Source organism: Oxyura jamaicensis, chromosome 1 (assembly GCF_011077185.1).
Source record: "Oxyura jamaicensis isolate SHBP4307 breed ruddy duck chromosome 1, BPBGC_Ojam_1.0, whole genome shotgun sequence".
NCBI classification, from domain to species: domain Eukaryota; kingdom Metazoa; phylum Chordata; class Aves; order Anseriformes; family Anatidae; genus Oxyura; species Oxyura jamaicensis.
The window spans coordinates 12,137,293-12,281,471 of record NC_048893.1 but is presented as its reverse complement, the minus strand read 5'-3'; the positions used below and the strand labels follow the sequence as shown (position 1 = coordinate 12,281,471).

Here is a 144,179-nt window from a genome sequence, read left to right as displayed (position 1 = left end):
AAAACTGATCAAGCCTCTCTCTCTTCAATCTGTTTCAATCTCTAGATGTTTTCTGTTAAGGGACTATCAAATACTCATGGAACAACAAACACGGTTTGTTTGCTTTCTAAATAATAATTTCATACTGGCAGCAGAATGATATTGCTACTAGAGCTAGAAATTACAGTCACATCTCCCTTTTTCTAGCCCAAAGAGCTGTAATTCCTTTCTTAGGACAAAAGACAGTCCTTGTCACAAGTTTATTTCAGCCAAGATGCTCTGCGTAGGAATGGTCACCATGCCCCATCCACATTAACTCTCTATCAGACTGACAGACTGCTTGGACTCCGTTGGGTGGCAGCCCTCCCTCCAGCTCTTAAAAACTTCAGTCCACTAACTCCACGGCTCTGGGTCAAGCTGCCTTGGCATCCATGCTAGAAACAGCTTCCAAACCACATTATCCCCACACAGTTGGGAAAGATAAGCCATAGCTGTAACAGTTCACCTTTTACATTTGCTGAAAGTTTATCACTTAAGAAGAGAGAAAAGTAAACAAATGTTTTTTTTTTTTTTTATAAAAAAGGTTTTGTATATACACACACACAAATATATGAATATGAGGGATTAAGAAAAAGGCACAGAAAAGAAAAAGCTCAAATACAAACACACAGTTACCAAGGTATTTTACTTGGTTACATGCCTAGCAGATCTGGCTGAGGCACTCCACACTTCTGAGGAAGGTAAACACTTTCTCCTGAGGTGTCGTTTTCTTCTGCTCATTCTTAGCAGACTGAATCTTGTTGGGAAGCTTGATACAGTTTTGCTTGGATATTTAAGTCGTTTAGACAACAGACAGAATATGCTGCCAGAGCACTTGGCATCTGTCAGAGCATGCATAATTTTTAAAGTAGCAGCATCAGGACCCGTGAGGAAGACTGGAGAAGCTCCAGCAACCCACAATGCTGTTTTATTCCCAAAAGTTCCCTTCTAACACTACAAACATCCTTCTTGAAAGCAGGAGGCTACTGTATACACTGTTCTGTAAATTGTACAGCATGCAAGTGAAAGCAAGTCAATTTGTTCAGGCTGAAGTGTTGGTGGGTGTATATGCAAGCTGATCACAACAGTGGCTACAGGGAACTATTGATGGGACGTACGTATTCAACACCAGGATCCTGGTCCAAACGTTCATAAACTGAACTACAAGCAATAGAAAATATCAAATGGTGCTTTGTTAACACAGTTGCTGATCCGCGACGCACATGTTTTCATCTGTCCAAGCAAGGTTCCATCTGAGACTGCCTTGGCAGTCCCATTAGTGCAGCCGGAGACTGGCAATGCAAGACAAATTCCCCCTCCTTTTCCTCACCAGTGCTCTCTGCAAATTAGAGCTGGGTTGTGTTGATTCAGGGAAAGTTTATCCTTCTGTTGCACCTATATGGTAAAAGCTTTCTGCCTTTGCACGACTACATCTGTCCATTTCAAAATCATTTGCAAACAGGACGAGATGGAGCTAAATGCCATAGTGTGAGCAAACTCAGATGAAGATATATTTGGACACTCTTATCTTTTCAGAAATAACAGGAAAAAAAAGATCTCAACCACAACAAAGAAAAAAACAGCATCTAAAAGTAAAGTTCTACTCACATAGGGTAGCAGTGAGGAGTTAATACATTCAGCAACTTTAGGAAAACAACAACTGCAGTTCTGCTGCTTCATATATTAACATCATACCACCAAAACCAAAGAGTCTCATACGAAAAACACATGGAGACAGGAAGCTTTCTGTAGGAACCTTAACTTCAAATTCCTGATTTCTGTTCATGCAGAACCTTAAGATATAAGGCTGTAACAGTTTCTCAACATGACATCTGAGCACCACAGTTCAGATATGACATAGGACTAGCACACTTCCATTAGTTGTATTGGCTTAGGAATGACTTGCCTCAGCTAACTTCAGCCACCCAAACATTTCTCATTTAGATTTCCTCTACAAAACAAATGATAAAATATGGATAGCAGCAACCATCCCCTAGAGCTGCCTATTTCTTTCCATAATTACAGGCTTAGCTTTTAGGCAGCTAAAGTCAGGTGAGAGTAACACAGTGTTTATTTCATCTTACTACCTGCTTATTTTTAGAATACCAAGTAAATTTAACTTCTAAAGTGTTAGAAAACGTAACAGCCAAGTATTGTTTAAAGAACTGAATTCTGAGCAGACAAAGTTAATTCTGAGACTAGAACTACTTGATCTAAGCTAATCTAGAAGAACACAGCAGTTTCTATTTGGAGACTTTTTGTCTTGTTTTGCCAACTGTAAGGAACAGGGCTACTTTTCTTCTACTGCAGCAGTTTGAGAAATAAAGAGTGATTTCATTCAGAGTTCAGATTGGCAGTAGCCAATAATAGTTTCATTAAATGGGAAGTTGCATGGAATATTCCATTTAGAAGTTATGCCAATCATTCTTTGCCAGGGATATCTACATGATACAAACAGGAATATCAGTACTGATAGTTGAAGCATGCTAGCAGTTCCACAGAAGGCATAGTCTGTGCCCCAAGGAGAATGCAGTCTAGTCTTGTGAATCACCATAAGCAAGAAAGACAAGAGGGAATTTCAGTTCAATTACCCACACTATCCTTCAACAACTACATACGGTCTCACTGCTAAAACCGTTTGTTCTAAACTGCAGTTACTTCAAATGAACTGTGCAATGTCATCCTCAGTTTCAGAAAACAACCAGTGAAGAGCCACATAAAGTAACTTAGTAAGTGTAATTGTCAAATTGTGTGTTGTACATTAAGCACAATGTACAACATGTGAGAGGTTCCACACAGAATTTAAATACTGCATTGCCAGATGGAAAATAACATTTTATTTCAGGGTAATCAAACAACACACTTGATGGAAGACTGAATTTCATCGTGGCCTAAAAGGAGGTGACTGACTCTAAACAAACCCTAGCAAAGCGTGGCTTTAAAAGGAAGAATGTATACAAATCAATAACTTTTTCCATTCTTAGGCAGGCAGTTTGTATATGAAATGCACATAAACATACTCAGTCCTGCTAACAGAGTAAAACTAACCAAATCTACATTTGCTAGACGGAAACTTGGTTTTCTCTTGCTTCTAATTCCTTCCCCCTAATCTTTAAGCATACCATCCGCCTTGGTAAGAAAAAAATCCATATAAGGAAACTGTATTTCACTTGACTTGCCTTCATGGTCACTTCAAGGCAACTGGCAAATACCTCAGCAACTCACCCACGTGCACAAAAGCATCCTTAAAAAGTGAGATGCAAAGCCACTACTGCAACACATCACACCCCTACACAACTCTGTAGACTATTCAAAGGTTAATCAGTTACCATCTCTGCTTGGCTGTACGGTCTAATTTAGAAGTTGAAACTGCAGGTGTCTGTGATGAACAGATGTCTCTTGAGACTGTTTTTTAACCAAGAAAAAAAGCTCTAAGATGCATTAGGATGCAGGTTAAGACCGAAATCCTAAAGGTTTAGGGAACATACCAACATATATATATTAAACCACTAAGTATCACATACTCAGTGCATACTAAGTTCCACATACTTGGACCCACTAACTATCACATACTGACATTTATGTGAAGCTCTTGCAATCTGTAATGCAGATGCTCCGTTTATGCACATGCACTCTGTAACACAATTATATGCTATGCCAGATACCCAGACAACAGACCTCACCAACACCTTCCCGGCATTCAAACACATTTTTGGTCAGCTTTAACATCAAATGGCTCTAACATAACACACAACCAAGCTTTGGGACCGCTCCTGCTCCAAAACTACAAGAAAACGCTACAGTGTGCTTAATCAGAAAGGTTTTGCTGTATGGAAGCACTGTATCAGTTCTTTGGAGCTGAACTACCAGAAAAATTTTAAGTCACTGTTTTGTGTTAATATGTAAAACCCAAAGTAATCTTCAGCTTAACTTGCTATGCAGCTTTCAGAGGGTAACCAAACTGAACAATAAAAAAGCTACATACATTTGTCTTCTCCCTCAGTTATCTGTCAAGTATACTCTAAAGGAATTAAGAAGTCTCACACATCCAAAAAGTAACAAATATATATAATGTATTATGAAGAAATTCTTAGTAATCGATTATGATTACGCTGTATGATAATTACATGTGGAGAACACAGTATGACAACATTTGTATTTATTCGTTACCTGCTTTACTAGTAACAACCTGAAGCTTCAAAGATTTGGATGCAACATCTTGGTCTTGGCAGTCATCATATCCAAAATTCACTAGTCTATGAGCAAATAAAGTTTATTAAATAAATCAGTTCTTCATCCACAGGGACTCATCACAACACAAAGACCATGATAACAGTCACAACATAACGAAAACATGCGAAATGAATTATAATGAAATGTTCTCTAATGCAAGTTGAATCAGGCTTCAAGTAATCAGCTCAATGCTGTTAGATATAAGAATCACAAGACCGCACTGTTACCAGAAACCAACAATTTCTATCACAATTGCATGATTTCATATGCACTTGTTGCAGCATAACCCCACCATTCCAACTTTGAAGTGCAAGCGAGTTCTGAACAAGTACCAGAAATCCAGTCACTTGTTGTGCCTGTGAACTCAGAAGGCTTTGCAGTCCAACTGAACCATTCTTGTGTCTGTAAAGCTATATTTAAATCTCCAAGCAGGCACACCGATTCCAGTGGAAGTACTTGAAAAGGAAAGGAATAAATCATGCTCACATGGAACGTGTGATGCCATGATATTCTTTTTCTGTCTCATGTTGGTTGTGCTTTAATGCTTTTTCACAGAATAACAGAACATCCCAAGTCGGAAAAGACCCACAAGGATCATCAAGTCCAACTCAACATGCAAGAGGGAAGGGATGGCATCCAGAGGGACCTGGACAGGCCTGAGAGGTGGGCCTGTGCGAACCTCATGAGGTTCAACAAGGCCAAGTGCAAGGTCCTGCAGCTGGGCCGGGGCAATCCCAAGCACAGATACAGACTGGGTGGAGAATGGATTGAAAGCAGCCCTGAGGAGGAAGCCCTGGGGGTGCTGGTGGATGAGAAGCTCAACATGAGCCAGCAATGTGCGCTTGCAGCCCACAAAGCCAATCCTGTCCTGGGCTGTATCAACAGAAGTGTGGCCAGCAGAGCGAGGGAGGTGATTGCTCCCCGCTGCTCTGCTCTTGTGAGCCCCCACTTGGAGCCCTGTGTTCAGCTCTGGGGTCCCCAGCACAAAAAGGACATGGATGTATTAAAATGAGCCCAGAGGAGGGCCATGAGGATGATCAGAGGGCTGGAGCACCTTTCCTGTGAACACAGGCTGGGGGAGCTGGGGTTGCTCAGCCTGGAGCAGAGAGGGCTCCGGGGAGACTTCACAAGAGCCTTCCAGTGCCTAAAGGGGGCCTACAGAAAAGCTGGGGAGGGACTCTGTGTCAGGGGTGCAGTGATAGAACAAGGGGGAATGGCTTTAAACTAAAAGAGGGGAGTTTAATTAGATTAGATACTCAAAAGAAATTCTTTACTCTGAGGGTGGTGAGGCCCCGGCCCAGGCTGCCTAGTGAAGCTGTGGATGCCCCATCCTGGAGGTGTTCAAGGCCAGGCTGGATGGGGCTTTGGGCAACTTGGTCTGGTGGGAGGTGTCCCTGCCCATGGTAGGGGCTGGAACAAGGTGATCTTAAGTGTCCCTTCCAACCCAAACCATTCTGTGATTCTATGAACTCCTGGCTCTACACAAGCCTACTTAAAAACCACATGTCTGAGAGCGTTATCCAAATGCTTCTTGAACTCCAGCAGGCTGGAGTGTGAGCACTTTCCTGGGCAGCCTGTCCCAGTGCCTGAGCACCCTCTCAGTGAAGCACCTTTTCCTAACATCCAACCTGAACTACCTGTGGCGCAGCTTCATTATTCAGCTTTTCATATCTTTAAAATCTACCAGTCCTAGTTTTCCCATGCAGAACATACAGATAGTTCTAGTCAATCTAGTTTGGATTGGTTTGTTTGTTTTTTGGGGTTGGGGGGTTTTTGGTTGGTTGGTTTGGTTACCCCCTGCTCCTTGCAAAATAATTTTGATCCTGTAGTGAGATTCACCTGAGGTTTTCTGCAAGAATTTTGGAAAAAAAAAAGTATTGAAGCTCTTACAAGAGTTGTATTTTTTCAGTACTAACAGCAAGAGTATATATTGCCCATTTAGGGCAATCTGCATGTACAGTAGCACTGTACTGAGCATTCTGCATAGTGCTGAGGCATTCTGAGCACCCCATTCTGGGTAGGATGCTACTCAGCTACCTTCAGTTATTGATACCTGAACTGATACTGATATCTGACAGGCCCTTTTGGAACGTAAATTCAACTAACTGTAGATAGATGAGGATGGGATGAATCGCGACAGGAACTATCCTGCTCTTCCTCAATTAAGAGGGAACCTAAAGGAGCCTTAAGGAGACAAGATGCAGTCACCATAGACACAGCCAGAATCATGTGAGTCTTAGCCTTTGAAACTGCGGGCTGCCTGGAAATAGCATGCTGGAGAACAAAAAGAGCACAGGCAGTGCCTCACAGACAATAAAAAGGAGCTACTGGTCTGGTTAACTGCCCAGTAAAACATGTAACAGCAATTAAAAGTTGAGAGTTTCCCTTGACAGGAATTTCCACATCACTACTACAGCATGCCCAAGATTGAAACAGCTCTCTTTAAATAGGTACCAAATACTCAGAGAAATGATGTTTTAACATGTGGCTAGCTCTTTAGACAAATCATTTTCAAAAGTAGCACCAAAAGAGCAGACAAGGATTAAATTACATTGTACCATTGACCTTGATGAAAATGAGAAGAGTTGGAGGTTTGGACACACGTGTGTCATTCAAATTACTCTTATGTTCCAGTCCCACATAGCTAACTCCAAGCAAAGATACTATGGTTCTAAACCACATTTCACTTCACTCTATAAAATATTAGTCTATATATTAAAAGGAAAACAAGCAAATCCTTACTTTACTCGTGTGTCATTTACGGAAATCTCCAGGTGTGATTCCAGCTGTTAATCAAAAACCAAAACCAAATCTGTTATTTAGTGAGATCAGTATGATTAATTATGTTTAATATTTCAGCCCAGTAAAATGTGTCACACACATTGCAATAGATTCAACGATGTAACAAAGACAAAAAGTTTATATATCTTCTATAATCCTTACTGTCTCAGAAAAATTGTAAAAGGACTCTTAAAAATATACGTATATATCAATTGTGAGATAGTTAACCTCTTCTATTATGCTCAGTATTTTTAGTTTTTATGTTGTCTTTTGACAGCAACAGATTTTTCTGTCTTACTGAAAACTGCCTCAGTAGCCCACAGGTTTTGTCTAGTGCATTTGATAATCCTGCTTTTCAATATCCGAGTATAAGATCAGTGTAATACCTTGAATATCACATACTTCTAGGTCAGTATCTGGGCAATTCCACCAAAATTACCTTACCATGGTGCATTCTGAATGTGCATGAATAAATTCTTGAAAAGAACACAGAATGAGAACAAAAACCAAAACACACAAAAAAGGAAAACACGAAACTAGTTTCCCTCTGCAAAATGTCTGCTTTTGAAGATTAAATAGACACTGAAACTGATCTCATTATCAGTGCCTGGAAGATAAAATTACACCCAACTCAAAACTATCATGTAATAAAATACTAATTACTTACTATTGAGTTAAAATTTTCATCAGGGTAAAACTGGACACATTTTAAAGTACATCTTGATTCCTAGAACGAAGAGGATATGTTCTTTAATTAAAAATACGCACATCATATAGACTGAAAAGTGGGTTCCCCAGTGTTCTACACACTTAACACGCTTTGCTAACAAATATGCAGAAGTTAGGGGACAAAAGAAGACATTAAAAACCACATATAACCCCCCACAATAGCACTCTGCCATACTTCCTTCCTGTCTCAGATCATTATCTACCAATCATCTGTAATTGCGTGGGCCCACAGCATTACATGTCTCACACACACACACACACACATTCTAGAATGTTAAACAAAAACTTCTTTGCAGCTACCTGTGTGGCAAAAAGGGACCATATCTTATTTTGGTCAGTTCAAAAAGGATCTCTCTGAAACAAAAACAGGAGTATGTTTCTCCATGACGGTTCACTTCCTGTTATTTCCTAACACACATTTTTTTGGTGGCTAAGAAAAGCTGAGAAAAGTAGACTTTCATTTATGCAGAATACATCAAATGCAAGTAGTGCCTCAGGAAAAACAAAGAAAAAAACCGTGAGGAGTTCGAGCACTTCTAGCCAAGACTGTGAACTCATTTGGTACACTCACTAAGCCTGTGTACAACATGCTCTCTAGATGTGAATTCTGTAAAACAGAGGCAATACATTCCCCGCAGCTTTTAGTAGATTTAGATCCTTTTGAACAAAAGACCTTTTTAAAGCCAAGAAAACTAACAAACCCATCCATTTTTAGAGGAAGCACTGAGACTATCGGTCTTCCTGCAATTACTATGCACAAATGGCAGTTAAAGCAAGCCTGGCTTTTGATTTGGGTTATTTGAGACAACGAGACAGACTATAATGAAAACCAAACTCACACTATTATTAAACGACATGCTCAGAAAACTTCACCGTCATGAGACAGACAGGAACAAAGCTACTAGAATAACATTGATTTCACCTTTGGAACAATGTAGAAGAGTCTCTGTTCCGTCATATCCCATTGTGCCCAAATGAGATCATCCGCGACTCTGGCTCTTGGAAGCTGACCTGAGTTTTGAATGACCTAAAAGGGAAAGAAAGAGCAATGGAGGTCATCAAATAAGTAAGGTTCTGTAATGATTACACACAGAGTGTGCTTTAAAGAGAAATGCAATGACAGAAGAGGCTGAAATACTGTGGCGCTTGAAGGGAATAACCCTACATGTCAGCAACACAAGGTCCACCTCTGCTGCGTGCAAGATTCTCAGGTTCAAGGTCAGAAAGTCTCCAGGGTACTCCAGCTACCAACTATTTCCAGAGCCTACATTTTCTCCATAAAATGCAACATTGGCGTTTGTGAAATGATTTGTTACTATATTAGATGTATGCTTATTAATAATAAGGGCTTTAAGTGGAACATGCACATTCAGTTTGATGAAAACAAATTGATGTTTAAAACACAAAAAAAATGTTAGAGGGAAAAAAGTCTGGGACATTCACAGTACTTAGAATCTAAGTTTCATGTCTTTTTTAATGAGTCTTTTTCCGGGACACTTGGACTCCCAGAAGGCAAAGTCAGGAAGGTGACTCTACAAATCTATTCAAAAAAAAAAGATTTAAAAATACAAATACCAAAATGTTTTAAAAATAAACATACACTATCTTTTCTTCCAAATTCTAACATCCAGACAAATTCAGAAACAACAAATAAGTTAATTTCCTCACAGATTACTTGATATACATTTTTTTAAACCAGCTTTGTGGTTAGCAGAGTAAATTGCCAAGCTACAAAACAATTCGCCAAAATTAAAGGCTAGATGCTTAAATTCTCAAAACTCAAGATTTTTCAGGACTTACCACTTTATGTTCTTCTTCCACAACAACACAAATATCAAATTGTTCAATATCTTTAAAACAATAAAAGACATTTCAGTAAAAACATACATTTTTAATGTGTTTTTATATAGTTAAACAATTTCACCTCTTAGAATATTATGGGAACCCATTAGACCCAAGAAAGCTCAACTCAGTGCAAGAGGAGGTATTTGATGTATGAACACAGCTGCCTACACAGAGACCTGGACTCTTCCTTTCCTGATAGGGGGTGGCAATCAGCTGTACCACCCAGGGCAAACAGCCCTCTGCCCACATCGTTGCAGCACTGTCAGAAGAGCGCTACATGAAACATGCCAAACCAAACCAAGGAGAATGTTTGCAGAGAAAGAGCATGCACAGCTGCATACTATCCTAGCCCTGTTTTACTTCCTAGCAGGAGCACCACCTCGCAAGCCTTCCCATGCAAAGCTGCTAATAGTTATTGGTAGTCTACCTATGTTAGGGGTGCAGAATCAATCCAAAAGATCTTATAAACGTGACTGATTTGAATCAAAGCCCTAGGTGAGCAGATTATGAGATTAACTCTGCCTACTAAACTCCAGCTATGTAAAAACTGGCATCTAGCTTAGAAGAAAGGTAGGCCTCTCCAAAAAGAGGGAAAAAGCCTGGTAAGAATAAAGGCAAGACCGCTTTTTTAAAGTGTCCCCCTCTATCCATTCTCACTCATTAGCTGAACATGCAATGTTAAGATGAACCCAAGGAACTTCTGTCCTGTTCTTATCCCCTTGTCAGGCTATTAAATCAGAATCCATCTGTCATAATCAATGGGGCTGCTCTTAATTTCTACAGGCAATTATAGAAGTATAATGTAGCTTTTCTAAAATTTAAGATGACTGATGAATGCATGAATCAAGAAAAAAAATGTAGTCAGAGCTGTCCATTCTTCTAACACTGAAAAAAATCCCATTAAAGCATATAGCTTTTAAAAGACATCCAGGATACCTAGAATAGTTCATACTTTCTTTTCATTGTTTTGTCCCCAGCAAAAGTCTATCAAAAAACAATCCATGATGGTAATCTTAAAGGAGAAGAATGACAATGTACTTTCAAAATATTAACTCACATTTATCTTCTGAAACTAGCAAGAGGCGACTTTCCGTAGAAGTATTTCTGCCTTCAACTGGATAAAGAAACTATACAGAAAGTTTCACAAAAGTAAGTAAATAACTAAAGTTGTTTACAGCACTTATCTAAAATATTTATTTAGCTGAATAGTTACACATATTTAAATAAAGCCAAGCACATGCATGACATTCATTTAATAAGAACAGCTGTTATTACAGATTAAGAGTTATCAATCACTATCATAACCTTAGGGAGACTGGGGGGGGGGGGGGGGAAAGAAGCCTACGCATTACAGAAATCCTACCTCTAACATTTTACAAGGTTTCTCATCTTTTTAATGTAACAAAAACATTGGTACTCTCTCTCTACAACAGTTGCAAGAAAAATGAGACTTTTTTGGACTCTATCACTTTTCTACAGTGCATTAAAAAGGTTTGCATTTAGATTATTTGAATGATTTACCTGTACTCGAACGCAGCTATCCACAGCCTTCAGGACTCTCACGTTATTAACGGGATGAATTTCAATTAGCAAGGTTAAATATTTGGATACTGCAAAAGAACATGTTTAGGTAAGTCTTTTTTATATATATATATATACACACACACACACACAGAGTTTTATCACTAAGAGAAAAAAAAAAGAAACAAGAAAGAATAAAATATTTCTAACAGTATTAAAACAATCCACTTGCAGTACCTGACTGTAACAGCCGACTCACTCTTTCTTCCTCTGTGTATTGACGGAAGCTGACCGCTAATCCAGAAAAAGAACACAGCAAGCATGCTATTAATCTTACTGAACACTCTTGGCAAGCAAGCATCACAAACATTTTAGAAAAATAAGCATTTTAAGAAGCAACAGAAGCTCCTCCAGATGTAGGAGGCCATACGTGCAAGTTCGAGCATGCAAGTGAGCAAGGGGTGGGGTGGAGATTTTTCTTTAAATGTAACAGTAATGACAGTATTGTTACCTACATTTTTTGGTGATGGATTCACTCAAATGCATAGAATGACATGAGCAACATACGGTTCAAAACAGATCCATATGTAATTATAAACCCAAATGTATCATAGAACTAACCTAAATCATCTTCAATGACGACAAAAAGATGAATCAAGAAACATTTACCCAGTAATGTCCTTTCACTGTTGACTGAACAGCTGATAATGTGCAGATCTCTCTCAAACATATAGAGATGCTATAGAGAAATACATTAGCAATAATAAATTATTTTAACTACGTAAAGAAAACCATTTAATTACTACTCCTTAGGAAAACACCACTAAGCAGTTCACCCTTTTATTTTTAAAGCAAATCCTTCTTAAGTCAGAAGGACTTCAAGCCTCAGTTGTATCACTTCTCCTTTTTCTCATTTGTTTGTTTCTTAATGGTTCTTTTGAGCTCTAGTTGCCACTAGAGCTGTACAGCAAACCTTTACATCAGTATGAAATTTTATCCGTTTCATACTGTTTTGGGACACCTGCAAAGACCCGTTATCATGGTTGCAGCCACTGAACTGTGCTGCATTCAGTTTTAGAATTTCTTCTCACAAATGGTAGCACCAGACAGACCGAGGAGGCACACATCACAATACAGAACAAAAAAATCTTTTACTTTTAAGGACACGTGCTCCGTTCCAGAGGGAATCTTGAATTGGTTGTTTAGAAATAAAGACTCCAGACATGACACTCTACTACTCCCAAGTCATTTAGATGTTCTGTAATCTTAATACTGCTGAGCATCATGTGAGTACCTTCCATTTCTCTCTTCCATTTCAAACAAACATTTTGATGCCTTGCAACACAGTATGTCATCTCTTTAAGCATTTAAATCTAAAATGCTATAGCACTGTCCTCACCAGGCAGAAGCATGGTATGGTTCTCACCTCGTTTTCCTTAGTTTGAAGGTCGTACAATCCAATATGGGTATCTCTCTGCTTTCCCTATAGATGAAAGCAAATTAACAATGAATGTGCATACAAATTTAAACACAGTTTTTTGTGTTTGTTTGTTTGTTTTTCCCCTACCCTTCTCTCCTCTTTTCCCCCCTTTCCTTGGCACACATCCTCATACACTTCCCTGTCCTGTAACACAGGCAGTTAATTATCTAATTCCAAGAAGGAGAGGCAAGAATGAGAACAGTGTGGTGTGGTTTTTTTTTTTTCCCCTTTCAGAACTAGCACGTGACAAAGCTGAAACATAGCCAATCCGCTGCCCACTAGCTGTGCCATATGCCACTTGCCTCTCTCTTACTTTGGTTCTGAACTGGTTTAGTTACACAGCAAGAGATCTCTCTGCAGGAATGAAAGGGGACACTACGCTGGCCCCAGCAAGATTTAAATCTGGTATTCAAAATCTCACAGACTTGGGTCATCACGCTAAAATGGGCCACAGAAACATCGAACATCACCATACACACCCTCCAGAGATGTGGCTGCAGGCTGGAAAAAGGATTTCAGCTCTACCTTAGGAAACAATTTTTTAAAGGCTAAATATATTTCACAAGTTCAAATGAGACCATTAGCCTGCTGCCTTTGAAAAGAAGCATAATATACACCCTTTCTAGCTTATAACAACAAACAGTATTGGGGACACTCCTAAGGCTATACAGATCAAAACTTACTTTCTGGTACTCTTTTATATGCTTTAAATTTTCAAACTATATCTTAATTAAAAAAAGAAAAATAATAGTAATTTTGCCTTGCAGCACACACTTTTTCAAATCAAGCTGAAATCCATTAATGCAATATACTCTAGGTATACGCACTAAATTGCTAAACTGTTGGAATTAAATCCAGCCACATCGTTCATACTCAAACAAGGAACATCATTGTTTTTAATTACAGCTTGAGGGGTGGGGGGAAAGGGTAGAAATCTATGGTTATTTACAAAATTATGGCATCTTGCTTTGTGAAACTAAAACAAAAGCCGGAGTATTCTCTTCCTCAAGGGTCTATTTCTAAGTATTTCATTACTGTTATGGCAATGACAAAATTCTTTTGACTTCTCGTTTAAACAAGGGAAACAAAATGTCTTTATGTTAAGACACGGGCTTCAGGCCTAGCAGCTTAAAGTTAAGCAAGTGATTTCACAAATAGCCATTCTTTCCAAATGTGTCAAACTAACATTCTCTGTACTTACTACTGAAAAATGCATTTTCAAGACTGGTAGCAGGGTTACATCAGTGTCCAGTTCAGTGCAGAAGCTAATGCTCTTGCTTTCAGGTGTACTGCAAAGATTCTTACTTCCACTTTGCAAAGTAGAAGCACTGGCACTAGCACTCATCTCTGTTATAAACATCTTCCTTTATGCCAGCTTCCAATGACATGAAAGACAGACCCTTCAACTCTGCAGTACTAGGCAATACTCTAAAACACACTTAAAAATAAAGCTCATTCTCCACCCTCCCAATTTCAGGGGAAAGGCATTTGGTCTTCTATTTTTGAAGAGTCATTTAGAAATATCATTCTACTCTTGAAAAGAAAATATCAATCCTAAAATTTCAGTCCTGCATTAACATATCACTGTCCCAAGGTGTTTCTGCAGCTGATGCAGACATAACTAATTTACATCTAAGCTGGTACCAACAACTTCAGCTGACAAGCAGAATTTGTATTGATCATACAATGGTTTGGCTTGGAAGGGACCTTACAGATCATCTCATGGCATCAACCCCCTGCCATGGGCAGGGACACCTCCCACCAGACCAGGTTGCCCAAAGCCCCATCCAGCCTGGCCTTGAACACCTCCAGGGATGGGGCATCCACAGCTTCTCTGGGCAGCCTGGGCCAGGGCCTCACCACCCTCAGAGTAAAGAATTTCTTCCTAATGTTTAATATAAGTCTACACTCTTTTAATTTAGTGCCATTCCCCCTTGTCCTATCACTACACCCCTGACAGAGTCCCTCTCTAGCTTTTCTGTAGGCCCCCTTTAGATACTGGAAGGCTGCTGTGAGATCTCCCCAGAGCCTTCTCTTCTCCAGGCTGAACAACCTGAACTCCCTCAGCCTGTGTCCATAGGAGAGGGGCTCCAGCCCTCTGATCATCCTCATGGCCCTCCTCTGGACTCTTTCTAGTAGGTCAATGTTCTTGTCACCACAAGAAGAGCAAAGAAAGGGGCAGGGAAGAATTATATACCAGGCACTATGAACAACTTTATTATATATAAATAATATAATTATATACCAGGCACTATGAACAACTTCCACTGGGAGAAACACCACATATTTAATGCAACACCACCTTAAGACATTTTTTCTTTGTGAAAACATTCCAGGAAGTATCTTCCAGTTTGCCCATAGCAAGTGTGAAAAAAACAACCAAAGAACCACACTTACAGTAAAGCAAACCAAGTATGTCAGCAGTCCTCCCAATACAGAAAGAACCTAGATGTTGCTTCTACCTTCTGCAGGCTGACTCATTCAAGAAGACAAAGATCAAACTACTTTATAATGGTAAGAGAACAGGAAAATAAGGGGCAGCAGCACCTCCTTCAGGCTAGCATAAAAGAGGTGAAAATTGCAGCACAGCTGTGCAGTTTGCTACCCCTAGTTCTCAGCCTTTCGTCACCCAGCCAGCCATTCCTACAACACAGGCTTCAGAGGTCACTTAATTCCCTGATCAGAAAAGAGAAACAACAGTGAACATTTTTGGTGTTGGCTTTACCTCCAGATACAGGGTTAGGCATTTGAATCCTCCTTCAAGTCATTGGCCAATTCATTCACTAGAGCCTGGCAGATATTTGTCCACCTTCTCTACCTCACACACCTCCTCCGTAAGCAGAGGCTACAGGCGGTCATTTCTCTAAATTCCCGTTTTGACCAGATCTGCACTGACTGTAATGGCATCTTAGATACCTAGCATTCAAGCAGACACCTACATTTAAGATACATAAATCTTAAGCTAATTCTCACCCCCTTCTGCCAGCTGCAAGAACTGGAACACCACATGAGGCAGCCAGACTCTGCTGTCAAAAGCCCAGGAAAGAAAGGAGTTACTCAAAGCCCGGTGTGATATTCCATAGGTGCTGGAAAGCAGCCTATAGATCTATGCATAGATCTCCTTTAAGAAACTAGATGGCTTATCTTTATTAAATCTTTATAGATTTGACCAATATAAAAAAAATGATACTTCGTTGAGCGCGGTTTTTATGACTCCTGTTGCTTTACAGTCTCCCCTCCCCATGCTGGTACTAAAGGAAACATCCACCCACAGCTGAAGCACGCTATACCTTGCTGAAGGCCTCACCTCTTCCCTTAACCCTAGCGAAGCTGGAGAGTTTTAGCATTGTTGAGCCAGAGGGAAATGCAGGACAGCCCTATCCTACCGGAGCCTGCTGTCTCCAGTTAGGCTTCCCAAGAACCAAGACCCTCCAGAATCCAGCTGGGTTTACAGATTTCTCTGAGCTGCATGGAAAGAACCACAGCTTGTCTCCTCTCAAGGGGAAGCCTTCCCAAACCATTTAGGAAAACCTTGGAACTACATGAATTTCAACCTAAAAGCAATATAAATGCCATGAGAGCAGAATCCTATATTCGAAATGATAGCCCTAGGTACTTCAAAACATCAGATAAACTAAGATTACTTCCTAGTACTTGCAATGAAGTGCTACAGATATCTTAAAGTAACAAAGAAGAAAAACAGAAGCAGAGTTAGTGTTACATACATGGCATCTTAACATAGTTATGGGTAGGAGTAAACCTTTAACTGAAGCAGTGCACCTGAATTTAAGAGTCTTTCACCCTGAGAGTTTCTTAGGGAGGTCTGAATGTGCTGCTTATGAAGAGCTTATCTGTTAAAGAAATGCTTTTTCATGCAGGGTGAGATTCTGGCCCCAAGAAATCAACAGCAAAAACCCTATGACCTGGTCAGGTCAGTCAGTACTTTACTCTGTTTCATCACTCTTAACCTTTGTCTGAAGTGGAGATGGGTATTTTCCCATCGCCCAAATCTCCAAGTAATCAGCCAAGTTTCCTCCCCCCCAAAAAAATTAACATGCAAAGACTTTAGTAAATGTAGGTATGCATTTAGTGATATTCTCAGGAATATTTTCATTAAGCTCCAAGAGAGATTTACCTTCCAGGTATAAATAATTTTTCCATTTCTTTCAACATTTACAACGTAGAGTGCTGATGAATTCTCAGAAGTATCTGAAATAAGTATCAAAAGACAAGATTTTCACTTGAGTTAGTTTATCATACATATGCACAATTTAAGCAAAGGTACTAAGTACATTTTTACATATAAATACTTATTTGTACATGCCAAAATTACCACCTTCTGTAAAGGCAGACAGAATATTTCTTAGACTATGATTTAGATCTCAAACTTCAAAACAAAATAGGCAAGGTTTCAAAGAACACAGAAATAATTACATTTCTATATTTCTAACTCCTCATTACAATTGTGATTCTAAATTGCCACAATCTTTTCTGATGAAAATAGAATGGGATTACTCAGTGGTTTACACTCCCAGAAAACAAAAATTGCATTTACCCCTTATACACATGACTCGAACAGTTAAGTTGTGCTCCAGCCCTCAGAACACTACAGGGAGATAGAACTAAGCATGAGAAAAAGCGTCACTTGTCCCAGCTGCCCCCTCAGCCTCCCAAAGAAATACCTGGAAATAAACCATGTCTTCAGAGATTAGTTCTACAGCAACAAGACCCACAAGACCAAACAAAACATATTTGCAATATATTTACAGGTACAAGGGAATTTAGCAATGCATGACCAGAAAACACTGGTGGGGAAAAAAAGGAAAATATTGTACTCCAAATGCCAGAAGCATATCTTTTCCTGATTCTGTGTTCTGCTTTCTAATCGCTGCAGGCTAATACTAAACATGTATTAATCCCAGATGAAACTCTCACTTGAAGAAGGAATTTTGCTCTTAATAAGCTTGAGAGCTGCATGATTGGCCCAAGTTTTAAGATACAGGTAGCCTGTAGTTCGGTAAGCATGACCAAGAACTCTCCACAACTCCTGGCAAGAATTTAGTCAAGTTCAGTGCTACTTACTTCACAGTTATCACTGTGCCTTGATAGGAGTAAGCAGCATGAAACTTAGTTTCATGAGCCTGATACTATGAATTAGCTTGTACAGCTCGTGGTGACAAGAAAAACCTCATCAGAGGCAAATAATTTTGTTGTGAGAGGACAAAAAAAATCCTTACATGCATAAAACACACCACTTTCTCCTGGTTTCAGATCACTCCAAGTACACAACAATACCACTATGCTAAGGTTTGCCAGTGACAACTAAGAAAGTCTCAGCTAACTATACATTCCACTCTTCTTTCAGCAGAAACTTCCCAGAATTTAGCAACCACCACAAACTTTTCAAGATTACAACATGCTCTATGCAAATCACACCTCTCTCACAGAATACTTTCTCAGAATAAAATTTAGCTAGAGAAGAAGGTCCATGAGAAATCTCCAAGACAATTAATTTCTTGATTTTCCAATATAGAGATCTTAAAGATGTTGAAAAAGTTCTGTTTTGGAAACAAATTTAACGTCACTGAACATTGTTGGTGGGAATACATAACCAAAGAAGAAGTGGCAACCATCCCTGCCCTTGGGAAATCCTGCAGGAAAACTTTGCATGTAGAATTAACACTTCTTCATCTCCACAGCTTAGACTAGCAGATGAAGGGCTGAAAAAAAAAAAAAAAAAAAAAAGAAGAAAGAAAAACCAACCCAACCTGCCTGCCCAGCAAACAATTCTTATCAACATACTCAGGAGAATGCAGTTTGATTTCCTGTAGGCCATTATACACAGCTCATACAAAAATAAATGGAATAGAGAACAACGCTGGTTCTCTTCACTTACCACTCCCCTCCCTTGATAGCTATTCCCAGCTCCCAGGCCATTAGAAATTCTCACACACTACCAAGGGTTTTCAAGTCCACAGGAAATAAAATAATAAATATGAATAACTACAGCATCTGAAACTACTCACAGAAAAGTGCCAGTTCTCCTAAAAATTACCTGCTTTCTGTGAATAGATATTTCTTTGATGCTTAAATGAATCTTTTCAAATTCCCACTTCTCATCTGCACATTCTTAAAAAATGGGCATCACACTATGGGAGGGAAAAAGTCCGTATACAGAAAAGTTAAAGTGCGATACAGAAATGTTAGTACTGGATCAGATGCATCTTCCAAACTAAGTTCTGATTCTGTGTTATCAGGCACAATTACTGAACAAGAAGTCTGCATTACCTTTTAGAAAGCTTGAAATGATTGTCCCTTCCCCAAACACAAGTCAGCACCTTTCTGATATCTTTATGACATAGATGCACAGGTGACTTGATTACAAGATTTTCAGAATTTTACCTCAAAACCCTTCAGTGGATAGCACACTGACTGTTTTTCAGTAAACTGGCCAGTATACGTGAGATAATTCACAGATTTCATCAGAGACAGCCTGAGATTAACTTTGTTTCTATAAAACCAAAAAAAAAAAAAAATGATACTTTCTGATTTACAACGAAGAACCTCTTAAAAAGTATTTGATAACAGCCCCTTAACACGTGAAGCAGGTTAGTTAATTAGAAGCAACCAAAGGAGCTGAGGTTTTGAGTTCATGACATGGTGCATCAACCACCATCTATGTCTATTGAAGTAATTGTTGTTATGGGGTTTAAATTCTCTCTTTTAGACTAGAGTTTCCATCAGTTTTTGAAAAACAGCGCTGAACCAACTTCCCTGCAGATGAATGAGAACAAGCACAAGTGAAAAACCACAGGGCCAAGAATACAGTGGGGTCATTCTCGTGTGTGTTTTTTTTTTTCCAACCACCACTACACCAAGCACTCACTAATTTCACTACTGCACTATGACACCCAGCACTGCCTAAGTTTAATCAGCACTCCTTGACCGCACAGACGAAAGTGTTGCTTTTTATTATTTATTTTTGGCTGGGGGACTTACAGACTCCTGTGGAGCTGTAGAGACTCCTCAGAAAGGGTAGCAGGGTGGGAGACACGGGCATTACTATTATTATTTTCAGAAAAACAAAAAGAGTTGAGGAAGAAGAAACTGGCTGTGAGCTGCAGAAGAGCTTTAGGGGTGTAAAAAGCGCCCTGAAGCCCCCAAACCTGTCGCCCTACCGGCATCGCGTACCCGCGTACCACAGCGAGGCTGGGCTCGCCTCGCCCTGCCCCGGCCGGGGGCAGCCCAACGCCGCCGCCATTACCCGCGGCGGGGAGGGAAGGGGGGAAGGAAGGAGGGAAAGAGGAAAGGCCGGGGCTCTCCTCGGCACCCCCCGCCGCGGCGTTACCTAGAGCCGCAGCCCAACCCCGCTCGGCCAGCCAGGGCCCCACATCCCTCTGCAGGTCGAACTCGGCCGCCAGGTGAAGCAACATGGCGGCAGCGGCGCCTCCTCAGGCCGCCGTCGGGCGGCCCCGTCCCCCCTCGCTCCGGCCGCCCGCTGCCCGCTTCTCCCAGCCGGCTTCTTGCGGGGCGGCCGCCGCCATGGGCCAGCCCCTCGGGGCAGCTCGGAGCGCATTGGGCCCGGCTGGTGTCGCTCAGCCGCCGGCCCGCCTCGCTCCGGCCCCCTTCGTGCTGCGGGGCACGGAGGGGAGCGGAGCCTCCGAACCTGCTGCGCTGCAGCTCCCGGGTGGGTGTGGGTTCAGGTGGAGCCGCAGGCTGTCGTTTGTCTGTCGGAGCTGTGGAGCTGGAGGAAATGCTCCTCCCGAGGCGTATCTCTGCTGTTTGTAAGCCTGGCTGACTCAGAGCGCCTTGAGGAATTGCCTGTGTATTCACAGTGTCAAAGCGAAGTCAGCTGGTGGCCGCTGGTTAAAAAGCCCTGGTCATCGGTTGTCACTCTCACATTCAGCTTAGAAGTGTTACAGTTTCCATTTCCAACAGTCCCTGTTTTCCCAGGTTGCACGTTGCAGTCGTTCGTCAGACAGGCTGAGTCTCTACAAACAGCATTTGCAGCCCAGCTCGGACCTTGGGATGTCCTCTCAGCCCAGGCCTGGCCTGACCCAGCTGTTCATCCACCTTGAAATCATGAAATAGCAAAGGAGGTAAAGCTTAGTGTGGACTGAAGGACTTTTTTTATTTATTTATTTTCTTTTAAGCGTTTGAAAATACTTGTAGTGCTGATAAGATGCTGCTTCGTGGCTATCTATAGCACGCCTGTAATTACCATTTCCCTTTCGATGCCGTCTGATGTCAGTGGCTAAAAGTGGCAGAAAAGTGGATAGGCTGTAATAGCACAGCGAACTACCGTACTGGAAGTACAGAACAGCTTGAACCAGTTCTAAGAGGTAATCCAGTACCATTTTTTCCTTCCTTCCTTGCTAAGCTTTGGAGCTATATAAAGGCCAGATCAGAATCTGGTACAACTGCAAAGTCCAGATGAGAAGCAAGTTGACAATCAGCTGCAAAGCAAAAGTGCTTTCTCTCAAATTCTCTTGGCTACTTTTACAAGTTTATCATAACTTTCATAATCATCACTTTTCTTAGAGCTCTTTGGATCAAGTGATTGTGCAAGAATCTGGAATATTTATTTCAGAGACAGAGGCAGAAAACAGAGATAGGATCCCAAATGGATGCATTTTCTAAGAGATGAGGTAGGGATAATTCATGATTATGTGTATTTGGAGTTGACTCAAAAAGATTTGGAGTCAATTCAAAAAGAGAAGCAAGCAAAGGAGGGAAGCAAAGCCAAAGAAATGACTGATTCTCTAACTATGCACAAAAAGGGAAATTTTCACATGGAGAAAATCTCCTGTGCCCAGAGCTAGAGAGTTCAGTTAAGGCCAGGATGAGGCCAACTGGCAGAATTTTACATTGTCCTAGCATAAAGCAAAAAATGTGGAGGTGCGTACCTATAACAGTAGGCTCTTCAAATGCAAATGAAAAAGAAAGAAAATTAAATGTATCTGCCCAGTCTGATGGTCCTTCATTGAAAGAAAAACAAACAAACAAACAAAAAACCTGTCACAGTTCTCTTGTTTCAAAATCAACTGTGTCACTTAGTACAGTTCTTGAAAGACAGCCCACATAGCTAATGGATGAATTATTCTCTAGTGTTTACAGACAGAACCATATGATGATGCTGTTCTTCTAAGAAGAATATCTTGTGCAATGTGTGAAAGGCCTTTCAGTAGGAGTTAAGCAGAGTAACTGCTGACTCTGCCATGGAACTTAAACTGGTCAACGCCATTAAAGGAAAATGAAAATGTTCTCATATGATGTAAGCTGGTGAGTAGCTATACAGACAAGTGGGTGTGGAGGAGATCTGTTCACTCTTGGCCTTTGCATAGCATCTGTTCCATGGTCCTTACTCAGGAAAAGTGCTGTAAAATTTTGTACAATTAAGGCTTCATAGTCAGGTGTGTAAAAATCCAAAGGAAAAGAAAGACCTTTCTTGTTGAGAAATTTCCTCTGAGACTGTGTTTTCACTGCAAAGGACCTGCTGTTCATTATTTTTGTATGAGCAATATATTTGTGTTATCTCCCTAAAGTTAATACATACTCTTTCTTGAGACTCCTGGGATGGAGTGGGACCTCATCTCTATTGTGCTGTCCTGGGAACTTGGAAGATTCCCTGATATTTGTCCCTGAAGCCAAGGCAAGAGAAGCTCTCTCAGAAGCTTCCCTGTCTTTTCAGTGAGAAGAAGGAGGAAGTGGTAGCTTGATGGCTGAAAAGATTTGAGAAACAGGAAGGGATGAGGTGATGCACGACTGTCAGGGTTCAGAGACACAGAAACAGAAGAAAAGCAACCAGGTAGAGCTGGGGAAGACATTACCAACAGAAGCTGAAGGAATTGATAGGAGCACAGAGCCAGAACAGAAGGGACAGGAAATATGGAAAGACAAGACAAAGGTTTATAACCTGTGTAGAAATGAAGTCAGATCATCTTCCCAGAACTGAAGTTGTGATTCCTGAGCTTCTCTGTTGTCCAGCAAATTATTTAAAAATTCTGTTCTCCAGTGGCTCATCCATATAACAAGATATTACCTCTGCCAGTTTTTTTGGTTCCAGTGGTAGAGGTATGTGACTCTTTAATGTCCAGCACTGCTGATGGCTCTTGGAAACTGCTTGGGAATTTCATTTTGATTCCATTAAGTAATTAACTGTGCTTTTTGTTCTTCCTCAAAAAAAATTACACACACTTATATGAAAAAAAAACTTAATAAAACCACTTTTGGTTCAGATAACAGTCTCAACTGTTACATCTTCGTTCAGTTCTAAAACATGACCCACCCTATGAACAAAATAAAAGTGAAATATTAAGGAACAAGAATTGCGTACTACAAGATGAATGATATTTCAAAGGCAGCTATCTAGTATGAACGGTGTATTTGGCAATTTCTTATTTCTGAGAGCTTACCTTTGTCATGATAATTTACAGTCATGATGTACATTAGGAATACCTACATCTGCATTCAGTTCCTGAAAATATATTTAATAAATAACAAATGTTTTGCCTGCCTGTGTGTTTGTCTAATACAGGTAATACTAGAAATACTTCCAATCAAATAAATGAGCTTCACAGTAAATGCATAAAGTGGTGCAATTTCTGAATTTAATTTTACAGTAATATTTTTTTTTAATTATCATAGGAAAGATTATAAAATGTTGACAACTGGTGTCAGCATTAACCTTAAAGTGAAACTCAGAGTGCCTATTTTATTAACATGCAGAAGTTACCCCATCTTTCAAGAAACAACGGACAATAGCAGATTCAGGGTTTCACAGTCTGACACTTAAGGTGCGGCAGAGCAAACAAACTGTCCTGCATGAGAATTTGCAATGACACAAAGGAAACTTAATCTGCTCCTGCTCTTTCTCCTGAAGATATTCACTAAGTGTTTGCTACAGCAGCTGTCACCTGAATAGTGCCAAATACTTCTAACTGGGATGGTGTTTCTTCTTTCTCTTCCTGTGTTCCCATTGTTATCTGCTGTTTTTATTTTCTCACTTCCACCTCTAATGTTCAATGCAAATACCCATTTCCTTCACAACTGCAAAAAATATTTCACAGATTTAGATCTCATTCTATAAAACTCATGATTCCCTGAACTGGCAGTCTGGCTCTACATGTTATAGGCCATGTCTGCAGAACCAACTATCCAGGCTGAATTCCTAGAAGCACAACACATTCCTGAGAAACCACAAAACTGACTCATTCAGCATACTTCAAGTAATAGTGCAGTTTAAAATACCACCTCAATCTACATACAGAAAATTAAAAGCTTGATGAAAAATTCTTAAACATCTTTAAAAAATTACATTTACTTCAGCGGGTTTTGAATTAAGACAGAGGTCCTAATGTAGTCTTGATAATATCTGTCAGCTTTGCTAGATGGGGAAAGAAGCTCTTGGTTTGTAAAAACAAACAAACAAACAAGCAATAAATAAATAAAACACCATACTCATCTGTGCCAAGTGAAATTAGTGTTATAAGCCATTTCTGATTTTTGCTTCCTTTTTGCTTACATCGTGAAACCAAATCATGAATTTCACTTTCTATTTGTATTTTGTTTCCCTTTCTGATGATCATAGTTTGGGTTTGAGACTAAAGCTGTGTGTAGGCACAGGAACCAACCCTGATGCAGCAACTTGCGGTATAGGGATGAGAAAATAAAAGTTAGAAAAAAATGACTGATTAACTTTTTCTCACTTTTTTATTTTAAATCGGGAATCTGTTCCTATCTTATTAAGGGGAGGATCTCCCTGGAATTTTTAGCTGAAGTAGATCTTGAACAGAGTCAGGATTAATAAGCATACCACCAGCAAGGGATGGTAGCCCTATTGTAACCAACATCAGGATTTTCTGCCACTGACAAAAGTTGTTGTGCTAATTGCATATGTGCCTATGTTTATTTTACAAAAAGTTAATGTGGCAGGAATTACAAAATCATAACTTTAAGCAAGCGTGAGGCTGCTGTGGCATTGACTGCCAACTTGGCATTAACCCACACAGCATACTTTTCGGCTCTCAACAGAATGAAGATTTGTTCATGCCTATCATGGTGAGAAGAGAAGAAAAAAACTATATATAGAGCCATAAATCATCGATGTGTTCCACATCACAAAATTATGCTTAAGACTTCTTATCTTAGTGGGAACCACCAGAACATATATCTCAAATAATTATTTAAACTCGTGACAGCCTGGCAAACAGCTCGTAACTGCTTTTGAAAGCGCTGCTTACCAAGGACAACCTCTTTTCCCACCACTCTAGCAACAGAGGATTTATTGTGATCTTGTCTAGACAGTTGTTTCCTTGAAGAATGTTTTCAACCAGTTGAACACAGAAAATATAAATAAGTTGTTTTCCTGATGGACATGGTCAATATGTTTATTAAACACAAATAAGATGCAATTAGAAATCAGAAATTTTATAGTAAAAATAAAGGCCATAATTCAATGGTGATATAGTAAAATATCTTTATTTCAGTGTGAGAATCACATCTTATTCAGGATCTTTAATCACAGAATATCAACATAAATCAGAGTAGTTTCTCTGAAGTCAATCAGCATCCAATACAGACCCAGCGCTTCACGGACATGTCTTTTCTATGCTTTGTTTAATAATTAATCATAGGATATAGTCTTTTAACTACTAAGGAAAAAAAAAGATCTGTCTTGCTATTCATGCTCATATTGAGCAGTACCTTATTCTTTACATAGTTTCACTGAAGTCAATAACACTCTCAAGCCAGTAACACCTTTCAAGTCAAGGAGACTTCAAAAACAATTAAGGCATTCCTCAAAGTGAGGGAGGGAAACAGACCAGGGCCAAACGCAATCTGTGGCCATATCCCAAGTGGCCTTTTTGTTTCCGCCAGTTCTCTCTTCGTGGCCCAGGCTCTAAGGCTCCTTTGTTCTTTTCACAGAATAACCCCTACTAGCTCTGATGAAAGCTCTATGAACACACATGGTCTCAACAGCTGTTGAAGGAACTCTTTGCTCTGTGTTTATTCTTCCAGCTACAGCCTCATTAGGACTAGTCAGCAGTGTTTTGAAACTTGCTCTTTTTTTTCCTTTCTGATCCTTCAGTTTTGACTTCATTTTGCATTGAAAATGGATACTGTCAATACTCTGCAACAGATTCACTACCGTTTAAAAGGAACAGATATAATAACGCATTTAGCAGAAGATCAATTCCAATTTGCTTTTAGATGGCCTTTCATTTTCAGTGTTAAGTTTATTTCAAAAAATAAAAGATATATTTAACACAAATGCATTCTTGCAAAATGCATGGCTACAGCATGGTATAGTGGAGACTAGAGCCAGAGACAGCACAAGATAAATGTGTCAGTTGAATTTCATCTTATTGAGCTTCAACAGTCTTGAAAACTGGGTTCTAGTATGACTTCTTTGTCTAGGCTCCTGCTAGTTAATGAAAAATTACAAGAACCCCAGAGGGCAATGGAAAGGTTGGACGTGGTGCTTAGGGATATGGTTTAGTGGGTGACATTGGTGGTAGGGCGATGGTTGGACCAGATGATCTTGAAGGGCTTTTCCAACCTTAATGATTCTATGATAACAGCCTAGATTTGGCCCTTATTTTAAGGCTCATTTTACAATTCCAACCAAATTGTGGTTGCTGGGCCTCATCTCCCCTCCCATCTGCAGTCATGCCTACCAGCAATGTGCAGCTGGAGGCCTGGAGGAAAGCGGGGCTCTCCCTTCCACTGTCTGTCTGCAATTAGATCTCATATAGCATGCTATGAGAAGGGGCCCTGAGGGTGTGGTTTGATGAGCAGCTGATCTAACAACTCCTGACCATTGAGGTGTCAGACTTCCCCTAGCTTGATTTTTTTTCTCCAACCCTCATCCCCAGGTCATCCCATCTCTGTGTTTGCCAGCTCTGCTGTACATCTGACACCTGTGATCCAGCTCTACTCATGAACCCACATAAAATTTATTGACTTTTTTTAAAAATGATTTTATTTTCTGCCAGGTGATTAAGGTGTCTCAGGTCACGGAAGGTTTTTACAAGTGCCAGAGCCATTGTGAAAGGAAGTAGTGGTAACATGGTGCTGGCAACAGGAAGGGGAACAGAACTGAAGACTTCCCTGTATTAGCAGCAGTGAGGTGTTAGACCTGCACAGCTCATTCAGAGCCTTTGCTCTAGTCTGACAAACATTTTCCTCTAGCTCTCAGGTTGAACAAAACAGTCATTTTTCCCCAGCATTGCTCTCCTCCATTGCCCATCCACCACAGGCATAGTTTCCAGACCAGAGAAGTGATCTAACTGAAAAACAACCCTGAGGAGAGAAAGCAGGCGTTAGGAGGGACTGGTTTCAGTAAAATCACCTACCCACCAAGTTTACTGAGCCCTTACACCCACAAAAATGAGGATACTGCACAGAGGTGGGAACAAACCACACACGGTGTGCGAAGGCCCTTGGCGACCCTGCTCTTCCCAGTGCTGGGGCGCAGTTAGGCCTGCTTCAGCTTCTGCCGGCCTGATTGTGGGGTTATCTGTGGGGGCACCTGCTTCTCTCCACTTGCGGTAAGAGGAGTGTTATATCAGCTCTGAGCTGATATGTCAGGTGTGAAAATCCCATTCTTAGAGTCATTTGCCTGATTTCCTGTTTCCGCTGGAATCCATAGAAACCACTAGTTTTTAATACCTTATTTGTATGTTGCAAGAACCTTTCCTTTGATAAAGTACAACACTCTAAATACATTCAAATTGTTCTCTCAAAATTTGAATACATTTCCCTGACATGTCCTAAAAATATCTCTTATTTATTGTACGCATTAGTTCCAAACAAATGTCACATTAATAAACAGAGAGTTAGGGAGGTGTACTTCGTTAGTCACCCAGTGGTTTCTTTTTCCAAAATACTCTCAGAATTCAATCTGACCCCTTTCAACAATGAACTATTTATAGGATCTATAAGGGCCTTATCCTCCAGCCCTGACTCAGCCAAAATTCACCACTGACCTTGACCTCCTGCAGTCTGTTCTTATAGCCTTGCTCATGTGAGGAGCTTTTATTCATGGACCTGACTTGAGGAGTGTATTCCCATCAGTATGATGTTGCAGGCTTTACGCCAGCTCAGTTGGACTTGGTATAAATGTCACAGAATCAAGTCCTAACGATGCATATAATTTTTTTACAATGTAACAAACACAAAGACAAGGGAAAAATATGCAGCTTAGTTCTGCTTCTGGTGCCACAATAAACTGAGTGCACTTATATTAGGTTTTTACATCTATAAGTGAAATCATTTAATTCTCCTTATTTTGGGAGAGAGTTCATTTATTTTCAGAAGAAAACCATCACCAAGTTTCTGAATCATAAGAATTATTACTAGAGAAAATAGTTGTTTTTTTTGTTTTCTCAACAACACATAATTGTTTTTAAGTTGAATGTTGTTGCAGTTTTAGGTGATTACACTAGCTCAATATGACAATAACAAGCTCTGTTATTTGATGTCATAGGCATGTCAATATTTCCACCCATTGCAAAGAGACAAATCTTCTGGAGAATTAGAAAATTAATTTAAATTATGAACATTCATAACAGCCTATGACTATAACCGTTTTAAAATGCTGTGCAATCATGAATTAGCCAGTCAATCACAAATAACATTGTTGGACATTTCTGTTATACTGGGTTAGCTCAGTGATCTAGCTACATTGGTATCATAGACATAGACATTATGTGTTAAAGGAGAAGATGCAAAAAATCCTTAATATACAGAAATAAAACCTCTTGATCTATAACTACTGTTGTTGTCCCAAACAACTTTTTTTTTTTTTTTTTTTTTTTTTTTTTTCTGATGCAGGTCGATACCTTTTTTGAAGCAAATTTTTTGTCATCAGTGGGTAGCAAGGTGGGTTTGTATCAAAAATATATTCATCAGTCTACTATCTTTCAGTTTGTTCGAATGACTCTTCCATTTATAAAGATACTAAATAGATAAAATTGATGTGTCCTCTTTCCAAAATACATTAATATCATGCTACATATCTCTTTGATTTTATTATTTTCTCCTTCTAAAGTGGAAGACTCCAGCTTTTCAGGTGCTTTTGTAAGTCTAAGGTGCTTTTTTTTTCACTCACATCTGAAACATTTATTTCTATTTTCCTATATTTTATTGTACTCATGGCAGATGCGCCTTTATTATATGCTTGAATCATCAGTATATTATATGGTGGTCTTCTGTAGCTCCTGTATTTTATTTATTCTTTTGAATATGAGTGGGCAATAAATGGGTGTCTTCAGTTAGCTGTCTGTTACGGTGCCTAGGACTTTTTCATGAGTAGTTATGGTAAAGGTAGAATCATTTCTGTTTGTGAGGAGTTGAAGGAATTCCTTCCAATCAGCACAGTCATACATTTAGCAGCATTTGACTTTGTCTGTCAATATTGCCTGTTGTGATAGTTTCACCATCCTTTCTATTATTCTGTATTTCTAATCAAGCTTTTTGGAAAATAATCATCATCTGCAAATATTGCCAATTTAGAACATACTTGTTTTTCTGGGTATTTTAAAATATAGATAAACACCTCTCCTAAACTAGGTAGTAGCATTTCATTCTACTGTAGTTGCCTTCCTCTATGTACTTGATCACTATAATAGCAATGAACCTTCTTTGAGGTTATCTTGGAGATCATGTAGAAGGTGCTTACAGGACGTATATAGCTTAGCATCCTTCCCCCTCTTGTTTCTTTTTCTTGCTTCTTCACACATGGAATGTAATTGTCACAACTCAATTTTACAAAAACGTCTTGCAGGCACATACGTTTCCTTTTTTTTGAAGGCCCACTCACAGTAAGGACATGGTCAGAAAGGACCACGTCAGATATTTTGGAAGCTGAACTTCAGCTTTTTTCTCTTCCAAGAGCAGGCCACAGCCATGGTGGAAAGCAGCCCATGTCTGCCCCCATTACTGGGATCAGAGGAGAAGGCTCCCTTACTGTACTTCATACCCAGTTCTTGTCAGATAATATTAAGCAAGTTTGATACTCCCAAGCAGTATCTACAAGAGGACTTGCTTACTTATCAGTTGTATGAAGGCTCTATGTCACTAAACACTAATTTTAGAACTGGATTAGCTCTTCTACTTGTTCCATCTCCCTTATGTAGTCCTCAGGTACAATAGCATACACCATTGAGTCCAATCTCCTAGAAGAAGTAGTCTTCATGCCTTGTCATTTCCTTTCTTTTTTTTTTTTCTCTCTCTCTCTCTTTTTTTTTTTTTTATCTTCTCCATCTTCGTTCCAGGACACTGCTGCCATAGATGTCTGCGCTAAGTTCCCTACAAGCACAGACTGGCCAGCCTCCTCTTTCATCTTTTCTTCTGCACTCCATTCCTTGTTCTTTCAGAAGCAGTCAATTCCAACAGTGTCAGTGAAAGGTGCAAGAAGCCCTGCGGTTGTCAACTAAAGATATTCTGTACTTGCCTTAGAAGTTAGGTTTCATCCTGATCTCTGAATACTCACAGACAGATTTATGGCTCAAAGTTGAACATTTAATATTGCAAGGTATTCAGACTAATTAGAACTCTGTATCTTCGTGTAATCCATAAAAATGTTTAATTCCTTTTTAAATTTTGGCCTCAGTGATCTTTTTTATCCACAGTCTAGTGAGTACATGTGAAGTAAGAGAGAAGTAAGAAAGAGAATTATTTAAGAAACTACCATCATTTAATTTCTTTGAATTAAATTCAAACTCCTGCCCTATCTTTCCTATGGTACTTTTTAGTCCTCTGTGTTATTTTCTTTTCAAAGTTAAACACAATTAATCTTTTCAATTTGTCTTCTGACAAGATGCTTTCATACTCTGGATCATTCTTATAGCCTTGCCTGGGTAACGTCTGAAGAAAGACTTTGAAAAACTTTCTTTAAAAAAAGGAAATAAGGTATATGCATGTGTTTTTCCATTTCATCATCACCCTCAGATGATAAGGAGCATGCATGGCTTTCCTTCAGATAGGCAGAGCTCTTTGTCCTAGCATGCCATGGGTAGGCCTTTTATAAGTCTGTCATCAGACAGTGTCAACCACCTGACCTTGTCATAAAGACTCTCATTGTATCCTAGAAATCTTTTTTAGCGTTAATTTTGTAGATATATACACATGCTGTACTACAGACTGGTGATACTATTAGATAATTAGACAATTTAAATGAGAAAGATTGTATGTTAACTCATGAAGTTTTCATTCTTAAAGTGCATCTGGATGTATCCTGCTGGTTTCTGATTTTAAATTTATCAGTTTATATTAGCATCTATGTTATTTACTCTGTCTTCCTCCCGGTGTTGCCTTAATTTTATTTCAAATAAGAGTGATTTTAGCCAATGTTCTCTTCTGGGGAAAAAAAAAAAAAAAAAAAAAAAAAAAAGCTAAATGGGGGTGATTATTTGTGTTGCATAAAGCTTAAGAACAGATTAACTGTGTTAGGTTATATCAAAGGTCCATCTAACCAGCATCTTGCCTCTTGACAGTTACCAGTCTAAGATGCTAAGAGAAAACATATATAAAATCTCTAGTTTTTACTTTAAGAAAAATAGAGCATAGTCACACTCTAATCAGGATTTTATATGTATTTATCATGTTTACCTTCTCTAATAATTTTAAAGCAAGGCATCTGTTTCATGTCTCCACAGAAAACCTATCCTCTACCTCATATCAACCTTATTATGCCTCTCTATGCTTTTCTATGACTGCATATTATACAGATTCTTTATTCTTTGTAATTGTTTTTTATTTTGCTGGGAGGCTCATGGATCCATAATTTGTATCTTTAATATTCTAACAAGATTCCCTGTAATTTGTCTTATGGCACTACTTATTTGCTTGTCAAATTCTTTCTTCGCTTTTCTAATTTTCATTTTCAACTTTACTTTCCATAAGTATATCTTATGAAGGCATGTAAACGAGCGGCTTGCTTTTCACAGGCACAAAACCCATCTAAGGTTAATTATCAATTGCAGATCACATGTTGCTTTTGTGCTGCAGTTCCTGTGTTTGTCAAGAACTGACAGGAACTGAAAGGTAGCACTTGTCTAGGACAGCAAACTGGTGGGGACAGCAAAATCACTGGAGAAGCAGCCTGCACTTGGTGCCCTCCACACTAAAGGCTTTAGAATATTAAGAGAACTGGTTTACTCGGCCCCAATAGGAAGGTCCATAGCTTCAGTACTTGCCAAGCCCATTTTCCTACCTGTTTGTTACACAGGAGGAAGAGTGGCCACACAAACCTGCCATCCGTGGTGCTGGGCACACAAGCAGTAGGTTCCTGGTGTGGGGAGCAAGAAGCTTGCTTAGCTTTTGTGCTCTCAGCTCTTCAAGGACCTCAGCTGAGATGCTCTGGTCTGCTTCCTGCACTGAGCCTAAAGAGATTAGCTGCTGAGTTTTGCCTCCCATATCATGCAGAGCGAATGTTTCTGTACAATTTTAATTGAAGGACTCCGTGAATAATAGCCTCAAGCGATGTTCCCAGGCTGGAAAAAAAATTACAACAACAACAAAATAAATACAGCTTTTAAAAAATCAGTTTGAATTATTTAGGAGCTAAAAACACCAAAGAGTGCCTTAATTCTAATTAGCTGACTGTTGGGTGACTTCTCTCTGAAGTAAGGTTACAGTTGTTAGGGTACCATTAAGACATATTGCTATTTTAATTCTTCTTCTTCATCATCATCATCATCATCATTAATTTTTCTCCTGTATCTAACCTGAAATCTGAATGTTCTGGGCTTCAAAAAAAATTTTTTTTTTTTTTTTTTTTTTTTGTAATTACCCAATATTTTTCTCTATTCTATACTTTAATTACTGGCACTTGCTCTCAGCATTAACTACATATTTTCAGCTTATATGTCAGTGGCATCACTGGCATTCCTTCTTCCAAAAAATCAAGCAATGATAGTTTAAAAAAGAAAAATGATATTTTTTCAAAAACCACCTACCAATATTAGTCTCCTTTTCTAAAAAAACTTTCCTATTTTTGACTCTCAATGTTAAGGTCAGCTTCACAGGTCATTTTAAATACCAGTACCTCTCAGTTTGCGTGAACTAAAATCAGTGAAGTCAGTGGAAAGTAATACAGCCTGCTGCTGGTCTCTACTGTTTGTCATTTCTGGAAATGTTTGAAGTTGTTTGATGTATGGAAAGTTTGCAAAGGAGTAACGGTTCTTAAAATCAAGCTGGAGCTAGAAAATTTGTTGTTTTCTGCAGAGAACAACCTGATGAAGCCACTACAGAGGGCGGGCTGCATCCTGCAGAGCCACGCCGCCAGCCCACGGATCGGGCTGGGCTCATGCAACCGAGAGGTGATCTGAGGAGCAGAGTTTGTAGCTCTCAAAAGAGTAAGAAGCTAATAATCATGGGTACTGCATTTCAGCATGTCATTTCATTCATGTCATTTTATCTAGAGAAGAGATCCCCTGGGCCTCACATTCCCCGGGCCACAGAGATCCTTCCAGCGCTTCGTTCTAGATGGGAGGTCTGGAACACCAGCCCTTCTCCAGAAGCATCCCTGAGATTTAAGGGGATGTGTGTGTGGAGGAAGGTTTTATCTTCTCTGGTGGAGACTACAAAGGAAATTAAAAAAATGTAGCCAACTTGGATGAAAACCTCCAAGCAGTTGAGAATTACCTAAGAAACTAAACTTCTGAAACCGTTTAGTCAATGGAGGAGGAAAGGAAAGAGTTGTTCCCTCACAGGGGCTTTTTCACCACTTGTCCTTTAACAAAAGGCCACGCAAGCGATGTGTGTGAATAATGAACTAGCAAAACAATTACAACCACATGTGGGGCCTGCTGCTGAACTAAATTAGGCTCAGTAGTCTGCTGGGGGAACAGTGTTGCAAAGGTGGGGGAGATCTCACTCTTCCTGGTTCATTGGGATTGGACTAGATGGGGGTGTAAATGGTGCTGAAGCAGAAAAACATAGGAATTACTACTGGGCCTGAGAGATAAAACTGCAATTTTTAACACAAACATGCATGTGTAAGGCATGTATCATTTTTGCTTAAAACAGGGTGTTTTTGAACAGTAAGAGGGAGATATATTAGGATCCGCAAATACCACAGTATCTTCTATTTTTATTTGTCTAACAGTGAAGACAAAGTCATAGCAACTTATCATATTGGTCTCAGGCTGTCTCCGATGCTATTACCCCACAAGTATATATAGTTGAACCTACAACGAGTTACATTTTACAGCATGCATTTTAAATACCATAATAAGACATTTGGGTAGATTTTCACCTTTCCCAACCCATCTAGAATATGAGAGAAATGCAAAGTGAATTAGAGGCAAGTATTAAAGTCTTGGAAATAGTCAATGAACGAGTCAGCAATGTGCCCTTGTGGCCATGAAGGCCAACGGTGTCCTGGGGTGTGTTAGGAAGAGCATTGCCAGCAGGTCAAGGGAGGTGATCCTCCCGCTGTGCTCAGCCCTGCTGAGGCCTCACCTGGAGTATTGTGTCCAGTTCTGGGCTCCCCAGTACAAGAAGGACATGGAGCTATTGAAGTGTGTCTGGCAGAGGGCTACAAAGATGATCAGAGGACTGAAGCACCTGTCAGGATGGCAGATGAGGAGAGGCTGAGAGCTGTCCCTGTTTAACTTGCAGAATACTGAGGGGAGCTCTCATCAATGTGTATAAATATCTGAGGGGAGGGTGTCAAGAAGATGGGGCCAGACTCGTTTCAGTAGTGCCCAGCGACAAGAGAAGAGGCAATGGGCACAAACAGAAACACAGGAGGTTCTGAGTATGAGAAAACACTTTACTGTGAAGGTGACAGAGCCTGCCCAGAGAGGCTGTGGAGTCTCCTTCTCTAGAGATATTCAAAACCCACCTGGATGCCACCCTGCGCAGTGTGCTCTGTGTGACCCTGCTTGGCAGGGGGGTTGGACTGGGTGATCTCCAGAAGTCCCTCCCAACCTCAACCATTCTGTGATTCTGTGAAATATAACTAATAAATATAAAAGCTGGGAAAAAAAAAAAAATGAAGTGCAAGAAAAATAAATTAACACGATTAGTGTAGCATCTTTAAACATTTTTTGTTGAAACAATGTGAGATTTAAAGTCACTCAAGGCTTGTCTTCAGGCCAGGCTGACTGGAAAGTGTTTCAACTTCAATAAGCCACTGTTTGGTTTAGTCTAAAACTGGTAAGACGTGAAAAACTTCCACAAAACCTCATTTAAATATAGTAATGTCCAATTTCGGTAATGTAACATGTATAAACAAGATGTCCATCAATTTAGTTGGCAATTTTGAAAGATTTCCACTAAATCGTCTACAATCCTCTGAAGCATTTGAGAACCACAAATACTATGCACTTATTTTGTCTGCTATTTAGAGAATAAATGTAGCTTACTTTCTGCTTTTTTTTTATGCTAGCGTTTTTTTATTCCTGCTTCAGTGTGGTTGGTGCAGCAAACTTTTGCTGAGAGCTCAGATAGAGTCTTTTATGCTCTTGGCTACTGTTTGTGCCTTTGACATGTGCTGGGTATTTACTGGTGTGAAACTGGAACGTAATTTGGTTTTGGTGTGGACCAGAATTTTACATAATGTATGTAATTTTTTGCATCCCATTTTCATATTTTCAGACTATACTTATGTGGAAAGGATGGGTGCACATTTAAAAATCAGCTGTTAGCTCTCCAGAGTCTAGCTAGACAGGCAATTTTACGGGTGGGAATAAAATCAGGATTTAAGGCAAATGTTCATGAAGTTTATCTGCTGCTTTTTGTTGTTGTCATTTCCTCTAAATTAGAATAGCGGAGTATTTTCAAATGTGTCATTCCAGCTTTCAGTTTCTAATTTTACAACATGAAGTGGTCAAGACTATATTCAGTTCTAGAGTTTGGAGTTTTACAGGTGATCATAATTTGTGCCATGAAAAAATACATGTGAAAGCTAAAGCTGCAAATTTGCAAAAGCTGAAGAAAGCAAAAGTTAGGTTTATACACATCAAAGGAGTAGCACCACTGGGGCTGAGCTGTGGCTAGTCAAAAGGCTTTGACCTGTCTAAAGGGGTGATGCAGACAAAATGGCTGCAAAAAGGCAGCTGTTTTCAGTTTTGTTCATTTAGACCATTTATTTACCGGAACTGTAGGCAGTTAGCCATGAGGGTGGACAAAACAGGAATGTATTGTTCAAATGTTTATACAATCAAACAAAACAAGCAGAAACCCTTCAGCTGTTCTGTCCCACTTTGTAAAACTGCCCTCAAGTCCTGCAAAAACAGGGTGGTGTGAAATATGTTGAATTTACAATAAAATGTTCCCAGAGAAAATTCTGAGGGCATAAGCCACATTTCTGAAAATTGCAATGACTCAAATGACCTCTTGTTCTGACAACTGCAATTTTAAGCCTCTGCTGCTCAGATCTGTAATCAAGATAGGGGAAAAAGAAACAGTGATGTGGGTAAAACAGACAGGACTGGATTGCATCAGAATATGGTATTTGTTTTCTTGGCTGACCCAATATAATAACCAACTTGGAGATAAAGGTTAGGAAGAAAACTGTAAGGGCATTTCCTTTCTCTTAAGTTTATTCACTTGTATAATTGTTTCAAGTTAGTCATTTATTTCCAGGATCATTTGCACTGCACCAGTCTACAGACTGTTCTGCTCCTGAGGAATCACAGCACAGAAAAGCTGGGTGGGATGTCGAGGATCAGTGGTTCCCCATCCACTTTCCTTCCCCTGTGCCAGCCCATAAGCACTGCTTTGGGTAACAGAAACCCTACCTCCTGTAGGACGAACATATCCTGTATCTTCATGTGCTGGTGTAGCACTGAGCAACTTCAGTGACATTGTTTCACCCTGAAGTTTCACCCTTGTAGCAAAGACCTAGGGTGTAGGCAAATATCTGTGTTTGGTGAGTTTGTCTCAGGTGTCAGTTTTATCCCACACAGCAGCCCCTTACACAAGACTAACCTCAAAATGAGAGCCTGCCACTGCTTAAAACTATGGGATCCTGTAAGACCACAGCAATGGCTTTGCAGGTCAGGACAGAATTTGATTCAAGGTTTTAACCTCTTTAAAATATTTGTAAGGACTAAAAGCTGTGTTGTGTTATCATGCCAAGCTGGAGAAACTGAGCTCTGCTGAGTTACTCCTAAGTAACACCACTGCCTGCAAAAAAGAGTTTGACCAGAAATACGAAATGCTGTTGATACTAATGGTATAGTAATTCCTCTATATCATGTGGATATTTGCTGGTAGTGGAATAAAGTATTTACCCAAGCAACCAAGATCTTGTCTCTACACAAGCTACAAACAGTGGCTCTGCCCAGCAGCCATAGTCATGATGCTCATTGTTGTGGGGACCTGGTACAGGTGTTCAGGAGAGGAAGAGCTCAAGAGCAGCTCAGCAGAAGTAAAGTTTGTATATTTCTGCCTTCCTTTACATCCTCAGAAAATAGCAGTACCATGTACGTGTTTAAATGGTGGCCTTGACCACCATATACTTCCTTTCCCCATATTACCTGAGATGTGACTAGAGCAGGCACAAAGGGCAGATTTACAAATTCTTTGTTCCCTTAGCTGGTCTGCAGCTCCAGACCTCCCTGATAAGATGTAACGTTGTATTCCTGGATGGAATACATCTTATCTGTAAAATACCTGATGATGGTACCTTCCATGAAGGCAACTAGGAAAACAATCTTATTCATTGATTTCATGCAGTTTCATACAAATTCAAGTATTCTGTTTAAAATTCAGTGAGATTTTTCCAGAAAATTCAAAGTAAGTGCATATTTCCATGTGGGTTGGAAGAACAGAAACAAAACAAAAAATGTAAATAACTCCACATCTAGCAGTCGGTACTCTAATGAAAACTCGGGCACTCTGTTTCCCAGTAAAATTTCTCAGTGCTAATTTTCCTGCAAACAAATTACTGCTTAGAATACTAAAGTGTCTTTTGCTATGACCTGTGAGACATGTTCTACTGTTTTACAATGTTCTTTTGTAGGTGCAATAGCAAACTATTCCATACATAAGATTACATTTCCAAAATTGAGACTTTTTTTGCTTTATGTGTCATTGTTTTTACAATTTGAATTACATACAAAAACTAGGATGAAATTTGATATTGTAAATTGTCCTTTAATGTACAAATTATAGTGCATAAATGAAAGTTTACAGTCTAAACGTTGGGAAAATAGACACATAAGATGCATTTTTTGAATGAATTGATAGGGAGTTATGTGGAATAGGCAAAATATGTAAGGGTAAATAAAATGTCACTGCTCGTTTACATTTTTTAAACATGAAATGAAGTTCAATAAAATGCCAGGTCAGGTTTTCTTTTCCTTACAGCATCATTTTTAATACTTAAGCAACATTTTTAGTAGTTAAGCTTAGACATTTACTACCTAGGGAAGGATTGGTCATCTGTAGGTCTACCTTTAAATTGTTACTTCCAATGAAAGCTTTCCAGAGTAAAGACTTTGAGATTTTTTTCTCCCAAAACATGACATAGGATTAGTGGAAAAAAAAAATCTTACAGCTTGGAATGAGCTTTGCTTCTCAAAACAAACTATGGTATGGTATAGCTTTATTCTGTGCCTACTGCAGTAGGTAGGAAATCTGACATTAACAGACCAGGATCAACTATGTAGTAAGTGTTGTAACCAGTAATAAGCATTTTCTGTAGCACAATCTTGATTGCAAATATTTCTTTCAAACACACATTCACTGAACAATCTAAATGAATTAGAGCTCTTTGAAGTTGGAAAAAAAAAAAAAAAAAAAAAAAAAAGAAAGAAAGAAAGAAAGAAAGAAACTCAAATGTGGGCTTTGAATTAGTTCCAAGCAGCCTCCAAGCCTATCTCTACAGTTAAACTTTTCTTTGGAGCTCTGCAAATGTATTGTATTAATTTTTTATTAAAATTCTCTTGAGTCATTGTGCATACAATACAAATGATGAAAAGATGTTTAATAAGCAGATGTCTGGGTGATAATCAAATATTAATAATCTTGCCTACTTTTGTAATTGATAGAACCTAGAGAAATGAAGTCTTGCAGGTGTGGTTTGAAAACACAGAAAGACCATTGAGTAGAAAGCCCATATGAATATATTGGTAGAAACTATACAATATATATATTAAAATAAATAAATAAATAAATAAAACATAGTTAAGATATATTGGAGAAAAATCAACAAAACCTCTGTAGGTGATAGGGTGTTTCACAAAGTTATTAGAGATGTTGCTTGTCAGAGAAGCAATGGTTGTCCAGTGTTGTCATAGTATATTTATGTTTTCAGGATTTTAAAGCTGAGACTCCTCACCAAGCCTTTGAAAGAAACAGAGGTACCACACAATAAAAGAGAAAGTTCTTGTCAAGGTTCTTGACTTTTCAGTGAAGGATGTTATGATATGAGCAGTTTTTGAAATTATCTCCATTGAAATGGATACTGCTTGATAAACCAGTCATAAACACTCTCAGATAGACAGAGATCATGGTGCTAAAGACTGAAAATAATGAAGAATTATTCAAATTATTCAAAGAATTATTAAAATCTAAAGGTGACAGCAGAAACTGCAAATATTGAGCAGCTACGATAGCTTGTATGTGAAGAAAGACAAAACAGGTTTGGACTCACAAGCTTACAAAAGAAAATTTAAGGAATCTGAGAAAGAGATCTAATCTTGTGAATGCAGTAGAGGCTCATCATCATTTTCTGTGTTACAGGGAATGAAATCAAATGAAATCCAATCAGGCTACAGATTTAAAATGAACAAAAGGATGTACTTTTCCACATAACATAATTACATTGTGAAACTCAATAGCACAGGATGTTTTGGACGTGAAATATATAGTGTCAAGAACAGAAGCTGGCAAATTCACAGACATTGTTTCATAACAATACGAACAACACAGGAGGGTCAATATATGGACTAGTGCAGGATCTCCTTCAGCTGCTAAGAGCCAGTGCCTGTGGAGGACCACAAAATGGATGTGTCACCTCCTGCATTCACTCCTGTAGCATCCACTTTTGGCCACTTCCACATAGAAGTTACAGGGGACATGGACCGAAATAGGCTGAAATAGACAGCCACTAACTGTGGCTGTTCCTACAAAAAAAATGTAATATTTTATTCATTGAAATTCTAGGAATAAATACAAAGAAATTAAATATCTCTTTGTACACAAAATACAGTACAAAAAATAAAGAGGCATAAAAATAGGCAAATTGTTAATGCTAGGGCTTTTGGTGAGTCTCCCTAACTGATCATTGTGCTGGGAGACCATTAACTATAGCACTGCCCACCTGTTGAATTTGAGGGGAGAAGGAAATGGAGAAGGATTTTAGTGTACGTTGTTAGTAGTTGCATGCACACATGCATATATATCAGATGCATTCAGCAGACCTATACTTTATGCACGTAAACTGGATTCTTAATCCTTAGAGTTTTATCCTATTACAACTGACATCATTGGAAAAACTTATTTTCTCTTCAGCTATTTCTCCTGGTAGAAAAAATAACCTGAAGATATCCTCCCTACCTGTCTCACAAACAGGTGTTTTAAAATGTATAAATAAGGTGTATAGGCTTTTTAAACCTTGGGTCATGAATCTTTCCTATTCAACTTGTAGATGTGAAATCTCTGAATGAGTGGAAGTCTACATTTAGTAACCATCTGCCACAATCCGTTGCAAATGATTAACTCAAAGGGTGGCAAGAAGATAATAACTGAAAGTGTATTACCATAAACATTGCTGAAAGGTAGTTTTTTGTTGTTATTGTTGTGTTTTTGTTTGTTTGTTTGTTTGTTTGTTTTTTTCCTGGGAAAAACATCTGACATCACTGGTAGGTTGAAATGAAGAAGTGTGCATTAGACAAGTATGTCGTGAGCAATGAGCACAAAAATGATAACAAAAGGAGCGAGAGGATGAAATACTTAGCATCCATATGCCATAATTTATACACAATTAAAAGAGGAGATAACAGTATTCAAAAAATCCTACCCTACCTTTCCTTCAGAAATCATTTTCAAAACCCCAGGTTTTTGAGACCGATGCTTTGCAGTTCTTCACAAAGAAGCAGAGTATTTAAAAATGTTAAAGATTCTGTGCTTTTTTTTTTTTTTTTTTTTTCCAGAGAGGGAGTATGATATTCATGAGATTTTGTTTCTGCCTTTGCAAATAATTGTTAATGACAGAATAGCAGTGTACATCAGATTCCCCTAGCATTTATGTGCATAAACCTATTTTGTCTTCTTTTTTATGGCTACACCAAAAAGAAGAGATGCAAAATTCAGCAGCCACTGATACACTCAAAGGAAACAACTGCCAGAGCTGATGATGCCTGGTCTCCAGCATGCTGTCAATGATTTCCCATGCCCCTTTACCTGCAGCTGATGTGAACGAGCATAACAATGGTTACCTGCCTTCCTGTTTGCAGTGTATGGAGGAAAATGTCTAAAGGGGGCTTATCTCCTATGGCAGAACTAGCGTAGGATACAAAAGGCCACCAACATCTGTGCCCACATTGCCCTGGGAGGCTCTTGGTTGTGTAGGAACCGCCGGCAGAAACCAGGCTGCAGTTGCTATTGGGGGTGCTTATTATCAACACATGGGGACATTCGGGGCATTTGTAAGCTTAAAGTATGACTCCTTATAGATCTAAACTAGGCTCTTCTTTGTTGATGAATTGCATTTGCTTCGACCTTTAGGAATGCAATGAGAAGAATCTAATAAAAGTGTATAACCAGGTGTAATGCCTCCTTTTAGAGAAGCCACACAGTTGAAATTAGTGCAGGCTCTGGCTTTTTGGTGTTTGACTGCTTATATCAAGCTTACTGCTGAAAGCAGAGGGTGTGCTGGAAAGCCTGATAACTCCCAAGAACGTGTGGAACAAGGGGAAATGCTACCAGTTTCTAAGCTGCTTCATAAGCAGCACTTGGAGCAGCCTTGTGGCAGGAATGGAGCAAATGGAGAACACTGATGCTGATGCAGCAGAATTGCTCTCAAGCACAAAAAGAATTAGTTCACATTGTCCCCAGATGTCAGAAAGTTTATCTGTGGTCATTCAGCAGCAGTCAAAAACATCAACCTCCCGACAAAAGTAGGAAGTCATACTAGTAACAGCAAGGAAAGTTTCCATGTTTTGTTGCGAGATGCATGAAAATCATAATGCATCTACAAGAACGCTGGAGTCAGACATAGTGATAAGGACAGTAAAGATGACAGTCAGGACAAGCTCTGGATAGGTGAAATGTGAAACAAATATCTAGAAGATATTCTGGAAGATGGTTAGAAAATACTTCTGAGGAAATTGCACAGATTTGGGAAAAATCCCACAGAACTCACATTGGTATTTTGCTGACCAAAGAACTTACAAGAATTTTTAAAATGTACAGTAAAGGGCAGAAATAAAAATAAATTATTTCCTCACTATATAGCAATAGTAAGGAGAAAATTACAATAAGCCTGTGCTGACTTGTGAGGCAGCTAGCAGAGCCTGGGAGCATTTGGAAATTGAGTTATTTGAACACACATGTGACCAGGAACTGCTCGGAGTGGACTATTGCACTAGTTTTATTGAAGAAATTCAGCCAAGTAATTTGTTAGTCAGTAAGGAAATGAATCACAACAGGACAGCGTTAGCTAATGACATCCACGATAAACTTATTTCAGATAACAGAACACATTAAATACCTCAGGAATTTCAAATATTTGAAAGGTATGGAGGTTTCATAGTCTGTATTATTCAGAGGTCAGTGGACTTTGAAAACTATGTTGAAATAGCAAAGCAAACACTAACTAAGGCAAATGAAGATGATTAAGACCCTACCTATCTTGGTTTATTTCACTAGAAAGCCACACCTCTACATTTCAAGAGCCTCATTCACATGCATAATACAGACCAGAAAGATCAGTTTGGCAAAAATGTGGATGTCTGAGGGTGTTCTCATGAACAGGATTACCTTAAAAATGGCAAGGGTAAAAGAAAAGAAGTTGTCTAACAAACCTTGAGAACCTACCATCAAGTAGAGAAAAGAGGCAACTCATTTGCAGACAATGGAAACAACCACTAAATGATATTAAACCTGTCTTTCAAGTCAGAGAAGCCAGATTCACTCCAGATAAAAGAGGATATTCCAAGTAGGACTACCATCCTTCTGGTTCCTCTTTCTCACTTAGAAATCTTGTCTGGCATGATATAGAGGAATTCTGTATTTATCTAGGATGTTGGGGTGTGCAGCAGCCCTTTTCCTGGTACATCTGATGGTTTTGCAACGACAATGAGCATGCCCAGCTGTGCTTGTAGGCTTTATGTGGTTTCTGAACCCTGGACATTCACAGGACGTTGGAAACTGAGGGCCCATGTGAACAGTAGGTTTGCTGTTTCCCCAAAAAGTGCAGCTTTGTCTGCATGGTTTGGTTACAGCATACATGTACAGGAGTAATAGCACTGCCCAGAAATCCCAGGCTCATTCTGCAGGTCCAATGCTAACCACTTTAACAGTGGGCAGGTGGGAAGCTCGATACTCCTTATAATCCTAATTCAAGCCTGAATAAGTAATATATACAAGATCAGAGGTTTGCCTAGCCCTGCACCTTGTTACAAATAGTGACCATCAAGCTAGCATCCCAAAAATGTTATAAGGATAATCTACAGAACCTTCCCAAAATATTTTTGGAGCACCTAGTGGTCAATCATTCTAGGTTTTCCTAAACCAGATTTGTGTTTTTATACTAAATAGCACTTGGTGTGTGTTTCCTCTGTAAACTTATAAAAAATATATATATATTTTTTTGAATTGAGGTATACTTTCAGCATCTACAATGTCCTGTCACAAGTTGTACAGGCTGTTTATATGAATGAAGATGTGGCTCCTTTTGTTTGCTGAGAGGCTGACATTGTCTTCTTCCATTTGGTGTTTTCCAGATTTTGTATCTAAAAAAAAAAAAAAACTGAAAAAAAAAAAAAAGTTATTTCCTATTCACCTTGTCTAGGCCAGTCCCGATTTTATTGATCTCTAGCATATATCTTTTTAGTGTTTTTCATTACAAAAGCCTTCATTTATTCATTTATTCTTTCTACTGTAACTATCATCAGATGAATGCATAACTACAAACAGTGTTGGAGATGTGGGTGTGTCATGCATTTGTACAAAAGCAAACCGATGTTTTCTCCTATGTTGATTCCTTTTCCAGTGATTTCTGGCGTTCTGTTTGCATTCCCTTTACGTTTCTTGACAGGGAGTTTTTGTTGCCGTGTCATTAAGTGGTCAGAAGTTCTTCTGTCAGTCTGCCATCATCTATAGTCTGTATCACTCTGACTAATTCCGTGTTATCAGCAAACATTTTCATCCCTTTTCTACCCTGGTTTCTGATCACTTGTGACCTGTGTTGAGCAATGCAGACTTCAGCACAGAGCCGTGTGGGGCACCACATGTGATCTCTCTCTACTGTGAAAGGCAATTATTTGTTCCTGTCCCTTCTCCCTACCCTCTGAACATTTCTTCATGTCTGATTATCTCCCTCAATAGCCGTTAGGGAGGCAACTGCTTGGATGCCTTCTGAAAATCCAGGCAGATGGTATCAAGCAGATCTCTGTTGCCAACATGTTTTACTGACTCTGTCAGAGGCCTCGGGTAGATTTGTGAAGCATGACTTCCCTTTACAAAACCATGGTGACTTCTTTGCTGTACCGTACTTATCCTGATGCCTGCTAATGCTATTCTTTACCATAGTTTCCTGTGGCTTAACCAGCACAGGTTATTACTCTCGGGTATTGAATATCTGCCTTGGAGTCCTCCTTAAAAACTAGCCTCAGGATAATAAGCTTGTCAGTGGCTTCTCCCAGCTGTCCTTTGTGGGAGCTGCATTAAATTGATGCACGGCCAGGCAGCTGGTGCTCTGCCCCGTTGCAGCGTGTGCCGTGTTCATGCCATCGCATGGTCGAGCAGCGCTGCCAGAGCACCCTGGTTGAGAAGCATCTCAACAAAATCCTGCTGCATGCACGGCCTCCTCTGTGGATCGCCACTGCTCTCAGTGTTCTAGAAGTAGACTATTCACATTTCATTTAGAATGAAATAGAGGAATAAAAAAATAAAAATAAAACAAGAATTAAAAAATAATAAAAATAAAAATAAAATAAAATAAAAATAAAAAATAAAAATAAAAATAAAATAAAGGTTCAGGCTCTGCCTTCCATCTAGGTATGATCAGGCTTTACAGGATCTATGAATTTCACAGGGTATATTAAAAGATGGTATATGTGGTTCCACTAGTTTTACAATACTGTGATTCTGTTGACTTCACCATGTTTCTATAATGGAAGTAAAGGATACAATTAAAAGCAGGTTTAAGCCATGAGGCAGTAGAGCTTAACTGCTCCAGCACTCTGTTTTAGAAGTTTGTGGACCTGAGAGTAGTTTGGTTTTATGCAGTTTTGTATTTAGTATTCAGAGCATTCAGCCTTGATATTACCAATTCATTGCCTCTGCCAGGTAGAGGAAAAAAGTAATTGGTTTATTATGCTACAGGCTCTTGGGTTCTTACTTGTTTGGGAGGAAAATAACGTTTTCCAAAGAGATGCTAATAGGTCCTGCAGGTATTTCCAATAGGACATTCTATATGCATATGTAACAGATCTGATCTGTGAAATGTTTGTCAATTATGTAGCTTATTCCATAGGACTTCCTCGCCACTTCTGTAGGTAAATCCCTCTAACACACAGAGATCACAGTTGTTTGCAAAAAAATCAATAGTCCATGCAGTGTGCTATAACTTCAAAAAAAAAAAAAAAAAAAAAAAAGAACAGATTTGCCTCTTATTTTTTGTATGTTGCTTGTGACTATTGCTGTCAGTAAGAAGTGCTCAAGTGTGTTCTCCATCATGCACACTTTCAAACTGCCTTTGTTGTTTCTTTGACATATGACAAGATGCTGACTGTAATGAAAGGCATAACTTCATGTTTGCTGCTCTGCCCACATGCTTATGCTGTCTTTTTCTTGATACTAATAGTTTCCATACAGTTACATTCTTTCACAAGCAGAGCTTTGAAAGAGCTTAGTATGTGCTGTAACACTCTATGATGATTTATATTTTGCTTATTTAGTTCGTGAAATTATATCAAGAGAGGAGGGGAAGCCGTTCTCAATTTGTAAACACAAAGTCCCAGGACAGTATCACCATCCAGATGGCAGCAAGCGTGAATTTTGCATTTTGATTGAGATGGTTAATATTGATGTGAAAACAACAACAACCACCAAAAACATGTTGGCAGAAAGTCACTACTGCCTATGCGTCTGGCAATGTGGCAGGTACGTCATTTATTCCACAAGCACAGAAAACATGTTGCCCTTAGAAAATACAGCCAAGTATAGTGGTTTCTGACTCCAACCAAGTAGATTTTCTTTGGTGATGAATAGAAATAGAGGTGTTCTCTACCTGTGGAAATTGGTGAAACGACCAGTCAGGAAAAAGCAGGGAGTTGATTTAAAATTAAATAAATTAAGCAGAAAATGTGAATATAATCAGTACAGCACCAGGTTATGTTAATATTGAAGTCTTAACACTTTCAAAAGTGTGTGCTCAAAAATTATACCCAAATGCATGTGCTAAAGCAATTTTGTGACTGACTTGCTTGAGCAATTACTGCATTTTCATACAGAACAGCTAAATAAAAGGAAGAAAGGAGATCATTTTAAAAGACCCTTATGATAATTTCCTTCAATGAGTGATGCTGAAATGTAACAGCTGCATTGTATTCTACCCTCATTCTTTGTGCAAATATCCTTTTACCACAGCTGAAACATTTTTCTTCCTCTCTCTCCTTTAGTTTCTAAATTCATAGATTTTACCATCCATTTATTTTGCTATGAAACAAAGAAGCCCAATGTCTCTGTATTCAGAAAACAGAATGATATTTAACTGTTGAACATTTTGTAGGTCATGCTAATATTTTTGATCCTCTGAATTCGTTTGTTCTATTACATTTAATACAAGTGTCAATATAAACACCAGCAGACAAAAATCTTTTTTGAAACAATGTTCCATCACAATAGTTTAATTAGAGGATCCCAATTTTTTTGTCAAATTTTTAATGGTTAATATGTTATTGAACACTTTAATGGTGCTTTTTTTAATCTAAAAAAAAAAAAAAAAAAAGAAAGACAACCTTAATAAACAGGAGATTAGTTCAAAGACTGTAAGGCAAATATGGAACTGTCTAAAGCAAAGAAAACTGTGGGCTCGCCTTACAAGATGATCTCCTGGGATGCTGCTTACAAGTGGAATTTCTCAAAATGCAGTCTCAGGCACAGCACCATTCAATAGTTCTATTCATTAATGAAAAAATGTACAAATACACTAATGACGTTTCAGATGGCAGAAGTCAAAGGCATGCTCAAATCAATAGCTGGTGTATCAAGAAGGAGGAAAGACAGTCCTTGAGGGCATGAGGAATAGGAACAAGGTGGAAGTTCAGCTGAACTCCATTGTCACAGTCTTCACTTACATCTTGCAATCATCTTGCCATCATCTGAATGGTGTAAAAACCTTTCCCCTTCCAAGCCTGAACACAAATAAGCACATGCACCATGTCAATTAGACTATGATTTCTCTTTCTCATGACAGCTAAGCTATGCCCATGCCATTTAGGACACTGGTAGGGATTCCTGAGTAAGGCAGGCCCACAGCTGATTCCCTATGGCAACTTCAGGTCTGTGACTCCTGGCTCCATATTTTCGGCTCATGGCCAAGTCTGTCTTAGTGGTCCTCAGTCCACAGGCTCTGGCTTTCTAAGAAAGTTCTCCCACACTTGGAGGGGAGAAAATACAGAGCAACTTGTTTATATGTCCAGCAATCCCAGTGGGCCTGGGGTGCCAGGACTGAATCACACGGACCAGTTTCTGAAGAAAGAAATCAGTGTTCCTTGAGTGTTGGGTCAGTTGGCTTTCTTGGCTGGTAGGTCCTTTATCAGTGTCACAAAAACTGTGCAAAGCCACTGCCTTGATCAGCTGTTAATGGAAAGAGCCATTAATGAGTATGGTTAATTGATGCCTGCATCAATAGGTTCCACACTGGTCTCCTTTTCCTACTGCTAAGCAGACAGTCCCTAACCTTCCTCCTCCGTTTTCTTCTTTTCCCTCAGAATTGCACCTATTCATTGTGGCTTTTAACCTTCATCCCTGGCAAGCAGACCCACATGTCAGGGAAATTTTTCAATAAAATGTAATCTGGAACTTGGCACATATTTAATTATCCTTGTTCAAGAAAGATTGATTCAACTTAAAGAAGTACTTCAAGAAGGCCAAGAAGGCCTTTTAGAAGTGATTAGAGGTTTATGGCATATGAGGAGAGTACAAGTATAGCTTCCCCACATAACATGACAAAGATGATTGTGATGAAGAGACATTTGGCACAGGAAAAAGTGTGCTTGAAAGCTTGAGGTCAGAAGGAAGAAAATTCTGCTGACATTATGACAGAGAGGTTTTGGATTGGTCTTCCAGTGTGGCCAGCAGAGGCAACAATATGATTTATTTTGAGATGAAACTTGACAGTGTTATTAATCGGATTATGTCCAGGTTTATGTGGCAGCAGGAGTTTGGACTTGATGACTTTTGCTACTCATTTCCAGTTCATATCCTATGTCCATCTATTCCTAAATCTGAGGGATAGTTGTGCCTCAAAATTTAAACCCCACAGATTGTAGCTATTGAGGCTATTTTGCCTTTTTTGCTCTGTCATTATTAGCTTGCTGTGCTCCAAGCCTATACTATGGCATCTGGCATATCTGATGGAGAAAGGGAAGTAACAAAGGCTAAATGAATTGCCACATCTTCTCAGCGTTTTCATTAACAGCATTGTATGCATCAAACCAGAATATTTAGAACAGTACTCCAAATAGATTTCTGCAGAAGGGAAACTTCATTAATGGCTTGTGTTGTTCTCTTGTCACCTAAGCACATTCTGCAGAATTACTCCTTTCCTGGCTTTTCTTCTGAGATAGGCATGGTTAGAAATCAGAGAGTTTATAAAGAACTGGGGACTCTGGGGGATGCTCCAGCTGAACTCCACACAATGGTATTGAAGAAACAGCTCCTCCTTGCCACTCTGCAAAGGCTGCTTTCAAACTCCTCATCCCTCTTGGAATAAGAGCCTGATCATTTCTAGATTTCACCGTCAATGGATTTATTTATTCTTCTGATGATGTTGTCTTTCAGCTTAAGTAGAAATTCTTCCTCCTTTATTTATTTATTTTTGTAAAACTTGATATTTTTATAGAGTAGTCATGTTCCCTTTCCACCTTCTTCTCCAGGTCCTTTTTATTCCCTGGACAGAGAGACTTTCCACTCTCCTTTTCATGCTAGTAGCCCCTCTGGTTGTAACTGCAATCTCATTACAGAAATATTGATAACTCAACAATAAGAGATTTTAATTGTTTTTGTTTGTTTGTAATTTTCTACCAGGTCTTGAAAATTTTAAGATTGAAAATGAGTTTACAGAGCAAATTGGCTTCCCTACCTCTATTCAACCTGTTTATTTTTAGCCGACTATTACTGAATATGGAAGCAGTCCAGTTTACATCCTGGCCCTATTTCCTGTTTACATGAGCCAGCCTGGTGTCACCACCGTATTTCTGGACCACTCTGGAAGCCTGTGTGCAGCCTTCCTTCCATGTCTGAGCGGTGCTGCGTTACACAATAGAACTATTGTTGTGCTCTCAGATAAAGAAATATGAATATCATTCAACATGGTTTGTGTTGGGTTTGTCTCATTTTGGTTTAGAAAATATAACTATAAACCTCTCACTGAAATCTATGGGAAAACTCGCATTACAAAGACAGAATTGTACCCATATTTGTTTGAAGTTAGTGTAAAAATAGACCTCATCGCATGTAGGGTGGTGGCTCCCTGTAGCACATTTTTAATGGGGATGACAGAGGGAGGCGTCTTTTCTTTTCTTTTCTTTTCTTTTCTTTTCTTTTCTTTTCTTTTCTTTTCTTTTCTTTTCTTTTCTTTTCTTTTCTTTTCTTTTCTTTTCCTTTCCTTTCCTTTCCTTTCCTTTCCTTTCCTTTCCTTTCCTTTCCTTTCTTTTTCTTTTTCTTTTTCTTTTTCTTTTTCTTTTTCTTTTTCTTTTTCTTTTTCTTTTATTCTTCTCTTCTTTCTGTCTGGTTTGTTTCTCAAACTATAGCACTCACTATTTCCCTTAAGAGACTATTAAAAACAAATTTTTGAAAAATCTACAAAATAGTTGAGAATCTGAACTGGCCATCATGACTGCTAATGGTTATAACAAGAGGCAATTCACACAAGGAACTCTTAGGGAGCTTAAGTTCACCAGTATATCTAATGCATTAGTAGCAGCAGTCTCAGTCCTTGTTATTATTATTTTAATAGGATTTTCAGAATAGAATGTCATAGTATGTCTGTCCAGAGAATGTCAGTACTGGGTAAAAGAACAGTATTTACTCATTATGGCTCAGATCTTGTCCAATCATTTTTACTCTTATTTTTAGTAAAGTCAAGTTTTAAAGAAGTAGAAATCCTTTAACTTCTATAAATTAATACAGAAATAGAAACAAACATTACCCTGAGCTTCATTTAAGGCTAATAAAGATATTGCTACATCAATGGATACAAACCTTGAGTAGAACTGGTACTGAACAGATTAATTCTTTTGTTGCTGAGCCTGGTACACAAAAACTAAGCACAAAAAATGATGCAAAGCACATTCAGTTTTTATACGTCTTTCAGATTCATTGATGCAAGATTTTAGTACTAAGATTTTTGGGTTATTTTTAAAGAGGGACTTGAAAATTTTTGTTTAAGTAACTGTTTTCAAAACTAGTTTCTGAATAAGTGCCTCCCATTTGTACATCCAGATTCTTTCCTTGTGTCTTTTAAATACGCCGATTTTTTAATGCTTTTTTTTTTTTGCTGATACTTGTAGGCAAAGCTTTGAGAACACAAACACCTCACACGCCCTGTGCACAGGCTTACCTTCTGCTGCTGGTTATTTCCATTTCAGATTTGCTGCTGCTGTGCCTGGGGAATACCCTTTGTGAAAGCTTTGTCAAAAGCAGGCAAATGAGGTTCCCCCAGAGCAGCCCACAACAGAGCTACAGCTGGCTGCTGGAGCAGAACTGACCTGCGTCAAATGTACAGTGTCGTCAAGAGACAGCAATATTCCTCTTTCAGGAATGTTATGTCCAATCTGAATAAGGTCAAAAGATACAGATGGAAAATAGCTCCTTATTTTTCTTACGTTCAATCGTGAGAATCAGGTCTCCTCCTGAAATTAGTGTTCCTACATTAGAGTGAAACATATAAATAACTATCACACCTATCTGATATACAGTGAAACCATCAGGAAGCAGCTGTCAAAAGGGCACACAGCAATTTATCTGGGGCCCATACTCTATTTATTCTAATACAGTTAAAACCTTGCAGAAAATATTAATTTTATTATGAAGCAATATGAAACAAAATATTTCTTTCTTTATTTAAATCACAAGAATCAAACAAAATACCTCAGGCAACCAACTATATTTTTTAATTAAATGAGAAATTTTAAATGTTAAACAGAAAACATACTGTCTGGACAGTATCTCACAGCTGCTTTCTTTTTATAACGGGTCTTGCTAGAGGACTGGGCTGATGATCATAATGCACATGCTTATTTTAGTTTCAGTTGCCTGTTAAAAACCATTTTAGACCTTTGTTACAGTAAGTCCCATCACAAGAGCAAAGTTTCTTCTCTGTATGGAAAGTCCATGCATATGGGGGGAAGGGGTACATTACACTTAGAGGGGAATCCAAATTATGCAAACTGCATGCAAATGGGGGAAAGGGATATGTTACAGTGAGAGGGGAATCCAAATTATGCACTGATTATGAATGTCAGTAATTATGATCTAAAGTATTTCTCACCTATATAAGAAATGTCACATTTCAAGTGGTTTAGCAGCATTGTGCAAGGAATCCCAGAAGACCCAACGTAAAGATGGTAAGCAAAGAATTAAAAGCTGAGGAAGCCACATAACATTTCATTTTCTAGAAATATTTTCAGCGGTAATTGTAGAAGAGGAGTCTGTCATTGCCTAACTGAGAGTAATAGAGGCAAATGTCAAGAAATTCAAGGGTCACATGGCACTTAATTAGTATGAATGGAACATATTATAAAGACGCTGATCAGGTCTTTATGACTCATTTAAAATGAGATTAGTTTCGGCTTTAAATCTGAAATTCAATTTATTTGTTGTAGACAAAGGTTACAATGCATCTTCCTCAGATTTAATGTTCCTAATGTCCTTTGTGTTCAAAACGGGTGTTTTGAGAATCCATAGGGACTCCTATTTGTTAGTTTGTTATTTGTAATCTAAGTGGCCAAAATATAAATTGGGATCAAAAGGAAACCCGATAGGATTATTTTTAACCTCCTCAGACACATAAATGACTAAATACAAAAATGTTCTGAGGGTCAGTGTATACAAAAAGTACTTGATGCTGATATTCCTGAATGTTTCAGCTAAGTATTTTCAAGGAGCATGAAACATTTGGACATTTGTGGAGAGACACATTGCTTTTCAGTTTGTCAGATCAAAGACAAATGTTTCATTTGGACTTAGTTTAACATTTTATGTGTACCCTTGAGCTGTTGAACAGCTTCCTGGCATTTATATTCCATGTTCCAGTTCTTTCATGTCCTGGGTCCCTATCCCAAATTGTACTGTCTTCAATGGTAAAGACATTTCTGCATCAGTGGTAAAGACATTTCTGCATCAGTAAATGTAATAATGCCTTTTTTTTTTTTTTTTTTTTTTTTTGTCAGAAAGCAGAAAAACTTTGGCAAAATTGTTTCCTGTTGAACATTCAACTTTTACAGAAATGACATTTTTCCCTGAAAACGCCACTGTTTTAGAAAATATCCTACCAACTGTACTTATATTCCAGGAGTGTCTTTTTAACACTTATGACTGTTAGCCCCTATTTTTTATTCTAAATAATCTTGCTACAAAAATACTTCCATGTACAAGATATATTGACCAGAATTTAGATGCAAGTACATGCATCTAACAGCAATGCGTTAGTAATTACACACCAGTATTACTAATGTAACTCCAAGCTGGTAGCCAAAATCTGAGAGTGGTTACTGCAAGGGGGAGGAGAAAATGATGAAGTCAGCTGTGACTGTAATGCAGTCATGCCAATTTACAAGGAAAACACAAAGTCTTGTTTTGCTGTGCAGAGGAATGAAACCATAGGAGATGATGTTGCTTGGAGTTGTAGGGTTCTCTCAGTTCCCTCCCCAGCCGTTCTTTGATGTCCTTCTGGAGCTCAGTTTTAGGTAGAAATGTTTTTTGCACATGGCTCCAAGCTCATGCTTGAGGAAACAGCTTTGAGGAGAGCCTGTGGTCCATCACCGTCTTTGGGAAACCTCTGCATCTGGATGAGCTGGAAAGATTGCTGCTCACAGCCATTGCCTGGGCACAAGCACAGCCTGCCTGCCAGGAAATGCATTCTCCAGTCCACACATGCTTACCTTGTGGGAACCAGAGCTACCGTTGAACAGAAAAACTGGACCTCCTCCTTCCTTGTGGCAGCTGAAGTAGTGCATGACAAGGCAAAATGGGACTGATGGCAGACAAGCTGTAGGTGATCTACTTGACTTTCTCCAAGGACCGTACTCATGTAGATTGTTAAGATGACCACAGTTTACTTCTACAGATTTTGAATTCAGCTTCCTGTTCTAACTATAGTGTGAGTAATTTGGCCTGCATCACGCTCTTTTTCCGCCCCTCTCCTGCAGTTACACAAATACACACTCATGCACACATGCTGCATGGGTCAGATGTCTGGGTTTAACCCAGGCGGTAAGTTTCAGATCAGAAGTCTCTGTTAAAGCACTGCTTCTGCTGTTGAAAGTTCAGGTGTCTGTGTTCAGAGCAAAGAGATGAGACGGCCAAGTGCAACATTTGCAGGGCTGAGGGAGATAAAACTGGTGCTGTTGGGTTTGTGCTCGGGAATATCTGGCAACCCTAACAAGTACACATGCATATGCAAACAGTGCTAAGCAAAGGTCTCCACCCAGGTATTTCTAATTGCTTTGTTTTGTATATACCTCTGTTTTGGCTAGTAACACATGCCTGGGCTGGGGGGCTTTTATTTTCTTTTATTTTTTTCCCCTGAGACTGTATATACTCTTCTTATCAGTTAACCCAGAGGAAAGGTCACTGTTACACTTGCTAATGTAAAACAGTTTATTACGACGCGACGATCGATTATGAACCAGGCCTGCCAGATTGAAAACTTGGGTCCTTTAATGGAAGGCAATAATGATGTGAGATCCAAACGCAATAAATTGTGACCTTTCCTTCCCTCCTATCAAGTCCTCTGTAATTCTGTTGTGTGGATAAACGGGTAAAGAAGACCGTACCGCATTCAAGACTTTTCTTCAACTGGTCGCTTAGTCCCAGCTATCACTTTTCTAAAATTACATGCCATCTGGCACTGTGATCAGGTTTGCCAGGATGACTGCTGAGCAAATGAAGCAACCTTCCCTGAAGCAGAAGGAAATCAAGCAAGGTGTCACGAAAAGGTTATCTGATGATACCAGTCACAGCTATGCCCTTTTCTTTTCTTCTCTACGTGCCTTTAATGCTGCTCGTTGTTGGAGGAGAAGGAGGAGGCTTGGAGGAAAAGAAGAAAAAAGAGAGGGATTAAAGCAAGAAAATCAGGCATCTTTGTGGCTCTTTGGGGCTGATACTTATGGAGAGGCTGCAAAGGACATGAAGAGGAGCCTGGGTGCTGATAGATGATGTGCTTGTGTGGGATGCTCAGACCTCAACATCCACGTGCACTGGAAAGGAGGTTCCAGTGCAGCGGGGAGCTCTTCAAGGCTCACTGCCTCGGCACAGAACTGTCTCCCCTTCAGCAGTTCCTTGAAGTGTCCTAAAGTCTGCCACATGCTAGCCTCCATGAACATCAAGCGCTAAAAACCAACCCTTTTACAGGAGGCTGCAGTCTCTGGCAAACCATGCAAAAACGCTAACCCTCTGAATTTTCCAGCCTGCCCCTCTGCCAGAGATGACTGCTTCTGTAGCAGATGCAGCAGAAGGAAACGTGTCCATGCACCACCAGCTGCAGTTCAGAACCTGACATCTTACATAGCTCGAAACCTTCCTTCACTAGGAAGCTGATGTTAACAGGCACTGAACTGGGCTGAAGATGGTAACATGCCATTTAATCAATTCTGTTGTAAGGACAGTGATCTCTGGCAGTCGTTCTAAACCAGTGACACCTTCACCCACCACAGGAAGACCAAGCTAGTATGCAGGTTTGTTTCTGTAGCAAAGCCAGCTTAATTGAATTACCCAAGTAGAAAAAGTAGCTTTCCTATGGAATTGTATCGCAGCTCAGCTCCATGGCCTGGTTTACTGCCCAGTCCCACAGCGGCACGGCACTGCAGCGGGTAGGAACTTTGAAGGGGCAGAAAGGGGCGATGTGGCAGAGTGCTTGAAGTGGGTAATGCTTCTCAGCATGGAACTCCATGAGTCTGTTAAAAAGGTTTTATTGGACCAGCTACATCCATAAAGGCCACGCACCTCTTCAGTGGTAAGATTAGAGACTTCATTCGGTATATTTATTATGCTGTGAGGCTTTATACACATACCTCAAATTATTTTGCTTTGCTGAAGCAGAAGCTGTGATGAAGCAGAAGTTACACATGTAATCAAAGCACCAAACATGAAGACAATGCTTAATGATGCTAACTAATCTTTCCCTAAAAAGAATAGACACATATTTCTGTGTACAGAAGGTGTACTGAAGATATCGAGTGGCTTTTTTTTCTTTTTTTTTAAAAAAAAATAGACAATTTCAAAAGAATTAACTTTAAAATCTCTCTGTTGGAAGCACTTCTAAAAAAATAATAGACTTTGAAGTTTAATTTTTCCTTTTTGATTTTATTGAAACCCAGTACAAAGGCAGAACAAACATTTTAAATATAATTAATACTAATAACAGGTGACAATAAATTAACTTATTAATGTGGAGAAAAAAGCAGAAATAGCACCCTTTCATGTTGTTGGCTCTTAATCTTTCGACCCTGCCAAAACATCCGATAACGTGGAAGGAGGAAATTTAAGATACGTTCTGGTAAGGACTGACGACCCCGGGGGCACCCCCCACAAAGGGGGCACAGCCCGTGCCCCTCTGCCCCTCAGCTGCGTGCCCAGCTCTGCAGCGGAGCCCCGCGGTACGAGCTGCCGCTGACACACGACCCCACGTGCCCCCAGGAGGCGTTTCGTGAGGTGATTTTTTGTTAAAAACCATGCCGAAACGGTGGCCGGGAGCGCTCCCCTCAACCCCCGGCCGCCATCTTCCCGCCGCTCTCCACAGCTGCCCGCCGCCCTGCCCGGCCCCGCGGGGCGCCCTTCGCCCCGCCTCGGTCACTCTCCCCGGCTCCAGGCTTCCCACCCGGCACGGCCCTTCCCCGGCGGGCTGCTACGGGCCAGGGGGGCCGGCGGGCACCGCCTGGAGCCGTCCCTTCAGCGGGGGTAAGGCGCCGGCTGCGCCTACAGGCCCCGGCATGCCATCGCCTCCCGGCCCCGGGGCCGCCGGCACCCACCGCCGCCCCCATTGTGCTCCAGCCAGAGCGAAAGGCTCCGCGCCGCTTCCCCCCTCCCCCCGCCTTCCAAGTGGTCCCGTCCACAGCTCCGCTCAGCGCCCGGCGGAAGGTCCCATCCGTGGGAAACGGGAGGGGCCGGCGCGGCTGGGCGAGGCGAAGAGCGGAACGGGGTTCTCCCCCGAGGCCGGGCTAGGAGCTGATTAGCGTGACGGAGGACCAATAGGATGAGGGAATCGTGGGGGGAAAGCCAATGGGAGGGAAGCGGGGGCGGGCCTCTTCCCGAGGCCGGGGCGGCGGGTGCCGCGCCTGCGTAGGGAGGGCGGAGGGGGGGGGGGCAGGAGGAGGAGGAGGGGACTTCGTCGTGTCCCTGTGGCGGCGGCGCCCGGGGAGGGTCGGGCGGAGGGAGGGGAGATGGAGGGGGCGGCCGGGCGGCTCTGAGCGGGGTGGGGAGCCGGGAGCCGGGCCGGCAGGGCGAGGAGAGGCGAGGAGAGGCGAGGGAGGGCGGCGGAAGGGGGCTCGAGGCGGAGAACGAACGAACGGCCGGGGCTGGGGGGCTCCCGCCCGGTGGGGCAGGATGAGCCAGGAGGAGATCCTAAGGAGGTTCATCCGGCGGGTGCAGTCCATGAAGGACACGGACCACAATGGGGAGGACAACTTCGCCTCCGACTTCATGGTGAGGGGCGGACGAGGGGCGGTGGGGTGGGGATCCCCAGTAGCTTCGGCGACCGAGGGGGGTGAGCACCGCGAGATGCCGTCGTGTGGCCCCCGAGCTGGGCCGGGCCCACCCGTGGCCCCCCACACTCATAGAGGTTGGCTGGGGGTACCCCATAACCGGGGGGGGGGCACCCCTATAGCCGGGGGGCTGGCCCCATAACCGGGGGGGGTACCCCCATAGCAGGAGGCTGGGCCCATAATGGGGTTATCCATAGAACTAGGGCTGGCCCCATAACCGGGAGGTATTCCTATAACTGGGGGGTAACCCTATAACTGGGGTTGGCCCCATAAATGGGGTGTATCCCTATAATCCCCCCTCCGAGGGAGATGAGCCCCCACTCCCCCCCAGCCCCTCCCGAGGGGGTGGGTTGCTCACGGTGAGAGGCAGAATTAAACGGGAGCCCCCCTAGTTAAGCAGCCCCCCCCCCCAGCCCCGTCCTTCCCCCAGCAGATGAAGGGGGCAGAGGAGGCTGGGGAGGGGGTGAGGGGGAGCCCCTCTCCTTGCGGGGCTGTGTGGGGCCAGCCGGCCATTCCTGCCCCCCTTGTCTGCCCGTTTAACACCCCTGCTCCCTCTCAGGAGACGGGTTAAATGCCCTGAACGTCGCTGGGAGGAATATTCCCCTTCCCTTCCCACCGTCTCCCCTCGCTCCCCATCCCCCATGGCAGCCCTGGCTGCATCCCTCGGCCTTTCTTCCTCCCAGCCCAGCCCAGCTCCCCGCCAGCCCCTGCCCGGCGCGGCCGTGTGCTGGGGAAAGGGGGGCATTCATCGGCGGATTTCCCCTTTGCTGAGTCCGTTTCCCCCGTTTGATTGGGCTGTGAACCCTCTCAAGGTGATCTGCCTTTTGAATTGCACAATGATTGGATCGGGCAGCCCCTGCTAAGTCCCTAAACAGCACAGAAAGCACGGCTGGACCTGCAGGAGAGGGGAAGGCGAGCAGCGCGCATCCCCCCCACCCCCCTCCCGGGCTCGCCTTATTATTATCCTCTGGTGCTGTGTGGGATCAAACCCCTCTGCCAGCCTTTGGAGCTGTCAGCCTTCCCTAATGGTCCGGGAAGAACAAAAAAAAAAAAAAAAAAAAAACGGGATGGAAATGTCGCATCGGGGCTGCGGATGTTGCGCAAGGGCTGGGAGAGGGCTGCGGGAGGAAGCGGGGCCGGGGAAGGGCAGCCCCGGGCCACCGAGCCGGCAGGGGCTGGGGCAAGCCCGGGGCAAGCCCAGGGCAAGCTCAGGGCAGGCAGCCGGCCCAGCCTGGCCTGTGGGGAAGGTAGGGGGGACAGGAGAGCCGGGGGGCTGCGCCCAAGGTGGGGGCACAGCTCTAGGGCAGCAGCATCCTGGGGTAACGGGGAGGTTAAGGGATGGGGCGGAACCCTCATTAAGGGATGGGTTTAGTGATATAATTGCTATTAAATGCATGCCGACATCTAGCACTGGGGAGTCTGGTTCGTGTGAACTAGAAAGGGTGGCCTAGGAAATGCAGGGCTTCTAATATCTCTTGTGTTAAATGTTGTATGTATTAGATCCAGTAATCAGCTGCTACCATTTCGGGTCTAAGTAGCCTAACATATGCAGTTGGACTGTAACAAAGCTTAAACAATAGTTTTGTCATCCTTTCTCCTAAATAGTCCCCGCTCTGCATGGAAAAATAGGTTTGGTTTCTGTTCTATTCCTGACAGCGCATTGTTTGTGTAGCTTTCGGTTGTGTAGTTGTGAGCTTTCCCTTTGCCCTCACAGCAGTAAGGAAAGAATGCTGCTAAAAATGGGAAAATAGGGTCATAGAAACCAACTAGTGAGGCATTTCAGGAAAAAAAGTGTATTACCTGCAAAAGTGTTAAATGCTTTGGAAAGAACTGTGTTCAGAATTTCTTTTGTGCCCTTAACACTCTGTTTCCAACCTGCATGCTGCTTCTGCTTAGGAACTCAGGAAAATCAGGAAACCAGGATGCCGCTCTTTGACAGGAATGTTCCCATCAGTCTCAGTATTCACCTGCACGTACCAAAGCAGATACAGATTAGTGTAGCAATGAGAATTGTAATTACCAATTATTTTTCACTGAGGGTGTGTCATTTTTGCTGTTGTGTTGTTTTTTATTTTTTTACAGACTAATGCTTAGATACTCATTAAAATGATTGGAGAGAGGAGGAGAGATGAAGGGGGTAAAAAGCTTCTGTATTATCTCTTCTGTAGGTTCCAGTAGTGATTTTCTGGGGAGGAATTATGTTCTCATTTAAGTGCAGGATGTATTGTTGCTGCAACGCAATGGCAAGTGTGTAGAAAAGGAATTGCTGTTACTCATCGCTTCATTTCCAAGTCAAAATGGAATCTAAAAATAGGAGAGGAATACTGAGTGAATGCAACTGAAAACAGTTCTTTATTTTCATGTCTTTATCGCCTTTGAGTGCGTTGAGTAGCTGACTTACATAATTATATTTAGGACCGAGTGAATGAACTAAAGGTGCTTGACAGACAGGTGCCCCAGAGTTCTGGAAGAGGTGGTAAGAGAGCTACACCTGTGTGCAGGGAGGCTGTGGTTGACTGAAGGCTTCTGGTTAGCCTGGCTGAATATTATTGAAAGGCCATAGCATAGATAAATGTGACTGCTATTTAATAATGTCATTGACATCCCTGAAAACATGTTCCACTTGGAAGGTGGAGAGGTGACTTAATTATTTATTTTCCTGCTTGCAAGATAAATTATATAGCGTAGGCATCAATAACGAGTCTTCTACTGGCAGTCAAATGCATTTAATTTTAATTAGTTTGCACTGGAAAGTAAGCAGGACTTTATTAGTAGATCACTTGAGTATTATGGGTGTACACAATAAGGTGGAAATGAAGTGTGTCGTTTGGCAGCAATATATCGCTCAATTGCCAGTGGGTCTTGCCAGCGAGCACATGTCTGCGGCTCTAGGGGCAAGTGGGCATTTCCTAAAATAATGTAGGTTAGGTATGGCTAAAGTATGGTTAACGTGCATCCAAACTGACACCATTTAGGGCAAAATGGAGTACAAGTTGCTTCCTCGTGGTGTTTTGTGTTGTGTCGTGCATTGTATTGTTGTGTATTCACAAACAGCCTGGTCTAGATTCCGAGTTCCTGTAATGAACATGTCTCTTCTCAAACCAGGATTGCAATTCCAAGGTCCACGTGGAGCAAACAGTTCTAGCTTCCAGATTTTAGGCAGACTTCTATAAATACTGTTGCTGGTTTACACTTAATATGTTCACAGCCAACACATTTATGCAGTATTCCAGCAAAAGTGTTCTGCAGCTGTCATTGCTATCAGTTCTCGGATGTAGATTGACGTTGTTTTAGGACAACTGAAATATGAACAGTGAAAAGCATTTTGTTAAAAATATCATTTTTTTTTCAATTGTTTTGCAGAGTGTGACAATTTGACCTAATATTTTGAGTTATACCCCTGGAGAATCTGAATGGAGCACAGAGAATGGCTGAAGGTGTTTCTGGCTTCTGTTTTGGGTATTCAGTAGGAGGACCCCTGTCTGTCTTCTGTTTAATCCGTCTAAGCTGTAACTCGTAGGTTTTTGAGATATTGAAGAACTCGATGTGCTGTATTCTAAAGTATGAAAGGGATTTTGAATGGATCATTCATTTGAAACAGATAAAAGGTTGCCTTTATGATAGGTGTCACTCTTAATCTCTTGGTTGTTTTATTTATTTATTTTTTAATTTTTATTTCTAAATACTTCTGCCTCATTTTTTTTTGTGAAAAAAGGGGAGGTGGGATGTGCTTTACTTGTAAAGATCACATCTAAAATACTTGAGACTATTAAAAATGAAATAATATTCTAGGTTATTCTAAATTAGCAATCAAGATGACTGAGATATGCAGTAAAAGTCCATGTAATAATGATAAACACACCATGGATTTTGTTCTAATTCCTGTACGGTCTGATACAGCATTAAGGAGATCACAAATAATACATTCAATTGCAACCATAGCACTTATGAAGGACCCTTCTTAAAAGCTTGTCTGTATATTAATGTGCATTTGTGTGAACTTTCTCAATTCAAATACCACTAATGTACCTCTGGAGTATCTGCAAATCTATTTTTCAAATTTATAGAGCAAGTATACAATCAGGAAAATTAGTGGAAAAGGATAAGAGTGCTATGACTACAAAATTGCATTATCAATTACTTTTAAGTTCTCTTAAATAAAAAAATCAATGTCTGTACACTTATTTTTTATGCTGTTTTCCAGTATTTAATTACTGAATAAATCTCATGTTTGTATCATCTGAAACATGAACTCTCTGCTTGGGCTTCATCCTCTGCATTGTAAAGCACACGGTGCCTTTTGAAGAGAAATAATTTCTATATGCTAAGGCTAAAGTAGGAAAAACACTCGAGTAGAGTCAGACTTTCAAAAACAGTTTGAGATATATTTGACGTATATATATTTTAAGACTTAAAGGGCGATTAGTGTAAAAACAGGTTTTTGGGGAAATTCACGTAACCTGGGGGGATTTTGCACAACCATCACCAGTTCTGAGCACTTGTCTTCCTGTGAGCGTGCTCCCAGGGTTCACGGCCTTGGGGAGAAGGACTGTGAGCGTGCGGTGCAGCGGCACGTTGCGAGCAGCTCTGCTCTTAGAGCTGTGCAATGGGTCACAGGCAGCTGGGGCACTGCTTTGAAGGGCTTTCAGCCTTAAAATTTCAGAGTCGAAATTGTCTCTGGTCGTGTTCGTCTTCCATATTAGGCATTACTTTGAGTGTTAATGTGTTTTTGAAGTGTATTCCTGCTAGCTGCGTTTCATTGACTGCTGTTGGTTTGGTCGGGGGTGTGGGGGGAACAGATTACTTCATTGTGAGCAATGCTAAGTCATACGGGCCGGCCATAAAGCTCCATTTATGTAGGCTACTTCTGGCTGGAGCAATACGACTGAATAATATTTTCAGTAACCCTTAACTTCAGAAGCTTCTGGAATTTCGTGCAATGCTGTTCTTTAAGTGTTGCACAAAATGCAACTTTCTATGAACACCATTACATTTAAACTTTTGTTGTTGTTGTTGTCTCCTGAGGAAACGAGTGCTGCTGCTGCTGTTTCAAAGATGCCATGCTGAATTTTCCTAGGGGTGGCTGAATACAACCACAGAGCTCCTGTAGTCACCCTGGGGTATAAGAACTTGCAAACTCTGCCTAAAGTTGCTGTTGTTCTTCCAGGCAGATGAAACTAAAACAACGCAGTTGGGCAATGCTCTGGGTTTTGTCAAATAACTTGCGTGGTAGTAAGCTCTATTTGCTCAGTCTCTGAAGACAGCAGCATGCAAGTCTCCTGGTCTTATGTACTAAAGGTTTGTGTACTGATTTGGGGTTTTATTAAATTATTCAGGAGGAACAAGTGATCATCTTGACCTTGTACCTTGTGGCATACTGCACACATCCTAAATAATTTAAATGGTGTGTCAAATACTTAGCTTTTATTATGATCTCAGTCCTACAGTAACTTTGGTGTGTGTATATATACAGGTATATTCGTACACATGGCCGTATGTATATAGATGCAGGGAGAGGAGCCCATAGGTACGTGTCTCAGGTGACCATAGTTCATCTGCGCTAGGCTCTATAGGTCTGTAGCTCTACATATGTGCAGATACATGTGTATATAGATACATTATTGTATTGGTGGTTTTACTCTGCTAGGCAGCTGAACACCACAACTGCTCTCTCACTCCCCCTCCTCAGATGAGGAGGGGAAGAAGTAAAGGAAAGAACAACTCACGGGCTGAGATAAGGATAATTTAAAGAGAAAAAATTAAGGAAATATTATTATTTTAAACAATTCAACTAAAGGGAAAAAAGGGAAAGGGGAATAGGGAGGGGGAAAAGGAATAACAAAACAAACAAACAAAAAAACAAGTAAAGGCTATGTGGAAGTGCAGAGGAAAGAAATTACTCTCTGCTTCCCACAAATGAGCGGTGCTTGACCACGTCCTTGAAGCAGGGCCTCAACACACATAGCCGGTGTTTGGGAGGAGGACAGACATTTTTCACAACGAGAGCCCACCCCTCCCCTCTTCTTCCTTTTTCCCCCTTTTATTGCTGAGTGTGACATCATATGGTATGGAATATCCCTTTGGTTGGTTTAGGTCAGCTGCCCTGCTGATGTTTCTTTCTTACTTTTTTTGCCCACCCCCTAGGAGGGTCAGAGAGAGTCCTGATGCTGTGCCAGCACTGCTCAGCAGCAGACACAACTCTGGTGTGATACCACTGCTGTTCTAGCTACAAGTGCAGAGCGCAGAGCTCTGTGGGCTGCTGCAGGGAAAGTTAACATCCCAGCCAGACCCAGTACATGTACTTATATCTATATAACTTCTGCAGAAACATTTTATATTACACAGAAACAATTTCTTGTTTTGAGTTGTACATAACTAACATTAAAACTCTGATACATTCAGGGTGTTTTTCCTGTGTAGTGTTCCTGCTAAATGTAATTTACCAGCTCTGCAGCCCAGGAGAGGTTAATCTGAATATCTGTTTATCTAATGTGCATACATTTGCTAATAGGAAGTTTTTAATAGTTAGGCCAAAGCTTTTCAGATTGATCTTAAAGGCATTAATTTGTCATAAACAGAAAACAGTGTTTGATTTTCTTCACTGTCTGTATATAAGATTGATGGATTTTGTGCTGAAGGAACTTGCACTGCTCTAGTAGTGCTGTAATGTGTTCAGTATGTAGGGCACTTCAGCACAGGGAGCATAGTAATGCGTTTGTTAGTGCGGGGGGAAGACAAAACTGTAGTGGTGCCTTGAGTACACAGTCTTAGAACAGAAGTCAGAGCCTAGATGATGATTTTCTTAGTTTCATAAAAATCCTCTTTACTTAGGGAGAGGCATCAGCGTTAAAGGTCAGATGTGGAATTGAGTAGAGCATAAGTTAACGGGTAGAGCAGAAGCTCTTTGTGCTGCTTGGAAGTGCAGCATTTGTATCCTGGTGTTTTCCTTGGGCTGGTGTCACTCCACCATTGCTATGGTCATGTCTGTGCAGTTGTGGATAACTCAGCTGTGGCATATTTGCTGTAAGCAAAGCATGAATACGCATTTCCATTTCTTTTAACTAGCATGTGAAAGTTGGAAAATGACTGAGCTCCTTGTTTTTCTACTTCGTCTGACAAAAAAAGCTTAGCACTAGGAACTTAACTTCTGAATTTATTTCAGAGAGATTTGGTCAATGCATCCGTGGAAGGAGAGCACTCTAATCCCACTGCAGAGTTCTTGATCCAGAAGCAGGAGTCACGGGGAGCGGTTACATTGGTGGATCACTGTCTCAAATCCTTCTGCACCTCCCAGGAGTGATGCTGTGTTCTGACCCAGTGCCACCAGGACAGTACAAGAATTAAGCTAGAAGCCTGACTGGGGAAGCTGAGAGCACAACAGCAAGCTAAGCAAAAGATGAGGAGGAAAAGAGTGTGGTGAAGCCCACTGGAGATTAGGACCATCCTTCTGGGCTGGGAACCATTGTTTCATAGTATCTTTCAATAGCAATGTCAGGATGATTGAGCTGCTGTGAGATTTGCATTGGAAAGTTACAGCTTGTATCTCATAGGGCCTCTGCTAGCTACTCTTTTGCCATCAACTTTAGCTGTTTAAGAATTTTGTTCATTCTAAAAAGATAAGGTAGAACAAATTCCCCAAAGGTACTGGATAAATAGAGGTATAAGTGGATGACCTAGTTTGGTTGACCCAATTTTTCTTGCTATCTTGCTACAGACTGAAATTTTAATTCCTTTAAAAGGTAATTTTCTTGGTGGTAACCACTTTGTGGGAAGACTTACAGCCATCGTGGCTTTAATAGAAGTACCTTTTGAAAGAAAAGCTTAGAATTAGCAGCTGTAAAAAGTAGCAAGCTGATATAGCCAGTAACTTCAAGAAGGAAAAATAACTAGCTATTATAAGAGGACTGAAGCTATGAATGATCTTGTCTCATGAACTGAGAGGACCATGAGAACAAAGGAACAAAAGCAACTAAAGATAAGTTTCATTCATTCGGATTGCTAGAAGGAAGCATCAGCAGTTTTGAAGGAAGTTCTGCTGTGATACTTCTGACAGTTGTTTTATTTATTTTACTTCTGAGCTCCCTTAATATGGTAAAACGATTGAATTGGCCAACTTTATTAATGTGCCGTGGGCAACTAAATTAGGAGACTGAAATTAGTAAGTGCTGTATGAATTGGTTGTCATGTTCAGTTTTTAGTTCACTAGCAGAGACATCCAACACAGTTAAGTGGTCATAAGCTTATCCATGTAATTTGGGTTCCTTTCTCTTGGGAGGAGGAGTTATAGCCTTAGTTTTGCATACGTTGGAGAGCAATCCTTGATTCTTAAAACTAATATATCTCAGTAACATTTAAATGTGTAGTGCTACTAGTTTTGGTTTCTAAACTAATGGACTGGAAAGCGTCAGTCTCCCAAGGAGTAATTAACTTAGTTAAAGCCATATTGCTTTAAAGAACATATGCACGACTTTAATCTCTGACTTAGTTAAAATACTGAACTTGCAAATCTTAAACAAACTCATCTTACATTAACTTCCTTCTTAAGTAGTCTTTTAAGTTCTAGCTGGTGGTGTTTATTTTTCTAAGGTCTGTGTTTCAGTGGTGTCCTCTTTTGCATCTTGTTGCATTTGTCTAGTGGATCTGTCTTGTCTTGTCATTCTTATTGGCACATGTGGATGACATCTGCTTTTTGTTTTTATCTAAAAACACACAGATGTCTTGTACCCTTTGTGATCGCAGGAAACACAACTTCTGCATGGATCAGTGAGATTAAGAGCAGTTCTTATTTTGGTTCTGGAGAGGCAGATGACCATCTCTCAGCTGTGCAGCAGGGCTACAATGAAAACGAGGGGCCAAGACTTCTTATTCTAGACAAAGCTAACAAAGGAAAATCAATGGGAGGCTGAAAAGATTGTGGCACATGATTGACATGGTCTGGTCTTTATGCTTTTATTGAGGTTGGGCTGTTAGCAGTGGTAGCAGTGATGTACTGTATATATCTGCTGTCAGGTCAATACTGGGGATGAGAACTCCATTTCTTGTGCTGAGCTGGATGTCTGCAGCTGTATAGACAAGATTCTAGTCCATGAAGGTTTGGCTAGACTTCAGAGACCAGTAGGCGTGACTCCCAGCTACTCACCACCTTCAAGAGTTTCAGGGGGCGGTTGGTCCAGAATTTTTAACTTCTGTTCCACTGTTTGATTTCCTGGATAGATGTTGTCTTCCCCTGCTGTTAGTACAACATTATTCTTATCTGATACTTCCTCTGGTGGTACTTGGAGGACACAGCTGTCTGTGAATGACTGATTCCCAGTTCAGATGATGTTATGTGGGTGTCCTGTCCGTAAGTGTTCAAGGGACTTACCACGTACGTAATGCATCATGGTGAAATGCCTGACTGCTGTGGGAGCTGCACAGCTCTTGAAAATCACAAGTGGTGTTCCCCACTGCTTCTAAAAGCACTTTGTTCCAATCTGTTCCTAAGTGTTTCACTTCTTATTTGACTGTATTTGACTCTCTAATGCATAACCCTGTGGAGCAGTGCCTTTTTTCCCCAAGGCACTCGGTGTCCTGGTAACATGTATGGTGCCTGCGTATAGCTTGCTCCTCGCACGGATTTTATTAGGTTTGTTGCCCAGTATTTGTTCAGTCTTTGCACAGAACTGAATAATTGCCATAAAAAGCTCAACACACAGCACAAGTGATATGAACAGGGCACTGCACTTAGATCATGGCCACCTTGGATTCATAAGGTGGTGACTGGCTGCTTGGTGGTAAATGCATTAGGTTTTGTATTTTTGCAATGTATTGCTTCTTTTTTTTTACTGATTTACTACATGTGGAAAGGCAGTCTTAAATCTTTGTGTATTTTGTACTTCAATCTTTGCCCTCTTGTATAAAAAACAGGATTGCAAGTCAGAGCTCTGCTTTCATTATTAGTTACTGCCTCTTACATATTCTGATAGTTTTAGCAAATAAGTAATTGTTAATTGAAATGAATACAGTTGTCCTGTAGGAGCACTCAAGGGAATAATTTAGCTCAAAATAAAACTGGAAAATGAAGCCCTGTTCTAGAGGGAAGGGTATATGTAGGTTAGTTTAACTGCTTCAAGAACCTGGGAATTCCTGCAGAAATGAATTCATTCTAAATTGCCTCTTGGGCAGCAGCCCTATTGCACAAACTGTTAAAGGAAGGAAATAATCTCATAGATATTGCGAGTCTCCCCAGATCACTGTAAGTATCTTTTCTTTCACAGTTTTTTTTTTGAGACTACCATTTTTGGCAGCATAGGTGGCTACCCAGAGATGCGTTGATTTTTATTATGACCAAACAAAAATGTAAAACCACTTCTAACTTGTTTCCTGTGAGGTAGCATAAATACAGCTGTGTGCGAATGTGAATGGAGAAAAACGACAATGATTTTAGGTGGGTAAGGTACTTGAGCCTCTCACTGCAATTGATTTTTAGTGAAGAAATGCCTTATTTTTATAAAAGCTTTATTTTTCTCTTATTTCCACTCTAAGCAGAGTAGGCCCAGAAGGGGGACATGTGACGTGTTTTGCTTTCTTGAACAGCTTTTTGCTATAAAACCGCTACACCAAAGCTGTGGGCACAAGTCATTTTTTAAGCTGAATGTTCTGATGTAAGTTGTCATTCTGCTGGACATGACGTCTTACAGTCACAAAACAATAATCTCAACCTTTTTATATTTTCCTTGGTAAGTGGAAGAAGTTTTTCAAAGGCTATTCCAAAGAACTGCTATGGGAATTACCATGAAATTGTCGTAATATTCTGTAGAAACATTGCATCAGGTGCTCTTTAAACTGGTGCCAGATATTTTCTTAATATTTTTATTAAGATGATGAAATTTGACCTTTCAATTCTTTTTTAAATTATAGTGAAAATGCTGCCTGCAAGTTATTTAGGACTTCAACTTACTATTTCGGTTGGGTGGGGGGGGGGTGGGGGGGTGGGGAACAAAAACAACAAAAAAAAAAACAGGTAGAAACCTGAATACATGAAACTGTGGCAGAGGGAAGAAGCCTAGCTGTGTTTTTACAAATTCCATGAATCTGCAGCTTGTAAATAAATGATATAAACTGAGAGACCAGTAAAACTGCAAAAATGTGCGTATCGTAATGTCAGCAGGCTGTTGCCATAAATCCATTTACAAACTGCCATTTCCTAAGGGGAAATATTTACTGTTAAAATGCTGGCTAGTTCTGTGTCTAATTCTAATACAGAAGGTCCTCAACGAGAGCTCAGATTTGGCCATTTATCCATTATTACACATGACAGCATTTTTGGTGCAAAGCTATAGCAACACATCCTTCGAGCGTTTAAAAAAGCATCGCGCTGTTTAAGTTGGTGATTGTGTGAAAATGAAGGCAGCATCCTGTTTGTACAGCCGTATAGCATACATAATTGGCTTCCCTTCCTGTATTCTTAGAAAAAATGCTCCATGGCTGGTAAAGCAAGGCAGTATGATCATCCCGTGAAAAAACTGTGTGCGTGTCTAAAACCTCGGTGATTATTACATTGTTATACTGCTGGCTCTTACGGATGAAGATAACTTCCAAACATATTAAATGTGCATCAGGCCAGGATGCGTTTAGGTTGAGAAAAGAGTAACAAGGTAAAAAGATAATCCACTCAGGGATATAATTCAATAGTGAATTTACTTACTTAGAGACAGTACCTTTGAATTAAATGCAACCATGTTTTTGGTCAGGTGAAAGGGTCTTGTAGGGCTAGTCAGGGCGCCACTGGAATTAATTCCAGTAAATAAATGCAACAGTGATTTCCTTCTGTTCTTGCATTTCAGTGCCGTGTCCTTTAGGTATTACGGGGCTGTAGTGTAAAAAATAAATAAATAAAACCTGAAGTAATGAGTTCCTTGAATAGTACTCATGTAGATTTTCCAGCTGCTGTTCCTTACAAACTCTTCCAAGAGAAGTGAGAGTCACAGAATAGTCAATATTTACTTACAAGATTTGTATGATTATTTTTTCCTTTTTCTGTTAACATAACAGATTCCTGCTAGCGTGGTGGTGGAATTTATTGTTGACTGGCAACAACTGAAAACATGAAATGCTCTGTTGATAGGAATGTAGCTCACCAGTCTTACATGCTTGAAGTGAAGATTGGTTTGGATAGAGATCGCCATTTTCTGTACTTCCTGTGTTAGGTCAGCTTAGTGGGTATGTGAATGTCACATGGAGTGGAAAATATATAAAAATAATTTAACTTATAAACTGGGCTTGAGAATGCCTCCAGAAGAAACAGTTTGTTGGGGAACTTAGCTTATGCAAAGTGTGTATGTTAAAGGGCATCTCTTGCAAAAAAATTTCTTCCACAGCATGGTGGAAATGCTGGTGCCTGTGGGCTTCTTTTTGCCTTGATCTACTGCTGTCTCTTCATTTGTCGTGAGGTTGTTGGATCTAGCTTCTAACACTGTATAAACAAGATACCCTTTAGGAATTGTACATTTCTGTCAGCCAATAGTTGGATCACCCCTGCAAAGTGCGTAGTTTTCCACCGGGCTTAGTATGTATGTCAGATCTTATGCAAATTAAAACGTGTATTTGATTCAGCACATCTCAGCTTGGATCTGTCTTGGATATTTTGTTTTCGTTCTGCTTCTGAAGGCTTCTCTTTTCCTTTCCACTTTATTCCTGTTCTCCTTATCGCTGTAGTGTTGAGGTGGTTTCCTTATATTTAAGCCATCAGTTACTGTTTTGGGAATACTGATGCCATTTTAGGGTGAGTGGAAGAAGAGAGTGGAAAACCACATGAATGAGTTAAATGTCTTTGTCCATCCTCATCTTTACCTCCTTTAGACTGGAAATTCTTCAGAGCTTATACAGGTTGTGGATTTAATGAACTGAAGGCAAGTAATTGTAGCATAGTTTGGTACCCTTTTAGGCTGTGAAGCGTTAATTGCTTGATCAGTTGTTGGGTTATAACGAGGGAAGGTAATGAGTCTTTTTTTTTTTTGTTCTGTTTGTTTTACTTAACTAAATGGCCCATGCACAGCTGGCTGGTCTGTTTGAGTCTGGTTTTAAATTCAGTACAGAACAGCTTAGCCATGTGTTTTGTTTGCTTTATTATCCTCTTCAACAGAAAGGTAGTTTGCAAATGCTGTTACCTCAGATCAATGTGTTTAATAAGTAAAAATCTTAGTGTATGAGCTCTGGACAGTGAGGCAAGAAGCCTGGGAAGCAGGACAGTGAAGCTTAACCAGACCAGTTAAAAGCAGCTTCAGGGACTAAAATAGTTTCTCCAGAGTTACTGTGAATGTAAGTCTGTTTCTTCTGTCTCAAAGTTGGGCTTTCTTTATTTGCATTGGAAAGGGCCTTTGTAAGAACCATCACGCACACTGTTCCCTATCAGTTTCCATGTTAAGGCCTGTTCATTTCACCAGGATTAACCTTCCAGGGTTAGCCTTGGACCAGTTGCTTATGGATCTGTCTCCTCACAAAGAGGAGCTCTAATATTGAACCATATTATCTAAGCTGGTTTTTCACAAAAGCTCCTACAGACCCAAGAACTCAGTTGAGTATCTTGAAATAAATGTGAAGTCCTGGCAGCTACAAGGGTGCAGTCGACACTCAGAGAACAGCAGCGCAGTTTGCGCTGGGGTGGTGATGCAATCTTCTCGCAAGCAGCGTGTGCATCAGCGTTCAGGCACGAGGTGCTGCTCACCATAAGGCATTCTGTACGGAGCCCTTGCGTCCTGGCGAGACACTGACAATTCAGTGCTGCTGTGACTGGATTCATTTTGGCCACCCTGTATGTCTTCCTGTGTTCTGCATTTTAAAGCCGGGAGGTAGTAATGCTGCACGTCTCATCCTATTACTTGTCATGCATTTACTGTCTCTTAAGGACAAATGTGTATTCCTGTCTGGACTCATTAGCATTAATAGCCGTTCTGGTTACCCCGTGGAATACTGATGCGTGATGCTAGAAACTGGGAATGAGAAGAAGGTAGCCTTTAAGGGAAGGCACCACACAAGGATTAAAGAGGCCAGAGCTTCAGAAAAATGCTGCTGTTCTTTAAAGTCAGGCTGCAGCAGATACTTAACTGACTGTTGAAATCAAATCGAGATATTTTAAAACTATTGATTTTTGCTTGGAATGCTGCCTCTTGCATCGAGGGAAAGTAAGAATGAGAAACTTGTGTCCTACTTACTTAAAACGTTTTAGTAATTGGGGGGGGGGGGTTCTGGTATTTGGAAACAATTCTTTCACCCCAATCCAAACTGCACACAACATCTTGCTCATTTCCTTGCCAGAAATATTGTAGTAGGCAGTAACCTCTTAAGGATTTTAGAAGTTTCATTTTTTGCTGACTGAAGACTTACCTGTTTCCACACTGAAAAGCAAGTCAAGTAGTTTTCATGGATGTAAGTAGCAATGTAATCTCTTCTATTTAAGTTATTCAGTACTACATAACTTCACTTTCCCAGTTGTGTTTTTTTTTTAACAAAAAAGAAACCCATGCTTTGCTTGCTTTTACTATTTCCTATCTTAGTTTAAAATTTTAGATTCCATTATTTCTTGTCTAGCCTTTCCCAAGTGCAGCTGTGATAGATCTGTTCTGAGGAAGTAACTTTGTAATGCAACTTTCCTCGTTTGCTCTATTTCATCTACATATTTTGTCACTCTGAAGAGTCATGACTAGTGGTTTCACAAACTTTTCCGTTGGCTAAAACTGTAATTAAGTGTTGATTCTCTAATTTTGACAGCTGTAAGTTCAGTGGTCTGTAAGATGCTGTAAACTTTAGTTGTTCTTGCAGGAGGCCAAACTGTTGATGGAGAAAAAAGCAGTGAAGATCAAAAGCTTTAGGAGGAAGACACTCAAAGGCAGGAGATGCTTTCCTATTTTAACTCGCTAAAATGCAGCGTCAACTCCACAAGGTATTTGCAGCTTCTTTGCATTAGCAGGTTAGCAGCCTGCTGCTCGTTCTGCAATGTATGTTGAGCAATATACCGAGCTGAAAGAGGCAGCAAAAGGGTAGCAGTTCTGTTTGTGCCAGGAATTGTCACCAGTATTTACAATCAAACAAGGCATAACTCCGGTTTCTGCAGACAGTGAGCTTTGTGATGCTAATCTGCCCAATGTCTCTTTCCCGATTTGCTGGCAGCCGTAGTTTCTCACCCTGTCACCTTGTTAATTCTGTATCTTTGGCTTCTGTTTTTCCAGAGTCACAATGTGAATTTGACCACAGCTGTAGTATTTTCTGAGAATTTTTTGAAATGTATCTATAAACAGAGAAAGGAGGCATTTAGTATTGAGCAACTTTCCTGTTCCTAGATGGGCCAGCGTGGGCTGCAGCCATTGTCAGGAGCAAGTTAGAAGAAAGGCAGTATTTGGGCTGATATGGGGAAGGAATTGCAATAAAGGAGATCAGTGTCTTAGGGGAAAAAAAAAAAAAAAAAGAAGTGAAACAAAAGGCTGAGGAGGAAAATGTTAAAAGTGTCTGGGGCAACTAGTGATTGATATATAAAATCTTAAAATCATTGTATAAATAGCAGCTGTAGAAAGCATAGTAAAAAGAGTCCAGCTAAATCCTGTGCCTCCTTGTGGGTATGAAACTGTCCTACCAGTAGTCATTGTACCATGAGCTCAACAGTCTTGAATTGAAGCAGCAGTATGGCTTATACCAAACTTAAAAAAAACAATCAAACTACAGAAGTAGGACATACCTATGAGCATATCTTATAATCATGTAGGTCATGAAAAACTGCTCTTCCCTGTATTCCACTTGTTAGCTCTCTTAACATGGAAGGAGAGAAGCAGGTGAGTGCAGTTTGTGCACTTATTGCTCTAGCCACGGGGAAACTTTGTTAAAAACTGAAGTCAGCCATAAGTGGTTGCTTTCCTTTAGGTTACCTGTGATTGGCCTTTGAGATGTAAAGGTATAGAATCTACTTTACTGTTTTACGCTATCTTGCAGTATCTTAAAATAGGAAACCGAAGAGTCCCACCAAAAGTCATTAATACATTTGTGTTTGTAATTTACAGGGTTTTGATGGCATCTAAATATTTAAATACAGAATAATTAGTAATATGATTACATAATAATAAGCTTTGAAGGAAGTACTGCTTTGTGAAAGCTACTTTTTGCTTGTGAAGGCTGAGGTGATAGGCCTATTATTTGAACAAAGTAAATGAGTTGAATATTAATAATTCTAATTGTGGTGTTTGGGACAAAGGAATAATATGAATGAAATTATCTTATGCTGCCTGGAAAGGATCTTAAGATGTAATAAATACTTTGAGTTCTGGCTTGTTTAGTGGTGTTTAAATAAGAATCTGTTGTGCATTGCAGTAAGTATGTTGTTAACTGGGGAGAAAGCTGAGTGGGTGACTGTACCATTCAGCCGTGCCTCTGCTGCCTTTGACCAACCACTGGTGGAATGATGGATGAAGGCAGGGTGTAAATAAGACTTCTAGGAAGTGTTATCAAAGTTGATATTTGGTCCGGATGCTCCCATTATTGCCTTTGTTTTAAAGAGCCACTTGTCCATTTAAATTGTCAAAACAATTAGCTCAAAAAAGGAGAGAACAGCAAGCACAGTGTTCCTGTGGTATGTGTATGCACCAGGGAAGAAAACCCTGAAATTATTTCCATACTGAGGGCAGTTCTGGGATTTCTTTGGATTGACAGGATACGAACAAAGAGGCAAAATGGTACAAGATTGCTCAGACAAATAGGAGCCGGGTAGAAGGAAGGCTCCCTTGAAACTAACAGCCTTATGGAACAATGAACAGTTAAAGTGGTATGATAACTATCATAAGTACACCTGTGGTGTTTGGGACAAAGCAGCATCATGAATGAGACTGTATTATGCTGCCTGGAAAGGATTTTAAAAAAGAAATCTGTTGCACATAATATTGCATTGAGGAGGAAGGGAAATAGATGAATTTTAGGATCATAAAGTATTAGATGGTTTCTTTCAGAATGTTAAATATGTCAAATGTGCTCCTAGCCTAACACTTCTTTCTGACTAGTGAATACTGAGATAAAGAAAGAAAGAAAAGAAGTCATCCTCAGCTTAGTCAGAGTCGGCCGCTGAGAGGGGTCCCAGGGTGGTGGGAGGTAGCACTGCCCAGAGCATCAGACAGGCCCTGCGCTGCTTGCAAATGCTTTACTTTTTTAGCTCTGTATAATTTCCTTTCATTCAACTTCCTCCTTTTTTTTTTTTTTTTTTAAGTTCCCATTTCTAAAGGGAAAAGTTGTGGTAAACTTTTTTTTTTTTCTTCTTTTTTCCTGTCTGGCAAGGATACCAAGTACCAGTAGAGGTGGTTCTGCTGGAGTTGTCTTTAGCCAGGTTCTGTGCCTGCTCCAATGTATATACCAAAGGGGTTTTCTTGCTGTGGGATGGAGTGAGAGATGTCTCTGGGAAACTGATGTGATACTTTCACAAGGAGGAGCCTGTACCTTGTAACCCACTGGGTCCCTTCCGACTCGGCATGTTCTGTGGTTCTAAAATTAATTTGTTTTCTCAGCTTCATAGCCTTCCCAGTCACCTTCACAAGACCTGCCGGGTTTCTTCTGCCTTCTGTTGTGACTGCTTCCTTGATAGCACAGGTGTTGCCCAGTGCCGGGTATGTAAATGTCTGCATTAACAGCAGCTCAGCCTGCCTTGCCTCCGCACCTCGTTTGTGTCTCTGCCTTCGTTGCAGCTGCTTCCCCGCTGGCCTGGCAGTCTCGTGTAGCTTGTAGGTTGGTATTAGCTTCCCAGCGAGCAGTCTGACCAAGAAGTTTAATGTTTCTTTTATATTGCAGTTCTCCTTTCAGACCCAAACTAAGAATTGGTTTGAATATCTAGATTTAGTGCATGTGAATAGAAACACCCATTTCTTCCTCCACCAAGCACATGTGGGCCTGAACTTTGACTTCTGCTCTCTGCCTTGTAGGGTGTGGTAGTTTATGCCTATCATGGAGGATTTCACACTGTGCTATGATGATATAACCTATTGCTTCTGACCTCTTCAGGCTGTGTTTCAGTTTGGTAGAGGTAGATCCTATTCTTGTATTATTATTTTTTTGTACAAAAACACTTTGTTTTTGTGGTTTTTGTGGAGGTGGGTAATTTAGGAACTGGGAAGCAGAAGTTGCTTTATCTTTCAGCTTCTTTACTGCCGATTTTGAGTGCTTTAATATATATTGACCGCTGTGCTGTACGGTTCCTCAGTAATCAACTGAGAAACAGCTCTTGAGCTTCACCCTCTCACCTTACTGGCTAAACCTGAGGACTAGGGCTATATTTATGTCCTGTGTACGCCTACTGCTGCTTCTGCCATGGCCCAGGCGGCCATAGGGATGCTTTAGAGGGATGTCCTCCTTTGCAGTTGACCCGAAAACCAAGAAGTCTGGGCTGTCTTCTCGGTGGCACCTGAGGCCTTCCCCTGCCGAGAGGACACTGACACCTAGTGGATGGGCCCCACAGGCACCGCGCGAGCCAACTGCTGCCTAAGCCCATCTTCTTTGGTGCTCTTGCCTAAAATGTGCCTTTTAGGTTCGTAGGTTTTTTTTTGTTTTGTTTTTGTTAAGGAAAAATGAAATACAGAAAAAAAACTAGCAGTTTTTGTGTAACTACTTCTAAGGTTTAAGGGTTATGTTGTCAGACTTGTTGCTGTTGCTTGTTGGGGATTTTTTGCTCAATCACGTTGCTTGTGTGTGGGCCTCAGATGTTTGTAATAAACTGATCCAAGGTATTGCTTTCCCTGCTTCTCCTCCCAGGCCATGGAGAAGATAAGTTACCTGCGCAGCCAGAAGAGGCAGAGGTACCAGTTCCTCACCTCTGAGGTGCCTTCAGGTCTGGGCCTATCCCCTCACCAAAGCGTGAGGCCTAATGACACGTGGTGCTGGTGCTTTGCAGATTGTCTGAGGCATCTCTTGGTTTAACTGGGAACCGAGTAGCAGGACAAGCTTTAACAGAAATGCGTTTTTTCTGAAATGTTCTGAAGCAGAGGGCAGCGTTTAGAAGATATTCATCAAAATGTTAATTCTGCTTAAAGACAAAAACATACATTTCAGGGGAATTAATAAAATCCAAACCTTTATGTGGTGTTTCTTTTCTTTGTTAAACCTAATAGTTTAATAGTTCTGTGTGGCACCTTCAGTTGATGTAGGCTGAGTGAAATCATTGTGCTTGTGAGCATCTAACAGTCCTGCTGTGGGTCCCTGTTTGATCTCTGAGGATTTAAGGCATTCTGTATAGTAATATACCTTTTGGAGGTTTGCTGACCATATAGTAACTTTCTAAATGAAGTAAAAAACTGGTTCAAGGCACTTAAAATCAAAAATGAAACCTCTTGGGCCATCTGTGTTCAATAGGTGGAGGAGTTGCCAGAGAAAGTGTAGCCTGACAGTGCTTAGAATGAGGGTGTTAGACTTCAAAGTTTGGTGTCAAGATTTAAAAATGCAAATAATGCTTCCTCGTTAAGAGAAAGCATTTATTTTTATGTTGAAGGATGCTAAGATTATTTTATGAATGACTAGGCTGGCATTCATTGGTTACAGTAAAAATATCTTCAAGTTAAACCATGCCACTAACAAACAAAAGCATCTATGTGGAAAAAAGTCATGTTTTATATGAAATATCAGGAAAATGAAACTTAAACTCTACTAATACTTACATGCTAAAGGGCATTAGTCAATGCAACTAATAGATAAGTTAAAATTTGTACATTCCTGTCCTAACAGGAAGACTTTAGTAGTTTAAAGTTGAACACAATTTATTTATTTTGGACTCTGAAGAAAAATAGCATACGGTCCATCAAAAAAGAATCACAGCCTCAGCTAGTCAGTTATTGGAATTGAGATGGAAGAAGAAAAATGCTTCTGCGTCCTTTTGGCTATTGAAAACTTACATTGTCTTGTCTCTAGAAACATTCCAGCATGCTGGACCTACTAGTGAATGTAGCTTGTTTGTCACTGAATATCCTGTCTTATTTCTTTGGGTGACTGCTGTAAACACTTAAGAATTGTCACTTAGTTAATTTAATTGTATACGTGTCACCTTCATTGTGAGCTTCTGGTATGCCACTTTTTCAGCATTTTTTAAAGTTCAGTCTTTCTATTGTCCCAAAAGTCTACTTCCTCACTTTGTGTAACATTGTCATCTTCCTCTTTATTGATGGCTTTCTGGCTTCGTCATCCAAAAGTCTATTAGTATGATCTGCTTTTAGTGAGAAGTCATGAATGAAAATTCCAAGAAAATGCCCGAGAAGGTATTGTGTTGCCTTTTTTTTCTGTTTTTAAGAAGCCTCACTGGAGAATTCCTTCCAGTCAAATGATTTTTCTTTCAATATTTTTCTTTGTAAAAACAGACTAAAGAGACTTGGGTCTTGCCTGAGTTCTTGTAAAAATTCACATACTCTTGTTCTGAATTGGCACCGTACCAAATCCTTACTTGAGGCTCAGATTAGAACAGCTTCCTTTCCCAAGAAAGGAAATGGAGTCTTATTGCTTTGTCACTTACTCCATAGATGAGGATTGTAGATAAGAATCTTGAGGTTAGATCTGAAGGTATTCCTGTACATCTCTGAAATACCTGGAAGTAAATCTATCATCCAGAACCTGGGGGTGGTGAATCAAGTTGTTTGTATTTCAAATAGAATACATAAGAACTAATGAGGGTTTGGCTATTGTTTACCAAACAAACAGTCTAGTTCTACATCCTGAATTGTAAATATGCAGCTTTTAGAAGCAGCAACAATTGAGGTTTATTTGAAAAAAAAAAAAAAAAAATCTCAGTGCCTTGATTGACAAGGCACTTGCCTGAACCAGATTCACTTTGCTTGATGACTTTAGTACCTTTTAATTTGTTGAAACTTGGCACCGTAGAAGGGCTCTATTTGGCAAATTGTCTGTGTGACAGACATATCCTGCAGGGTACAAACACTGAGAGGCTACTTGAGAATTCTTTCAGTGATTGAGTGTATACTTGATATGAAGGAGACATTTCTCTGGTCTTTGGAGCAAAAAGATTTCAGAGAAAATTATAAATGCAAGAAAGGCAACCTACAAAAGGTTTGGAAATTAATTTCAATTTGGCTTGCAGCTTTGATGTACAGAAGGCAAGAAAATTTATGTAAAAGACTTTATTTTAGAAGTATCAGGGATTTAGGTTGTGGGTTATTTTTTAAGAGGAAACAAAATGTTTGCTTGACCCTTTAGTTTGATGTAAGCTTTTATACATCTTCAGAATTGAAAATTTCCTCTAGAACATTTGTGGTTGAACTATCAGACTAAAACAGTATTTTCAATTGATTTTCGTAACTTCACTGTAAGGTTCTAGCCTCCAAGTGTTCCTGATAGAAAGCTGCAGAATAGTCGAGTGTTTCTTTTGCTAGTCACTTCTGGGTTTACATGGGTAAATATAAAACCATGAGAACACCTGTGATTAAAGTTACCACGGGAACTTTAAACATAGATGGCATGCCAAAAATATATTTGAAATCCTTATATTCAAGGAAAAAAAACTGTAGCCTCTTCCTCTTTTAGAAGCAGCTCATCAAACAAAATGAGGCAAGTATTTCCTGAATGAGCAATAGTACTTACTCTAAGCTAGTAGAAGATACTTCATATACACCTATAGTAAGGTGTGTGTGTGCAGTTTAAGGGGTTTAAGGTGTTTTGTTTGTTTTTTTTTTTCTTAATTTGGCAAAACAATCTAAATCAGAATTTGTATTATTCAAGCATTTAACTGTGATACTTCCAGCTCTTGAATGTTCAGCCATTAAACAAAACCTTTAATGGAGAGAAATAGCTAACATTATTCTCGTGGGTAACTTATTGTCTGTTTGTTTTTCTGTACTAGCCATTACTGCTTTGGTTTCATCTGGGTAGTTGCTTTATAGCTTTGTGTTGTAAGTATGAGAATTTTGTTGGCCATTGCATTCTCTCTCGTCTTTAAACCAGAATTAGCATCATTTGTCTGAAAGGTGTATTCTTTTGTACTCACAGGGATACATTAGTTAGCCAAAGTTTGAGAGATGCTACAAATATGAACAACTAAGATACAAAATTCCTTGCCTATCCATACATATTGTGATGGTTATTAGCTAGGGTTACTACAATAGAAGTCTTAGTACAAGTTTGTATCTTTAATAAGGCTACTTCCTGGCTTTTAAAATTCTATTGAGCTCCATTGTAAATGACCTCTTTATAACTAGCACATTCCTTGGCTTCCAGACACAGCCTCAAAGAAGGGGTGAAAATAGTTTTAAGCATGTTTTCTCCAGTTAGTAAAGATATTTTCTCTTTGATACCTTCTCACCCCTCCTTTTTTTTAAAAAAAAAAAAAAAAAAAATTGTATCAACTGCATATTTGCATCAACTCAACTCTAATTGTATGTGTCGTTGCACGGATGTACTGATTTGGTGCCCGTCAAAATCTTCTTGTTTGTGTTTGTCTGGAAACATTCTTTTTCTTGTTTCTGTGTTTGGTTTTTGTTTTGTTTTTGAGGGGGGAGCAATCCTTAAAACCTCGTGGGTGTTCTACTTGCCAATTATAAACTAACAAAACTGTATTAGCAGCATCCTCATCTTGCCTGCTGAATACTATGGGTTCTAAATTACCGAGTCTGTACAGACACTGTATTTCTATGTAAGGGTCAAGCCTGTTTCTGGGAAAAAAAAAAAAAAAAAGACCTGGCAAAACATGAAACCAGTGCATTTTTATCGGACCTGCTTGCCTGTCTGACATGAGTGTATTTCACCCTGAGCTCATGTCATCATATAGCAATTCAGCTGTATGCTAAAGGATATCACCCAAAAGAAAGGAATAGCACCTCTGAGTTCCCCAGGTGTTTCAGAAAGGTAATTTCAGTAATGTAATTAACCCCAGACCAGATGTTGGTTGCAGTGCTGCTTAATAGCACAATCAGCTGTGCTTTTTGCCAGAGCATGTGTTAGGCTCCAGCTTTTCAGCATAGAGTCATTCTCATTGAAAGGCTTATGGGGCAGTACCTCTGTTTCAGAAAAACAAAGCACAGCTGATAAAAAGCCTGGCTGCCTTTTTGGAAGGCACATGGCAGGACATGCAGCTATAGCAGGCTTTTTGTGGGGGCAAGCAGGCACAGGATGTAATACAGCTCAACGGCGTGGTAAAGGCAATAATGCGGCGTGAGACTGAACATCATCAAGCTGGTTTAAGTATTTATTAAGTGTTGTTACTTGTATTGCTGGGGGATAGGTTTAATAAAAGCATTATGGCTGCTCTCATGTGCCTTTATTTATGGCCTCTTTGGTATTGGGGGCCAGCAGGTAGGAAATCCTAGTTTACTTTTGTTGGAGTGAAAGCGCTATGTTTCCTGTTTCAGTTGTGATGCTTTTCTTTTGCCTAATATGAATTGAACTGAAAACAATCACTGAACTCATGGAAATGTGTTCCAAGGCGTGGGAAAAGAGGAAGAGTCTTTGGTCTTACGAAGGAAAAGGGAGAAAAACTTTCGAAGTGTTAACTCCTGAAGTAGAACAGATAACTGAGCAAAACCAAAAGCAAGATATCATCTGTGGCATCTGATGCCTCATTCCATGTACTGTGAAATCAACAGCCAGGGTATGGTAAAGACTGTTGGGAAGAAAACTTGGTGGTAATAGACTGTGATATTTCTCAGGGATAAATAACGTGGTTAAGCTAAATATTCTTCAGCAGAAGAGGTTTAGATGATACCTGTTTAGTTCCTAATGCTTCTTGTTTGAATTGTACGTGATCTGTATTGGCTGTATAGCTTCTCTGATGAATGTCTGTCACAGTGCGCTTTTTGTTCGTTAAGGATATAGTGTGGGTTAAGGTAGAAGTGCTGAAATGAAGGAGCTGGGGAGTCCCTGCCAGTGTTGAGTGGCCCTAGGACTTGGGAAAAAGCCTTGCTTGAGTTCCTTCTGGCTGCCTGATTGAGCTGGAATGAAACCTCTTGCCTTTGGGGTCTTCTCAGTGGAGAAAGCCTAAAGCTGTCATTAGACACTTTCTTCTACACTTCCGTGACTTGTTCCTGGTGATGCCGTTACTCCGGCTTACATTTCTGTCACATCATAGCTAGTGGGTTTTGACTTTCCCACCAAAGCTGAAATCTGTCATAAGGGAGGAAGGATGAGCCTCAGCTTTTGATCTCTATTTCTGGTGAAGGGCGCAATCCTTAGGAGTTTTCACTCAACTCAGATATTACGCTGACAGTATCAGCATCACATCAGGACCATCAAAATTTAAGCTGGACTTGAGAGGTAGCTCTGTCTCAATAGCAGGCTGTACTGTGGTTACCTCTCCTGGACCAATGAAGAAGAGAAAGGCTTCTGTGGAATGTTTACCTGAACCTGTAATCAGTTTCTGGCTTTAAAACAAACACAACACCCCCTCTGGCATCGGACTGGAAAGTTCATCCCATCTTTCTCACACTTGCTCTGCGACATGCTCCTGGCAAGGCTTTTCAGCAGCCCTCTGCTGTGCCGGTGTTGGTGCTGCAGGTTTACTTCTCCTTGCTTTCGCTGACTGAGATGAGGGATCTATCCAACTGCTGTCTACATCTTTGCATTTTTGGTAAATCTCTGCTTAATATTAGTGAAACCATTTCTTACTGAGCAGCTCAAATCACTGGGACTACAACAAGACTGAGCAATCTTCCTTCTGGTTTTGGATGCCTGTTTGCATCTTGATTCAAGGTATTTGTGTATGCCCCCAGGTGACCTGTTGTTGTGTTGTTGCTGAATCCCCCAGAGATTCAGAAGGCACTGTAACCCTCCACTGAATGCATGTATAGATGGCATCTTGCGTAACAGCCACAAGAAATAACCTTTCCCGTTGTCCCCCTAGCGTGCCTAAACCCGATTCCATAGGAAGCCACGGGAGGTGGATGGGTTATTCATTGCTGTACCCTTGTGCAGTGGTACCGGGTTTTCCTGCTGCAAAGGAAATAGCCATGTAATGAAAACTGGACTGAGTTTGCCAATTCTTTTTGCAAGTTATTTATAGGCATTGTATGATAAGACCTTACTTTCCTGGCTCTGAACTGAATGCAGATTCAACCTAAACAAGACTTAAAATATGCATCTGTCAGTTTCTTGAACAAGCCAGCTAAACTGTTGAAATGCTGGCAGAGAAGTTGTACAGTACTAATAGAGTTGACATCTACAGTGTTGTGAAGAAAAGGCTGCAAAAAGGTGTAGAGGTGGGAAAACTATCTTTTGCTTCCTTATTTCAAGATATATGTTGCATTTAGTAGGTTGGCATGCATAATTATTCAGCAAGCTTTAAGAGTTTTCACATTAGAGGCAGTTGTCATTCATTCATCCAGAAATGTGAGGAGATCTCATATAGAAGGCTTACATATGAAGATGGCATATCTTATATGCTACAATTAACCTAGTTTTGTATTGTATTTCATATTTCATTGTATTTTATTGTATTTCATAGCTGTTTGTTTACTAACAAGCTCTTGGATCTTTTTGCAAGCATGTTGATTTGATACAATTTAACCACTTCATTGACTGGAGTGTGGTTAAACCATTCTCTTAAAAATTACTCACCACAGCTTTCTGTGGGAGCATCTTACCTTTGTAATCCCATAGCAAAGTAAGATGAATAAAAGCTCTGTGTGTTCAAAGAGACTTGAAGGGGAATTCAAGATTAAAAGTGAAGTTCTTAATATGCTAGTGCTGTCAGCACGTAAAAATACTGGATCCTAGGGCTCTAGGAATAAGGGGAAAGTAGCTAATCCAATAACTTGGAAGTTGTGCTCTTAAGCAGGAGAGTTTGTTCTGTGTGTGAGCTTTGTTTCCTTGTTTATTCAAGTGTTTTGTTTCCTTATGCTGCTGTTACGATCTGAAAATGATTGTGGTCTGTTTCAAAGAATTACTCCTGAATTCCTTCAGCACTGTGGAGGAGCATGTTACGGAGTGGTGTGCACGAACTTGAAATGCATTTTCTGGTTTCACATTGACATGTGCTTCCCAGACATCAAACCAAAGCAGTCAGATTATTTCCTAATCAGATGTCTTCAGATTAATAGAAACCTTCACATTTGTCATTCATAGCCTGTAACCTTTGCTGCTGGTGTTCTGTCAGCTGTGTTGTCCTGCACATTTCCACTTGAAGTGATGTGTTTATAGCAGTCCTTGCAATAAACTGGTTGTGCTAAGGGATCAGTGTGGTTCAGGGATAGAAAACAGGAGTGTGTGAAGGAATATGCAGCAGAGCTTTCTAAAATATCTTAAAGCATGTTAATGACTTACTAACTAAAACTTGATTATGCTGTAGTGATTTCATGTTTTGCTTTTTCTGCTTGGTTACTTGCTCATCAACAGGCCGTGGACCTCTTCAGTCTTCTCCATCCTTGTGAAACTAGCCCATCACTGACAGTAGGTAGGGTGTTTAGCTATTAGGCTGAACATGTCAACTGTAATTGATAGCACTGCTAATTAATATGCAGGTAGTATAAAAATAGTTTCAGAAATAAGAGAGGGAAAGGGAGGCTTTTGAAGCAGTCAGCCTAAGTTTTGACAATACGTCTGCGTAAAGCTATCCTTAGTCATTAGTGGTATGGGATAATATTACTCTAATATAGTATCAGTTCTGGTTCTAGTATCTCTGTCAAGCAAAATGTTTTATTGGTTTGGGAAGATGGAAAACATAGGTCTTGCTCTGGCATTACCTAATTCTTGAGAGCATGCTGTTCTTGTGTTGTTTTTCACCTGTTTAATTTCAGTGTGCTACTGAAGAAGATAAGTTGTACGCCTTACCTGGCCCCTCTCAGTACTGGCACTTGGTTTCTCTGTGTGTGGACCTGCCAGTAGTGTCGGCTGTGACCAATGCTCTTTACTGAATCTAAATCTCTAATGCAATAACACGAATTCCCCTCTTTCTTGGGAAAATACCAACATGAGTTAAGATGATGTAGAACACAATATGCTGAAATGCTGGTGTTCCCAGGTCCCTAGGTAATTTTGGGGGGACTTCTATGGAGTTCACACACAGTGTTGGCTTTTAGACTAGTTGTTGACCTGCTATGAAACAAAGAAGATGGAGTGCCCAAGAGACCCTAGTTATCAGCCTCGTGTGTTAATCACTGCAGGAGATTCCCTTGTAGGAGTGCATAGAGCTCAGGAGAGGTGGTAGGTGTTGCTAGAAGGAAGTGCTAAGGTAACACACTTCTCCCTCTTCACTTTTGTTCTTTCTATCACTTCAGCTTGTGATGTCCTGTCAGGGCTTCATTTCAGGGAAATAGGTTAGGTCTGGGCTATTCCTGGTAGCCAAAGCTACCATAAATATTGAGATTCAGTGAAGCTTTTCTTTTATCTTTTTTTATATATATAATTTTCCTTTCATTGTTTATGCTTGGTTAGTGTTTGGGAAAGCTTTTACCTTACAGCACAAGGGTTAGGAATACTCAGAAATAGTTGTTGTTTGCAAGCTGAATTCCTGACAGGAATAACTGGGGAAAGACTGACGTTTGCCACAAGTATAAGCTGTTTTTCAAACACTACTAAGGCAGAGTGGTAACAGGGATACTTTCAAAAATTAGGTTTATCCATAATTTCATGTGAGTGTTAAATATTGGTATAATACCTAATTATTTTCTGTTCTGTGTTCTTTCTGTAGCAATGGATTCAAAACACTTAGAATATGAATATAAGCCACAGATAGCTGGGAGATGTAGATGAAAGCATGATATCTGAAATTATATGAAACCCTGCATTAGTTGTGCTGTTTAGCACAGGGGAGCGTGGGGTATGCACTAATGTGCCATGGGGGCCCTCCAGCCGGGTTTATTGCCATCAGCTTGTCCCAGTGCTTCCTGGAGCTCTGAGTGGAAAGTGGCACAGCAAAGGAAGCACTAGGTGGGCTTGGACAGACTCTAAGCTAAAATACTTCTGAAACATCTTGGTTTTACCAAGTCAGAGTCCCGCTGGAGTGGTACTGTGTTGGTCTGCCCTCGAGCTGCCTTTTGTCTCTCTGGCATCTCTGTTGATAACATTAATGCAGAATGTGAAAGCTGTTGTCTGACCATTGATAACCAGGGGATAGTTATCTTGAAATGCTTATGATAGTTTGGTTCACCTTGCTCCCCACAGGTATGTTTTTTCTTACTATATGGAAAGACTAGGAATTTTATTCTGCTCTAGGAATGTTTATTTAAATTATTAGGATGAGCACAGCTGAACATAATGCATGTTTTTCTTCTCCTGCTTCTAGTAAGCACAATGAAATGTTTAATCTATGCTAGAAATAAACGTCTTAAGAAATGGGTGCATTAATGCAACATTTTTTTCGAGTGCTAGTATCCCTTTATGCTCTGACTACTAAGTGATTTTTTTATGGAAGGTTTTCTTCAATTTTCATTTTTTTCATGTTTAATACATTGAAGTGAATTTTTGCAAAGCAAAATATGTTTCTGTGTGATTGGTGTTATCTCACGCCTCCGCTGCCGTAGCTGTCCGTGGAGGACTTCCGAGGGCTGGTGCCCGCTGTCACGCAGCGACCGCGTTGTGGGAGCCTCGGAGTGCTCCAGCAGCTCTGGGTAACGCTGGTGTAAGCTGCTCCTCCGGGGCAGGCAAAACGGCGGTGTTTGCTCAACTCGGCCTTTTGTTAACTGAGGTTCTGACGGTTGGAAATGTCGGATAAGTCTTAGGAGATTATTTGAGGGCTTTAAATAAGTGACATTATTTGTCATGCTTCCCTTGCAAAGAAGCCCGGAGAGGAGGCAGAAGCGCTTTTATATCTTAAATAATGCTCAGGCTTTTAAAGCGAGTTCTTCAAATCTCAATAAGCAGTATAAATATTTTCTTTAATCCACAAACAGCATTTCTCTGGCATTAAGCCGTACATCTTGACAGGCTTTCTAAAGAGTAAAATAGACAAAAAGGCTTGACTGGAAGTGAGGTGAGTTTCCTGAGCTGCCTGGACTATGTTCTCTTTGATATAGTGTGGTTCTACTTGCTTGATGTCAAAAGTCGGTTTGTTTGTTTTTTGCAAAAGCACTGTACTAATTTGTTATAATCTGCTGTGGAGGCTGGAAGCTTGTTTCTGAAACGCAGGCAGCTTCCAAGGCTCACCCCAGCATCCCGTGGTGTCTGTCACTGTCCCACAGTCCTCTTCATAGCACGGTGAAACTAAACTCAGCACTTCTAATGAAATGAGACTGGAAGTTAAGGCCTTGTGAACATCGTTCTTAAAGTATACCATGAATATTTAGTTCCTTTTTGACCATTTCAGTCTTAAAAGGCACACAGGAGAAGATCTGAGGTGCTGCACAGCCGCTGTGTGGACGTGGAAGCGCAAGGGCAGGGCCCACTGCTGCCTGTGGAGGCACTGGGCTCAGTCCTGTCCTGGCTGTCTGTGCCCGGGGAGCTGCTGGGGAGCAGCCTGGCGGTTTTACTGATTCAGCCCAAACGTGAGGGCTGCTTTCTGTTGCCCACAGTTGTTTATTATGAATTAGCATGGAAGTGGACTGTGACGGATCTTGCTGGATATCTTGTCATCGGCTTAATGTAGTCTGAACAAAACTCTTTCTTCCTCTGACCTGTCATTACCCCACTCTGTTGCTGCTCACATTCGCGTTTTTCTGGTCACTCCAGGCTGTAGCCTAGGAAGCACCGAATCTCTCTTGCACCTTACACCAGCAGCGTGTGTCCTTTGCTTTCTGCAGAAGTCTTCTGTTGTGTGGAGTGTGAATTCTGCTGCTGTAGTCTGGCACTTCTCCTGGGGCAGTTCATTCAAGGTTTGGTTTTTAGGATTCTTTCCATACTCTAGTCAAATCTTTCCCTTCCAAAGCATAAAGTAGGTACTATTCTGTGTAGCAGACACTGCTACGAAGCATAAACATGCTTATTCTTTTTTGGTTGTTTTCATGACTTTCCTTATCTTCTGTTACCCATGTCAGAGAACAGCTGACAAATAAGCATTAAAAGCCTGGGTCTTAAAGTATTTTAGGAACAGAGATGTCTGTTAGAATCATACTGTATTTAATTTCTAGTCTTTGCCTCAGAGCTGGGCTGTGCTAATCCTGCTTTCCGCTCTGTTTTGCAGACTTACAACAAGCAGGCCATGCAGAGGAGAGGATATGCTGAATTCTAATAGCATCAGTTGCTAGAAAATGGAAGTTGGTGTTAGGCACTTACGGTGTTCTGGGTTTACAGTAGAACCATGTTGTACCCTTGACACTGATGGTTTTTTGTGTGCCTTTAAGATAGGCAAAGCAAAAAAGATCATCTTCCTAGGGTGCTTTTTGTTACCTACTGTTTTTCCTGTATCCCTTTCTCAAGTATCTCTTCTCATGCAAAAAAACTTATGCTTCTACTCATGGTTTTCAGAGGCTGTTTTTTCTCTAAACTTTTGTTACTTTTTTCTAAGCGCAGTCAGAGCACTTGGCCCAATAAAAATAAGATGAATAATATGAAAAACAAAAACCCACAACCAGGTTGAGATGGGGAACAATATACAAACTCATATTTGTGGCTATACTTGGGAAGTATCATTGTTTCTCTTTGTGGGGCTTGGTGGTTTGTTTTTTTGTTTGTTTGTTTGTTTTTCTTCTTGGATTGGAGGCTTAGAGCCTGTTTCAGACCACTTCAGTCTTGCAGTTGTTAGCTGATATTGCTGAATTGTGTACTTTGCTATTTCTAGACTCCTGGTTCAGTGTCCAGCCTCGGTAGCACTGCCAGCATTTGTTTTCCTTTGACACAGGTGAGGGCAGCGTTATGTAGTGTTAGTGTAGCCAGCAGGACCAGGGAGGTGATTGTCCCCCTGTACTCTGCTCTGGTGAGGCCACACCTTGAGTGCTGTGTTCACATTTGGGCCTCTCAGTACAAGAATGACATGGAGGCTGTGGAGCATGTCCAGAGCAGGGCTACGAAGCTGGTGAAGGGCCTGGAGCACAAGTCCTGTGAGAAGCAGCTGAGGGAACTGCAGGTGTTGTGTCTGGAGCAGAGGAGGCTCAGGGGAGACCTCATTGCTCTCTACAACTACCTGAAAGGAAAGTGTGGGGAAGTGGGCATCGGCCTCTTCTCACAGATGACCAGTGATAGGACTAGAGGGAATGGCCTCAAGTTGCACCAGGGGAGGTTCAGGCTGGAAATGAGGAGACATTTCTTCTCAGAAAGAGCAGTCAGGCACTGGGATGGGCTGCCCAGGGAGGTGGTGGAGTCACCGTCCCTGGGGGTGTTCAAGGAGAGGTTGGACGTGGTGCTTAGGGACATGGGTTAGTGGGTGACATTGGTGGTAGGGGGAGGGGTGGACCAGATGATCTTGGAGGTCTCTTCTAACCTTTATGCTTCTGTGTAGGACCATGCCTCCCACACACTGTTAACCACTCCCTGGTATTTTGTCTGTCACACGTTACAGGGGAGCTTTTTCAATTGCCTGCTGTGTGCAGAAGCGTGCTGGGTCTGGCTGGGATGGAGTTAACTTTCCCTGCAGCAGCCCACGTAGCGCTGTGCTGTGCACTGGCAGCTAGAGCAGCCCTGATATCCAGCCCATGTTGTGTCTACTGCTGAGCAGTGCTGGCACGGCCTCAGGGCCCCTCCAAACCCCACAGCCAGCAGGCTGGGGGTGGGCAGGAGATGGGGAGGAAGCATCCCCAGGGCAGCTGACCCAAACCGAAGAGGTATTCCGTACCATGTGGTGTGACACTCAGCAGTAAAAGCTGGGAAAGGGGAAGGAGGGGGAGGCTGTCATTATGAAGACGTCTGCCCACCCGAACAGCCGCTATGCATATCGAGGCCTTGCTTCCCAGGATGTGGCCAAACATCACTCACTGATAAGAAGTAGAAAATAATCTTCTTCCCTCTGTGCTTCCATGTGGCCTTTGCTTCCTTTTCTTTTGAGGAGGGGGAGTGAGAGAGTGCTTGTGGCAGAGTCTAGCTGCCCAGCTGGGTAAAACCACCACAAGAAGATAGGTTGCAGATTTGCTTTTAGTGTTGCAAAGATCGGTGTAGTCTGCATGGAAGCTTCTTCCCTAGGGCTGTTAAGATGTCTTTTCAAAAACTGAATCTTTCTGATCATTGTGGTAATGTTTTCAGATAATATATCTAGCACTTGGATCAGCATTTGGTCAGACTTGCTATCCCACCTCCCAGTGTTTACTGTTTTTTTTTTTCTGCATTGACTAATGCTGACAGTTTTTCAAGAGAAATGCTTTTTAAGAAACAGCCCTGTGCGCTAATTCAGTTGCTCTTTTTAGCATTCAGTGGTTTCATCTGAAAAAAAAATCCTCTGGGAATTACCTTGAAAATGTGTACTTCTTGCTTTGCTTTATTTTACTTTGCCATCATTGTTGCTCTGTAAATACTACTATGAGGGATTTAGATTATTAGTCAACAAAATCCATGCAGAGATTTGTCCACTCCTCTGTTTTTTTCTCTGCATCCAGACAAATTTAATGAAAGCATTTTTCTGTAAGTAGTAGCAGAAATGTTAAACTTTTTTTCTTTTTTTTCCTTTTTTTTTTCTGGAAGAATTATTGGAGAGCTTGAATTACCAACTGTTTTACTTCTTTGTTAAATTGAGTATAGTGAGTCTCCCAGGTGTGTTGGTAATTTTAGAAGAATTCAGGAATAGAAGTGGCTTTCCAACCAGGACCATGAGGTCTGGCCTGTATGCTGTTGTGCATACTGTAATAAACAAGAAGTACATTTCTAATTAACAACCAACCTCTCCCAATTGCTGCACCCCCGCCCCCCCCCCCCCCCCCAAAAAAGAAAAAAAAAAAAAGGAGGAAATCCATGAACATTTTGGGTCTTCAGTGGTGATCATCAAGCACCAAAGTTGGTGGGAAGGGAAAAACAAGCAGCCTCTGCCCATCTACCTGTGCAGGACACCTTTCAATGGAAATACTTTCAAATGACTTCTGTCTTCCTCTTAATCATTATGTATGCCACCACCATGTCAGTGTGTCAGCAGGGTGGCTGTTTTTACAACCAGGTAGTTCAAGCTGGAAGAGAACATTTACTTTTTGAGGTCTTTCAAGTTCCTTTTTAAATCTGAAGGTCTGCACAATGTAACATACTCTTCCTCCTCAATTGAAGGCTGTAAATGTGTAACTTGAGTGGGATGAAATAAAGCTGTGTCGCTTCTGTTATTTCCTGCGTTGCCAGAAGGGATGGGCGGGCTTTTATTATTAGAGGTTATGCCTGTTTCAAATTTCCAGGATTTGAAATAGATAAAGGGGATTTTAAAAAGAAAAACCATACTGCTGTGAATTCAGCAGACCTCCTGTCACTCATCTTAATTGGGAATAGCTTATACCTGAGTGGCAGGAACCCTCTTTCTCTGGATGAGCTTGAAACTCAAGAGGAGTTGGGTGTTAGGAGTTGATACCTGCCAGAACTTAGGTTCTGCTTCCTGTTCAGTTGGGTGTGGGAAGCCATGAGCTTCGAAGCAAAATAACAGCTGTTCTTCAGCCAATCTGTTCTGTTGTGTTCCTATGGATATTGTGGGCAATAACAGATTTTTCTGTTCTTCACAGGTATATTCAGTCACTATTCCCTAACAAGGCAGTCTATATGCTGATAGAAGCATAGCTGCATGACCCTATTGTAGGGGCTTTTCAAAAGTTCCATGTATCATGAGCTGGTTTTGACTTCATTGTAAACTGCTGATGACCTAAAAGTACCAGATAGTTTTTTTTTTTTTTTTTTTTTAAATATATGTATGTATATCACAGTGAATATTGTAAAAAGGATAGAAGTTTTCTGAAGTGATCTGCTTATAATTCATAATTGAATCTGATGCCTAGTGATATTTCTGTTACCTTAAGACTTGAAAACATAATGTAAATGTCTTATTTCAGAGGTTAAGAAGATTATCCACAAAATACAGAACAGAGAAGATCTACCCAACAGCCACCGGTGAAAAGGAAGAAAATGTTAAAAAGAATAGATACAAGGATATATTGCCATGTAAGTCTGATTCGTGTATTAATAAAGGATAAAGGAGAATGTTTGTTACTCTTAAGATATCGTAAATTTTACTACTTAGTTATTACTGAAAGGCAAAATTGGAGGTACTTTGAAAGATAACTTTATATAAAGTTTTTGTTTTTAACTGAGAAGGCAAAGTAAGTAAAGGCTAATATATTATGTTAGGAGATCTATCACCTAAAGAAAATGTTAGCTAGGAGGCAAGACGCGTAGAGCTGATGCTTTCATTTTAACTTGGAATAGTCTAGAACTTTGCTATGTGCTTAGCTGTATTATTTTTTTTTCTTCAGAGCATGTTGTTCATGGTAGAAAATAAACATGTGTCAGCATAAGATCTAGATGAAATTTTAAGAAGCCTTAAGGAGCCTGGGTTTGTGGTATGAAGTAAAATAGATCTAGCTTTTGCGGGTTCATATCCTGCAAACCATGTCTGAGAGCATTCAGTGCTGGATTATCTTCTGTTTGTGTTTTGCTAGAGCCCAAATGAGATTGTTTCATGTACAAACATAAAATGTGAGTCAGAGGAGAATTTAAATTTAAATTTTAAAACCACCAATGTATGGGTATACCAGATCTTATAATGATAAGATTGCCTGTTGCAGGTTCACTTTGTTTATCTCGTGAGACCATGTATCTCAGTGGCTTTTACTGTGCTTCTTAAAATGGAGAGCTGACAACAAGATTAAAGGCTAATCTTCTGACAAACGCCATTTTTCATATACCAGAAGATTAACAACAGATACTTCTGAGAAAGAAGCAGAGTAAGAAGTGTTTAGAGGGTTATAGGCTATATGAAGTTTAAAATGGTCTCAAGCATCATTAGCTTTCATTTTCAAGATGTATTCTGGTAATAAACTTCAGAGAATGATTGTGTTTCAGACTGTTGTGTACTTGTTGCTTATTTCTCTACTGAGGGAACCTTTTTACCATCTATCAGAGCTTGGAGCCACACTTAGAGCAGTAAACTTTGCCCTAGAGCCACAGGCCCTAGACTTTAACAAGGTGGACGTGGTGTCCACTGCTGCATTGAGAAGGAGACATACGTGATATTAAGCTCAAATGCAGAAAAATAGTTGAATGCCACCGGGTTTTTTGTTTTTAATTGTGAGGAAACATGTTTAATTCTGTGACACAAAGAGAAAGTTATTACCATGTATTTATACCCTTTCTTCCATCTTCCATGCCCGTGTTTGGATGGATCATTAAAAATACAGGAAAGTATCAGTAGCACCTAGACTGATTCTATGGGATACAATTGCCACTGTGGCAGTAAATGACGGCAACCAGAGTGGGGGATGAGCTTTTCTTTCACTTATATAAAAATAAAAACGGAGGCATTGGGATCCAAAAGGATGCACAGTCAGGGAAAATGAACAAACCCCAAGCTGCCAATGAGGAAAACTGAAGGTACACCTTTAGTTAAAACAATGAGTATCTTCAAATACTGAAAAGTTTCAGCAAAAGTGATGGGAGACAGCTTGACAGAGAAATGAAAGCTAGGAGATGTTTTGGAGGAGGGAGAGAGAATGATTTTTTTCTGCTTATTTTCTGTAAATCTAGAGGATTACAAATGTAACTTAATCAGACATTAACACTACTTATCAGAATTCTTGCTACTACCAGAGAGATCTGTATCTGAATACTAAGTCAACACAGGCTTCAGAGTAAACGTGTGCATGGTCGTGTTACAACTTATGAAGCCCTTCTAAGTGATAATTCAATCAACCATGGTGTTCACTGACTAGCTGAAGACACTAATTTGTATCTACGTACAAAGATAAAAAATAAAGAGCAAGCACTTAATCTTCTTGGAACTTGCAATGGAGTTTTTCTTGGAGAATTCTATTTTGAGTTAACACTGTAGAAGAGCTTGAGCTGTGGCAGGTAAAGGAAGGCTATACATGTTGACATTTGGAAACTGCTCTAGGATTTTTGATCTGTGCTGAGAAGATAGAAGCTCTGCTTTAATTATTCTGATCTGTCATGTGAAAATACTTGTTAGTATTAAGTTTGTAACATCAGTGCATGTTCATAGAGTTCACATTTTGCACTGTGTGTGTGATAATGTATTACAGTGTAATATGCTTTAGGGGTTTCTCTGGGCTGTTATTTAAGAGCGTTGTCTTTGTGTTAATCTAAGCTTGTTTTTTAGAAAGCGTTACAGGGTAATCAACTGGTTTTTGCATATCATCAGGACTCTAGCAAAAAAAAAAAAATCATCCTGGAAGCTTTTTGTAAGAGCTTTCTGTATAGCAGTAACTCTTAGCATATACTTTTAGGCATTTGTTACCAGTGATACTTCTGGAAAAAAAAGAAAACCAAACCCACAAACCATATTTCCTCTTTAGGAATGGATAGACTTGTTCTTTATTAGAGCTTCAAGTACAGAAGAAACATAAAAGTTTCAGCAGCTGCTCTGTGGCTGAGGGACTTGATCATGGGAACAGAAAGTAACAAATTGCTTGAGCAGATGCTGGTTCTGCAGACACTTGTGTTCCCTCATTCAAATCTATAGGGTAACTTTTGTCAGTCTTGATTTCCAGTTTAATGTAATACTAAATTAAATAAGAAGGCTTTTATTGTAGAAACAATTTGAGTGATATTTTTGTGCTAGCTAGGAAATACTGGTATCAAGAAGAGCTGGAAAGGCTGGCAAACCTGTCAACCACCTACTCTCTTCCTTAGTAAGAAGCATCGAGTTGCTTCTGTTTGAAGATGCACTGATTCTTTCATCGTTGAAAAGAATTCCAAGAGGCTTAGTTTGTTCTGTCAACAAATAGTAAATATTTCTTAAAGATTGCTGAGGATCTCCAAAGATCTGTTGTTCTTAAAGGAAACTTTTTTTCTTTGAGACAGTCACTGATGATCAGGGTAGAAATTTCTTAAGTTCAAGCCCTCTAAATGAAGGCATCAACTGCTTCTTGTTTAGCAGGGACATGTTCTGTGCCCTAGCAAAGTGCCCAGCCTAGTGTTTGGCCAGTCTGTGCCAAAGCAATAAACCACAGTGCACGTTTTGTGTTGTAGTAGTTGATGGGCTCCTCCTTGGCAGAGCCATTGAGACCTGCCCACTGCTTTAGCTATGCAGTGGTGTTTGACTCTTTCTGCTTCCTGAATACAGGAGGCTTTCCTTTAATTCTTGCTATCGTGGTCTGTGGTAATATTGTGTAACTACCATTTTGCTTGCTTCTGATAAATTGAATTTTGCCTCTTTGTAATGAATCACACTTCAAATCCATTAATTGGAACTCTGAAAAGTTGAGCATTAGAAGCACGTAGCAGTAGGAGCTATTCTGCTTATCCCTACCTGAGCTGGGTTATCTGTAAGTTGTTTTCAGTAACTGACTGACTTGCTTCCATGACATACGTTTTGAGGAACATTACTTGCTTCTATGACTTGAGTTTGGGAAACGTTTTTAATGCTTAACTTGTACGCTTCGTATATACACTGTATATTTCCTGTTACATGCTGCTTTAAATGTTCACATTTTTAATTAAATATATATATTTTTCTTCTAGTCGATCATAGCCGGGTTAAACTGACTTTAAAAACTCCCCCCCAAGATTCAGACTACATTAATGCAAACTTTATTAAGGTATGTATTGTTATCTTAATGGTTTTAAAAGTTGTTCTAAGTTTTTATTTCAGATCGGTGCAGTTTTAATGTTGCAGTCTGAGTTTAGAATTCAAAGCCATGAGGAAAAATTTTCTTTCACTGTGGCTTTGAATAAATTTACAAACCTAATGTCTTTTTATAAAGCAATTTAAGTTCTAATACTGCTCTAAGTTGAAATATAATATGAAATACTTCAAAGTCACAATCGACCAAATTGGAACTTTTTACCATAGCAGAGTTAAATACAATTGTTTTAACAGTTGATTTCATTAAAAGTATCAGATTTTGAGAAGCTGTTTTAAGAGATCCTAAATAAGGCAAATTATTTGCTAGTATGTACTTCTTGCTGTTCATTGTGGATGTGCTGCAATGGAATTGTACCTAACATTCTTAAAACCAAGCCAGAATTTGGAGGGGAAAAAAAAAGTTTAGACTTCAGTTTCAAACGGTGTATTTCCTGGCCTTTTGCTGTAGTCTTATTCTGATGCTGTTTCTAACAGTAATGCTAATTCAGAAACAGGTGTTCATGTACATCTTGTTTCTTGAATATTTAGCTTGAAAAGCTAAATGTAAATGTCTTCAAGTTTTATATACAACAATCTTTAAAATTTTGTTGTTTGTTTTTTTTTTTTTTTTTTTAAATATGGTATTCCTTAAATTTTTTTCAAGGAGGGTGCTTTAACAGAAATAATCAAATTTTGATCATTAAATATGTAATAAACAATGAGGACTTAAAGAGAATGTTCATAATTGGAATATAGAGAAGTTATTAGTGTTATGTTTTCCATTGCAGTCTCTCTCAGCACAGTATCTTTTATCTTAGACCCACGTGAAATCACCAGCAAAATTCCTGCTAATGTAAATGGGAATCATGTTTCATCTTCACCCTTCCTGTTGGATCCAAAAAGATTAATTTTACATAATTATAAATGAAAACTTTTTATTCAGTGTGGATAAGTTTTCTTTGTAAACATTAATGGTTCCTTTGTGCAATTGTAGGGAGTACACGGGCCGAAAGCATATGTTGCTACCCAGGGACCATTAGCAAATACAGTAATAGACTTCTGGAGGATGATATGGGAATACAATGTTGCCGTAAGTACCTACTTAAAAACAAAAATTGTGTATTACTTTATTTCATGGTACAGGAATTGTGTATTTTTTTTGTCTGAGATAGCTCTTATCAAGAATAATGATGGTGATTTAGTCAATTTTTTAGCAGTAGTCCATCTCAAATTTGAATTTTGTAGCTAAAATAGCATTCTGTATGTCATTATCGAATTTAATAATGTGAATGAAATGTATTAATTTAAGTCTGTCTGGAATCATGCATTTTTATTAATAGGTCAGTACTTGATTATGTTTCCCCTTTACAAGACCTTACAGCTCTGATTTAATGTGGTCTGGCAATATCAGACACAGAAGCATTTGAAACAAAAGCCTACCTTTCTACTGATGTTAATTTTGGGTTCCTTGTTGGTTTATATTTCCTGTTCAATCAGTTACTGTCAGGTGTTAACTTGTATTATTCAACATGGACTTGCCTAAGAAATTAGTATTTCTGCAATTAATTTTGGTTGTTTTTTTTTGTTTGTTTTACCCGATGCATAAAATGTAGTTACTTATTACTGTAACAAGTAGCATATCTTTTGGTGCTTTTTATTGTATTATTCTTTATTGTATTTTATTGTATTACTGTTGTGGATTATTTTGTATGGGATAAAACTTGGATACTATTTTAGAATTAAAAGAACATGCATCTGCAGGTAAGAAGATAATATTAATTAGTCTCTTCAATAGTTTAAAGTGTATCTGTGTCTTCTTGGTTAGAAGCAAGCAGTAAAGTGTGAATTTACTTGATCTAAAGCCAGCTAATGTCAAGTGCTGTTTTCTTTTCAGATAATTGTAATGGCCTGTCGAGAATTTGAAATGGGGAGGGTAAGTATGTTAATATGAACATAAGCGAGCATTGCCTGTGTAGGACAATATGCCAATACCCATGAAACTGTGAAATCCATAGCTATAAAAGTAATCTGCCAGACTGAATGAGACATATCCTTACATTTCTGTGCAAAGCAAGTAATGATGTGACTGCTTTTCCCTTTTCTGTTCATAGTGTTATATTATTATCTAGGTAGGAGTTCGATCAGTGCAATATGCATTATACCTTTGTATAAAGAACTGAACTAGTTGTCTGTTTCTGGACACTTTGAATAAAGTTCTTTTACTTTGAATAAAAGTCCTGCTCTTATTGGAATGTAGGCCAACTAACAAAATCCTGAGTCCTTCAGAATTTCCTGTCAATTGATACAGCTGCAAAAACAATCTATCTTCTTAAATCTCTGTTGTATTCTTAAGACTGAGAAGGAAAAAAAAATGTGGTCCAGAATTGTTAACTCTGAACCTGCCTTGGTAGGTTCCACCGTATGATGCATACGTGCACATATGTACGTAGTTGCGAAGTTCGTGTCCTGTTTTGTTTTTTTTTTGTGGTTTTCTTTGTTTTGGATACCAAAAGAAAGGACATTTTAATATCTTAAAGAAGTTCAGCTACCACTTAATCATCAGATACCAGTAGCCAGATATTGGGAAGCACCAAATAGGCAAGAAAATAAGGCATTAGAGATTATCATCTTGTCTGCTTTTTCTGCTGTTAATCATCTTTCAATATTACACATTCAATTAGAATTCTTTGTTTTTACAGAAAAAATGTGAACGCTACTGGCCATTGTATGGGGAAGCAGCAGTAACTTTTGGACCATTTCGTGTTTCATGTGTAAGTATAAAGCTTTATAAATTAATTTTGAAGGGTTTAATGCTTCTGTAGCTTAAAATAGCCATTCAACTTGTAGCAGACCTTGTATTACAAAACAAATACTTCTTTAGTTGTTCAGTACCAAACTTTAAACTAAGAATCTCAAACGAAATCCATGGAAAGCAATGTGTGCCTGTAAGCTTCGTGGGTTTTTTTGAATGCTCCATGATTTCAAATAAAAAGTTGGTAATGTATGTATATTGATTTTGTTTCGTGTGTCATTTCTTTAGATTTAAATCACATAGTTTTGAATGTCTGTACCATGCTCATAGATTTAGATAATAGCCACACAGTTGTTTCTCTCCATTAGCACTTGTGCATTCTGGATGTGCATGAGAAATGAAAGTAACACTGGAATAGTTTATTTTCTTTAAGGTAAGTGGAGTTAAGTAGCATGAATAGAGAAAATGGAAACTATAATATTTTTTTTTTTACTTCTGTTGGTAATTGATTTAAATGAAAATATTTCCTTTGCTACCATTGTTGCTCTTTGAAGCAAAACAAAAATGAGTAGTGTTAAGGAGGTCTGAAGCTTTTCCTGAAGAATTCCCAAGGTGAACTGCGTAAGTAAGCTATAAATCCAGAGAGATGAAAGAAGCATCGATGTTTCCATTGCATGTTGCGCCAGTGTTTTCAGCGTCTCTGATCTCTAAGCATAACTGCTAGAACATCTCATTTTGGTACTGGCTTATAAAGGATAACTTAAGGATTTCTGAGAGATTAAACATGCAGAAAGAGGGGCTGTGGATAACTGCTACACTGAGCACAATTGAAAGCCATCATTCTATTGGCACCTTGTCGTCTCAGTATTGCATGAGCGTGTAATCTCTGAAATCCCAGTGCATTTTTTCAATTACCTATCATATCTAGAGGAAGCTGTGTAGTAAAAGAAGTCAGGATGTAATTATCACTTCACAAAAGGGGACCACTTACATTACAGAAACTCGCTTTGTTGCTTGTGAGATATTTAGAACGTGGGTGTGAATAAGGTATATGGGAGGGAGCATAGCCACAAAAAATAAGGGAGTTTATTATCAGTGTTCCTTGGATGTGGAATAGTATCTGGTTGACTTCATATACACCCGTTTATGTATGTTTGGTCTTTCCTGCTTTAAATATGTTTATAGCCAGTGTTGTCCCACTTCTGGCTCTTGGAGTTGTGATCACATCAAGATTTCGTTTCCAGATCATGCCAGGGTCCATCCAGTGTATCACATTGTGTTCAGTGATAGACCAAGTCTTTAACAAAAGAGGAGATGATAAACTGTGTGTAGGATGATTCTCCTCCTTGTACTCGTTGCCAGCTTTCTAGGAAGGACTTTGAAATTGGGTGCTGCCTCTAGATTAGCAATATTTTTATAACCATGAATTTGACAAACTTTTTCATTTAGGATTTTTTTTTGTCACCTCTTCTTTCTGATGTTCACATCATTGTGGTGTTGGAAGAAAACACTTCCTTGTGTCTTTATTTTTAATCTTCCCTTCTGGTAGTTTAATCAGGTTCTTCATAGTTTAAGTCATGACAAATGGTGAATGACACCTATTCAGCTTCTTTATATCACGTTTCCCAGTTTTCTGATTACTAATTTTGAATGTGTAGATTCTCTCACATTCCAGCACTTACCTATTCCTATACTTAGCTTGTCTAGAAGATGAGTTTCCCATTTTATACCATAAGGGTTTAGTTTTCTAACAGCTCTGGAGATACTTGATCACAACTTAAAGGAAAAGGTGAGTACTGATAGATCTTTTGATGACGGGATTATTTTTATTCTATACTCATTTATTGCTTCAAAGAAGAACTGTAAGAAATAGGCAGGACAGGATTTCTGTCTCAAAACGCTGTTGTGGTTCCTTTTCATTGTATCCTACTGATGTCATATGGATGATTTTGATCTTACTGGTAAGTTAACAAGTCTGAAGGCACTTGCTGCTTGTAATTTCCATGATTGCTACAGAAATTTCAGAATGTATCAGTTTATAGTTATCTTCTTAACCTGAGGCTGAGTTAGACAACAAGTCTTTTGACATCTCTTGTTATTGTTATCCTTACAGGTCAGTAGAACAGCCTGAACATTATACTAGTCTAATGTTACTAGAGTAACATAATACTCTTCTTAGCTATTTAAATACTTTGTGGCACTGGAGATTCAGTAGCATATTTTAAAGCTGTTATATCTGCTCGTTTGCTTTCATTAATCTCCACAGTTAGGCAGCACTGCACATTATTCTCTGTTTCTTCTGTATGACATTGGTGTCCCATTGGTGATGTCCCTTCCATTAAACTGGTATTTCTCTGACGCTCTGGTTAGCTTTTTTTAGCTGCACCAGTTTACAGCAGTAAAAATAATCAGGTCAAACGTTTCTGGATCACCTTTCTGCTAAAGTAGTTCCCAGTACAGGAAAAATAATGGGATCGTATATGTATGTACCATTGTGAGCTCAGGGAAGGAGAGAGCAACTGTTGGTTCTTTGGATTTCTTTGTGCAGTCATGAAACTGCACCTTTAAAAAATGGCCTTAACTGTTACAAAAGCTATCTTTTAAACCTGGAGGATTTACTCAGGAGCTAGTGATTCAGTATTCCCTGGGGCTTCTGAAACAGTGGAACTGAAAACCCCTAAATGGATTGCCAGACTGTTCTTAATTCTCCAAAGCTTCAAGTTATGTCCATTTGGAGCAGAGTTGCTGCTATTTTCTAGTTGATGTACTTTAAGAAGCTCAGTTAGAGCTAACATGACACCTTATCAAGTTGTTCTTAATTCTGCCTTGAAGTAGTGTACCAAGAACTAAGTACACTTCAACTTGATCTTCTTGGGAAAGCATGTATGTAAAAATCTTAGTCCATTAAGTTTCTGAGTATCTTTTTCCTACCTCAAATTGATTTAAAAAACATTGCGGGGGGGGAGAGAGGTTCCTTTCCAGGGCCTAGTGGGTGACGGCCACATACCTGTCGAGTATTTGTAAAAAGGAGCAAGTGTACATCATAACTGACTTCTGAGCTGTAGCTGAGAATGTGTCACCATTAGGTGCGGTGGTGGTGTATGTGGGCTCCGTTGCTGCTGGCTATTCAGTCTCCCACAAGATAGTGCAACGACTTTCTTGATGGAAAATGGTAAATTCCAAGTATGAGAAAAGAACTTGTTAAGACATACATGCAGTCTCTTAAATTCACTGTGGAAAGCTGGAGCACATAAGCTTTCTAAGGCACCTTCAATTAGTGCTCTTATGTATGATAATATTGCTTGACGTGTGCAGTATAAACCTTTGGTGTTCTAAAGGTGGTTTTGAAAATGCTAGGAGCCTAGAAGCTATGTTTTTTGGTCACAATCAAGATAATTATAATGATCCATTCAGATGCACCCCTAGTTGAAAATAATCAAGGTGCAGTGGAATGAAAGTGGATGTGAAAGGGCAGTTATAAAAGGCTGAAGTTGCTAAAACAGAAGTGTTGGAAAAGGATGGCTGTGGGAGGAGAACTGTTAATGAAAAAATGCATGGAGAAATAAAGCAAAAGTAGTGCTTTGAAATACTATTACAAGGACTTAGAGTTCCAGGTGCAGCCTATTCACTTTTTTTATGAACACCCCTTTTTATTTTAAATAAAAGCAAAATCTTTCACAAGTGTCTTGTGTACAGTAAGCTATGCTGTTGCTGTTTTAGAGTTAACATTGATTGCCCCTTTCTGGGAAAATCATAGATATGCAAACAGAAAATTAAAAAAGAAAAAAGAATTTGAATTTTAGTTATTTACTGCATGCTTAATATTAATCTCTCTATCCATTCATTTTTGTTTTCTCTTATTTAGGAAGCCGAGCAAGCAAGAACAGATTACTTCATTAGGACATTATTACTTGAATTTCAAAATGTAAGTACGCGAAAAAAATTTTCATCTCAACTTTGATTTAGTGACCGGTCAGAAATTCTTTAAAATTGTACAATGGAGAGAACTGATGAAATCTCTTCATTTTTTTAGGTGCTGGTTGTGTATGTAAATCATCAGTGTAGAGGTGATGTTGAAAGCTTAGTATATGAGAAAAGCATAGTGAAACTGCTTTTTTCCCCTAATGTGTGTTCTTGGTTAGTCAAAGCAATATCATCTTTAACAGCATGCATTAACAACTAGAAAGCTGCTGTGAACCTCGCAGAATTTTACTCTTTACACAAGCTGAAAATATGACTACAAACTAAATCAAACTTATCAAAAGAAACTGTTTCCTTTTAGTCAACTTCATTTTGGGTAAACTGTAAGTATTTGTTAGAATTCATCCCATAAACTTTCTTTTATTGTCCAGAGGGTTTTACAATGTTAAACGGTATTTCTGATGCCCATTAATACGTTTGTACTGACAAACAAAAATAAAGCAGAAATGGCAATGTCATGATTTTTTCAAGTTTTCTTTCTCTGTTTTTTTTTTTTTTTAAAAAAAAGTACTCTGCTGTACGGAGTTCAAATACTTATGAAAATACAATACGTTCTTGCAAGTTGAGTTACATTATCTTTCTGCTTGATAAACTTCTGCAAGGGAAACAGGAGAATTGTGTGTAGTTATATCCAAGGGTTAAGATAGAAATATACTGTTAAAAGAGAGCTCAAGACTTCTGAAGAATTTTTATCATGAAGAATGCATGTTTGGTAAGCCAATTCAAGTACAATATTTGTTGGCATTTTAGCATGGTTATAATTAGTCTCTTTATGGAAAAAAATGTTTATTCATCTTGGTTAAAATCTTGTGTCCTGAAGAGCTACTGTAAGTCATGAAACCGACTTGATAAAACTAAGTATCGTGTGTTGATTGTATATAGGATTTATCTGTTCAGTGAAATAAGAGCACTTGCATTCTCCTATAAGGGTTAAGAATGAAGGAACTTAAATGCCAAATTTCAGGCGACAGTTTATTTTTCTGAAAGGTAAGCCAGTAAAAAATAAATGAAGAGCTCTCCTGCAAAACCACAAAGTTTGACAGTCTGCTTTAAAGAATACCTGTCACCTTGATTGGCATCCTATAATAAGAAATTGCTTGTAACAAGTTAGTTTCAGTTAGGCTTATTTTCTTTAGCAGTACTTTGTTCCATGTCAATGACTGAGATCACAATGGTTGTGAAAACCACTTAATAATGAAGTGGTGTTTAGGAGTAATTTGTGTTAACTGCAGCTTCCTAGGTGTTTGCAGAAAGACACATCAATTTAAGCAGTTCATCTTGTAGTGTTTCCTGAATGCTCGTAACTGACCATGCTATGAAACTTTTTATAGCAGCAATTCTCTACGTAAGAACTGTGGTTTTTGCAACATTTACTGAAATGGTGCACTTAAAAACAGAACTGAAAAGAAATTAAAAACCCCAAAGCAGAACCTATGTTATTTTTAATACTTGAACTTTATGAGAACCGGTTACTTCAGAAACCATAGCTTTTCTTATGTTTTACTTGCATATACTGTAAATGCAAAACATATTCAGCTGTTTGACTCCTATAATTTCATAGGATGGTTGTGTTGCATGCAAACTGCAGCTTTTTCTTACTTAGTTTTTATGTGTTTGGTCTTAGCACAGAGCCCAGATTTTGCTTTCTTTTAAGGAGTAATGTAAGGCTTAACAAGATACATTGATGTTCAACCTATGCAGCTCATAAGGTGATCTTTCTTCAAACTTACCTAGCAAATTTGTTTCAGTAATTCTGAGAGGTTTTATCTTCTTGTTAGGAACAGATCTATGCTGCATAAATGGGCAGTGAATTGTAGGCTTTTCATCTTGTCTTGAAGAATTTTAACTGTAGTCTTGAACTGTGGAGGAAAATACGTATTTGTGGTATAAATATCTTTTTAAGATTACTTTCCAGTTTTCTAGAATAAGGGACGAGATTTGTCCCTTCTGTAAACTTTTCAATGGGGTAGCATTCAAAATACTATGGGGGGTAAAAAAGAGTTATGACTATATAAAGTTATTCTAATTTCTATGAGGAAAAACAGCTTAAAATCTAAAGATAATTTTAAACTAAAACACCAGGTTCTTTCTTAAAGTTACACTAAAAAAGGACTATGAAGATTCCTCTTCATTAATAATAGTATGTATTATTTATGTGTTTCTCCCTCTATCTCCCGTAGGAGACTCGTAGTGTCTATCAGTTTCATTATGTTAACTGGCCTGATCATGATGTCCCATCGTCTTTTGATTCTATTCTGGACATGATCAGCTTGATGAGAGAATACCAGGAACATGAAGATGTACCAATTTGTATACACTGCAGGTATCAAGTACATTTATGTTTAAAGCGTATATACTTTGAAAAAAAAAATTTAGACTTGTGGTATGAGATGCACTAGTTTGATTATAAATTGCAGTTGTTGTTTTAGTTTTCTAAGAAGGAATGTTTCCTCACGTCAAAACTCAGCTTAACAAACTCAGCTTAAAACAATATAGTCCTCATGGTCTGAAAAACCCGTGCCACGGTAAACTTAGATTCTGTTTCAGTTGAAGACAGAATACTTATCATAAGAGAATTACTCTTTGAAAAGGAAGTAGTTTTGTGGTTCTTAAGACATTTAAATCATCATTAGGACCAACTTTATAAAGATCATTGCAGGTGATATATGGAAACAAAGGCTCCTTTTGCATGGTAGGCTATGGGGCAGGTGCAGACTAATCACTGTGCTGTAGCTTCTGGATGGGAAGCCTTTGCTTCCAAGTAGAAATTTCATCCTTGACTTGAAATTTGGCTGGTAGAAATACTGCTGAAACTAACCTGCCATAAAAATGTTTTGGCGAGGTGATGACAACTGATAAATTCTCTGGAAAGTTTTTGATTGTGATATTTGATACTTTTTTTTTAAAACAGCAAAAGTTCATGTGTTATATGTGGGAAAAACTGAATTCAAATTAATAAGCCTGGAAATAATAAATTGTGGGAGGCTTACTGATTACTGACTATGTACAGCTTGGTTGTTCTCTACAAATGTAGAAATCTGTTTGTTTGTTTTTTTTTTACCTGCGTGCTGTTTTAACTTGTCATTATAAGTAATTGCAGTCTAAACCCAAAAGGAACGTCTCTAATACTGAGATCCATTTCACTTTGTCCTGTTTCTCTTAAATGTTAATAAAACTTTACAACCATTTAATTCTAATACAACAAATACACATCATTATAACTTTATCTGTAATATAGATGCATTCATGCCATTATGAAGAATAAATGTGATAGTTAGCTGTCATTTTTTGTAAGCTACTTCTTATTTTCTGCTTTTTACCTAAAATTATAGATATGATGCTGAATCAGAAAAATGTGGGAACTCTGTGATTGTGTTGTTCTTTTCCTTTGACAGAATCCCTACTGTTGAACTAGTGGTAATTAGGAATAATGTGAACAACATGGAAACATCTTCCACGCTTATAGTTCTGATTGGCTGTGAAAAATTTATATTTAAAACTAATGTTTTGTCTTGTACTGCTAGATTTTTGATTTTACAGTGTTTTAGTGTTAGACTGAGGGAGTTTAAAGTAATAGTCAAGGCATTTAATTTTCTTTTCCATGTGGATTCTGGAAATATGAAATTTGTAGTGTCTTTTCAACCATTTAGAGTAACTTCTAACATATCTGTTTGTGTTCATAGTGCAGGGTGCGGAAGAACAGGAGCCATCTGTGCCATAGATTATACATGGAATTTGCTTAAAGCTGGGGTAAGGAATCTTTAAAAAAAAAAAAAAAAAAAGAAATAAATTTTGTGACATTGCATCATTTCATAAGTGATTGAGCTCCCAAATGTACTAAAATTGTGAAATGTTTCAAAACATTCCAAAAATCTTACAACAGATTGGATGTTTAGTTTCATCTTTCATCATTTATGCTTTTGTGTGAACTTACTTTGTTTTGACAGCAAGTTTTTATCTTGCAAAAAAGTAGTTGTAGAATCATACTGTTGGAATATATTTCAAGATAAAGTGACGCTGAATTGAATGTTTTCAGCGTCTCTGCTTAATCTTGTAGCTTCTAAAGTTGTAAAATTTCAAATGTACAGGGATAAATAAATTCTGGGATTTCTAGGTTATGCAACATGATTATTATACAAGCACCTTATTAATGCCACCTGCCATCAGTATAAATTGGATGTCTCATCTTCAGAATTCTTTAAATGTTGTTATCTGGTCTAAATCAAATGTTTCAAACCAGTTCTGGAGAAGAACTGCTTTTCAAAATAATTCTAAATAGCTCCAAAGTCCAGAGAACAGATTGTCTGTACCTACATAACTTAGACATACAAAAGCTGTTAGACAGCGAAAAGTGTTGCTATTCTTACAAATAATTATGTCAATATCATTGACTTCCTTTTATATTTCAGAAAATACCTGAAGAATTCAATGTATTTAATTTAATACAGGAAATGAGGACGCAAAGGCATTCTGCAGTGCAGACAAAGGTATCCTTTGAAATGGATTTTTCAGTAAGATAATATAACCATCATTCTTTTAAAGATCTCATGCACTAATTTTTTACCTACTATAGGAGCAGTATGAACTTGTCCATCGAGCCATAGCACAACTGTTTGAAAAGCAGCTGCAAAAATATGAAAGTTGTGCAGACTGGAAGATTGCAGATGGAGTGGTATGTGTCTTGCCCTTATGAGTTTCAATTAGTTGTAGCTATTACATTCTGATAGAGTTTTTGTTCTAAAATCAAATTTTTAAGATTGTGTTCAGTTGTGTTAGGGAAGATGCGGAACTTTGGACTAGAAGTGTTTTTTGCCTGAGTATGGAGTTATGGTGTATTTAGCTTATGCTGAAGACTTGATTGTAACAGTTATGTCAGATAATTGAAAGGATAGTTACTCTATATACCAAACGCAATTGCACTGGGGAAAGCAATAGAAAGAATTCTAGTATGAATGAAACACAGGACTTCAGTGCAATATCTAAATTAAGAAATGTGCTCCTACCTTGGGAAGATGATGCTAATTGACAGCTGATCTTTGTTCTTTTGCTTTGACTAGCATTAGTTACCCCAAAACTGATATTTTGATAACACGTGAAATTTTGTCTAAGCATGGCCTTTTGGAATACTATTTGTTAAATAGTATAATGAAGAGCAAATTGAAATTAAACCATCTACGTGTGTGTATGAAATCTACTTGATCAATGTTTATCTTAAACTCTGGAGGGGCAAAAACTTCATCCATGTTTTCTTCTCCTGTTCCCCTTCCATAGTAGTGCTGTGCCCAATTTTAAACTAGTAGTCGAGCATTAATCTGAGCCTTCAGCTGAGAGCCGGATGTTGCGTGGTATTGTGTACTACATTGGTCTTGTCCCAATACAGCCTTGGTATAGTTGAGCAGGACTGGTAATGAGTGATCATACTAAGCTTTCACACTGTGTTGAAGAAGTGTTTGCACTGGAACGTGTTGGGGAAAGGAAAAATAAATTAAATTCCTTTGTCAGGAGCTTTCATACTCTACCTATTTAACAAAAGCAGAAAGGAAGCTCAGAAAAATATATACCAATTAATGATCATGGCATTTGAGGATTTTTCTTTCCATCTTTCCTCTTTAAACTTCATGGTCCCTGTTATATTCCTTTTTATCTCTTTAATGTTTGATATGTTTTCGAGTTTACTGCTGGGCACGATGTGAAAAATGGCTTGTAGAGTCTGTGTTTTCTTTCTTCCTACAGTCCAAAAATGAATACTGCCCTTTATCTTTGTCTTTATTCAGGAATTGTTGCAGCTTCTGTAGCTCTTTAAAGGGACTGTTGGTAGTATCTTGAAGACCCTTTGAAATATCTGGAAGCATGAAAACAATTTTAAATCTGAAGTGGTGAAGGCTTTTTTTGACCCTTACATTGAATCATGGAAAAAGATTGCTTTTAACACTCAAATACAGTATTCCGATGTCAATATACAGCTTTCTCAAAGGCTGGACATACTGCCTTTTATTTCATTATACTGGAAAAAAAAAAAAGTTTATTTTAGGGGTTTAGCTTTTCTATATTGTTCTTTCTAGAAAGTCTGAAGTTTTTCTCATGCCTGGAAAGACAGGCATACATCATTCTATTAACTCTCTTTAGAATCTGTATCAATTCATGCAACAGTTCTCAGGTCAGGGGTTTCGATCAGAAAATTTGTGGGCTAAATACAATATGGATAGGATAGGCTGTTTCAATTTAAATGAGTGGAGTTCGATATTGAGCCTAGCTGGATTGTGAATTTTGATTTCATTTCTGATGAATGAGTATGATAAAGTTTGGAAAGTGCATATACATTAGCTTTGTACAGAAGGTTCCTTCCCAGATCTGACTCTGCCTATCAGAAGTGAGCCTTTACTCTTTAGCACCAAATGTACAGGAAGGCATTTTCCTGTTAGCAAATTGGGTGAGAAACATTAGAGTTAACATACAGGAATGATCACGTTATCTTAGGACAATTCATCCTGAGCAGGTGTTGGTGGAAGGAAATCAATAACCCAGTCATGAGATTGTGGATGTTTTGTTTGCATCTTGTCTTCTGGCTTTGGAACTACTTAGTTTTGGAGCATGTAACAGTATCCAAGTGGTGGTTTATATTAGTAACAGCTAAAAATCTGAATCACAGTTTATAGTGGTTGCATAGCCGAACTATATAAATTAAGCTGTTTTAGTGGAAATTGTCATGACAGCATGCTGCCTGCAATGTGCTGCTAGTTTTTTGTCTACAAAGTACAGTTTTAGTGTGCAGGAAAGCTCCAGTTGCTTTTTTCCCCCAACTGTAGTTGTCCTAGTCCCTATGCAGTGTGCGTGTGTTAGAAATAGTAACTATGACTAACTAATATATTGCAGTGCTTGATCACTTTTATCTAAGCTCCTTTATTTGTTACTTCAAAATAGGAACTTTGTTAATGAACATTTTCCCCAAAATACGGCATTTCTAGTACTTTAGTCTAGTCTCTTGCACTTTTTCCTGTGAAAGCGACACGATTACATTACTGTAGTGGTTTGTGCTTTTAGAAGCTGTGGAAAAATCAGCTGCTATAAGAATGTGGATGTTCATAATAGTGGTTTGGAAACTAAGTGAAAAATCTTCACTATTGAAATTCTCTTTGCTGTTTTGCATTTTGGAAAGAGATTTTTCGTTATAGCATTGTAAAAAATCTTAGGCGTCTTCAGAGATGTTTAACTTGCTGCCTATGCTCAGAAAGTTGTCTTTAATCTGAGTTATTTGAGTGTATTATTTCAGTCTGAAATATTTCTTTTATCTGGTGATGCTCTGTGGTTCCCATGCTGCTTTATGATAAGGGAAAAAGAAAAATCTAGATTCCTTTGAAGGGAAACCATGAGATGACTTCTGGAAGCATCTTTGTATTAAATTTTATAGTATTTCACCAGCACAAAAAGCTTCTGAGTGACAGTAAAGGTTTCTATGGTGAGTTTCAAAATAAAATTATGTATTGCATTTCCTGGGCAAAGAGTTCTTGAACTGTAGGTAATGCCTGTGAAATCTCAGTTTAAAGCTGATCTATTTACTCAAAGTTAGTGACAGCTCAGTTTTGTAATTCAGCCACTGGAGGAGGCAGATGGAGAAAGAGACCCACCCTTGGGAGGAGATGATAGCAAAATTTAGGTCATCTGAGCAAGCTGAATTCAGAAACTGCATTTGCCATGAGAATTCCTTATTCATTTGCATGAACATAGGAACATGATGTATGTATTCTTGCAGACAAAATAACCTACGCTTCCCATCCAAGTATTTGACTTAATGAAATACTACAGTGATAAATAAAAAGATCATACATATATACGACTTAAGAGTATACCTGGAAATTCCTAGCTACTGTGAGTGCTTTTCACTAGATACACGTATCATGGGACCTCCTGAACTGTTCAGCATCTAATCCCTTTAGAGCTAAACATGGATAAAGCTCCTGTTCTTTTCTTTACCCACATACTGTTGATGCTTCCATTTCCTTAAAGTAGGAAGCCTGCCACAATATCATAGGTAAGAAAACTGTCTGTAAAAGAAAGCAGGACGTTTGCCAAATGCTTATTTAATTGAATAAATAGCATATTTGTTATTCCATTTAAAAATACCAATAATTCTGCACAATGACCCTTGTAAAATACGTACGTTTTTACTTTTTTCTAAGCTGATGCTTTTCTTTTCACAAATGTATTCTGCCCTAAAATACAACATCTGTTTAGAGGACCAACAGAGTACTGACTGATGCCAATAAGCTGTGATTAGGAAGGCTGGAAGGCTTTTCCTTAATACTGCCATCTGCTCTTTTTAGTGGATGAGGTCATCCCTGAGATACCCTACATTCGCTTTTCGAGTTGTACTTCTCTCTGTGCTAGTTGTTTGACATGCTTACCAATACCCTTATTTAGACATATGACTGAAGGAGAAATCTGAGAGTTGGTATTGCTCAAGTATGCTTAAAATGCTGGCTGTTCGCTCTCTCTCTTGACACAGAACTGAGAACAAGTAGCAGAGTGGCTCTGAGTTCAGTAAGCACTATTTCTGAAGATAACAAGGAGAAGAGGTCCAGTAACTGAGCACAATTACTTAAATGCAGTAGCATAAACTTGATGTGAAGATTGTTTTCATTCCTACATGGGTTGGTGCATCTAGCTCTTACCTTACTTTTTGTCATCTTCAGCCTTTTAAGTAAAAATCCTTTCCTTACTAGGATACAAGTCATATAAAAGTGAACGAAGCCTTCACAGAATCATCAGTCAGTTGGGCTAATTAAGCAAAGTAGTGAAGTTCTTTTTTAGTGATGATTCATGTAATGTTCTTGCTCCTGACATTTGAGGCTGGACATGTTTTTGCTAAGTATACCAAAGTGTCTTTTACTGCTAGTAGCAAAAATGGCGGAGCACTGCTTTGTCCCTTGGGTTACTTTTGCCTGTTTCAAGCAGAAACGGAGCTTCTCACTGTATAGATACAGAGCCTAAAAAAAACAACTGACATACGTTAGCTTCTTTAATAGGCTGTTCCTTCTGCCTGCGAGAAAAGTGTATCTCAGGCAAAATTCTGTTTGACAAATGTTTCACTTTGCAAACAGAAAGAACAGGGATGCAGCTGCTGGTTTGTATTCTGGACAAGTTGGTCTACATTGCAGCAGGCACACCCTCTCCCCTGTCAGTAACTCTTAAAAAACTAGTGCTTGAACATGCTATTTGCATTCCTTAACTTTTGTGCTGGTGGAGCTGGACCAGAATACTTTTCTGATTTGTTGTAGGGTGGAGAAGTTAGTGGCAAGGGTGGGAAACCTTTCCTGTGGTGTCTCACTCTTTCTAAATTCTCTGTGCCTGATGAAGCTTTAAAGTGCTGTGGTGAAGCAAGGCAGAACAGCCTACCCTTCTCCAGGATGCAGTTGCATGAGTTGGTTATGACTCCAGTTGCTAGACCAGGGTCTTCTTACTGCAGTCTTGTTGCATTTAGGGCTATCAGTAGCCCTATGGGAGACATATGGGAGAGGATCAGAGAGAAATTTGCACATCTTGAGGTGAAGGGCACACAACCGGTGAACTGGAAACCAGATTTCTCTTTTCGGATACTGCAAGCCTCTGCATCTTTGGCACCACCCTTCTGAGTGGTGCTGCGCCTGAATGTGGGCAATCAAGTTTGTTTTTATGTAGGTTAAGGACAAAATCAGTCTGCGTAATTGCTCACTACTGGAAGCCAAAAATGTGGAATTGGCTTTTTTTCATATTTGACAGGAGGGTTGTAGAAGGATCAGATGTCCCTGTCACATGGTAGCATTTCATTCCATCAATGACTAGAAGGTGGTAATAGATTCTTTCATATATATTTGTTTTAATTAGCATGTCTGGAGTAGTTTGCGGCGAAATTTCAAAAGTCCTCTGGGCACTTAATGTTTCTGAATGTTATAGGAAGTTAACAAAAGACATGTAGACACAAATATATCCTTTTAAAATAAACAAGGTCCTGCTTTAAATTTACAGATCAAGCATGGCATTAATGGTACTGCTTTCTTAATATCTCACCAGCCATTTCAGCTGCTGTATTTTCTTGAACAATGACTTTGTGGGCAGTATGGTGTATTGTCAGCGCTTTCAGCGAAGATTCATGATTGTTAGGATAATGTTGATATGATAAATCTGAAGGTGTTTGACTTTATACTGATGTTATCCAATGAGAAGCTAGAATAATACACAAAGCAGTGCATTAAATCTGTTTAAACCCAATTCATAGTGCATTTCACTTTGAGAGCCATCCAATGGATAATAATCCCCGTGTAGTAAGGTGCAACATGATTAGTTGATCAGTTTCAGTTTTTAGTGTTTTTTTACGCATTGCCAAAAATTGCCGAGAATTGTTACTTATAGTATTCAAGTTACGGAGGTTTAAAGAGGAACAATTCTTTGTGATACACACTCAAAAAGATCTGGACTATTGGGCAAGTTGAGCAAGAGTCAACCAAGTTGGTCATGCACTGGAACAGGTTACCCAGGGACATAGTCATGGCACCAAGACTGTTGGAGTTTAAGAAGCGTTTGGACTGTGCTCTTAGTCATGTGGTCTGAATTTTTGGGTGGTCCTACGAGGAGCCAGGAGTTGGATTCGATGATCCTTGTTGGGTCCCTTCCAACTCGGGACGTTCCATGATCCTAAGAGTGTACTTTAGTGTTGGAAAAAATAAATAAATCTGGAAACCAAAAAGGGCAGAACTTGGTTTGGAAATCAGGGTTTGCTTGTGATGTAGGTGTCTAAACTCCAGCTGTAGTCAGCAGAGCCTACTGATCTGTTCCCTCCATCCCAGCGTTACTGGCTGGTTGCTAGAATAGTTGCATGAGGTCTCCTGGCTCAGCACCAGTCAGGCTTGGTTGGCTATAATGGGAGCTTCAGTTCTGGCCATCTAAATGTAAGCGGCTTTTAGCTACTCACTCCAAAAGAACTTGATAGCTACAGCAGTGGTCAGCAGGACAATGAACTCCCTGTGCAATTTGTCTGAAAGGGCTAGCACAATCCACCAATGCACAAACAATGGGTTGTGTCTTCTGGAGTACTTCTGGAATATTGAGTTTGGCAACTGATTAATAAGAGTGGGCAGGGGGTAGATTTCAGTGAAGAACAATAAGGATGATTAGGAGACTTTTCTTTACAGGACAAGTTTCACTTGGGTTATTGTACTGCAAAATAGAATTTGATGGACTTCACGCTGGCAGCCAGTGATATGGCAGTCATTTTAAAAGGCTAATAATAGGAATGAAAAACGTTGTTTTTTTAGATTGATTGTTGAATCTAAATGTATGTGAAGGTAGTTAGCCGCTGAGATAACTTAGTTATGATTTATCTGCCAAAGTTGAAAATATTTATCAAATGCAACTATTGGATTTGAAGCAGAAATTAACTCGGGGTTCTTTTTGATTGTTTTATATGACCGGAGAAGGTCTGTCTGTCACCCAAAATAAGCAGGTAGTCTGAAAGATGGCAGAAGCCCCATTGTGTGAACTTGATATTGTGTGTATGAACTTGATATTGTGCTTTGAAAAATATTACTCAGATACAAGATTTTTTTTAAAGCACTTCTCAAAAAAAGCTCCTTCAGGGAAAAGAAAGTGAAATGTATACTAAACTCAAGATAACACTAAGGTCCTCCTTGGTTTTGTTTGATCTTTTGCCGTGGCATGTGTATGCAAATGGTTTATCAGCCTTAGATTCTTGCATGTTCTGTTTTTTATATATATATATATATATATATACACATAACTGTACATGTAGAGGTATAAATATGTACAAATATGTACGTATATATATATCTTATTTACTTATGGTACTCCTGAAATGTGCTTTGCCAGATACGTTAAACTTATTGTAGACAAATAGGAGATGATTTGAAAGTGTTTTAGAACTATACATTAAACTGGACTTGTGAATTTATGGTTAGTCAAAAATTTCATTTTGTAACTGCATTGTAGATGAATTTTATGTTAAATTAACTGATTGTACAGGTGAAAATTATTAGACTGACTAGAAAATAAATGTTCTCAATAGGAATAATTTGAAGGGCATAAAGAACTTTGCTCACTACTAACCTGAAAGATTAACTTTTGAGAATTTTCTGTAGTGGATTACACTATTACACGTGAAATGTGATATTTGGTCATAAAAATTTGAAAACACATAATACTGCAAAATTAGAGTTGAAATTAATCTGTATGTAATTTGAAGTCTTTTCTATGTGATAGTCAAAAAAAAAAAAAAAAAGTATTACCATACCCTATTTTCATGTACTGTTAGGGATCTTCAGACCCTAGAGTCAAGTATTGTGCATATCAGCTTTACAGCTATGAATGAACGCTTTTTCTTTTAATCAGGATGAAAATAACACCGAGAATGCTGTCAGTACTTCAGATGCTCAGAAACAGGATTCTCCGCCACCAAAGCCTCCACGGACCCGCAGGTACTTAATTGTGACGACACACTATTTCAAGCTGGCAGATTGACCTGCTTTGTAAACAAAAAGTAGAATTAAACTACTGATAGTATGAAGACTTTTAAGATGGATTTTTTTATTTATAAACAGAAATGCATATAATACAAATAGATGTCTTGTAATTGGCTCTGTAAATATAAAGCTTTAATATCTTTGCAGATCAAAGTCTGAATTTACTGATCTTGCAATAAAGAAAGACAAGTAGACAGGCATACCCTTTTATTAGACAGATCTGTTAGATCTACTACGCACTTCAAAATAAGCTCAAATAATGACTCTTTTAATTTCTGGAGTAATAAACACAATGAAAAATAACTATTTATTCAAGAAAATATTACAAAAGGACTGTTAGTGACTAGGGTATGCCATCAAAACATTTTTTCTTTTAAGAGGAAAAAATAGCCTCAGCAGTCCTCTCATTCAAAAGAGGAAAAAGTTCTCTCTAGTTCTTGAAATACATAGACTTTACTTTAAAGAAGATGAAGGTAAAAGTGAACAGACAGACTTCATCTACCTGAAAATGAGTACCCAACCTGAGCATTAGGCAGCTGAAGAAGCAACTGTCCTGAGTTGCTTTGCTTGTATCTGGAAGGATGCCCACATCCTGGTCTATAGTCAAATAGATGGGATTTTCCTTTGGAGTCCCTTCAGTGCTTACCATGTAAGCTAAGCTAAGCACTGGGGTTTCCTGAAGTTGTAGAATGGCACAAGAAACAACCAGCCAGTTAATACTCTCGCATAACGTTTAGTCATATAAGGAAAGCAGTTCAACAGTGTAAAAATATGATCTAACTGCAGCAGTGCAAGGTCACCTCAGTAGTGGGAATCCTTGCTTTCCAGTTCTGCATTTGACAGGGCACGAGTGATGTCAGAAGACGACCCTTTTTTTAGGGACAGACAAGAGCAGTGATTTTATAATAAAATAAATTTTAAATTCTTAAGTTTTTAAGGTTTGGTAAAGGCCTACATATGTGTCTATGTATTTAAAAATATAATTGGACATAAACATTTGAAATTGGTGATTCAATATGGGTAGCACTGTGCATGGCCAATATTGCAACATTCTTGTTTAAAGAATAAACATAGTTTAAAACTGGGTATGTAAGTATTCCACTTTGGACCAGATCTGGAATAGTGCATGCAATTTTAATGCCGTTTACTGAGGATATCTACAAAGTACTAAAGGCTTTTGTCCTATAAGATAGGCAACTTGCTCAAGGAGGAGTAACTTCTTGTAGTATTTACCTTGACTTGGAGATGTCTGGAGGAAGAAGTACAATAAAGTATAACTTAACACTGTGCTTTTTAAGTTTCTTTTATGCCTCAAATCCTCTTTTTGGAGGAAGTATTTTCAGGCTATTGATACTTAATCAATATTCAATTGGAAATTTTTTAGTTTTATCACGTCAGCATGAAGCACCTAGTGTTACTTTCTACAGAGGTTCTGGAATAGTATTGCCTCCCCTTTAATTTTATCACCTTGTAATACTTTATGTAATTCATATTTACTGTATGACTTGTGAACGTAGTCATTTAGGTTGACATGTATTTGCATTTGATGTCAACATTATATATATTTATAATATTGATATTATTTCTTGATTATTACTAAGGTGAACAAGAACAACTCATGCTTTGAGTGCGTGCGTTAGTACCTTATTCTGGAGACAGGCTTTGCAGTTTGATTACTTGTGAAAATCACCTTGAAACTTAAGTCTATGTTAAATTTATTTGGAGGACTGGGCGGATGGAAAAACATTCTTTTGTTCTTTGATAGGCATGTTTGACTATTTTCAGGTTAAGGCAGGAAGAGCGCATAAGTAATTTTTGTCTTTATTGTTAGATAGAAGTCCGTAAATAACCCAAGTTCTTTTGAATTTGCTATTTAGGACAGTACATGGACAGTTGGAGTTTTTTTATTTCAAGTCCACAAGAGATAATCGATACTTCAGAATCTGAAGGGAGTATCTTAATACATTTAGTGAACAATCCTTGAAAAACTTGTGTGATCGTTAGTTCATTCTAATGTATTTGGAAAAAGGATTAATTTTAATCAGGTTGGCTATGGAAAAATCTCAAATGCACACAAAAGATAAGGCAACTTGAAAGAACTGGAGAAACTGAGGCATAAACTCATAAAAAAGTAACAATTTATTGCAGTACTGCAGTGCAGTGAAGACCAATGTGGTACTCTGTAGCTTAAAAGATGAAATACTTCAGCAGTTTGACTTGCTTTCAATTATGCTTACACTTCTGACGGCATTAAAATACAGTACAAGTGATGTGTAATTGCATTTCATCTCAAGCCCTATGGAACCCTTCTTGCATTTCCTAAAATCCAAGATAAAAAACATTGATATTCCTTAATAGTTAGCAGTTCTTGATTCGTATGTCACAAAAAAATACACACACACATACACACAAAATACAAATAAAGAGCCTCATAATTAAATTTTACAAGAAAAATTCACCAGTTGGTTTTTATTCATTCCTTTCTACATTCTATATATATATTATCTGTAGTATAGTTTGACAACTTCACCAAACTGCAGCTTTTCTCCCACATGGATGACGGAAATGCAACGCTTAAGTAGAATAATGTGTTTGTCTAGCTTCAGCCTGCTTACGCAGAGTTTAATTTTCCTATTTCAGTTATGAGGAAGGATGTAGAGCTTGGTATCTATTTTTGGTTGATCATAGCAGCCACATTCAATGACCTTGGCATTGCTCTTTTATTTGATAATGAAACCCTACAGTATGCTGCACTAAATAATGGTGGATTACTAAGTTGGTTTTATTCTTTTGAACACAGGCTAACTTTCATTTAAATATGAACCCTACGGTGCACTACTTTAGGGCACCTACTTTATAGCCCTTTTACATTAAGGTTAGAAGGGCCTTTAAAATGTTCTAAAGATTTAGAATATATTGCAGAAATCAAGACTATCTCCATTATTTCTTTGGTTTTGCTTTATGTACACTTGGTGTAGAGTTGTGGGGGTTCTTATTTCTTTTGTTTGTTTGTCAAACCATTCTTTGAAGCATTCAGCATGCTCCAAGACATAAGGTTTTAGGAATTTTTCAGCAAATTGCAACCTTATTTGGTTTGCATATTCCAGTTTTTTTCCACCGGCTTTCTGTCTTCCTCCTGACCATGTCAAGCCTGGAGACAGTATCTCACTTTCACAGACTACTGTGAAAGTAACCTATGAATAAGTCAAGGTTCACAAATGATGTATTTTCAGCTATTATGTAAATAAACAGCACTCATCTCAAGACTATATTTTCTAATGAAGGATATTTAATTAATTGGAAAGGTCCTAAATCTTTCTATTGGATTGTTTAAAATCACAGTGGCTAATATCAGAAAGTATTTTCCCCATAATAACTCATGTTGTTGTTGTTTGGCTACAAGCTCTTATTTTGTTATTAATATATCCATTTTTGTAACTTCTAAAAGGATCAAATATGTGCCGTCAAATTTCTTACATTCTTTTAGCAGTTTGCTTTAAGATGTTTTTTCAAGATTTTGGGGGCGGGTGCCAAACTGTCGGAGTGCCAAACTTTTCCTGAAACAGGAAATATATTCAACTGTTCTTCCTACCCCCATTCTGTGCTGTCATTTAGCAAATAGCTAAATGTCCTATGCTCTTAAGCTTTTATCACAGCTGTTCAAATTCTGTTTCTTGAATAAGTCATTAAATGGTTTTCCAGAAATATGTTCACAATTTCCACACACAATTCCCCACCATTCATTTTTTTTGCCCTGATGGTAGCTCAGAGATGACACCCAATGCGTGGTTTACCTGTAAGCTGAGAAGCCATTAGTTTTGAGATAGCAGGCTTTTATGCTAAGGCACTGTATTTGCTATTCAGACTGTGCAATAAAAACACTTATAAAGCTGTCTTGATCACCCAAGAAGTACCCATAGACAGTTATATATGTGGAAGAGGTAGTGGAATTACAAGATAATCAGTAACTGTTGTGTGTGCAGAGACATGGTCAAGGTCGAGTTATGAGAAGGCTTTCTGTTTTTTTGTCACACAGTGTGATTGTACAAACGTACTTGAGAAATGCTTGCTTTTGCAGTATGTAAAAGCAGTGCCGGGTTAATTTGGAGAATCTAAGAGAGGAAAGCTTATTTTCTTTTTCAAATGGTCTGATGTTCTTCAGTTCGCTGAATCTTTTCTGTCTCAATATCCTCTTTCATGAGCTTTCCATTCGTTTCCCAGTGCTTTCAGTCGAGCTATTTTTACTCTATGGTCTCATGTTTCCCGTTGTTTGGAATAATATTAGTAGTTCATCCTCAGATAATTTTCTGCCTTTGGGGGGAGAAGTGTCTATAGAGCACAGCTGTTGAAGGAAGGGCCCAAAGAAAGCATTATGCATCAGACCATAATGCCCAACGTTTTCTGGCAAGACTTCCAGAAATAGCTACTGCCAAGCAAAGACCTTTTAAAGGTATACATATCCCAATGTTTCTGCTTTCTAAAAAGAAGCAAAAACATTATTTGCAATGCAAAATATGTGCGGTAATAATACTATGGTATTGTTAAAAGAGAAACAATCTGTTATGTGCCCAGAGAAAACCAGGAAATCCTGGGTGGTATCTATTTCCTTGAAGAAAAAAAAAATCAAATTTTTTTTGGTCATCTCATTTTTCTGAGAATGGATATTCTTCGTATTAATACAGCAAACAATTACTTTTATATGGAGCATTTCTCATTTGATCATGCTACGCTCTCGTTTAGGAGTGAAAGAAATTTAAAGTGGAAAAATGCGTGTAACAGCTCTGTTAAGCTGTATATAAGGAAGATGATGAAGTGAGGGTGTGAATTTTGTGTTCCTGATGTGTAGCATTGTCTCCATCATCTGTTCTGTGCATGACTTTAAGGGGGTAGTTTGTATATGTGTGATTCTTTTTATTAGGGAATCAAATGGGAAAGATTTCATTAAATAACCAGTGAAGAACTGAATGAATTTTGACCTGTATTATTGGCTGTGATCTTGTCACATTTAGTTTAATACTAGTTTTTTTTTTTTTTTTTTTATAGCTAATTGTAACAATTAATGGTATGACTGTACCAGATAACAAATTAATTTTGTTGATTGTGAGTATAATGAAGGGTCAGAAAAATGAGGTCAATAAGGGAAACCCTTGTTTTCAGTAGGAGGAATTAGGGGCAGTTACTTATAAGCATCACTGCTGGTAAAAGAGAGCATGAAACCATTTAAGCAAGTGAACTCACTCTCTTCTGGCATAGACAGAAATTGAAGGGAAATTCTCCTTTTGTCTTACTGTGTGTTAAGTTGGAGCAAGACTCTTTTACTTTGCTTAATTCAAGCTTAATTCCCAAACTTGTTCATTCTTCAAGGACATCTAGAGGCAAAACAGTTCCTAAATGCTTTTTTGATGAAAATGTTTTTATGTTCTTCGTACTCCTCCTAACTTAAAAGGTAATAACTTTTGGGAGATAATTGGAAACTGGAGAGCTAGCAGTGCTTTCAGTGGGTGGGGTTGTTGGTAAATTGGAAATTTGTCAACAGTTCTCTTCAGTTTGGAATCCCTTGCATGAGGTACTTAAAACCAAGCCCAATGTATTTTTCATTCCAGTGTAGTAGCATGTTTGCTTATGAAGTGAAACATGAAAAAGCACGTCCTTAAGGAAGAGGTAGCAATTCAATTCTGTAGCTGTTGGGGTTTTCTATTTTGTCCTCTGTGTTCTCCAGTAACCTTTCTGAAACCATGCTCAAGATTTCTGAGTCTTTTTGCTTCCTCTTCTGCTGTCCAACAAAGATAGGCATACGTGCCTGATATGTGACATGTGAACAGTATCAGAAGAAACCTGACTATAGATTGCTGGGTAATCCTTTTGTTGTGATCAGACTTGTCTTGGAAACCTGAATGCCTTAATCAACAAGTGCAGGAGACTGATACTAGGCTTTATCAGTCTTTGAAGTGATTGATTTATGAAGTGTCAGAATGCCTACTACAAAGTGTTTTTTGTTGACAGCCTAGATGTGATATTAATAGCAAGCCGTTTTGCATCTTGTTTGTCCATGGCTCTAAACAGCCTTGAAATGTTTTGGTAGCAATGACAGTCTCTCCATACAGGTAGTTGTCTGATTAAGAAGAACTTGAAAGACATTCATCTTATTTCTGATCACCGTACATGACTGACTGTGATGATCCAGCCAAGATTTCTTGGAACCTCTCCCGCAGTTCCTGAAATGTATTTGCATTAGGGTCCTCATTTTGGTCAGGGCTCCTTCCATACAAGATATCTGGGAGCAAGAGATACAAGATAGCTGTTAGAACAAGATATCTGTTAGAGCTGGACACTTTCTGATAGTTGAATGGCAAACTGTATTTAGGTACCAGACTATACTTTACAAACTCCAAAGGCTTTGTTTCATTATGTTAGGTGATGGCACATCATGAATTTTTTCTCTTCCATAAAATCTTTCAAGTCTCATTCTTCATCCGAGTTGGCAATGTACAATTGACTGCTACTGATGGGATAGCAGTTTGATTTAAATAGCCTAAACACATAGGGTCTGGGAAATGTAATCTGCCTATTGTTCTGCTGGTCCTTACGTGAGATTTATTATTGGCACACCTTCCAGGTCTGCTAGATATGATCTTCCAGGTTTTACACAAATGCAGTGGGATGATACTAGCAGGTACTAAGAGTTTTTGAATTTCTGAAAGCCTCTGCTTTCTGGCTCCTGGTTTGTAGCCTTGTAGATAAAACTATATTTCATGGGAGTACTGTGAATGCTCTTCTGAATTGATGCAGTTCTTCAAGGTGTTGGATTACAAAAGGAAGGTACAGCCCAAGGTCTACCAGTGACCTGATTTTCAAGGGAAAAGAATGTTCTGCTATAACCGTATCTCTAAGAGGAGGTTCCAAGTCTCCTGCTGGAGAGCTGGATCAGGGTGATTTGCAGTGCCTCTGACACAGATTACCCCCAGCAACTAAAGGTATATAGGATTCAGCTGACTATTGCTTACTCAAGGTTATTCTGGTGCTGGGACCACCTGAACCTGCCATTAAAGAGCCTACAGCCCTGGGAACTACACAGGGAGCTGGGAGCATCTGTCTTCTGAGTACCACCACCTTGGGCATTATGTGCTGGCCCATGCAGGGGTTTATTACTTCCTCCTGAAGGGTGTCTCTGCCAACATTGGTCTGGTTTCTCAGGCCACATCGAAGCCCTCTGCAAACTGTAGTCCATCCTGCTTTGATTTTATTAAAGTACTTCGTTGTATTTCTGTTTTTCTCAGACATTTGTTTTGCAGTGCAGTTACTAATCTCACATAATGAAAGGAAACACTTTAAAGGTTCTGAATGAAAATGCTTAATTCTGGTTTGTGGACAAGATCTTAGTTGTGCAAAATGCTTGTAGTCAAGTATTCTGTATGTAAGCTGAAAGTAAATTGTATGCCTGTAGAGCTTCCCTTTTTAAGAAGCTGAAGATGAGCTGCAATAAGTGCTGATAATCTTGCTAATATGCACTATAATTTGGATCATACTGTGAACAATTTTATACAGTGTGTACCCCATACCAACTAATTTTGTTCTGGATCATTAGCCTTACGTCTGTGGAGAAACTATTAAGTACACAAATATCAAAACAAAATCCTCCTGGACATGTGGAGAAAAACCAAGGAAGATATTTGGTATTGGACAGGCTGTATATTCTAGTTCACATAAGGTCTTTCAAAGAATTTTTTCATGGCTTTTTTAAAAGTGGGGTTCCGTATGTTGAATTCCTTCAAGCTGCTTCTTTAGAATAAAGCAAAGAACACTGGAGTCCTGCCACAAGAGGGCCTGTCTGACATTCTCTGAAGGAACGCTTCTGGGAAAGGATGTGAGCAATCTTTAAAGTATCAGTGAGGATTATCTGTGTCCTGAATGCATGCCTCTGTTACTCTTAAAGACTTTTTAGAGTGTGTTGGCTTAATTCTTGCCTGCCACATGAGTCATATTGTATAACTGTTGTCTGTATGTAGTGCAAGTGAGTCTTGGCATTTGGTATTGGTATCAGAGCATTACTGCTGCAGACATAGTACCTAAAATGTTGTCAAAATAAAGAAAACTCACACCATTGTTTTTTTGCAGTTGCCTTGTAGAAGGAGATGCTAAAGAAGAAATCTTGCAGCCTCCAGAGCCTCAGCCAGTCCCACCGATCTTAACACCATCTCCTCCATCAGCCTATCCAACAGTCACTACCGTGTGGCAGGACAATGACAGATACCATCCAAAGCCAGTTTTGCACATGGTTTCATCAGAGCATTCAACAGACCTCAATGAGAATTACAACAAGGCAACAGAGCATTCAGGGAAGAACGAACCCAGTGAACGTGTGGAGAAAAGGCTGGAGCGCAACTTAAGTTTTGAAATCAAGAAGGTACCTCTTCAGGAGGGGCCCCGGAGCTTTGAGGGGAACTCCCTGTTGAACAGGGGACATGCAATTAAAGTGAAGCCTGTGTCGTCCTCTGTAATTGATAAGAGCTTTAAGTCACAGGAGCAGTTTTCAGGGGATACATTTGTGGATGCTTCTAAAAACTCATGCGTGGAATGCAGCGTGCCACAGTCTAACACAGCCTTAATACCTTCACCGGAAAGTCTGCGGAGTCAGCAGGTTTCTGATACTCCACCACGACCAGATCGCCTGCCTCTAACAGAAAAGGGACACGCCAGGTGGTCGCTGCACGGGCCTGAAAATGCACTGCGTACTTCTTCAGTGTCCGAAGACACGTCTTCAGACGTCTTGTGTCACGGAGCTAAAACTCTCTCTCTAGTATCAAACACCGCAGTTGAACTTCCTTCCAGTGATAAAGTTGATCACACTGCTCTTTCTGTTCGAGCACCCCTCTGTTTTACTAATCCTCTTCATTCAGATGATTCTGACACAGATGAAATGAACTTTGAAGGAGCCATGAGCAGAAGCGCTTCTAATGTTTCAACCGCAAGTGCCACGGTTTCTGCTGCCACTCACACTGAAAACATTTCTGCCAGAAAAGTGTTGCCAATGTCTATTGCTAGGCAAGACTTAACAGCTCTAACGTGTTCTGAAGATGGCAAAGGTAGGTTTTACTGTGTTTCAGAAGTGCTATTCTTTAACCTGGTTACATCTCTAGGACTGGACAATGTAAGTTTCTTTACAGGACTGGACAATGTAAGTTTCTTTACCGTGCGATTTTCTAAATGTAAATTTAAACAGGATAGTATGGCAGCTTTGGAAAGGGCATAACTCTTCTTCAGTTTTTATATTGCACATGAGCTATGTGTGTTAAGTTATTGAAACTAGGGACCTTGATAACCTGCTTCAAAAGCACTATTAGGAGGTCTGATTGTATGGTTAATTGCTGATTTCTGTGTTACTGGTTGCCTCTCTTTTTCCCCTCACGTTAAGATTTTACTTTTTAATTCTTCACTGCTATGATTTCATGGACATGTCTATAGTAGTGACAGTTTCGGGTAGCCAAAGTATGGTATATGTGAAATTCATGCTGACTAGTTGATGCGCTGATCCTAGCAATGTGGATGTAACTTTTTTACTGCAGTCTTTGAAATTGCTTGTGATTTGACTCCTGCATTTTCATATCATTCATACCATTGTACGTATTTAACCCTGGTTTTCCTCTTTTCCTGTATGTGGCCAGGAGAACATAAAGTAATATTGCTGTTCGTGTAAAAATCCAAGTTCTGCTTTAGTGACTATTTAAACTGCTGACTTGTGCAATGCTTTGAAAATCTTGAAAATTTGAAGGGACAAAAAAAAAAAGCTTTGGGGGATTTTTGGGGGGAATTTTGAGCAAGGAAGGTTTGCTCAAAATAAGGCACGACTTTCTTCAAATAGCATCAATATCCTGTATTGAAAGTAAAAGGGTCCTAAAATGTGCAGCTTCGGTTTTCAGTCAGGCTGGCATGCATAAATCAGATGGAGGACATAAAAGACAAATAAGGCCTCAGCAGATGACTATGCCAAGTCCAACAAAGAACATGGTAAGGCTATGGAGCTGTGAGAGGTTCGCCTGTGCTCCTCTAACTAGATCAGACTCTTGCACTAGGAACTCCTTACAGCGATGGCCTTGCTTCAGGAACCTGTGTAGCACTACATGACTTTTCCTGTGGTGAAACTGGATTTAGTCTATGATGCAAGATGCAGTGGGCTGACATGAAAATACTTTGTGAACTAAGTTTTTGTCAAAGGTCACATACTCAGAAATGTGAACTATTTCCAACTTCAAAAACAATCTGTTTCTACAGACTGTGATGTTATTTATACACACAAAACAATATGAGCACATGCATTTGCAGTTTTCACTGCTGAGACACATTTAAAATGTTCAACATGTCAAGGGCTTTGCCTTTGCTGTCATAGTTTCTTTACCATTTATACCAAGCAGTCGTCCTCAGATAGTTTTGGAAGATCTGCATGATATGGTGTCTTTCTAATACTGGTTGTTTTCCTTCTTTCCCCAGGCAATCATTATTTATCGCTGTTAGAAAACTGCTGCTTCCCTACACATCTCTTTATGTAGATGCTGCAAGAACATGCAAATACATATTTTTTTAAAAGTGTGATATTTCATAAATATGATAAAGAATGGGAAAAATGTCACTCAATAATTTTTCATGTAATTGCACATCAGAAATGTTCTGAAATAACAGGACAACCTTTGGACTGCTCATTTGTTGTTGATTTCACAGGAGGATATTAACTTACGTTAAATTGTTACAGTTTCTTTTTGTATTCAGGGTCAATGAGTTTCTTTTTGTACTACATTGATCTGTATTATTGAATGCTTCTCACTTTAGCGTGATCGCTCATATCAAAACATCCACTTCAAAATGTGTTTTTTAACTTACATAAATGTTGTATTTGATTTAGATGCTGATACTAGTGAAGATTCCTCTCCCCCGCTCCCAGAAAGAACACCAGAATCGTTTATATTGGCAAGTGAACCGAGTGAGTTTTTGTTATGTTATGTGATAGTGATGGATAATATGTGAAATGCATTTCAGTACTTGAATGCCCTTGGCTTTTGGTTAATTTTGAGGTGTTAAAATTGAATTTTAACATAAAATCGAATGAACCCTAGCATATTTAGTGGCATATTTGAACTTGATTGATAACTTTCACAAATGCTTGAACACAATCAATTTCTCCATTTCTGACTAAGCATGCTGGTATGTGATAGTTCAGTATGCTGGAGACTTCGATATTAATTTTAGTGGACCTGGTTTTCAATCTGGAGCACTGAATAAGGTAGTATTCCCATTTAGAGGATTCCCTAGCTATGTTAGGCAACATTCCTACTGGTCCTGGGTAGGGAACAGGAAAACGCGGGGCTCATCTAACTCTTCTTTTCTGTGCAGAGAAAGCAGGTGGGGAGGGAGGAAGGAAAGATGATGACAGGTCATGCTGTACTGCATCCGGTGAACAAGTCCAGTTAATTCAAGTTTTACACACTTTGCTGTTAATAAGGTCAAAACTTAGGATGATGTTTAGTATCTTCCAAAAATAAAACAACAACACCAAAGCCCTGGTGCGAAGTAATTTACTGAGGTTTTTGTTTAATGTCCCTGTCTTTCTCAAACTTTCAAAAAGTTCTAGCTAAAGAAGGTAATACAGGTACTTTCAGCATAGTGTTGTCAAGCATAGATAGTTCTGAGTCATTGATTCTTTGGTTATTATATTGTGGTAGGGAAATACATAATTCTTGGACTTGCTTCTTTAATAACATTAAAAAAATCTCGGGCTGGAATCACTAGAAATGCTTCAGTTATGGTTGTGTTTTGTCTTGATGTGAGCAAAGGCTGACTCAGCAAAAGTGGAGTATGACTGTTCTGTTTTGTGTATTTTCTTTGCGTACTTCACTTTTTTTAGATTTACTGTTACTGTGGAGCAAAGTTCTAAACACATTATTGAAAAAGTAGCTAATTCTTATATTGGTTAGGAACCCCTAAATGAAAAAGTAGAAGTCCACAGTGAAAATGCAGGACTGCATTGTTTGCACTTATGTTATGGAGCCTTCTCTTATATTAAAGTCTTTCCTGTTTGTCCAAACTTCTGATTAGAACAAGTTCCTTTTGCTGGCTGTGTTCTGATGCCCCATCATGCAGAGAACTCAAGTGTGATGCGTTTGATTTAATTTTTCCTAGGCACACCCTTGCCGAAGCCAGTTATGATTGCACAGTCTGATTGGAGCATACTGCGTGATCAGCATCTCCCTGAACAAACAATCTCTACGGTAAGTAAAGGAGACAAGTCTGTACTGATCATTCATTTCTAGTTGGGCTGGGAGCCACAACGGAGAACAAAATACATAGTAGTGAAAAATTACAGCTGTTGAGTATCTGCAGCTACCTACCTAATTGTTCCCCTGCGTTAGCTGGTGAACCGATGTGTTGAGAGCATGTTCACTTTCTAAGAAAACTATCTTTTTTTGAAGTCCAATAATCTTTTAAGAAGTCATCCTTAATATAACTTAAATTACCATGTTAGGAATATAAATACTGCTTTTTATACAGAGCTTGCACCTGTCCATAATGGATCATAGGATAATTCAAGGTGCAAGGAAATTGCAGTCTCTTGTTCAAGTTCCTGCACGAAGCAGGGTGTCAGACCAGGCTGCCCAGGGCTTTATCCAGTTGGGGCTTGAAAACCTTCAAAGACTGAGATCTCATATCCTCTGTGGGCAATATGTTCCACTGCCTGAAAAACATTTTTCACTGTATTGATTTTTAAATAATCCTTTTTCTGCCCATTAAATTTCACTTTTCACCTCAGTCTACTAGTTGCTCCAAGTCATCCAGCTTAAATACCTACTAAAATTTCAAAAGCATTTGAATTCTCTTTATGTTCATGTGTTGTTTTTTTTTAACGCACTCCCAAAACACTTCACAGCCACCTTGCACTCTATTTAAAATGTTGTCAAAAAGGGTAGATGTGTTTTCATACATTTAGTATGAAAAGTAAACTACTCAATTTTGCAAATAGCATGTAATGTAATGATTTTAACTTATGAAATTATGTAAAGCTCTGATAGTGAAGTATATATAAACTAGCATAGCATTTTCAATGTTATAGTAAGTCATAAATGTAGGAGTAAGTAGATATCCCCACATTTTATATTTCTTGAAGACTTATTCCATCATCTTAAATTTCTGTTGCTCTTTTAGTAGTTCAAAAACATTTTACTATTTTAAATATTTCTCATTAACAGGGTTTGAAAACTACTTCACCTGTACTACCTGGTAAGTGATGGAAAAAGTTTTGTTGTTGTTTTAACATGAAAAGGAATTTTTTTTCCACTTAGCAGTTTGTCAAGTAATCTCAGAAGAGTAGAAAGTTTGAGTAACCTAAGCACTTGAATGGATAGTGTGTTGGGAGTATTTTTCTTAGAAGATTGGAAAAAAAACAGATGACATTTTTCTTCTGGAAATTCAAGTATTTCATGATCTAACTTTGGGAAAATGTGATTACTTCAGAAAACTATTTCCAAACCTGGGTGCTTTACCATCATTTTTAGAAATTTGACCATTAGCCTTGCAATAAACCAACCTGTTACTTCAAAATACGTATTTCCTACTGAACAGTTATTTTTCTGAACTTGGCTTTGGCTCTCAGAACATTTTAGGCATATTTTCAGAACAGTGGTGTTTCTGGAAGGGCTATCTATTTCTAAAGCTTCTAATCTTTTCTGAGGAAGCAAGTTATAAGTCAAATTTAAAACTTATTCTAGCATACCAAAATCATACCAATTATGACCAAAATTACTGAATTTTCATCTACATTACAATAAAAACATTTTTCACCCTAATTAAATCCTTCCTGTGTTATGTTCATTCATTTATTTTGTGTTTATTCCTGTCTTTACGGGACAAAGCTCAGTGGTGAGGATGGGTGTGGTGGTATGTGTGTGTTGTGCCTATTTGCCAAAATGTTAGATTTATCTTTTGAAAAGGCTTCAATAAGGGGGCAGTCTATCAATTCATGTTTAATTTTGCAGCAACCTGATTAAACAAACTGCTTCAGCTGTAATCTTACTTTATCTGCCATGTATCTTATGTATATACTTGAAGGGGCTAGTAGAGTCCATTTGGACCCACATCTTAAATGCTCGGTAGATAGATATTTTTAATGAAATAGCTTTCAGAAGTATTACAGATTTGCTGATAGGAGGTTATACAAGTAATGTAACACATAGTTACTTAACATGGACTCTGACACACCTTTAGTTTAGAAAGAACATGGACAAATGCATTTATATTGATGTATTAAATGGTACTGTGAAGTCTTGGGATTTAAAATATCCTTTCAAACTTGTCCACAAAGAAATTCTGTATTTGGTAAGCAGCAATGTGTCACTGGAATCGCTGAAAATCTGCATCATAAACAATTTTGAAGTGCATTTTTAAGAAATGAGAAAAATGTGCTGCTTAATCTTCATTTTTGTAAACAGTATTTGATGCAAGTTGTATTTTGGACTGAGCTGTTCTTAAAAATAGCATTCGTAAAGTGCTGACTAGAAGAACGTTACATTAAGAGGTGTATATATTTGTGTGTGTGTCTTCCAGGTCGTCCTGAAATAAGCAACAAAACACCAACTGATACTTTACCTCAGATTCCTTTTTCTGGTTCCACTGATACAAGAGGTCAAATTTCAGAATCTCCTACAGAAATAACAGATATGGGTAATTACAATTCATTCAAAACTAATCACCTGATACTTTAAACAGAAAATTCATTAACAATATTAGTTTGGGTAGGTGCTAGTAGTACCTTCCTTCAACTTACTGAGGTGCAGAACCCAGACAAATAAGCCTGCCTTGTTTCTTTGGCATCATAGACTGTTTTACCCGGAATGAGGAATTTAGGCATTTTTCACCTTTTATTTATTTATTTTTTTTTTAAGATTTTTAGGACATACGGAATTAGTTAATTAGAATATGACTTCTGTAGAGCATTCAAAACTTTCAGAAATAATATCTGGGAAAAATTACTCTAGTACACAGCAGGGAAAGAAATAATAAAGGCTGTAATACTGTATCTTCTGAATTGTACCTCCCAAGTGAGGTTTAACTAGTGAAATATAATTATATACATTTTTTTTTGTGTTTTTATTTCTTATGGCCATAGTGCCTTTAGAGCTCTTAATACCTACAAAGTAGATTTTTAGCCTTGAGGGTAAACCTGTTATGTAAGAGCTGGAGCATGTCTTATAGTGATCCTTCTGCCAGTATTTCTGAGGTTTTGTTGTCTGTGTGGACAGAAATATTAAATACATGTGTGTTTCTTTAGGTTTTGGAAACCGTTGTGGAAAGCCTAGAGGACCAAGAGAGCCACCTTCAGAATGGACATGATCCAAGAACCAATGGACATACTATCAATAAATTATACTGGAAAACTCAAGTGCCACTGAGAACTAGAAAAATAGTATTCCACTTCTTTGAGGGGCAACTAACACAGAGCAGTGTAGATCTAACTACCAAATGGTACACTTTTACAGTACATCCCACGCAAAACCTTAAACATCGTTCACAGCAGTGGATTCCAGTATTACAACTTAACTTTTTGCTGGGGCCATCTACCTGCCTTATTACACTTAGGAGAAAGTATTACATATGATTTATTTTGTAACTTCAAGTATTATTGCCTTAATGTCTTTTAACCCTGTTACACGCTGCTTGTAGACATATGTTAATATAGTAATACTTTTGACAGATTGTGTTTATGGACTACTTTTTGCTAACGTTTGATTACCATGTATGCATTATTTTGTATATGTACAGGGCAAGTAAGTATATAATTTGATAAAGTTGCAATCATAAAATATTAACAGAAGATGTAAGAAATCTCTGCATGATCTAAATTTTTGTGTACCTTATTTGTAAATTATTTGCCCTGAAGTTTTAGAAAATAGTTTTTTTGGTTTTGTTTGTTTTTTACAAAAATTGCTGGACACACACATCCAGAGTTGCAGGTTAGCAGAGATAAAGATTGTAATACATTTTGTAAATTGTAAGCAAAAGGTTATTTTTATATTATATACTGTTTAATTGTCAGACCTAATTTGTTCTGGTTTTCATCTAGTCATGGAGATTCAGTAAGTGCCTTGGAACAATATTGAATTCTCTTAGCCTGTGTATGTTACTTCAGTGTTTTGAGTTCATCTGGAATTAGATTATCAAAAATATTTGTAAGTTTCTAGTATATTTGACCTGCCAGTAAAAGAGAAACCATTCTACATATTCAACACTCCTTAGTTTTCATTTTAACGTTTGATCAGTTGCAATCGATAGATAATTCATCCCTGTCAACTTTCTGTATAGTAGTTTTACAACTTTAATACAGCGTATTTCTAATTTGGGGAAAACCAGAACACACTGGTAAAAGGACTGTTTAAATACCACTGTCTTCTCTCACAATGGTAAATACCATTTTTGTTGTTCAGCAACTGTGTATGTAAAAAGCAACTTATATGAAGGTTCACGTAGAGCCCTTGCAGCTACACTGTATCTTGGCAATATATTATGTCAAGAGTTAATCCTTATAAGGATTCCTTACTTAAACTTTTCTGTAATAGAATCTTTAAATTAAAGAAAGTCAAAATCTCAGTATGGGTGTTTTTACTCTTGGGGAAAAAAGACTATTCAGATGCGAGCCAAAATGGATTGAAGGATGGCAGTCAGGCTTAGCTTGTAACTTTTGTACCTGAGCACATATAGTGACCCTCAGGACTTTAAGTAACTACTCAAAGCTCTGGCTAGCAATAATGCCAGATAAGCGAAGAAGCATCTTTAGAGGAAAAATGGTTATTTTAGCTAGTGGAACTGTCTATTAATCTAAACTTTGGCCATGGAAACATTAGATGTAACTTGCTATGTGTACCTTCAGGCATTTATACTCCTTTACCAGAGAGGCCCTAGATAGCTACCCTATTTTCACTTTCCAAAAAGTGTGTAACTTGCAGATACTGTTTTTGATTATGGAATAATCACCATGCATTTGGTACATATGACAGCCTGCCTAGCTCAGGAGCTCTTTTGAAGAACTGAGTGTGCTACAACCATTTAACTTCTCCTGGATGTAGTTATACAATTGTTCATTTTAAAAAAATCAATCCTATATGCCATTTGAGCTAACCTATGTGGTTAATTATGGTACATCTTGGTCCTTATTTTTTCTGTAAATTTGCATGGATTTATATTAGGAGGGGTCCACCCCAGTGTACTGAGGGAGCTGGTGGAAATGCTTGCCAAGCCACTTTCCGTCATTTACCAGCAGTTCTGGCTGTCCAGGTGGAGGTCCCAATTGACTGGAGGCTAGTAAATGTGACTCCCACCTCCAAGAAGGGCAGGAAGGAGGACCTGGGAAACCACCAGCCTGTCAGCATGACTTTGGTGCTGGAGAAGGGTCATGGAGCAGATCATTTTGAATGCTATCACACAGCACATGCAGGACAACCAGGTGATCAGGCTCAGTCAGCAAGGGTTTATGAAAGGCAGGTGCTGCTTAACTGAGCTGATCTTCCTCAGCTTTTCTTTGCTTTAGCAATACAAAATGGAAATTGTCCTGTGTTGATTTTTCCATCATTTGGCAGGTCTGCTTTGCAACTCACTGTTGTGTGCTTACATTCATCTGACTTTTATATTTTTACCTATTTTATTTCAGGTGAACTGACAGTTCAAAGTGCAAGGCGGGGCCTGCCCAATGTCATAACATTTGTGGGTGGCAGAGTTAGGCTTAGGGTTGGGTGCTGCATGCTGGATAGTTCTACAACATAACTTTGAAATGTTATCCAGCCTAACAACTACTAAAAAAAAAAAAAAAAAAAAAAAAAAAAAAGCCCTTTCTTTGCTGTGGTTTAATTGAAATTGAACCAGAGAGGCTTAGAATGTTACACTGGAGTTTGCAAATTATCACTGCATGCCGGTTCTGGACCAAATAATTTCTCCATAAGTATTGAAATCAGTCCTAGAATGTTCTTTCCCATAGTTTAGCTCCAGTTTTTGTTCCCCCATACCCATTCACCCCAAAGCACTCTTCAGCCTAAGTGTTAAAATCATTTTTTGTTAGTTAGGTAAGTCTGCATTCGCATGCAGTTTTTCTTAAAGAAGTTTCTGACTTGGCAACTGTGCAGAACAGTGAAAAATCTGAAAGGTTTACCTCTGGGTTTTTGTGTATTGAAATCTTGGATTGGGTTTCTCTGGGGGCAAATTTCTAAAAGAACCAGCGCAGATGAAGCGGGACATAATGACTAGGCAACGGTAGCTGCATGCTGCTGGAGCGCTTTTAGCTGGAGATTGTTCTGCCTTCAAACAGTGTTCTGATGCCTGAACACTTGTATATTTGTATCTGAACATTAAAACATCTGCTGGAAGCTGTAATTCCTGCTGTGTCACACAGCACTGGCTATGAAGTGGTGACTTGCGCTTAAATATATACGTGCAAATTCCCTGTTTTTAATGGAGTAACGGCACCATTGCTGGTTTACTTCCAGGTCACATAACACAACAATGTATTTTATCTATTTCCCCGTGCTGTTCGTGTTCCTGGTAATATTGTGGTGCTGGTAACAAATGGCTCCCCACGTGTTGTTTGGAGAGCTGTGAAGCAAGTAAAGCTACTTTGATTAAAGCCTAGCAGGGCTTTGGATTGCGAAGGAGGAGCTGGGCAGTGACTGTATCTCAGGGCATCTGTTCTTCAGTCAACCTGAGTGTTGAGAAGATGGTGGTACGGAAGGGGAGGTGGCAGCGTTACGGTTATGGAAGCTCTGTGGGCACCCTTGGGACTCTTCGGCCCAGTGCTGGGCAGGCTGCCCCCAAGGCCCTGTAGCCACTCGCAAGTTATCGAGCTCCTGGCTGGTGTGTGTCCGCTTCGTGAGAGGCAGGTGAGACAGTCCAGTGACGCTTACAGCAGTTCTGATCGTTGCAGCAAGGAAATAGCCTGGTGAAAAGACAGCTGTGACACTGGTATCTGGGACAAAGCAATCTAAAAGTTGGCTTTTGGTGTTTGCAGTCTGCCGATATATCCACTGCCAATTGAATTGGCCAGAGAAAAAGAGGTAATTTTCAACGTTAGCTGAAGGGTTTTTTCACTTTTAGCCTCTCAGAATAGTTTGAACAAGTAACATTAAGTAGTTATGAATGCAGGCTGGCTTCATATGCAGCAAATGGTTTGAAATTGATGACATTGTAACACGGAATATTTCCCTTGAGAATAACCTGCAGAGGCAACCCGTGGACTTGAGGCCTGCCCCCCGCCTCCACCAGGCGGTGCCCCTGCCCCGGTGCTGCTGGCTGCAGGGATGCTCCCAGCCCCACTCCTCCGTCTGCTCCCACCTCAGCTTTTTCTTCCAGTCCACTTGTTCGCCAGCCACCACGAGGGGAGTGCCTTTTTTCCTAGTAGCTCCATTGTCTGGATTTTGGTTACCTGGGAGTTTGCTCTGCCAGTTTTCATTTTGCCTGAATCTTGCACCTGCCCCTGTGTTTTCCTTTTAGCCACCTGGCGGGTTGCTTGTGGCTCCTGGTGCTGGCCAGGTTAGGAGCTCTTGTTTGGGCAGCTGTGATGCCTGATGCCAAGGGTGATAACAGAGCAAAATCTAAAGTGCAGGAGCTTTCTTCTGCTCAAATCTTACTTTGACTTTGCTGTAAGGAAACAATCCCGCATGGGATCAGTTCTGCCATGGGTCACTGGGATGGAGCTGTTCAGGGAGCAGGACTCAGACTTTTGGGGGTTTTATGTTTTGGTTGTGGTGTGAATATAGCGCATTTTGTGCGCAATGTAACATCAAGTCAACAGACGAATGAAGCCAAATAGAAAACTGACACTCTGTCCTAACAGCATTTATTTTTATATTATTATTTCCAAATGTTATTTCTCACCCACACGGATCTGAACTGGAGAGGGCAGAGAGAACCTAGTCCTTAACAGAGTTTAAATGCAAAGTGTAAATACTGGACACAATTGTTCTGGTGCTTTGTGGTGCTTTGATTTTTTTCTTCATTTTTTTCCACGACATCAAATTACCTAAAAATGAATTTCTTTAGCCTTATAGGAGCTTGTGGGCTGAGAAGTTGCACGTGAATCCTAGGTAGGAAGGCAGCTGATCAAAAGCTGCATACTTTTCCCAAAGCAATTCCTTTTGGTTTGGATTCATTTCTCTTTTGGCTAGGCTGTAACTGTGGGCTGATTAACTTCAGCGTGGTGTTAGTGTGCTCTTCCTCAGCTTCCATATGACACTGTGGATGCCATCACTGTCTATATATAGCTGAAGAGAGGGGACAAAGAGGATGGAGCCAGGCTCTTGTCAGTGGTGCCCAGTGCCAGGACAAGAGGCAATGGGGACAAGCTGGGACACAGGAGGTGCTGCCTGGACACCAGGAGCACTTCTGTGCCGTGTGGGTGTCTGAGCACTGGCACAAGCTGCCTACAGAGGCTGTGGGGTCTCCTCCTTGGAGACCTTCAGAAACCAGCTGGACGTGGTCCTGGGCAGCCTGCTCTGGGTGTCCCTGCTTGGGCAGGGCTTGGAGCAGCTGGCCTCCAGAGGGCCCTGCCAGCCTCACTTTTCTGTGATTCTGTGATTGTTTGACATCTGGATGAAAAATACACCTTCAGTCCAAACTTGATGCTTCTAAATGGAGAGTTTGGCTCTTCTTCCTGCCCCCCACATTCAAGGCACCGTGCCTTTGGCCAGCGGATGGCTTCTGGACCCATTGCTACAAGGGGAACAGCTATTTGCTGCAGTTGTGGCCAGGTTTGCTTTAAAATGTCCCTAACCGTAACAGTTGATTTTTTTTCAAGCTGCAGTAGCTTTTATGCTCATCATTTCTTGTTAAATCTTCTCTCTAAAACCATTTGTCTCCCAGCCAAACACCTATTCTTTGTCCTTGCCTTCTCATGTAGGACCTAGAAAGCTGATAAGATGCTCACAAATGTTGATTACACCTCGGGTCATGCCGTGATTAGATGCTACTACCAGGCTTTGGCCCAGGACTCATTGTGTTGGAGGCTGAAGAAAGCCAAAAGGACGTGGGTTCCCCTACCTGGAGTCGTGGACAGGAGCGCAGGGAGCCCATAACAGCACTCTGTGGTAAGAAATAAACATGATGCGTGCAATCTGCACGAGATTGTGTTGTAAGTATCTCAGTAAAGGAAAGTTCTTAAACAGTGACATGGCTTTGGGAGGTTTATGAAGGACTACGCAAACTTGAGGGGCAGTAAGGAAGACATAAAGGGGGTGTTAAGACTTAGAGAGGGTCATGAAGACCTGGCAGGTCAGTTATGCCAAAGCTGATATCTTAGAACTGCACAAAGGGTAAAATTAAGGTTGTGGAGTACCTTGGAGCTGAAAACAACACTGTGTTAAGTGTGATGGACAACAGCAGAACAAGGGGTAAGATGAGAGTAAGGAGAATAAAGATGTGATCCACCTGGCAAGTCCGGAGGGCAGCTGTTCGCATGGGTGTCAGCAAGACAATTTTATTTGTGCAGGTGCAATGAGATGGAAGATGGGCAAGAGCTCTGAGAAGATTAGATCTTGTATGTTCAGCAGAAAAGACTTGCAAGATCTGACTAGCCTAAATCAAGGCCTGGAGAGAAGTCCAGGTGGAAGGGAATGGGCATCAGTGATGGTTGGGGTGGTGGCAGCAAGCACAAGCTGGGAAAAATGAGCAGAATAAGGAAAATGGAGGAGGAAAGGTCCAATTAAGCCAAATGGAGATTCAACTGATGCCTAGGTATATGTAAAGAGAGAGAAAAGAAACCGTGTAACACCTTTGTGCAGGAGGAGATGAATCTGGATGATGAGTGCACGCCTTCGTGACACTGGAGTTTGTTAGAGACCCTAGAGGGCCTGGGGGGAGAAGTCTCCTAAAGGGCACCTAAAGGGTTAAAAAGAGGGAATTCAGAAAAAGCCCTGGGAATGAGGTTTTTCGGGACAGTGAGGAGGAAGAGGACCTAGTGTCTGGTGCATCTGAAATCAGACTTCAGAAACAGTTCCAAAGAGTCCGTGAAAGAAGGCAGTTTGGACATAGTCCTAAAGGAGGTGTCAGGAGATGGACTGAAGAAGTGAGCATGGAGGTGAAAACTAAAAATGCTAAATGTTTAGAGAGGCAAAAAGCTCAAGCATTACATACATGGGCACGCACCCACACAGACACTAAGGCGTGTGCTGTGAGGGGAAAGAAGAGCTTTTAGGGAAAGACAGAGCTTAAGGGAAAAAAAGTATGATGGAGATGGAGGTTAGGACGGAATTGAGGGCAAACAGAAAAATGGAGGAGGAAAGAAAAAATATGTGCATCTGCTGAGAGAGATGGGTGACATTTGGAAGAGGTAAATGAGTGGGAGGATATGATACACTTAGAGGTTTCCTTATAATCATCTGAGGGCAGAAGTAGAGAATTTGAGGAGTTTAATCAGAGTTATTTCAGCTCCTACTGGCTGCCACCCTCACCTGTCATCATTGCTTCTGTGTAAAGATCCCTGCCATGTTTTCCCTTAAAGCTGTGCATGTGAAGGTTTAAGACACTTAGGAAACGTTTTACCTCTCTTTCTGTAAGGATGAACTATGAGGCATGTATAGAGACCTGTGGAAAACATAAAAGAAAAATGCTCTAGGTCCAAACCTCCTCCAGCCTGACCCCAAGTGAACTACACTGCAGAGCCCATGTTGACATCTCTGCTTTGCTGGGGATGAAGCTATCGAGATACGCATATGGAAGCTCTGGCTCTCTCAAGGGTTTATCATAATCTTTGGTGTCACAACATGCTACCAATGTGTGAATTTGTGTACATGTTCATTGCAGCCATTAGCTCTCCTGATGCATGTGAAACCTCTCAAAGAACTCCCACAGAACTTCTGAAAGTCACACGTTGTGCGTTATCAGGGCTCCACTTTGTTAGCAGAGCTGTAGTTAGGTGTAGCTTTTAAGACTTGCAGACCGGACATGAATGTGAGGTCACCGCATGGCTATACAATAAAATATTAATACAATAAAACACGGCAATACAATAAAATCACTGCCACTCCTGCTGCTGTTGCAGCTCCCTTTGAAAATGCACAGGTATGTGCCCAGCTTTTTAGGAGCCTGCTTCTTTCCTGCCCGATGTATGCAAGGCTGCAAAATTAGCCGAGCTCAGTTGCAGGTTCTAGGGCACGGTGTTTGGTTTGATCAGAGAGGCTTTGCTTGCTTGCTGAGTAACTCTCTGCCCCCAGGCATGACAAGCAGCTCTGAAGAAAGGGGAGCTGGAGGAGGAGGAGCTGGGGGCTAAGGGCTGTGCACAATGCAGTATTCATGTAACTGAGAGAATATGCAAGCATATGCAATTGTACCCAACTGTCATTTGGGGATTTTTCGGCCTTAATAAATACGCTTGAGAGAGAAGAACCATTCCAGCAGTGTAAACAAGCTGCAATTGCTGCAGCCTTCTGCCAGAGGAGGGCCTTTCACGTGGTCCTGAAATGCTCTTCCCAATGTTACCTGAGGAGCTGAAGTGGCTTCCTGGAAGGTTTTGCTGTGTGGGCTAAAAAGCAAGCTAAATGCAAGGAATGCGTGAAATGAGGACGCGTACAGCTGGGGCAAGCCAGAGCAATGCCCTGCCCGGCTCCTCGGCATGCTCTGAGCCTGTGCAGTTGGTTACAGCATGCGCAGCGGTTAGTAGGAGCCTTCAAGCAATACTCAGTGGAAGCCAGGCTCTCTCTGGTGTGACTTTTCTGTCCACTTCGGTTCCCTTCTGCAATCCTGTGCTATCCCCAGCCAGCCTCCAGAACTGTTACTAGATCTGGATCCATCCCTTCCCACACCGTGCGTGGCACAAGCGCAGCGTTCTCGCTCCCGGTGCAGTCGACAAGCGAGGGAAATATTGTTTGCCTATGTGCTTGCAGCTCACAACCCAAACTTCTGGGGTGAGCTGGCTTCTCTGGAAGAAGTTTGCCTGAAAACATCTTCTGTTTTGCTCTAAACTGTCGTTACCGTAACAGTTTGCTTTACCCACTTGACTCTCTCCTCTGTAGATTGCTGGAAATGTGGTGTCTGCATGAAGAACTTACTGTGGTGATGCCAAGCAACGAGTTTTGCATTTTGGCTTAAATCCTGCAAACAGTTTTGTGAGTGACTTCTGCATGTAGGCAGCTGTGGGGAGCTCAATGGGGCTATTCATCTGCAGCTAGGCATGCGTGTCCGTGTTTGCAGGTTGGGGCTCTAACAGGGCAAGCAGTTAGCACTGTGGGCAGCGCGATGGGGCTGTGAGTTTCAGCCGGTGAAGTGGAAATTCCTTCATATCCACGCATCCCGCTTTGATCAACAGAGTTACAGTCCTCAGTGCAGATAGAGCACAGTCTTTCAAGAAGGTAGGGCCAAAATCCCATGGAGGATTTGACTGTCAAGTCAAACGAAGACTCTGTTCCAAGGGCATCCCAGTGCTAAAACGTGGTGCACCAAAGCCTGTGCTGAGCTGCTCTGCTTGCTGGCTGTGCTCCCCCATCAGCAGAAGATGGCTGGTGTGCTGTTCCCTCCTGGTGCATGTTCTGCTTGCTACATCTCTGGCCTAATGTCAGAAGGAACAAAATTAGGTTCATGAATGAGTATTTTTAAATCTTTTGCTACAGTTGCTTCATTTTTTATTAGTTCTTTCTCACTTTTTGTTGTTGGTTTGTTTTTTTTGGGGGGGGGGTTTCTCAAGTGATGTATTTATTGTTGGAGTGAGCCTGGAGAAGCTGTCAGGAGGACAAATCTTAGGAGGAAGCCTGCCAGCTGTCCTCTGGCAGTTGCTGAACATCTCGTACTCGCTCCATCTCTGAAGCAGTCTCACGATTCACCATGCATACTTTATGCTGAACATAACCTTGCAGTATTACTTGCACATCGTGTTCTCAGCACTGCCCAGGACACTTCTCTTTTTTTGAGGAATTCACTCCTATTAAGTCTACCTCCCATGCACTGAACACAATTGTTTTGTTCTAAGTGAGAGAAGGCTGGGTCTGCTGGAGCCTAATTCCACCTGTTTCTGTGATAGCTGAACAATTTAAGCCATCAGTTGAAGGTTGGCAATTAAAAATAAATAAATAAATAAATAAATAAATAGCTTCTGTTCTATGTTTCATAAGATACAGTTTAAAAAACGAAGTAACCGTCACTGTGAACTTCAGTGAGGAATCCAGCGTTGCATTTCCAGTGGTTGTGAACAGTCCGTGCCATCAGGGTGCTCCTCAGGCAGCCACGTGTGCAGTGGGTTGTGTAACAAGTTATTAGCAAGGGACTCATACCCGGGGTCACAGGGCTGCTGGAGGGTGATTTGTGAGCGCTTCAGGAGCGAAGCAAGTTGCCTGGAAGGAGAACCTCATCCAAAACACGTTCATAAATTGTCGTGGTCTCTGCTTGGTGCATGGTGAGAAATAAATGTGTCAGAATGAGGAGTCTGGAGAGAAGTGGTAAAACTGAATCCCTAAATCGTGGCAAGTACAGGAGGGAAGTGCCAGTGCCTGTGGGTAACAAAAGGCTGAAGTGAACCCGTTCAGCAGGTTCCCAGTTTTGTAAGATCCTCTAGGGGCAGAAGAGGTGTGGTTGGGTAACAGGAATGCAGCGCGAGGAAGACGCTGCTATTAAACAAATGGCTGGGGGTTGAGTTTCTACAAAATGTGCACTTGTATATGTGCCTTTTTTTTTTTTTTTTTTTGCCTGAACAGGCCCTGGGAAAGATTACCCCCCAAGGTGGGAGAAAAAAATATGGTGGAGTTAGTAAGGATAAGCTGATTCATGAAACGACCTGGGGGAGGTGGAGAAAGGAAGAATGATTTCAGGAGCAGTATGTTGTCACCTGTAGGTTTGGGACCTTAGCGTGACACCTGAACAGTGGCAATTTGATACCATTACTCTACAATTAATATGTATTTTTCTAACTGTCTGCTAAGTGCCATCCACTGATAGGAAAGGAGCAATACAAGTAATTCCTGTGAGGTAAGGCAACCTTTATTGTACATTTTGTCTTGTGGAACAACTGGCAGTTCCCAAAAGTGTTGCTGACCAGCTCTTTCCTCTGTCCGTCTTCAGAAAGCAAATAAATACAAGGTTAGTGATGCTGGAAAGAAGACTGGATTGTGGTTTTGTTTGTTTGTTTGTTGAAACAATTTTTCAGGCCCTACAAAAATACTTTCTATGGGGAAATTAGTTTTGTTGTGGATGCTGTGTGGTGCCCAAGCCTGTCCTGAATTTAACTCTCCCTCATCTCCCCCTTGCACTTTCTCTGCCGGACCCCACGTACAGCTAGCGGTAAGCCCCACAGAAAGCACAGCAGCGTACACGACTTCCCCCCCACACTTCAGGTGCGTTACTCAGCGGGCAAGCTGGGGGCAGTTCCTGTCTCTGTGAGGTCCATGCAGACGTGCCAAGCAAGCACGTACAGCACCTCTTCAATGGGTGCCGCAGGTCTGTGTCTGTGTGAAGCCGTTCCCGTCCATTTCCCCCTCTCCCTCCCTGCTCAGCCTCCACAGACAGAGGCCTACAGCAGCCCGGAGCCCGCCGGGAGCAGCCTCCGGGCCTGTCTGTGGGAGGTGACGGATCCTGCCTGAAGCATGGCTGCAATCTGGGGCTCCCTGTCACAGAGCTGCTGGCATTCCTGCCTTGAAGCCAGGGCAAGACCGTGCAAGCACCGACGTACCCTACAACTGCTCTTTTACCTCAGCTGGCTGGGAGGAGCCAGATCAACACCCGCCTTCGAGACAGCGACCCGAGTCCGATGGTGCCGTGTGAGACTTGCATTAACATTACTCGCTCCACCATGATTGGATTCCCAAGCCCTCAAATGCCATCCAGTACATACATTTAAACATTTTGGGTGACCTTATTCAATGTAAGTATGTCACAATGAGATGTAAGTGTGGCATCTTCTACTTAAACCCAGCCTGCAGTCCTTGTGAAGTGCTTTTCTAATGCTACGGTCTGGAAACTTGGGGCACAATTATCCAGCTACGTTGATGTTATGGCAAATGTGTTTCTACTTGTGTTTGTCTTCAGTTAACCATTTCCCAGAGCCACCAAGGCCATGGGCCTGAAGAGCTGCTGCTTCTAACATGGAATAAAATATGTGAGTAAAGAGTAAAGCTCTTTATTGGAGGATTTTCCTTGTAGATATTTGTTGCTTACATGAGCGAGAAGGTGAGGTGAGAAGTGAAAGGTTAACTGCAACTTGTAAGTAGCCACTTTATATATAACTTAGAAATACAAACTGCTATGCTACGATTATGGGTTGGTCTCGAAGACACAGGCACTGCATTTCATAGAACTAAAGGTACTGCGAACATTGTCTCTGAAACAGCAGAGGTGTTTAGCCTCTAGGGACAGAGGAACTACAACCATGAGCAAATGCATCTGGACCGCAGTTTTTAAAACAATGGCAACCGACTGAGAAACAAATCACTGCTCCCATCACAGAAAGTGCTAGTAACAGAGGGAAGAAAGGAGTTCTTTTAAATGGCTGGTTTTGGAGGGTTGCCTTTATTCTGTCCTAGACACAAGTGCATGGGGTGGCCAGACTAGCTGAGGCTACTTGCTCCCCAACTTCATGCCCCTTGTACAGGCACGAGGACACTAAACGACCACTGGCAGCTCCTTCTTGTCACGGCAGCTGAGCAGCTTTTTTTTCTTTTTTTTTTTTCTGTAAGGATACTAAAACCCAGAGTTTTGTTTGTGAAGCATATTTAGACACAATTCTTGCACAACTAGTTGCTGCCTTTTCTCTTGGGAAAACACCCTCATGCACTCCAGCTCCAGAGGAGCCATCTGGGCTTGGGAATGTCTGGCTCCGAAACAGCCAAGCTCAGCCTGTCTTTGGAGGGGACATTCCAGCTTGGACAGCACGTCCGTTAGCGTTTTGCCTTTTCTTGTTCCCAGAACCACAGCAAACGTGCACTGGACACTCACCAACGGGCTCTTCCTCTGGGTGGCATGGGTGAAAGGAACCTGATTCAGTCTGGACAAAGGTAGGATATCAATACTCAGGATATTAATACTCTGGTAGCTCTCTCTGTGGCATTCAGATTGCAGCTGTGAACCTGCTGCCTTACTGGGGTCACGTCCCTCGGTGTTACCTGGTCGAGGCTGCAGTCACCCCTTCCTGGTTCTTCGGCTGGTTCACTCTTGAGTCAAACACACAACGTGAAAATGAATCAGCTGTTGTCATCGTGTGAAACAGCACTTTGTTCAAGGGACTTTAACTTTCCTAAAACCTGCAGTGAGGAGCAGTGGATTTTTCAGGATTTTGCTCAGGGAAGTCCACAAGGCATTGCCTAGACTTAACATTATTATTTCCCCCTCCCCCCCGCTTTTCGACACCCTACTTTGGTCACTTTTAAAGACAGATGTGAGCAAGTGTGTGCTAGTCTCTGTAAGACAAAACATTCAACGCCTTTTAGCATATTCTAGCACATCTGGTGCTGAACATACTGAGTATTGCTTCTGCATATAGGAAAAAGCTATTACAGTTGAAAAAAAGACACAAGGTGTCCTGATTTATTGAGATAAAACTGCCTGTAGCTCTTTTCACCAGAACAGCAGCAAACGCCTGAGATAAAGTATTGACATTCTGAACTAGGAAAGCCTGGTAACTTCAGCTCAGCCTAGAAAAGAGTTCAAAGGTTTTAAGAGAGTGGAAACTGACAGTAAGAGCTCTCCAGGGAGTTCTGGGTGTGGGTGATAAAGAATCCAGCATCCAAATGCCAGAATTCTGGGGTTCGCTGCAAAATCTTTGTAATCTTTGTAACTTAAAAAAAAAAAAAAAAAAAAAAAAAAAAAAGATAAAATTTCTTACGGTCTAGACATTTTTAGTATGAAAGCTTCAGTTTCATTTTAATTGCTGACAGATACTGGATTGTGCTTTATTCCCTTTGGGCCACATGGAAGATATGAAAAGATGTTCTCTAGCTTCATGATAAAACCCTTCAGAAGTCAGCTGCTTTTCCTGAACACCACCAGAGGCTAAATAAACCACCTCTTCAGATGAAGACACAGTTTGCCTTGATCACACTGTCACTTAAGCAGGTTTGTAGGGAATCATTTATAACTGGGCAGTAGCTGGAGCCACTTTTCTGTTTGTGACACAGTGCATGACAGTGCTGGAGGTTATGTGCAGCCCCAATGAACTTGGCAAAGATTCTGATTTTGGTTTTGACGTGGGGTATAATCCAAGTACTGAGAAAGGACAATGCATTTTGAAAGAACTCACATCACCATACCTCTCATGGTTCAGAGGGAGAATTGCTCCTTTGCTTATCAAGCTCTGCCTGTGCATATGTCACAGAATCACAGCACGGTGAGGCTGGCAGGGCCCTCCGGAGGCCAGCTGCTCCCACCCCTGCCCAAGCAGGGACACCCAGAGCAGGCTGCCCAGGACCACGTCCAGGCAGCTTCCGAAGGCCTCCAAAGAGGTCCAAGTATCTCCACTACCTTATCAGCTTGGTTGAATTCATGCTGACTGCTCCTGATATGTATATGTGTATGTATATATGTACATGTATATACTTGTGTATATGCATGTTTTGTGATGTCAGTATTACAGCTACAAAGAACTTCATTTACATACAAAAAAGGTGGTGTCTGCTAAGAAATTTTTGTATCTTTATTGCAGCTCCAATGGCCTTTGAAAAACACAGGCCCGTAAGACAACATTCATTCAGTTCCAGTCCTAACCCTGCTGGTTACCTCTAGGAGGACTATCTGTCAATTTTCAGCCTTGTTGATCATTTTTCTTCTCAGTTTTTCAGTGCATTCATTTCTTACAGATAAACTCAGCTGAATCATCCATCTTCCTGGGGGTAAGTATTCTCCTTGTTGCTTTTCTCACTACAGATTGAATTCAGCTGAGCTGTAGCTGAGGCACAGTTAGAAATAGTAAGAAGGGGCAGGAAAATGCTGAACTTCATGAACTTGTAACTCTATCACCCACTCTTTGTGAAAGGACTGCACTTCAGGAACAAAAGACGAAAGTGCTGGTTGGAACATACGACACGACAGAGTGGTGACTGCAGAGCTGGGATCTGTGGCCTATACCGTGCAAGAATTTTACCCCTTACAGGGGAAGGCTTGGAAATCTACACTCAGAGATTTAAAAAGAGAGAGAGAGAGAATATAAGGAAGAGGTTATAAAGAGGTTGTAGGTTATGCAGGCACACACAAGTGACTGTGGGCAGTAGGGGCTGTAATTGATCATGGACTGATAGGGGAGAACTTGACTAAAATCTAAGTAATGCTCAACTTTTCAGGAAGATCTTGGGAATACACCGTGTTTTTGAAAAGATCTTGTATTTTTACTGCCAGTAAACCAGCAACTGATTAGATCGAAGGACACGTTGATACAAGGATGCTTGGTAAAGCCAGGATTTACAAAATTATTCATCATTGTTATAGCAGAGATTGATAAGACAAGACAGTCAAAACC

The 144,179-nt window shown here is 39.7% G+C and overlaps 2 protein-coding genes and 2 long non-coding RNA genes across 7 annotated transcripts in view; 2 read left to right on the top strand and 2 right to left on the bottom strand.

The window, feature by feature from the left end:
• The window catches only part of GSAP (gamma-secretase activating protein), a 47,953-nt gene extending 27,808 nt beyond the window's left edge, over positions 1-20,145 (bottom strand). Inside the window, exons 1-12 of one of the 2 annotated variants that reach the window (XM_035322568.1) lie at positions 19,956-20,145; positions 16,743-16,816; positions 12,554-12,610; positions 11,797-11,866; positions 11,365-11,421; positions 11,128-11,216; positions 10,664-10,733; positions 9,562-9,611; positions 8,684-8,788; positions 7,700-7,759; positions 6,994-7,037; positions 4,189-4,274 (exon numbers count right to left, since the gene is read on the bottom strand). In XM_035322568.1, coding sequence (XP_035178459.1) covers positions 4,189-4,274; positions 6,994-7,037; positions 7,700-7,759; positions 8,684-8,788; positions 9,562-9,611; positions 10,664-10,733; positions 11,128-11,216; positions 11,365-11,421; positions 11,797-11,866; positions 12,554-12,610; positions 16,743-16,816; positions 19,956-20,040 — 847 coding nt within the window. In that variant the 5' untranslated portion in view covers positions 20,041-20,145. The remainder of the gene's footprint in view (positions 1-4,188; positions 4,275-6,993; positions 7,038-7,699; positions 7,760-8,683; positions 8,789-9,561; positions 9,612-10,663; positions 10,734-11,127; positions 11,217-11,364; positions 11,422-11,796; positions 11,867-12,553; positions 12,611-16,742; positions 16,817-19,955) is intronic. The other variant, XM_035322560.1, reaches the window with a different exon arrangement.
• Positions 20,146-20,253: 108 nt separating this feature from the next.
• Positions 20,254-23,116, top strand: LOC118164825. Of its 2 annotated transcripts, XR_004749692.1 has the most exons (3): positions 20,254-20,300; positions 20,561-20,706; positions 22,175-23,116. It is a non-coding gene; the product is annotated as an uncharacterized LOC118164825 (long non-coding RNA). The 2 variants fall into 2 exon arrangements; XR_004749687.1 differs by lacking the exon at positions 20,254-20,300 and having other exon boundaries at positions 20,314-20,706.
• A 3,250-nt stretch (positions 23,117-26,366) lies between these two features.
• On the bottom strand, positions 26,367-27,150 carry LOC118164837. 2 transcript variants are annotated; one of them, XR_004749694.1, is made up of 2 exons: positions 27,014-27,150; positions 26,367-26,911 (listed from the first exon to the last, which is right to left on the bottom strand). It is a non-coding gene; the product is annotated as an uncharacterized LOC118164837 (long non-coding RNA). The 2 variants fall into 2 exon arrangements; XR_004749695.1 differs by having other exon boundaries at positions 26,995-27,130.
• Positions 27,151-56,645: 29,495 nt separating this feature from the next.
• Positions 56,646-130,363, top strand: PTPN12 (protein tyrosine phosphatase non-receptor type 12). The gene is made up of 18 exons (XM_035336019.1): positions 56,646-56,887; positions 90,747-90,855; positions 94,393-94,469; positions 95,490-95,585; positions 96,390-96,428; positions 97,195-97,266; positions 101,113-101,172; positions 103,409-103,551; positions 104,912-104,978; positions 105,638-105,715; positions 105,802-105,900; positions 113,607-113,692; positions 121,853-122,820; positions 124,632-124,709; positions 125,906-125,994; positions 126,970-127,000; positions 128,324-128,440; positions 129,048-130,363. The coding sequence occupies exons 1-18, from the start codon at positions 56,789-56,791 to the stop codon at positions 129,107-129,109; spliced, it is 2,370 nt and encodes a 789-aa protein (XP_035191910.1). The 5' UTR covers positions 56,646-56,788; the 3' UTR covers positions 129,110-130,363.
• Positions 130,364-144,179: the final 13,816 nt, after the last annotated feature.

Excerpts from the sequence above, each read along its gene's own strand:
- PTPN12 (XM_035336019.1), top strand. The coding sequence starts at position 56,789 with ATGAGCCAGGAGGAGATCCTAAGGAGGTTCATCCGGCGGGTGCAGTCC. Across the intron at positions 56,888-90,746 it reads ACTTCGCCTCCGACTTCATG|AGGTTAAGAAGATTATCCAC; the intron begins GTGAGGGGCGGA and ends GTCTTATTTCAG. Across the intron at positions 125,995-126,969 it reads CTGAACAAACAATCTCTACG|GGTTTGAAAACTACTTCACC; the intron begins GTAAGTAAAGGA and ends TCTCATTAACAG.